The following is a 144,179-nucleotide window of genomic DNA, read 5'->3' on the forward strand; positions in this document are numbered from 1 at the left end:
CATATATACATACACACACACACATATATATATATACACATGCATACACACACACCCCAAAAACCAGGGCTAGGTATGTAGTTCAGTTGCAGAACATTAGCTTAACATACACAAAGTTCTTGACTCCCTTCCCATCACTAGAAGACAGGACTGAGAGAGAGGGTGCATGAGAAAGACACTAGTAATCAGAAATAGTGCTATGTATGCAGCTGGACTCTCAGCTACTTGTGAGGTTGAGGCAGGAAGATCACGTGACCCCAGGAGCTGAGGGTCATCCTGAACAAAACAGCAAGGTTCAATTTTAAGAAAAGGAAATGTCAAAAGTGCATTGCACTGTGTATTTTAATTCTGCACATGGACATTCCTGCTGAAAAAAAAAAACCAGATTTCTGTAGGTTTTACTGATAAATGGTGAACTCTGAAATCTCTTCAAACACTGCTCCATAAACATTTAATTTTACACAAAAGCTGAGTTGGTGTATAACAATTCTTTAGCCATGAATAGGTTAGCTTCATGCCACAACCAGAATTTATTTATATATTTCCCCTAGTACTTTCAACCCTGTCTTGTGTGGTGGCTGTCAAAGCTAAAGGCATGAGAAGCTTGAGAAAGCAGTAAAAATAAGAAGAGTACTTTATATTAGGAAATCACAAGTCCATTCCAGACCAAAACAGCTCCTTTGGCTCATCACCAAGCATTCCCAATAGCTTTGCTCAGTGTTGTCTCAAAGGGTAATAGCAAGACTGAATCTTAACACAAGTGGAACACACTTGAGTCCTAGCCCCAGAATCCCAGGTGGCTCATCTTCCTAGTCAATCTTGGCTTCTTGAAAACCAACTGAGATGATTCTGAGCCATGCACATTAAAAATCCCAGTATGGGGCTGGAGAGATGGCTCAGAGGTTAAGAGCACTCATTAGCTGCTCTTCCAGAGGTCCTGAGTTCAATTCCCAGCAACCACATGGTGGCTCACAACCATCTGTAATGAGATCTGGCGCCCTCCTCTGGCATGAGGGCATACATGGAGGCAGAATGTTGTAGACATTAGAAATATATAAATCTTAAAAAAAAATCCCAGTATGGGCATCAGTGAGAAGTCATGTCCCTACTGTAGAGTCCTAAACTTATAGACTCGTTCTCATGAGAATCCTCCACTATCAATATATTTAAAATAAGTAGGAGAATAACAGGCGACATTCTGATGTTCTGCTCCCCGCAAATGCTCAACCGTATTCAGTTTCCGGCCTGCTAGAGATGGACCCCACTGCTGCCTCACATATGCGAGGCAAACATCTCATCAGCTGAGACATGGCCTCAGACTCCTTCAACTAGTTTCCTAAGCACAAAGGGGGTTTTAGAAAAACTAAGTTAAAAATAGAGAAACTCAATTTATGAGGTTATCAACACAATGCAGTTATATTTTTTCTGCTAAGTTTTGAGTCATATTTTCTGAGTATTTTTCTCGTTTCCAAGAGTAAGATGTATTTTTGTATTTGCCAAACAATGATCTCTCTCTCTCTCTGTGTCATTCCTCTAGTAGATATTGTTATTAACTTATTAAACCATTTCACTATGTAAATAAATACTTTCAACACCAAATCAGAAGTGGAATTGTGTGCGGCACCATCTAAACTTATTTTATTATTGGTTCTATTATCACAACTGACAGTTTATATTTCATGTAAACTTTTAGATTTCTAAATATCTAATTCAAGTTTAAAGGTGCAGATTAATTCTTTGCAGTTTTTACTTTTATCCAAATACTAGGCGCTCACTCTTTTACAAGATAGCATACAATCAAAGTTATAAAACTTTTGTCCTTTTTTGCCTTGCAATCCCTTTCTGACATTCTCTACCATGTTTTTTTTTTCTTAAATGCAGTCAGTGAAGTGCTTGAAAGAAAATAACTCTATAAATAACTTGGTAACCCTCAACCCTTTCACATGCTGCTAACTTTGGAGAAGTCAGGTCTTCTCCTAAAGGCTTTTATTCTGCCTCATACTCCAAACTCGAAAGGTTTTCAAATACTCAACTTGCCTTTATTCTCTTTTTTTGCGGGGGTGGTGGTGGTGAGGGTAAGCCTGCCAGCTGGTGAGAAGCCAAAAGTTGTCCAGTCAGACCTGAATGGAAAAATCTATGATTTGTTTATTTCATAGTTCAAGTTCAAAAGCAAGAGACAATTTAAATAATAAAAGGGTAACAGAGGAAAAATGTAAAGAAAGGAAACAAATCAGTAAGCGTCCAGAGAAACCTTCACGAATATTTAATTTGGAAAATGTTATTGGTTTGGAGGACTTGACTGAAAGAAAACAGCTGGGCAGAGTTCAAGGATTTAAGTTAAAAACAATCTAACAAGGTCTACAGGGATAAATCTTTGAGCCATATTTCAGAGACCAGATTCACTTCTACCAAGTAAAAGTAATAGCAGTCTAAGCTAAAGAGGAAATTCCTCACAACTGAGGTGCTTACTAACTATCAGCACAGTTTCCAAGTTCTCAGAAGGCAGCCCAGCGATTTACAGTCTACTTTTCCTTGTATAAGTGGAGCTAGCTATGTTTCCTGTGATTGCTTTAAAAAAAAAAAACCACTTATCCACACCAGCCAGAATATGCCTATTTTATTGACATCATGCTTTAATAAATAACTGGCTACTTCTACTAAAATTAAGCCTCTGTTTACAACAGCCCCCAATATTTCATTTTGACCATTCTGAAGAATTTGGTGTAAAAAGTTGAATGAAATGTAGACCCTGAGCTATCAAGTAATTATGTTTCAATATAAAAATAGAGCTTTCCTCTTATAACTGAAGATTAAACAATAACACAAAACAACCTGTCTATGGGCTTCTGGCATCTTCATGATTTAGAGAGCAGAAGAACCTTGCACAGTGGTAGTGTTTCTGAAGACTTTTGAGAAGTCATTTTGAAATGATCTGCTACTTTCTCCAGGTTTTCTGACCGGTCATTTGGATACAAGAAAAGGGCTTCCAAGGGGGCAAGGCAGTGGACAAGTCTTTGGCCTGGGACAAGTTAGGGCTTTTGCTAGTGCACCTATGTGGCTAAGGGCCACCTAGGAGATGAGGTCTTCTTAGCTCTATATACTCCCATTCCTCCCACAAAAAGATAGCATACAAAAATCTGGACACCCAGCTCTCCTCTCAGTGGGCTCCTTGGGCAGGATCGATAGCAGATGGCTGCAAATCAGCCTGGGTCCTTCATTGAACTGATCAAAAGTGAGCGGCGAGAAGGAAAAAATAATCCAATTAGATCACCTTACACTCTTTTTAAAACTGGAGTCGACAAAATGCAAACATATACACACAGACAAAAACTCTGCTTGAGCGTTGACAGCTATTCCCTGAGCCCAGGCTGTACCCCAGTTCTGGCTAGCTGCCAGACAGCTCCCTTTTATGGCACTCTTCCCAGAGTGGTCAGCGGGTCAGGAATCTGGATCCCTCCAACACGGGGTGGGGACAAATAAGATTGTTGGTCACCTGCTACTGCCATTGGGATCAAGGACTAGAGTGTCAGCATGGATACAGAAACTGGTACACGGTGGCTCCCTAAGCTGCCTGGTTTTTAATATATACCCCCCAAGTCCAAGAGTGTACATGGGATAAGTGGGGCACCCTGAGTGCCTTTCATCTTTCAAGGGTACCTACATCAAGAATCTTTATTTTCCAGGATCAGGTACACTTTGAGTATGGGTGGATTCAAGAATTCAAGATTCCACTCAATCCAAATGGGTCTCTTCTAGCACCCAGTTCTGAGTGGGGTCTAACGGTCTTCTTAGACTGGTGTTTGAATGCAGTTTGACCAGTGCCTCGGAAGCCTGTTTGTGGCTCCACATTCTGTCCTAATACAAACAGAAAAAAGAAGCCTCCAAGTTGCCTCCACTTCTCCAGACAAGGCAGTTCAAATAAGAGGGATAAATGGAAATTTTACGGCTTGTTGGGCTTTTTCCTTTAATAAGATAACATGATAAATAAACCTGCTTCTGTACAGCTATTTAATATTTCAGAAATACGTACATGTTACATGCCAAGAAAGGAGCCTGGTTTTCTTGGGAGAAACAAGGTGAGATCATAATTCAAAAAGAAAAGCCCCACAAATAAAATGAGCGAAAAAAAACCAAAACAAAACAAGAGTGTTAAATCACAAATGCACAACTAACTACACGTTCTGTACCTACACTGTTAGCCACACTGAACACGATTTCTGAAGGAGCAGAACAAACTTAAAATGCAGGAGTCCCTGCTGTCCCCTCCAACTGAATGAGAAAACAAAGTCAACACTGCTCAAACCAGTGGCCACATCGTAAAAACTGTACAGTTGCTGTCTGTCCATTCATTTAAAAAGCAAAGTCACTAGGATGGTAAAAAAAAAAAAAGTGAGAACTGGTGCCTTTGAACTCTCTGATGATGAACACTTTTACTCAGGGTTTGACAATTATCTCCACTCTCTCTGCACAGCGAAGAACAAGAGGCAGAGGATAGTGAGGAGGTAGGGCTTTGCCTCGGCATGGGCGCCGGCACTGTCGGCCTTCTCATTGGCACTCTTCCCAGAATGGTCAGTGGCATTGTACTCAAACTCGGAAGGACACTGCTGATATTCGCAGCCACTTCCGCTTCCTTCTCCGCTACTTTCATCACCTACATTGAAAAGAGAACAGAGATTTCAGGGCACGTCATCTCATCAGGTCAGAAAAGAACAAACCCCACACGTCAAAATCACCAACACTTACTGATATCAAAGAAGTCCACGTCATTGCCGTTGTAAGCATTCTTCATCTTATTGGTCATAACCCGAAGGGCCATGATTTGACGAAGGATCAGTATGTCTTGTTTGGTGGTGTCGACCTGTACTTCGGGGTTGTTGCCCTGGTTGGCCAATCCATTTCCGGTCACTGCAAACAGGTACCTGAAAGTACCATTGAAATGACCAGTAAGTAAATGTAGGCGAGCAAAGATTTGCTGAATGTTAGCATCTCCACCCAGCATAGTGGAGTAGACGTTTTTCCATTTGCAATCAACTCGAATTGTTCCTTCTCCCTCTAGGGACTGTGTAGTTTCTGTGATCTGACTGTGACCTCTTTTGGGGCGATTGTTCTGACAAAGAAAAACACCCTCTGAATGGGTGCTTATCTTAGTCACAGAGTATGCCAGGGTGGGATACATGGACTCATCAAAGAGAATGTGACCTTTTGAGAAGTGGTGCTTTTAGAAGGCCAGGACCCTGAGCCAAGGGCCACGGGCTCTGAATGTTTTTAACAGTCCTTAGCACCGGGGTAGAACTACTGCCAAGTCCAGTCCTTTGTAAGTATCTGGGTGCCTTTTAGAACACCCAAATGCCAAAGCCCATGCCTAAGGGCACCTAGAAACTTTCTGTAGCATCACTAGCCACAGTGAGCTGCTTCACTTAAATCACAGTGAAGAAGCTGCTCTTTCCCTCGGGGGAGGCTGACCTGCTTTTGCCCTTGCCGTTCCAGCAGTCATCCTCATTGCCATTCCCTGCCGCCATCCTCTCGTCATTGCAGACAGTGGTTGGGAGAGAGGACCAGAACTTCTTAGCCTGTTTCAGTTTTTCCTTGACATCAGTAACCTAAGGAAGAAAATGAAAAATGGCTCACCTATGTACAAATGCAAAACTACAACGTATGATCCCAGCACTCGGTAGGCTGCAAATAACACTCACCCTTGCCTCTGTACACGACCCTGAAGTAAACTCATTGGTGCTCGCGCTCTCTCTCTCTCTCTCTCTCTCTCTCTCTCTCTCTCACACACACACACACACACACACATCATATTAAGTAGAAGGTTGACTACTTTGGAGGAAGACAAGAAAGGGTAATGGAGATAAATATGATCAAAACATATTATATACACTTTCTCAACAAACAGTGGGGCTGGAGAGATGGCTCAGTAGTTACGAGCATTTGCTCTTCTTGCAGAGGACAAGGGTTTATTCTTAGTACACACTTGCTAGCTCACAGCTATCTATAACTTCAATTTCAGACGATCTGATGCCCTTTTATGAACTGTACGCTTAACCAGGAATCCAAGTGGTAGACACACACACACACACACACACACACACACACACACACACACACACACACAGATGCAAGCAAAACGTCCATACACATGAAATAAAACAGCAATAAAAAAACGCAAGAAAATAATGTTGACCTAAATCCATCTTAAAATCTAAGCCAACCCTAACCTATTTATGGATGTGCCTTTTGATCATTTCTAGATTATATGCAACTCAGTGTTTTAAGTTCAGACCGAAGGAAAATACCAAGAAATAAACAGTCACTCAGAGGAATTAATAGTTCAAGTGTAAACTCTAAAGGAGATGCCTGGATCCTGGATCCACTGTCTACTTTACTTCCTCCTGTAACTGGCATCCCAGCCTGTAACACAGTCTTTCCACCCCAGGCTTTCCTGGTCTGAATCAAGCATCCAGCACACAGGAAAACTTCACTGGCTTTATTGTTCTTTTCACATCAGTGTCCTGTCGGGCTTCCCGCTCTAGGTTCCCTCCGACTACGGCACTAGTACTCCCAGACTGCCATAGGGCATTGCCGTGTATCACCTGTCTATAGCCTAAATTTTTCTCCTATCCTACTATCATCAACTTCGACCTTACATAAGCCTAGACCATGTCACTCTGCCCTCAACCCACTTCTCTTTAAAATCCTATATACTAAAAGGCACCATGGAAGGTTTTTTTAAAAAAAAATAAATTAAAACCCAACGAAGACAAACTGAACCAAAGTTGTTTTGCTGCATGAAGAAATTTCCTTTGAAAAGGTGATTAGGAAAGAATAGCCAATGGCAAAGACGTCCTTTCTACCTGAACAAGGACTTCGGCAGATACTTCTTTGCTTCCTTGAATACAAGGTGGATCGTATTTTGGGTATGGTGCTGATAATGTGAAGATGTTTGCAATTGGCATTATTTACCTTATTGGTCAAAAAAATAAATCCACGCACAGCGTTAACAAGTTAAATGTTATCACATGAAATCAACTTGGGATTTTAGGTTGTTTACTTGTGAGATTACTTTGGCTCTTACTGAAGAGCTTAGACTGGCACTTCTCTCTCTTTGTTGAGGTCTCTGGAGTCCGAGGCCCTTTCTTACTGCCCTGAGCTTCCCCTTGTGTATAACCTAGCGGCGGGTATAACAGATGCTCAGTAAATTCACAATGGCACTGGAGAGAAGTCTGGAGATGCAACTTGTCACAACCCACTTCCTCAACTATATAGGACCTTTCCGAGACAGAAAACGAGGCACATTTACTGCCGTCCACATACAAGAAGATTAAAAAGTTAAACACCTAAAAGACTCACACATGTATGCCTTCCAACTAAAAGTTCATTTTTTAAGCAAATGTTTGGAGTTCGTTACCATTGAACACACCCATTCCTGCTAAAGTACTCACCAGTCGGTCCAAACTAGTGCCAGCGGCTGTGGTTGGACGTTGTTCTGGATGATAAGGCCTGAATCGAGCGCTGAAGGCACTTTCAGAGATGGACCGAGAAATTCGGCCAGCCGGGAGAGACTTCGGAGACCCACAGCCTTGGAAAACCTACAGGGAAAGTGAATTCGTATTAGGGATGTTAGAGGACAAGGCAGAAGGTGTGTCTCGCTGTCCTGCCCAGCGTCCCACCTGCAATACCTTCTGAGACACTTGGACGCTGTTATCCTGCATGTTCATGATAGCATCCGAAATCTTCACATCGATAGGATCCATAACCGACTCAATGTTGAAGGGGCCCTCCAGCCTCTCTGCCACCATCAGCATAGCGTCTAGTAAGCATTGGAGAAAGACAATACAGCATAAACAGAAAAATCATTAGTTCAGATTTGACCATCAGCCCGATCGTTTTATTGTCTTTGCTTTTTTTTCAGAGGGAAGAGGGGAAGGGGGAAGGAGATAATACACAGTTTTTTCCCCAGTTTTTTCTTATTTTCTAGCTATTTCTATAATTTCAAATTGTATCTACACATTATGTCTCAGCAGCTCGCTAAAGTATGAAGGAGCCAGATGAATGCTTTGTTCCGGGGCAAGGAAATTCAATCGGGAATCGCCCATCTTTTGGCTAACTCACTCCTCCGTATGTCAGCCAGCACCCAGCTGACAGTCTGGCTAGGGACAGAGGAACATGCCTGTTCTCCCAGACACTTCCCTGGCATCTTTTCCTTTCAGGTTCCATTGACGAGAGTTGAAAACGTAAATCAGTTACAATCCTGGCATACCGATTCTTTTCTTTCACTTCTTTTAAAGAGACATTGCAGATCCTTGCGTGCACAGTTGCATAATAGAAATGAAAGCGTTCTGGGAATCCAAATGTCTTCAAACGATGAAACTTTGAGGCGTGCCACTTTGGGGTTAGGATAGCCCCATTTTCAAACGTGAGGGCCTCAGCTGATTTAGTAGTGATATGCATGTTTGGGGGGATACCAGTGAAATCACGAGACAAAACACAATGTACAAACATTGTCCATTTCACCGATATCTGGAAGTCACTTGTAGACTTTGGAGGACCCTGTCATTTCCTAGCAAGTGCTGGATTCCTTAAAGAAAGCAAGCTGTTATTTGTTTCCCATATGTGCTTTTGGGGATTATGATTTGGTATCTTTGTCTGATAACTTGTACAAAATTAGAAGAACTTTTGGAAATGAACACCCCCCCCAAACGGGGGAAAAGGGGATGGGTTAATTATTGACACATAGTAAACTTTTGAAAAACTATTTTTTTTATTGCTGTGTGTATGTGTATGTGCGTTTGTGTCTGTCTGTCTGTGGGCATGTGCTAGTGGAAGTGGGTGCCTGTGAAGTCACAGTTGGTTGATACCCTGGAGTTGGTGTTAAAGTGATTGTGAGGCACCTGCCCTGAGTGATGGGAACCAACTTGGGTCCTCTGGAGGCATGATGCGCGCTCTTAGCAGCTGGGTTTCAATAGTTAACCTTTAAATGGTGTTTTCTCCTTTACACTCCATAAGTTAGATCCCCACTGTCTACTCCTATAGGTACTTCAATGTCAAGAACGAGAAAAGAGTGTCCCTTTTCAGAAGGCCGGGTGTCTCTTTCAGCTGCTACCCCAGCTGAGCTTCTACCTAAGCTTTCTAGTGGGAAAAAGCTTTAAGCATCATCCTAAAAATGAAATCAAAGTTGGTTATCAACTTTTCACTTTCAACCTAGAACAAGTACTACACACCACTTTAGAAAGTGTGAAGCCGCCAACCATGAACAGATTCCTGTGCAGTGTGATGCTTTAGAGTAATTGCAGTAAGTAAGCACCAATAAAATGATGTCTCTAACCTTTAAGTAAAGGCTGAAAGCATGAATATGCCATTGTACTAGAGGAGAGGGGAAAAATGCTTTTGATGTGCTAGAGAAAGGCGACTTTTGCAAACAAGCGGAGCACAGCGTAAACGTGTTTGTCACTGTCAAAGCAGAGGGACCACCACATACAGAAGGCACATTCCTTCACAAGCCAAGAAATCGTGAGCACCAAATCAAAATATTATGAATAAATAACAAACTTCCCAACTGCAGAGGTTTCGAAGGGGGGTGGGATGGATTTTCTACCTATTTATTCCCCTAGTGGTGAGGAAAGGCAGGCCAAATCGATCCCTAATGTGTTTGTGAAAGCCTGAAAGGAAACATAAACCCCAATTCTTCTGGCTGTTTGGCGTCTTTGTAAACTCAGGGCCACTGGCCATACACAAGGGCCTGGGAATGGAGAGGGAACCCAGGCCTTTGTTGGGGCCGGTGCCATGGCGTTGCGTGTTGCATAGCTGAAGAATGCGACTGAGGATCTATTCTGCCTGTGGCTCACAGACCAAAGCCAAAGCTGCCTGGAACCCTGCAGGAAGTCAGGACTGGCTAGCCACCGCCCCTTCGACAGCCGCCACTAGTCCCCCAAAGAAATACCAAAGACGGCTGGTTTGGTATTTTATTTTCCTTGTGGTTGACAGAGGCCACAATTCTCATATGCTTGGGATATCATACTTGTTCCTGCCTCCGCCAGGAACTGGCTGGTGTCCCCGTCAGCAATTCCAATACTAAATTCCCATGGGCAGCAACATGTGACATTAACAGGGTTGGCTCTGAATCAACTGAATGCTAAGAGAGACACAGCACGTGAAGAATTTATGATTCTCTGAAAACCAGCTTCTTTTGGTGGTAGTGGAAAGGCAGACATTTTTTAAAGGTTGAGTTTCCAAAGGAGTTTCCCATATTTGGACCCAAAGTTAGACCAGTCCTAAGGAAGGCTGATAAGACTTGAGCACTTAGAACTTGTGGTGATAGGCAGATGCCGTTGCGGAAACATGGAGAACCCAGCAACAAGGCTGATTTGGAAAATGCCTGCTCGTTTTGAGAACAGAGTCTCGAGTCTGGTCCAACCACAGGACCAGCTCAACACACTGGTTTTAAGGGGCCCCTCCCAACTCACCCAGAAAAGCATCCCTTTCTTGGGAATCAGCAGGAGTGGGAGGAGATAAGTAAGGGTAATGGCGATGAGTCTGATCAAATATATTATATGCATGTATGAAAATATCATATGAAACCCATTATTATATATAATTAATGTATGCTCATAAAAAAAGTGTTGAAAAAGCATTCCGTTCTCACTAGGGAAAGTGATTACTTTTTCATTGTGTCTCCAATAAATAATCAGAAACCCACATCTTTAGCCTCCCAACCTGACTGAAGAGCTGAAGGCAGTTTCCCAACTTAACCCCAAGATGTGACTTTCAAAGGGATGAAACAAATCTTTGACTACTCAGTAACTGCACAGTCATTTACACAGCAAAGAAAAATTCCAGCGAGAGAGAGAATATGAATATTTACAGCACAGGCATGTAATTGGGACTGAATTCTACAACTGTGGAGGAGATTAATTAAACCCTTGTGAAAAATCCATGAAAAAGAAAGAACAGGAGATTAACAAGTCTATTACGTCTGGCCTTTTCTATCAGCTTCATTAGAAATAAAGGGTAGTGTCTCCATTAAAAATGATGCTGACATACAACTGCATATTACGTCACTCCAAGAGCATCATTTAAAATAGCTGCAGAAAAATCAATTCCAAAATCCGATCCATTTTCACTTGGGTTTAATTCCGTTTCTTCACAGATAGCACATGTAATCTTAAAAATACACAATAAGAAGCGCAGCAACAGTTGAAGGCTGAAGATGAATCAGGCCAGCCCGAGTATGGTTTTGATATACTGAGGATCTGGAGGGTCGCAGACAAGATGGGCAGGAAGTTGGCCTTTGGTACAAGGCTGTGATTGCGCCTTGGTAGTAGCTGCTGCTGGACAGGCTGCAATAACAGAACGTAAGGTGGAATTGTCCCTGCACTGCCCTCAGGGTGCCTGGGTAGAAAAGGAAGTAAAACTCACTGTCACCCAAAGCTTTTCGTATGGCATGCTTGCTCCAGAGAAAAGCCTATTATGTTCAAAAGCTAGGAAGCCCCATTGTCTTTCTTTAAGAACCAAGTTTAGCTACCTGTGAGACAGTACAGCTGCAATTTCACCCATTCGGAGGCAGGGGCTAAGAGGGTGAGTTGGAGGCCAGTGTGGGCTACATGGTAAGAAAGAAGAAAAACGTCAACCAACCCAAAACTGCAATTGAAGAAGAAAAAGTAAATGAATCACAAACTCCACAACTGGCTATGGGGAGGGTATAATTGGGGTAGGGGAGGAAGAGGATGACCTTAGTGAGTGAGATAGGGCGATACCATAGTCTTTATTTCCATAGGCCATTTTTCATTCCTCCCCTGGTTTCATTCCGGGCATGCCACACCATTTGTGTTTATGTTTCCCCTTTCATGAGATTCTATTTTTCTGTATGTAAAAGGTTTGTTTCCCAGGGTTCCCACAGCTTTGAGCTATCTAGGCCACAATTATGCTTCAGAGTGTAATGTTTACATCTTTTTCTCCCAGTCTCTGTGTTTAAGAATTGGTGGGACCCAATTTATTGATGCACTTTCAACCAAACTTAATATGGCAATTCACTCTCGCTCAGTCTAAAATGTATCTTCTTACTCCAATTTCCTCTACTCCAAAAAAATTTAAACCTTCAACAAACAAAATAAAGCAAAACCGAGCCAGCAAATTACATGCACGCTCCCATGATATGGAAGACTTAGCAAAAGCTTGCTTCCTCTAAAGACATTTCAATGTGCAATTCTGCAAATGTGACTAGGGGGATGAGAATGAACTGGTACTCTTGAAGCATGTATGTACTGTTCCACCAATGCTGGCCTTTGTGACCTCATAGCGGCCAGGGAGGTTTCAGGAGTGGCGTGCCCAATGGGCACTAATGTAGATGGCTGCAGGCTCTTTAAATCAGGCTAATGTTTTTCCCCGAAATTATAACTGGCCTTCTCAGAACCTAGACGGTTTGCAGTGCTGTCTGGGTTCTAGTAATGGCTTCCTAATTGGCAGAAATCAACAGACTCAACATCCACTCTCATAAGAGGACTCTACCATGGCTAAGTTCCTATGAAAACAAATCCTGTAATTTTCCACATCAGAGTTCTTCAGATCTGATGGTGAAATGGGCATCTGGTCAGTTTGCCAAAGATTTGGGTGACATGTAAAAGATGTAAAAGACTATAGTGTTGGGGGGAGGTTGTGTGTAGGGGCAGGGGTTGTGCCAGAAGCTAACATCAGGATCCCTAAGAATGGTACTGTCACCTTAATTTTTATTTTTTGATAAAGGGTCTCTCACTGGCCTGGAGCACAGAACTTGTGCTAGGCTGATTGTCTCTACCTCCCAAGCCCTAGGATTACCAGTGCTCCACCACACCTAGCTTTTTTTCTGATTGTGGAGATCAAACATAGGCCCTTGTTCTAGCAAAACAAGCACTTTACCAACGGACCACCTGCCCAGCCCAAGAGAGAATCTTCAAAGCTCCTTTCATAGCTCTGTGAAGACTGTACATCAGAGTGAACATGAACAGACCTAGGATGAGTGCTAAACCTGAGAATTTCACAGGAAATATCAAAAAGATACCTCCTGCTGCATTCAAAGCCGGTGCATCTAACTGTCTTCTGCAATGCCACCAGTAGTTCAAGAGGACACTGACTGGCAGTGCTGATTTTACTACCTCAAAGTACTGAACGCAGCACAGCCAGAACTCTGCCAAACATTTCCCATTAAAACGAAAGGAAAAATCTCAGAGCTGGCAATTACAACAGTCCTTGTGGCAAGAAGTGGAGTCATGGCTAGTAAAACAAATACATCAATGGCTCGCTCACCTATGAAATTGTTCCACTCAAAATCGAGGTCTCCTTGGTTGGCCAAACAGCCTCTCATGATGTTAGAGCAGTAGTTGTAACAGGGCTTCACAGACACCAGGCCCCGGCAGTGGGAACAGTAGATCATCTTCAGCAGCGCTTCCGTGCACTGGGCTGTGGGGTTCACCTAATGTGTGACAAGACACACACACACAAAAAAAGAAAGAAAGCCACAGTTGGGTTAAAGGAGACACAATTGACATTGGAGGATCATCCGAGAACTTCGGGATGAGTTAAGAGTGCTCTCAATTAGGAGGCTGGACTCCAGTGGAAGTGGATTAGAGTAAGAATTGGACAAGTGGAAGACAGGTGCCGGAAAGCTGAGTTAGGGGTGGGGTGAGTGAGGTCAATGTAAGTTCTGGTCTTTCTTCGTTTAGCGCTGCTGATGGTAGACCTCAAGACCTTGCTGCAATCCCTGCTTTTCAGTATCAGACTGAGACATAGGTACAACTTGTATTCAAATACTGAGTCCAAGACTGCCCTTTGCACGTTAACCTCCAAGTATCTTTCCCAAGGATACTTCATATATACTTTGTTCAACATCGAAAAGCCATTCAGAAGGTGAAGATCATGCATTCTATAGGGCAAGATGAGTAACTTTAAACGCTGCAGGGTTTCAAGTGTGGAGTGCTCTTGTGACATATAATCAAAGTGATGAGGCTTCTGCTAAGTTATGAGAAAGTTATTGGATTTCAGTGGAGAAGTAAATGAAGATCATCTCAGGGACATCAATGGAATGGTGAGCTGGTGAGCCTGTATTTTCTTAGGAGAAGGTGGAGGAATCTAGGACAGTAATGTGGCATAGGAGTGTGTGGATGTGGCCAGAATTTAGAAGGGCTGGACACTGAGCAGAAACCGGGAGACCCTATAGGAGTCAAACAGCAAAGATAAAATCACTACTCAAATCAGACTACGCTAGCCACCCTCTAAGAGAAATAGCATTTACTGTCATCTTTCTTGTTGGGTCGGATGAAACTGTTTAGGACCACGAAAGAGCCAATTCCATCCCATTCTTCATTTCCATCAATGGTAAGAAAGGATCCCAGCTAGGTGTCATATGCTGGCGGCTAACTCCAAGTTCCTGGCTTACTCTCTCTGCCCTCTTCTCCTCTTTTGGAGCATTTATCAGAGGCTTTTAGAAGCAGATACTACAGCAGGGAGCAAATACTGGGATGCAGGGTGGCTGGCAATGGATGTCACCTGCTCCGGTGTGTTGCTTTGGATATCCCTTATCAACAGTGCCCTTAGGAACAGGAAGAGGATGGTGCTGTCTATCTGGTGCATGTGGACACACACACACACACACACACACACACACACACACACACCCTTCTCTGGCTTATTCCCAACAGAATGCCAGCGTAAAAGGGGAAAAGCGTGCAACAACAAGATGGTAATTGTATACACTAAAGTCAACATTCTCTACAAAGAGTTAGGACTTTTCCACAGTTTTAACCATTCCCAAATGTTTTCCTAAGCATTAAATTAGTCTCTTTAACTGTGTATTAATGTACAGTAAAGTTCTGGCTAGCCAATATCCTTAAGGAATGGCCTCTCTGGATAACTAGATTTTCTGGATAGCTAAAAGTTCATTCCTTTGGAGTCACACATTGTTGGGACTTTGATACTCATTCACCTCTCATTTTACAGATGAACAAGCAGCCTCAAGGAGGAAGGGAGCCCAAGTCATAGGATCAAAGAAGTCAGCACTGGAAGGAGCCTAGCCCAACACCAGCGATGCTGCTCTCACATTGGAGAGATAAGCAAACTATAGGCAGAGATTAAACAACCTGCTGACAGCCACCTTGCCGCATTTGATTCCAGTACTGCACCTTATCAGACACCGTGTCCCTAAGATTTCCCAGATGTGTCACTGCTTCCTGTCACCCTAAACAGAAGATAGGCAATTCTATTCTTAGGCCGTGCTGATTTTCTTCTTTGTTTTTAGTTCCAGTCCACATAAGAGAGGCCGCTAAATGGCCGGATCTTAGGAGATTCACAGGTTATGTAAATGACTTATAAAAAACCCCACAGTACAGCTAGATGTGTTAGAGCACGCCTCAAATCACAGACGTAGGACACGGAGGCAGAAGGACAGCAAGTAAGTCAGCCTGGAGAAAAGGGTGAGGCCCTGCTAATGAGAGAGGAGAATGGAAAGAAGGCGGAGAGGAGAGAGAGGCAGGTGGAGGGGAAGGAAAGGAGAATTCCAGAATAGTACTTGGTATGTTGAACATTATTCTTCAGAGCTAGCAGTGTCCTGGTGGAGTAAGTGTAAAAAGCTAAACTGTCAATGTGGATACTCAGCATTTAACATGTGTCTGGGATCATGACGTTAGTTTGCTGTATTAGAATATGAAACCTGCTCTACAGAACACAAAGGAAAATCCCAAGGTAGAACAGACCTTTAGGAAGTAAACAAAATATTCAGGTAAAGATCAGTAGATTCAAAGAGCATTTCCCAAAGCACTTGTTCTATTATTTACTTTCATGACGTGGGGAAGTTAACTCTAGGAAACACCATATTATAGTTACATGGTAAGTTCAGCTGCATGTCAAATCATTAATGCAGGGGACATTGTGATGCCCTCCCCTAAATGAGTCTGCTGTAGTCTCCAGTTTAAAATCAGAGAGCAAGCCAGGCGGTGGTGGCACGCACCTTTAATCCCAGGGAGGCAGAGGCAGGCGGATCTCTGTGAGGTCGAGGCCATCCTGGTCTACAGAGCTAGTTCCAGGACAGGCTCCAAAGCTACAGAGAAACCCTGTCTCAAAAAAAAAAAAAAAATCAGACAGCAGATGAAATCACATGACGCAGTGGAGTTTCGTTAAAGAAAGATTATGGTATGGAAACAGTTTTCCATTTCTTTTTTTTTTTTTGGCTAAGGACTAGCTCACGCTGTACGTGTGATTTACTGTATAACTACTAAAAGCAATCACTTGGCTATGGGAACACTAAATAATACTACAACTGTGAAGAGAGATGGAGAAATTATAAGAATGCTGGGACAAAAGAACACGTTAAACACTGAAGCAAGAGAAAAAAAAGTGTTCTTTCTCTTTTCAGCCATAAATCAGACCACGATGCAATACTTCAGCAGAGGGGAATTCTGAATCTGGGAAGCAAATACCATTTGCTGGATGAGAGTCTTATATAAAGGGAGGAGTTTCTGTTAACAGCCAGGAAACCTAAAGAAGTAGGAGTCCCCGCCCCATGGCACCTCCCACTTCTAGAAGACATTTCGATAAACTAGCATTCCAGGCTTTCAGCCCCAACTTCACCAACCTGTCCACGCCTGGATGGTACATCCCGTGTAACAAGAACAGGTTCTTCACTCTGCAACATCCCTACCCTTTGGGGCTAAACCCAATGGCTTTCTCTTTTGGAGCTACACTGGACTTCTTAATAAAAAGGCACAATAGACTGGTAAAGAGCCGAAGGAGTGCCAATCAACACAGGGAAGAAAATCCCAAATAATAGTGAGTGCATCACCGTGCATTTGAAATTCTCCTCTGGAGCCTTTGGCAAAAGATCGATGCTCTGTTGATCCAGTGACGGTTCTTGCTGTCTGTCACTGTAGGATGCTCCTCCGCAAGTTGCCAATGGTACCACTATACTTTTGGGTAGGAATAAAAGGTGAGATCTTTCTCACCCCATAAACAAACATACAGTGCATAAAGTCATATTTTGTTTTGGGATTAAAGCTGTGTGCCACCACAGCCAGCCCTGGGACCTTTTTGAAAAGATAAAATCCAATCCACTTACATTGTATTCTCTGGTGACCATCGGAGTCAGCTGCTGCCTTCAATCTCTCTACAACTTACATACTGAAGTAGATTTACTTTAGAAGTTCCAAAAGCATGTAGCAGCTCATGCCACATGGGGAATAATTAAAAGAGCAATATACTCCAAGGTCTTTCTTTAATCTCCAGTTATGTATTTATCCTCTATGGTACAGCATACCACTTAAAATGTTCAATCCAATGGTCATTTTGGTGTACATGTCTTGACTAACAGCTGTTGTTTTTCTTTTATTCAGTAGGGTTTGCTGAATCCAGATGTTAATCACTCCCAGAATACTTAGTGCTGAGATAAGAATGGGGCGGAGCTTTATGATTGTATTTCAAAAAAGGTCACAAGTTTTCGACTTATCTTAGGGATACAGTTATTTCTCAAAAGTTTATGAAGACAGAAGAGGAAAACTATATGTACCTTCCCCTTCCACCCCACCTTTGAACAAAAATTTAAAGCACTCAGAGAGAACACACTTATTTAGCTTTTACAGTTTTGCGCGTGCGTGTGTGTGTGTGTGTGTGTGTGTGTGTGTGTGTGTGTAAAATAGAGGGAGTGTTTGTCTGGGTCTGAGCAATGAGTTTGACTAGTGGAAAATGGTTGAAGAGGCATTGAAGGAAGAGTTTGTGTGTGAGAGAGAATGAGAACGAATGTAGTATGTGTGCACATGCAATCACACATGTGGAAGCCAGAAGTCAGTCTTGACTTCTTCAGGAGCTACCCACCTCGTTTATTGATGTTATTGTATTGTTAAGATACCGGGCTCCCACCGGCCTGCAGTTCACTAACTGGCTAGGCTGGCAGGCCATCAATCTCCAGGAATGCATATGTCTCCCTATCTCCAGAGCTGGGGTTCTAAGCCTATATTGGCACACCTTGTTATATATATAAATAATAAGTTATTTATTTATTTATTTATTTATTTTGCTTTATTGAGACAGGGTTTCTCTGTAGTTTTGGACCCTGTCTTGGAACTAGCTCTTGTAGATCAGGCTGGCCTCGAACTCACAGAGATCCGCCTGCCTCTGCCTCCCGAGTGCTGGGATTAAAGGCGTGTGCCACCATCGCCCGGCTATACCTTGCATTTTTAATGTGGGTTTATCAAACTCAGATCATCAGGCTTATAAGACTAGGATAAGCACATATTAAGTGATTTATCTCTCTAGCTAAAGAGGGTCTTGAAATCTAGATTGAAGAAAAAATATTTTGTTTCATGACCAATTTAACCACACATGACTTTTGCTGGGTTTTATTGATTCATAGGATTCATTTGTGGAATACTTAAGGTATGCCAGGTTCTTATTTAAGGGCCTTACGACATGTAGTAACTCATTTAACCCTCAAAACAATTGTGTGAGGCAAGCACTAATAGCTGATCTCAGAGGTGAAGTAGAAGGGGGCCAAGAAATATTCAGGGATTCACACAAGGTCTTCAGGTCAGAGCTGAAACGTCAGGGCTGAAAGCTGAGCTTTGGACCGAGGTAGTCTGGTTCTAGAGCACACGTAGTTAACTTCCTTGATGTCTAATGTTCTTTTCAGTGATGAAGATCAAATCTAGGTCTCACACATGCCAGGAAAGTGCTATGCCCCAGGTGCTTTGGTGAATATCTATCTACATGGCTTCTTTGGAATCATAGCCTATAGGAAACTTGAGGGCAACACAGGGGCTCCTAGACCTCACACACTATCTGCACACTCAGTAAACACACTACAGGGCTCAATACTTTCTAACGATAAGGTGCAGTATTTCATGTTTACTGGCGAAATGAATCAGGGCAATTTAGGACACGACTACATGGAGCAATGAATACTAGATACTTGGAGGAGAGGACATATTGTTTAATGAAATAATAATGCCTTACTGAGTGCCAGCACCATGCCTTAAAACTGTTCAGTTGCTGTAGGGAGGAGAAAGAAGATATAATTACAGGGTATTACTCACCAGCCCTACTCACAAAGAGTTCAAAGGCTCAAGAAAACACCAGTGGACATGGTCGAGAGGACTTCCCTTGACTGGGGGGTGCAGCTGAGTGATAGAACACTTGCCTAGCACGCACAGGCTCTGGGTTTCATCCCTAGTACCACAAAAGCCCCCCCTTTAACCAAACAAATTGGGCAAACAACTCACATTTGACCCAAGTTCTGAAATTTTCAAAGAACTGCAGCTAAATGCAGCAGAGATAATGAATTCCTAGAGAAATGAACGGACAGGCCTTAGAGAAGGTAGAAGGGGCTGACATTATTTATGGAGGGGTGAGAACATGTGTCCACTTTTGCTTCTGGACTGAATATTTCTGTATTAACTCAAACACCAAAATCAATTTGAACAATTGACCCATAATCCCAATACATGAATATCCAATTTCTAAGACTCTTAAAATCCTTCACAACTGACCAATGATTTTTTTCAGTATTAGGCAACTCTAGGAAACACCTCAGAATTTACCATAGTAAGGGTCACTGGGGAAGACATTGAATTACTTTTTAACTTCTTTTCAAAGTACCCATTGTGGAGAGCAGACCCTGCCCTTCACCTGGGCAGCAGGAAAGAGACAACCCTGTCGGCGGAGGTGTGGGTGAGTCAGCCCTGACGTGAGCATGGGAGAGCTGTCCCCATTACTCATCCATCAGTGGCGGCATGGACAAGAGATGCCCCCCTACACTCCACCCACCAATACCAGAGGCAGTTGGGAGAACTGGCCCTGAGGTCCCAAAGAGAAGGAGAGCTGTCCCTGCTCCTCAGCTGCTGCCGCTGTTAGGAGAGCGGCCCCTACACCTTACTGACCCTGAAGATGTAGGTGTAATGGCCCACCCAAACATTCACCCCATCTGTGATGAGCTCCAAAGTGGGGGAGCTGGCCCTGTAGATTCTGGCTGTAGGAGGTCCATGACACAGGGTAGTAACAGAGTCTCAGTGAGGGCCCAACAACGTCAATGGTGTACCAGAGACCAGTGAGTCTTTGCAATGAACGCCTACATGTAAAAATGAATGACTCACTCTGTCATGCTGCAGCTTTTGTGAGATTTTCCCTTTCTCCCTTTCCCCCCTTTTTTCTCTTAAATTTTATTTTGTTTTATTCTGGGTGGGGGTGGGGAGTTAGGTGGGATCAGGAGGCATGATGTGAGGGAAAAAGTATCCATTGCAAAGTGGGTGTGTAGCTTGGGGGTAGTGACGTCCTGGGTTCCATCTTTAGAGCTGAAAAGGATGGGGAAGAGATGGAAGAAGAGGAAAAGGAGGAGGAAGGGGAGGAGGGAAACAGCAGTAATCCCCCTCCTCTCAGCCTTCCCGAGTATATACATGTATTATGACATCTGTATGCCATATCTGCTATAAAAGGCCTTTATAGAAAAGTCCCCTTGGAAAGCCTATTTTTTAAAGCCTTTCTACCAAATAACCCGCATTTTCCAAGCACCACATTAAAACCTCCAGTGAGCAGTCTGCAAAAAGAAAAATGCTAGAATGGAGCTCTTCCCACAGCCTGGATTTCATTTCAGAAATCCAGAGCGGGCCTTCAGCCACATTACACAGCAATGGCAGTCAGCGCGCTGCCCTCAAGTTAGAAACACATTGCCTTGTAGCTTATTCCAGCTCTGAGCATGCATTTGTTGCTGCGCTCCGCTTCCCAACTCGCCTGCTTTTTTTTTTCTTCACACAGCCACTCACGCCAAACAAACAGAAAAGGTCTAGCTTTTCATCTGTTGCCTGGTAACATAAGCACCCGATAAAAACAACAGGAAATATTTCACCAAATTCTGGTAAGAGAAGGAGCTAGGGAGCCCACACTTGCCGTGGGATGTGATGAGTTTGGTCAGCAGTTTCCTAAGTCCTTCTCAATTCAGTACACATACCAAGAAGGTGCGACTTTCTCTCACTACTGATCGGATAAGGAGATTTTGAAAGCATAATGTATACAATCGACTCAAATTCACTCAAGAATATTTGTGGGCACATTGTAGATAACATAGAGGCTATACAAATATGTGAAGTCGTGCCTTATTTTTGAAATCACTGGACTACTATACTTCATATATGAAAATATGATTATTTTAACTCCCTTAAAGACTCTACATTTTTTGTTCTTTTTCTACTTTGCTCTATTTCCTTTTAGGCATTGTGTGTGGTACTATCACCTAATGCTAATTTTCATACAAGCACATCGAGCAGACATCCCACTAGCCTCTCCTTTATCCCTCCTTTCCCTCCCAGTCTCCTTCTGTCCCCCTAGATGCTTTCTCTTCTACTTTTATATTGCAGTTTTATGTCAGAGTATCTATATAAACTCTAGAAATCACAAAGCAAATATCCAGCATTTGTCCTTCAGAAGCTGGCTTGATGAAGGGTGTTTGTGATCTCCACACATTCACCCTCCGGGCATACACCTTTATCCCGACCCCACCATATCTTCAGTCCCACCAAGCCCTTTGCAATTTTATCCTTTATGTCTAAGTAAAAAGATACTACGAGGGTAGAATGAAAGTTTATACTCGGTTTCTTAAAAGCTTATTTACACTTATAATGATGTAGGGAAAACAACGAAATGTCTAATACCCAGAATCGTTAAGAGAATAGAAGTAAAGAGGGATCCACAGAAATGGCTTAAAAGGCAGGAGAGTCCTTCAGAGACCTCGATGGTAAGACACTATTGTCTAATTATAGCCCCTGTAGTTTGGGGTGCGGGTGTAGACACAGTCCTATTATGCCAGTGTTAATTGAAACCATGAGAATGTATCTCTTTGGCAGAAGAGCTATTAATTTTCATGGTGCATGTAACCACTTGTGCATTTCTTAAGCACCACAATAGACTCCACCCTTCTAGGCAAAACTGCTGCTACAAGCAGGTAACTAACAAAAACGCATCATGAGCCATGTAGCGGCAGGCTATTCGTGAACCGCCTGTTTCTAATGAAGAGGGAAGGTATCTCTGCAGTTGGGATCTTAAGGCTCCAAGGAGTATGCTGAGACTGCTGGGTCCAGCGAATATGAAATGAAGCAAGGAACAAGGAACGAGTCCTTCACTCAAGCAGCACTCTTCTCTGGGAGGAAGGAAAGCTTGCTGATACTGACAGCCCTCTCAATGGCTTTGTGGCAATCAAATCACTGTTCATCTTGGAGGTGCAAAAGAGAGCTGGAAAAACAAGGAATCCACCCACGAGAAAGTGAGACCACCTCTGAGTTAAGCAAGAATTCAGGGAGCAGCCCCAAGGGCCAGGATGCTTCTGCAGCTTGCCTTTAAAGATGTCTTTGTAGCCAGTGGTTTGGATCACCTCAGTTGGCAAAGAGATTCCCTACTCTGAAAGGCTTTTTCTCAGGTTAGAGGACATTGATTTTATGAAGTACCATAAAACTACATGTTAAATTGTTCTCCTTCCAAGGAGAACAATATATAAACTGGTAGAGAACCAAATTCTGAGTTAATCATATCAATTTTCTGCTTACTCGGTTTAAAATATACATTTTTTAACAGTTAGGTCATTTACTACATTCCCCACAGAGCAAACGTTTAGATTCCACTTACCTGGAAGCTGCACTCCAAACATTAATCCAGTAAATATTTTCCCAAGTCTGCAACAATACCTGGCATACTGCTACACAGAGACATCCATGAGATGGATCTGATACAACTCTCATTTTGCCTTCTTTTGATTGAATACCTATGTGTTTTACTATTGTTATTCAAATACTACAAACCAACTTAGTTGAAGGTTGTGGTTTTAAAATCAGTCCTTAAGTCTGGAAATTATTCAATAGTGAAGCCAAAATAATCCATTTATGTATTTGTTTATTTTCCAGTTACAAGCATAACATTTAATGTAGCTTGATGATATTTTTTAACTAACTGGCAAATAACTTTGCCTTGTGTAAATTACAGGATATATCTTGTATTCACTATATACGCATTAAACTATAAACATTTAGGAAGTCATAAGTAAAAAAATGAATAAAGAAGAGAGCTCAATTCTGAAACAACAACAACAAAAAACCTTAAGAAGTTACGTTAAAAAGTAGCTTTTCTTCTTGCCCAACTAACAGTAGTACCTATATTTGGTTAATGTAAAGAAAGTTTTTTTTTTCAAACAATTGCGTAGGGCGGTATGTACACTCTTATTTTTCTCTGGATAATGTACACATAGCACACAGGTCCACATGTATATACAGGCATTTACAGCACACATTAACTCCTTCCTGCCCATTCATCTCAGGATGAACATGAAGAATTGCTGAAAGTGGGCAAATGTGTCAGGTGAACTTCTATGCCAATGGCATGGGCCTTGAAGACTTGTGAACGGTGGACTACTTCCAGACTGAGACCTAAGTATTTCCAAGATTAAAAATGATTTCTGCAGTTGACAGAAGTACAGCATTGAGATTAGTTTTCTAACTACCTTAGATCCATATGTCCCACCAAATATTTGCCACAGACAATGAAGGAATCAGAAGAAGAAGGAGAGGGTGGGCAAAAATATACTGCAAAGAAATTCCTAACAATTTACAGCCTTGACAGGAGAGAATCAGTTAATTGAATACAATACATATTATTTCCTAAGTCCCAATAATCAGCATCTACTTTCTGTAACATCCTATTTTTAGATTCATGTGCTTTCCTCTGGTAAACACTGGCTTCCTCTCAACTAAGGTGGCAGGTACATTCTGTGCACTTGGTTGCTCATTAACAGTTAGTGGTCCCTGTTGCCTGGTTATGTCTGTTAATACGCATCTGCTGGTTTAGACAGTAAGTGCCTTGGTTTGGATAATAAATGACCTGGTCATCCTAACTCTAAGATGAACTCTGTGATCATTGATCTGCTGGCTGTTTTCATGTTGACCTTTTGTCTAATCGTGAAAACAACTAAATGACAAAAGCAAAAGCCACTATCTGAGCACACAGACAGTGTGTACAGTGTTAACAGTGGCTAACAAATTGGCCACCCACTTGGGAGCCAAAGGAAAAGAGCAGTCTGACCAAAATAACTTTGCTCCAGTATAGATGCTTCTTCCCTGGTATTAAGTCACAAAAGATGTCTGAAGTTAGCTTTCTATTGCTGTAATAGACATGACTAAAAGCAACCTAGGAAAAGTTTGCCTTACATACCCTGGGTCACAGTCCACACTGGGGAAGCCATGGAAGAGTATTACGTACTGGCTTGCTCTCCTGTCCACAGCTTGCTCAGTCTGCTTTCTTACACCATCAGGACCACCTGCCCAAGGGTAGCAGGATCATCCACAGTGAGCTGGGTCCTCGCACATCAGTCATAAAGCTCAGAACACTCAATACCTTCTGCAGTCCCAAATTCCAAAATGCTTCAAGTAAGCGTAGTGGTACAAGGTCCTTCACAAGTGTTCCGGAGCTTAAGGGCCACAGCTCAGCAGAAGGAAGAGCACTGGCCACACATCTGCATGGCCCTGGGCTTCTGTTCCCGGAGCTACAGAAACTAAAAACTTGCAAATCTCACTGAAGAGTGAACCATTCCCACTTTAAAATCTTGCTCAGAATTCTACTGCAGGCAATCTAGGAGAACAAAGCTTCTCTATGGCAGCTAAAGCACATAACTCAGTCTTAAACCAATATAAAAGTCCCCTTTGCTTCGCCTCACGGAGGCTCATGAAGACCCTTCTAAGGTGCCTCCATGGAATACAATATGAAAAATCCTGGTCTGTGTCAACTCATTTAATTTACGAGAGGTTCATTTTTACCAGGTATTAGAATAGTATTGTCTGTACTGGTAATTCTAGAACCAAAGTCATGATCATCATGACCTGAATAGTGCACAGCAATTGTCATGAAAGCTCTGAGCACACTTTATAATAAGGACAAATGCCCATGGATACTAATGATTTCCTAATTGCAACTAGTGGGCTCAAACATGCTCATCCAAAATAACTAGGTGTGGAGCCTGAGGTGGGGAGGATTCTTTTGCACAAAGAAAAAGAACTAAAAACAGATGGGGAATGAGTTGTTAAAATTATTTTTAAAATTAAGACTTTGGAGTCAATGTGCATCCCACTTAAGAATGGCTACCAAGGAAACTACAGAAAATAACAATGATATATAAAGATATTCATCCTAGCCCGGTGGTAGTGATGCATGCCTTTAATCCGAGCACTTGGGAGAAAGAGGCAGGCGGAACTCTGTAAGTTCAAGGTCAGCCCAGTCTACAAAGTGAGTTCCAGGATAGCCAAGGTTACACAGAGAAACCCTGTCTCAAGAAACAAAAAATAAATAACAAACAAAAAGAAATCTTGCCCTAGCACTGGTGAGTTAAGTCTAAAGAGTGTGGACAAAATGTGGGAGGTGAGAAACCAAGAAAAGATTGTTAGTGAGCCAACCGAACCCTAATGACTTGTTTTTGAATCTTTCTGCAACCTCCTTTTGACACCAAACAAACCAAAAAAAAAATCAAAACCCAAAATACACACAGAGAACTTACCACAGAGACTTTGCTCACTACGTCCCTTGCAACTGCTAAGCCTTGAGCAAAAGTCCGGGCTGCAACAAAGGCGCGTGTAACCTGGAGCTTCAGTTTCCGAGGGACATCTCCAAAGGGCTTCAGCTGCTCTGTGTATTTGCTCACGCATTCCAGGTACTCATCTGTAAAATGGTACTGAGAGTTCACCAGGCGGAACATGCGCTCCAGAAGGCGAGCCCAGAAGTCATTGAGCATGTCTCCCAGGTTCACGTTTCCCGCCACATAGTAGCGCTTCAGCTCTACGAAGAGATCTTTAAATAGTTCTGAATTTTGCATGTATAAGTGGCCATATGTCTTCACAAACATATCATTCAGGGATTTCTCTGCATTTTCAAGTAGTTCTTTGAAGAATTCTAAAGAGAAAAGCCAAAAAAGGGAGGGAGAAAAACATTTAGAAAGGCTGTTTTCTAGTAATTAAATAGCTGAATGAGGTAAATTTGAAAACTGAAAAATAATTGTGACATTCAACTGGAAGGTATGTCTGTATAAAAGTGTACTACTTCTGAGGAATTTGCATCTCAAATCTTTGTCAATGAAAGGAAGCCTATGTCACAAAGTCATTCTTTCTCATAGAGAACGAGAAGGAAAATTTAAACCAGCAGTTTCTCAGTAATCAGTACAACATTCTGAAATCCCTCAACAAAAACGGCAGGCTGGACATGACAGCGGCGTGTAATGCCAGCACTTGGGAGGGAGGAGGATCAGGAGTTCAAGGCCAGTCTCAGCTACCCAGTAAAGTTGAGGCTAGACACAAGACTGTCTTAACAAACAAATGAGCAAGGAAGCAAGCCAGAAAAGAGTAGCAGCAGCAATATACATTCAGGTATGGGGTCACAGCCATCATTTGCAGCAACTTTCTTGAGAGCTGCAATTCTCATCTCCATCCGGGCCCCACCCATCCATGACATTATTCTTGTTCCTCAGGATCGTGGTCAGATCCTAACTGCTGAAGAAGACCTGCCTAGGCCAAGACACATAGCAATCATCCTCCATAATCGTTAATGAAACCAATTATAATACAAGAGTTGGCTAAGGGAAGCAGCCAAGGGTGGTGTAAACCAGAGTTCCCACTGATCAGAGGCTGAGTTAATTGGAACTTAGAACGCCTATCCAGCAACTGCTTGTAGAGTCTGCTTTCCGGGAAGCTCCTGCTGTCTGAACGTCAGAGAGGAGGCGGTAACCGAGCATTTGTGAACAGGTTTATTTCTGTAATTCCCCATTTGGAAGCTTCAGAGTACATGCGGTGAGGCTCAAGCAGCCGAAACTCCCTGAGCTCACAATTGGCCACAGCTCAGGAGTAGAACTCAGCACTGTAATACGCTACGAGCCTCAAGCAGTGTGAACGGTGGGGAAAGCCTAAGACTCCTACTTTGAGGTTTACATGCCATGGTTGAGAAAATAAAAGCCTCCGACGGCCCGTTTACAAAACAGGCCATTCTCTCGCACCCCACATGGCCAATGCTGGCACAAAGTCATGCTCAATATACATAGGCACTACTAATAATACACTGAGTGACGCTATCGTCGCTCCTAGAATTGATGCCAGCAACCATTTAGAACATCTTTTAACAGACTGGTTTATGTCTTGCCTAGTGATGTCGAACAATCCATCTGGGGGGAACAGAAATGAAGGTCAAGCTGTTGGGAGGTCCGCTGAGAAGGCCTATAGCCTTATAAAACTTGGAGCTGTTTATCCAAAGGGAAATGCTTAACAGCTCTACCTCCCAAGGTTGTGAAACGTCCCAGACATCCACGAGACTGGAAGCAAGTACTGGGTGGAAACTAAGGGATGAAACACCATCAGCCATGGGAAGAGAGTTTATACTACCTGGAAGGCGGAATGCTGGAAGCATCGCACACAGCTGAAACTTAGGAATTGGGGCCTCTTCCCTCCTTCCTCCCATGCACTTTAGCTGCAGACTATTCAATTTCCCAGAGGCCTGGTGGGTGTAAGAACTGAGCTTGGGGACTATAAACACTTCTCAGCTCTAAAATTCAATTATTTCCAGTGTAGAAAGTACTGGCTTAACATGGGAAAAACCTGAGTGGAAAGCCAAAGTTGTCCTATCAAAGTATTCTATGTAAATATCCTGCCTTTTAAAAGAGGACAACATGTGCTTCTGGAATTTCTATCGCCAGTCACTTGTCTTCCATCAAATAAACATCCAAAGTTCTTGAAAAGGGTCAAAGGAACTCTGGTTGTGCTATTAAATACCATTAGTTCCTTCTAAATAAACAATCAACTGGCTATTGATGAATGAGCTAGAATGGATTCTAGAAGGAACCCACGACCTTGAGAGAGTAGAAGCTCTTTCTATTCAATCCATTTGTTCGGTGCCATAAATCAGCCCCGCACGTTTACATTATGAGGAAGCTGTCTTTTATACATAAGCACTAATTCCTCCTTCACTATAAACGCTGCATCTCACAGCCTTAGTGTGACATGCCAACACTAAGTTATCACAGCAACTAAATTCCTCAGAAGCCTCTTTTTAAAGTGCTACAGCCCAACCACTTCTAACTGTTAGGCAAACTGAAGGAGTCATCCATCCGGTCTCTCGCTGCGAGCAAGTATTTAATGAAGAACAGCTAAGTCAGGCATCTACAAATGGAGGGAAAAGGAGAAACAAAAAAATTCTTCCTGACGATGGGACCTGTTGGCTTGGGACTGCCTACTCCAGCCTCTTCAGTAGTCTGAAAGCCATAGCAGACACTGTCCTCTGCCATGGCATGTCACTCCTGGAAAGCACCTGAAAGAGCATGGGGGCACTAAAAGGTCACATACTCAACTCCTGTTTCGCAGCGGATAGTAAATTACTAAGCTGCCCCTAAGTTAGCAAGCCAGTTGCCAGCTGTAGTCCTCCTTTGGGGCTGTTAGCATATCAAAGAGTGCTAGGGGGCGCTGCCAAAGGATCAGTCTTCCCTTTCCAAGGTTAATTTTATTAATGACCTCTCCTAGAGAGAAAATAGAGTGTTTATTCTCTCACGGACCATGAGTTTAGCTAAGTTGCCAGGGACTCAAACTCAGTACCATATACTTAGTACTTCTGCTGGCATCATCCAATGTCCCGCAGCTAGCCAGCTGAACTGAGCACTCTCAGATTACTTTGCATCCAATGGGCCCCCAGCGACGGCTCTGGGCCCACAGAAACAAGTAAGCTAGGAAGCTAGAGCAGCCACAACAATCATCTCCGTGCTACATTTTGTGTGCATCACTTAACGGGATATTATGTGATATTCATGGTCTCATATCAAGAAAAATCATGGCACCAAACCATTTAATTAGTGCTTCTAATTGCATGTATGTTTGTGTGTTCTGTGTTGACACACAAAAAAAGGATGAAGTAAACACAGTGGTGATGGAGGAATATTGATGATCAAAGATGACTGTTTTCAATGTTTCAATTTTTGCTCCCTCAAAATTTTCAATGACGTAAAATTTTTGACTGACACATAACATTTCCACACATTCTTGAGGTAAGATTAATATTTTGATTCACAAATCCATTAGACAATGATCAACTTGGGAGATTAACATATCTGTAACGTTAAACTTCTGTCAATCCTTTTTGCAAGTGTATTCAAATTACTCTCTTCTATTTTGAGATACATACTATGGTCAACCTACTTGGCAATAGCACAGCAGAGTTTTCTCCTCCTAAGCAACTATAATATTTAACCAAGGATTAACCTCTTCCCATTTCTCCTCCCTAATACCCCTCACCAGTCCCTGAATCTACTCTCAACTTGGGTGGTTTTTCTTTTCTTTCTTTTTTTTTAAAGCCTCATGTAGTACTTCCACAATGTCACAAATGCTAGGATTTCATTCTTATGGTGGAATAGCATTCTGTGTGTGAACATCAAATTGTCTTCTTCCATTAGTCAGTTGATAGACAAGTGGGGTTCTGAGTCCTGGTCACTGTCAGCAGTGTGGGCAGTTGTGACTTTGCCAGACTGATCTCATTTCTTTTGCTTCTATGTGCGGCAGTAGAACATGGTAGATGATCTCCACTTCACAGTCAGCAGGCTACTCTTAGAATCCATAGTTCTATTCCATTCCATAGTCACTATGCTGACCCTACAACAGTGTACGGGGCTTCTTCCTCCGTTGTCCTCAGGAATATTTTATAATCAGAAAAAAATGGTATTCCTTCCTGTGTACAGAAGAGTCTTGCTTCTTTCACTCGGTTTCATCAGGAGGCCTCAATGCCCTACCTCTTTTTCCCCCCCCAAATTGTCTAAGGTGAACAGTGTCAAAGAAAAACATCACTTAACAAAATCAGCATTCATTTTTTTTCATCAAGATAAGTACTTCTTTTGCTGAACAGAATCTTTCTCGCCATAGCAATTTGAAAATTAGGACAGGTATGTAGAAGACTCCAATTATCTGTAACTCCACAACTTGAAAGTGCCAAAAGCTTATTGGATTCTTTGTCTTTTTTCACATGGCCACATGATTGACAGCCCAGTGCTTCCATACTACTGTCGTGTAACACTACGTACTTAACATTTCCTCTAGAATTAAAGCTTCTCCAGGAGGATCATTTTTAATAAGGTGGATGTTTTATTTAATTTTTCTAAGATAAAAGATAGTATAATTACATCATTTTCCCTTTCCTTTTCCTCACTCCAAGCCCTCCCATATGTCCCTCCTTGCTCTCTTTCAAACTCATGGTCTCTTTTCTCATTAATTGCTGTTACATGCATGCATGCATGTGTGTGTACACACACACACGTACAGACATATCCCTAAATATAATATGCTTACTCTGTATAATGTTATTGTATGTGTATTTTCAAGGTTAATCATTTGGTATTGGTTGACCAAATATAACCTGTTCAATCTGTATGTACGTGTATGTGTATTTTCAAGGTAAATCATTTGGTATTGAATAAGCAATTGCTGTGCTCTTCCTTGGAGAAAACTTATTTCTCTCACATGAAACATTTTGGTTTACTTCCAAATTTCAGTAGTCTAATTAATATTGTAACACTGTAAATGTGCACATGTAAATAATACTGTAATGTGCATATTAACATTCTACATTAATCTTGATACATATCTACCCTTCCTTAGGATACACACTTAGCAGTCAAAGGATGTGAACATATTTAAATCTTTTAACACGCTGCCAAATCAATCACCTGAAAGGTGTGCCAATGGAATATACTTGATATTTGAGTCCTATTTATTTCTAAATTCACAGGGCTCCATCAATTCTCCCAAGGGGGGGGGGGTGACGAAGATGGGCTAAAGCATGACAGGCCTGGGAATTCTGTCTGTCAAGCAGATGGAGCCTTACCTGAATAGGTAGCCACCTCAAGGAGGGCTGCAATAAGGAGCAGCCTTTCAAGTGCCCAGGTTCAGTACACAACAAAACAGTGAAGCCAAAGGTTTGTACTGGCCTCCAACTGCATCAGCAACTTCTGCCCGCCAACTGCAAAGTCTCAAACTAAGACTGCTCCGGATTCAGCGGAGACACATACACACTTTAAATCCAATGAGATAATGAAAACCTCAGCAAACGCTTACATTTCAGAGACAAATTCAAAGCGCTGAAGAAAAAAAAGCCGCTAATAATCATTCTCAGCAAGTTTCACAGGTAAATTTTTAAAGAAAAGTTAGGGCCTAGAGAGATGGCTCAACAGTTAAGAACACTTGTAGATCTTGCAGAGGAACAGCGTTCATTTCCCAGTGTCCACATGGTGGCTCACAGTTGTCTGTAACCTCGGGTCCAGAGACTCTAGTGACCTCTTTTTACCTTCATGGGCACCAGGCATGCACACGATGCACATAATATGTAGGCAGACAATCATACGAACACATAAAATGAAAATAAACAAGCATATCCTTTTAATAAGGGGTTTCTAAAACTACACAGGTTTTTAGTTTGTCACATGGATATGAAAGAACACAGGATAAAATAGCAGTGCTTGCCAACAAAACTCAAAGGCAGTTAGTGTGATCTAGAACAATGCATTTTGAAATAGGCCAGAAGGCTTCATGTCTTTCTTTGTACTTGGTGGCCACTCTTGCCTGTGAATTTGTGCCCACTACAGTGTAGTGAAGGTTCAAACAGCCACAACTGTTTTAAAGTCTTAATGACTGAAATCTAAAGTGAAGACTTAAAAAAACATCTAGGGACTTGGAGAAATGGCTCAGCTATTCAAGGATACACTGCTCTCGCAGAGGATCCCAGTTCAGGTGCCAGCACCCACAGCAAGTGGCTCACAACAGCCTGTAACTCTACCTTCAGGGTATCTGAGGCCCTCGTCTGGCCTCCCCAAGCACCTGCAGTCCTGCACATATAATCATGCATGAACACAGGCGGGTACGCTTAAATAAAAATAATAAAAACAAATCCTAAAATAGGCAGTGGTCATGTACCCCATTAGTCATTCTGTGACTTCAAGACCATCCTGACCCACATAATGTGACCTTGTTTCCAGAAACAGAAGACAGTCTCAGTTTATATTACTATATACATTTCCGTAACATTCAAAATGTTTTAGGGTTTGTTCTAATCTAAAAATGAGCTCTTTATTAACATGGGCCAGCAACAAACTCCCTGCTCCAATAACAAATCCACGAAGTTCAAAAAAAAGACCAGGGGGCTAAAAAAAAAAATTCTCAAAATTTCAACTTAAGCCATGAAATTTCAATGGCCATGAAGCTGAGGTATTTTTGTCACCGAAGGCAAGTGGACAGTATACTCTCACTGAGGCTCGTACTTTCATAGGCCTCTGAATTCAAATGCCTTCAACCACTGAAGGCTCCACATTGGTCTTCCTACCGGCCTAATGAAGTACTAGCTGTTATCAACTACAGAGATTAAAACACAGATTCAGCAAAGTCTGAAGAGTACTTCATATCATGCCTGTGTGCGATGGTAACGGGGGAGCAGGGGGGGCTTGTGATGATAGCCACTCTAGCCTGCCCAGCCCAGGCGGATAGATAGAGCAGACAATTATGTCTTTTATGTGCCTTTTAAGCTAATTCAGAAAATTTCAACTATTATTCAAGTTAACAAGCTGCAGGCTCACGGGAGGGTTTTCAAAGACCTGGGGAAAGTAGCTGGGGGTTAAGAAACAACAGAGGGAAAGAGGGTCCCATACAGATGGGCTAATTAGCAACTTGTAAGACCTTCCACGAAAGCAGCTGGTCCAGGCACATGCTTAAAAGATTCGCAGAATTTTTAGAATTGAAAGGGTTTTGAGGGAGCATCTAGCTCAACCCCTCATTTTATGGAGGGAAAAACTGAGACCCAGTTAATTGCCCCAGGTCACAGAGGGTCCTGTTGCAGAATCAGGCTAACAATTCCTTGTGCTCTGTCTCCCAACCGAAGTGTCTTAATTTCCGCCTAAAATGACAAAGTAAGAGAGTTTTCCCAAGAAATTCGTATCGGGTGTCATCTCTGGTTTTCCATAAGATTTCTCTGAGTGTGCAAAATCTCTAGCACACAGTGTGACTCAGGTAGTTGTTGGGCCGTCGTGTTTCTTCACAGGGATTGCGTCATTTTCATGCATGCAATTTTCATGATGCAATCCAGCAATGTATTTAACCCAGCAGCTTTGATCACTTTAATAGCCTATGTTTCTCTTAAAAACAATGGGCCTCACGAAGTGGCAGACATTTGGGGGACGAGTCTTTATGTTGTAGTTCCCCCCAAACACGGATTATGCTCCCTTCTACTATTTCTATTCCCTTTGCCAAGCAATTCTTCCCAACAGCCACTGAACTGACTTATTAGCATAGTCATGAGACTGCTTCACCTAATGAACAGTTTCGCTACTAAAAAATTCCCAAGACTGGCCAAGAGGGGGAGCAGCTAACCATGTCACTCCAGAGTTTTGGCTCTGGGACCATTTTAAGACAGAGTTGACAAAGAAAATCTTGCAGAAGATCTTGTCTTTGTTGGGTTGGGGGAGGAGAGAGGCGGGGAGGGAAGCAGAGAAAAAAATGTAAAAGACAAGATCTCCTGAGTAAATTGGGAACATGGAGACCATGGGGGAGGGCTGAGGGGGTGGGGGGAAGAAGGGACAGGAACAGAAAAAAATGGAGAGCTCAATAAAAATCAAGTATAGAAAAAAAAGCTTGCAGAACAGAAAAGTACAAAAGCCAGTCCTCATTTCCAGAGACACACATTTAAAGAACAGGCAGCCTGGCAACATTGCTCAAGGGGTATAAACTGAGTCTGATCCCCAAAACCCACAGTGGAAACAAAACTAAGTCCTGAAAGTTGTTGCCTGACTTTGACACACACCCTGTGGCATGAACATACCAGCTGTACACACGCATGATGATGATGATAAGAAGTAGCGATAGTAGTAATATAATTTTAATATTTTAAAAATAAACCCAGGAAACTGGTTGAAGTGCTATATGGAGATACTGTCAAATGAGGTCTTTCTTGTATTTATGCAGGTCTGAAAACATACACACACAACTTAGAATGTACAAATCAACTTATAAACTATAGAGTCACTTGAGATATACGAACAACAGAAAATGAGAGGTGAAGAAGCAAAACAACCCCCCCCCCAATTAAAAAATTCTTAGAGACAAGGAAACAGGAAAAGAGATTTGTTCTTCACACTTGATAAGTCTAAAAATGGCAAATCAGGTAATGAACCACACTCTTGCAATGGACGCACAGTAACCAAAACCTGGGTCAGTGAAGCCATTTCATGTATCTACATAACACTTTGCTAAGACAGGAAGTTGCCAAGGCTCAAAATCATCTCTTGTGAGTATGCATTGTGAACTTGGACCTGGCCAGACCACCTCTTATTTCCCCCTCTCCTTCTGCTATTTCCTCACTATGTATCTCCAGGGGTTTGTGTGTAACTCTGCTATCTTCTTCGTTCCCTAGCCACCAATCTTGTTTCTTTGCCGAATTTCCTCTCTTCCCTTTCCATCCAAGACACAGGTTTGTCCTCTTTATCACAGTTCGGGCAGTTCTTTGATCAAAACAACCTTACCCTTGGACTTCTGAGAATTGAAATAACCCTAAAGCACTTTACTCAACACCCCTGGAACTATCAATCAAACATCCGATGCAGCGCCTACTAAAAGGATCGCTGGGCACCAGACAACTGATGTTTTGCCATGAAAAATGATTTCAGAAAACGTCAATAAAATGTGCAAAGTATTCCAGCTCTGGTCTGATCTCCAGACCAAACGGATTTCAGCGGTTCACAACAAATTTTAATTGGTACTCATTAACTTTATTGTCTTTGCCATATTTTAAATTAGAGTCAGAAAAAATAAACGGAAGTTCTATAATCATGTTTAGTAGGTTTTGGAACTTATAAAGGTAAATTTTAATGTATTTATCGAATGTGAAGAAGAGCAATTGTTTATATATTTTTTTAAAAAATCCAAGCATATGTTAACACTTACTGATAGCGGTTCTCTATATAGCTTTCTTCAAAAGAAAGCCTGAACATTGTAATCATACTATGTAATATACTGCTATAAAACCATGGGGAAAGAGAAGGGGGAGAACATTAAACCAGCAGGCCCATAGGCAATGACTGCGGGCTCTATTCCAGAGAAAGATATGTATAACCAGAAATAGGACAATTCTCTTTGGAGAAGTCTGTACCAAGAGTTGGATATTTGTTATAGTCTACAACTTTCTCTGTAAGAAACCCAGACCTATGCTTTTGGGTATGTCTTACATTTTTCTGAGCATCTCTCTCAACCTCAAGTTTAAGCATTTATTAAATGTCTTATTTCTTATCTTGGCCTCCAAGTGTACTGCATCTAAAAAAGAAAAAAAGGAATGAGGTAGTTAAGGGAAGGTGGGCTTGGGGATGGGGAATCTCCACTGCATCTTGCTCTCAATGGAAGCAGGACTTGTTTCCTTTGTAATTCTGCTATGAAAGTCCCATGTGGTGATTTGTAGAGCCATTCACATCTATGCCAGAGTCGAGAGATTGTCACTGTTTCTGGGCACGTAGTGTACACCTGTAGCCCTAGCACTAGGGAGGGAAAGCAAGATCACAAACCACAGGACTCTCAAAAAATTAGCTAGACTTGGAGGGGATGGATAATGAGAATAGGAATGAGTCGCTGCTTTCAAAACAAAAGCAGCGATCCAGAGACAAGGAAGAGTCTAACACTGTACTTGCCAATAATATCTATTTTCACAAAGTATTAGCATGTGTCCTTTAACAGAAAAAGCTAGATATACCAGGGCTGGGTTAATCAGGAGGATATAAAGATACATATATTTATTCTCTCCCATCCAGAGAAATGAGATAGAATTAAAACTAAACGGTTTGGAGGTATAGGCCAGTGGTTGAGTACATGTATAGCGTGTGTGATGTGCTGGCTTCCTTCCCCAGCCACAGCATGCAAAAACAAGACCAAATACGTCTTGCACACAGTGTACTTGAAACAGTGAATAGGATCAATGGTATACACTAAAAAAAAAAAAATCCAGACAGTATTTAAGTACAACTACATTACAAATAAAATGCGTCACAGTCTAGCCTGGACAGCTTACTAATACTTATTAAATTGGTCACAAAAAAAAGTTTCAAATAATGACTCTCAAATGCCTGAAATACAACCTGTTCTATAGTTGAGGACTGTCTTATCAGCTCTATCAAATCTAATTTCGTCTAACTTTTCACCATGGTAACAAGCCCTTTGCAGGAATATTCAAAGACATTTCACATCTAGAAAATTTGCCTTGTACTCCTTCACCACGCATAATGTCAAAAAAAAAAGCGCTTGCTTCAAAGGTACCATGTAATTAGAATGGCCTTTAAAACGAGCACAAAGAAAGTTGTTTTGATTAAATCACGTCTACTTCACAACAATCCTGAGTGAGCAACATCACAGAAAGGAATCCTAGGGAGGCTGGGACCCCATATTCTAGTTTTGCATCTGTTATCTGTGGTGTGGCTTCAGGTAGGGCTTGAAATGCCTCTCATCTGCCTCCTTCCTTTCTATTAAACGAAAGTAACCACGTTAGAGGGTTTAGAGTCCTATGGTTTTTCCATTCAAAGACTATACCAGACCTCAGCTCTTAAGGAGCCTGGAGAAGCAGCCAAGCTTAGTAAAGAGCATAGAGCAGTGGCTACTTCCAGGTTATTCGCTGCATGGATGCTCAAGAGCTGAGCACCAATCCTGTCTATGTGCTATGGGGATTCAAAGAACTGTAGTTGGCAGTCCATTGGGAAATTTAATATGAAGTCCAGCATCTGTAGAACCTCTCTACTGGATTCGGGGGGGGGGGGGGGCTAAGACGGTTCTGAGATGCCTGCTTTTTATTAGGAAGTCGTTTGTTCAGTGACTTGCGTCAACAACACTATGCAGGGTTCACCCAAAGAAAGGAAAGGAAAGCATTTAAATGAACCTCATCTATTTTTAACTCCCTTTGACCATATTTCCATCATGCCTAGTATACAGATGCCAGTGCAAGCTGCTTAGCTAACTTGCCCCTGGAAGCCTGCTTAAACCACACGGCCACCACCACATCTCAGGAGGAAACTGAAGCACCGAAAGAGAACAGAAGCCATTTGAGAAGCGCTCACACCCAACAGCTGTCACCTCTTACATGCAATTCAGAACACATACCATCAAACTTCTTGTAGCGGGACGCGAAGACGGCCTGCAAATGGTTGCACTGTTCACTAAGCACGCTCTGGAAATCATCTTTACTTTGCAGGCCGTACTTCTCTTCCATCTCTTGAGAACAGCAGGTGTAGCCCTGGGGACAGATCTTCAAATGGTCACCTGGAAGGTAGAAAGACAATCTGTGTCAGCACTAGCCAGCAGCTGGTCCAAGAGAGAAAGGCTCGCTTTCGGTGTGCAATCCTCTTCACAGTCGCCAGGGAAGCCCTTTGTGAAAGCTCAACCATTGCACAGATCTAAAAGGACTCGTGGACATGAACACTCATTATTCTTGTATCCCAGTTTTGTTGTGGTTGTTTTGAAATAGAACTTTATTTTTTTTTAAAAAAAAAAAAGCTCTCAGCCAGGTGTGGTGGCGTGCACCTTTTATCCCAGCACTCTGAGTTTGAAGCCAGCTTGCTCTACAAAGTGAGTTCCAGGACAGCCAGAACTACACAGAAATCCTGTCTCAAAAAACAAAAAAAATGCAAATAAATAAAACATCACACACCAAAATTGACCAGGCCTAACCACTTCACAACTTAATGAACTTATATAGAGTTAGAATTGGAATTCAAAATGGAAGTTGTGATGAGTCATAAAGCTACCATCACCCTCAAAACAAAAAAACAGAACTTTGTAAAACTTTGTAATTAAGATGGCTTAACCACAGAAGTCACTGTGGGGCCGTAAGAACAGCATCGATTGATAGTAACACAAAGCTCTTTCATAAATTCCTTATGATTCTGTGTGAAATACTTCATAATTCTTGTAAATAAGAGATTTTTTTAAAAGAATTTGGGAGTTTATATTTCAAGAGAAAGAGAATGGTTTGTAAAGTGTGATAAGAACCCAATAGGTAAGTCCACATTGTAGTATAGGAAAGTAACATGTAAATTTATAAAAGCATGAATTCTACTGAGGAAAAGCAGAGACCCATACACATTTCACAGGGTTGGTCATACAAAGAAAAACTATGGAGGTTCATATTGGATAATCTCTATGCTAAATCCTTTCTTTATAAGGGATCGCAGATAATACTCTATGTTGAGATTTTATATTGCCACCTGCTAGGTAGGTTATCAGACTATATCTACCTTCTGTGTGATGTAGTTACTTATTCCTCATCTTCCCACAGACCGGTGGTTTCCAATAAGGGTGATCTTTATGTAGTGATGTAGCCCAGAGTTAAAAGTGTCAGATGGCTCACTGTATAGCGACCTAGGCCACAAAGTGTCTATGCTCTTAGAACTACAATCTGTCCACAGTTCAGAGGTAAGGTTTGGATGGGTTCTCCTATGACTCCTCCTCTTGGCTCTTTGTCAGTCACAGAATGAAAATTCTGCTTTGAAGGAACCAATGCATCACCTCAAAATGACCAAGGAGGTTCAGAAAAGCCCAAAAGTAAACCAGACCAGGTACTATGACTTGAGTCTCTCCAATATTTACTGGGTTAATAAAACTGTATACAAATTCACAAGATTTGATTTCACTGCTCTGCTATTGCTGTCCACGTATGTAAGACAAAGCAGAATCTGAAAAGAATCAAAATCTCAGGGATCTGGGCCTAGTACTAAAGTGTATACCTATTGTCCCAGCTACTGGAGGGGTAACATGGTGAGACTTCATCTCAAAATGCAATCTCAAGAATAAATCCGCTAGAGGCATGGGAGCTTGACACTAGTGTGTTAAACAGACAGAGGGCCATGGGATGACAAATACATCTTCTACTGCTTCGCTTTTGTATACTTTCATAAAACAAGCCTTCCCCTAACACAGACACCAAAGGAGCATTAGGGCTAGGTGGGAGTGTTGAACATAAAATAGAGTTTGTATGTGAATTGCTTATCACTAGATTATTACTGCCTAGATACAAATAATTACATACATTTATATATATGTATATATGTATGTATGTATGTATGAGAGAGAGAGTAATTATTTTTATCATGCACTCAGTATATATGCTGTTGGTTGTTTTTTACTGGGGGGGGATCTGGGCGTTTCCCTTTCTCTTACTTCTGTAAACCTTACTTTCACTTTTACTCCACAACTGGCTGGATGGCTGGACCCTCCCCTTGTTCTCTTGCTCTTCCTTTCTTCCCTATTGTACTCCCTGCCTCCCAGCCCCGCCTATCCTTTCTCCTACCTCACTATTGGCCATTCAGCTCTTTTATTAGACCATCAGATGTTTTAGACAGGAGGAAAAAAATCACAGCTTCACTGAATTAAACAAATACAGCATAAACAAAAGTAATGCACCTTAAAATAATTTCCTACAACATATAATCATTATTTGCAATTAAAAGGTACAGAGACTGTTACTAATGAAACTAAAATGTGTGAGGCATGAAAGGGCAATCTTCAAATAAACAATCATTTCTCCACCCACAAACTATTGTTTCCTTGGTGATTTCTGAAAGCTATGGACAATAGATAATTTTTACTAACAGGGAAAAAAGATTTGAAGAAGATTAAAAAATAGTTTACAGCTGAAGTTATAAAAATAACTCAGCTCTCAGTGAAAGAAAAGCAGTTACAAAGGTTGCTAAGGTTCAGACTGATGAAACCCCTTTTGCCTGGGAAGAACAGTAGAGCTGGCTCTGGTGATGTGAGTGAGGGGAAGCTGGATCGCAGGACCTGAGAGCGGGAGAACTGGCCCTGCTCCTTGCTGCATTGGGTAAACCAACCAACGCAGTGCTGGAGAGTTTATTCTGGAGCTGAGGATGAGGGAAAGCTAGCGAGCTCACCAACCCGGTTACCACCCAGGCCCAGAAACAGGCCTATGAGTTGACCCATCCCAACATCCACCCAATCTATGAACTGTTGGAGCATGTGAAGGGGACAAACCTGCAGATCCAAAACTGCAGATTCTCCATGACACGGGGCAACAAACAGGATATCCAAGAGGAGTATCATTGAGAGCCCATTATCATTACTGGCGTTATAGCAGAAATCAAAGGCCTCGAACCAGACCGATGACTTGTAGCAATGAACACATCCAAGATGAATGGACTAAAGGGTAAACTGTGTGCTTCAATGGGCCACACTGTAGCTTCCATGACAAGATTCTTTTTGTTGCTGTTGTTGTTGCTTTGTTTTTGTTCTGTTTTGTTCCTTTGTTTTTCTTCTAAACACAGTTTTGATGTATGTGTGCGTGGTAGGAGGGGACAGGGAGATAAGTGGGATTGGAATGCATGATGTGAAATCCATAAAGAATCAATAAAAAAAAATTTTTTAAAAAAACTTAAAAAGTCCCTCTTTTGGGGTTGTTGGTACCAGAACACATAATCAACACTGATGGGCAGTTTGTCTGCTGCTTTCAAGCTTTAGGGGTCCTCTAATAGTCTAAACACATAAAAGAGTATAAAGGCCCCAACTATATCATCTTACGGCACAGTACTCAGAAGTCAGACTCAGGTAGATCTCTAAGAGTTCAAAGTTAGCCTGGCATACATAGCTTTCTCACCCCTTTACAAAGACTCCATTGGGCATGTATGAAATTCAAATATTCAAGGCACACACACACACAAATCTCAGGAGTTTGGAAAATCTATTCCACCTATTTTTTTAAGACACGGTCACTGTGTGGCTCGGGATGATCTGGAAGCCATCTTATATAGAACATGCCTCAAACTCACAGAAATCCACCTATCTCTGCCTCTCAAGTATTGGGATTAAAGGCGCTTTCATGCCTAGTTGTTAAACTTTAGCAAGCTCACACAGGGAAAATGGATTATCTGTTGATTTACTGAATACTGTCAAAATAGACCAAAATAAAAGACCCCTTTCTTCAACAGTATACATGGTCTGAGGGTTTGTGCGTGCGCACGTGAACACAAATACACACACACACACACACACACACACCCCAGACACTCTATCCATCTCATGTCCACCAAAACCTCCAAGAGGACCTTACGATGGCGTGCTTATACTTGATTATACAGAGTACATTTATCTGAGACAATTTATAAAGACAATTAGTACACCTTCATATTAGATCTTCCCAGAAAGATGTGACCCGCTGGTGAGAAAGCCTGTGTTGTGTAAAGGATACCAACAAGCTAGAAACATGGCTGATGTGTTGATGGCCAGAGCCGTCTTCCTCTGAGAGTCCTCACTCTCTACTCCTCTGAGCTATATAAAAGGTGCTCCTTGAAAATTTAATTTCATGTCTTGGCCAAAAGAAATGTGTACTCTAATACACACTTGTAAATTAAACTCCAAAGCACACTGAAGCTGCTGGGGATTAAGGGACATGAGCAGTTAATGCTGCTGACAAGTAGAAGGAAGAAAAAGGCAACAACAGTCTTGGGCATTTGAATTATAACTGTGTTGCAGTAAGAATCTCTGAGCACTTAAGCAACAAGATCTCCTTCTAAAAGAATTTTTACCTTTCTTTATTTTGTGTCTTGGGGTGAGGGAGGCTTGGTAGCACCTTTACTCGCTGAGCCATCTTACAGGCCCTTATGTGTCTTATGAAATTGACTATTTCTTCTTTGTTAAACTTTTTTTTTTGGTTTTTCAAGACAGGGTTTCTCTGTGGTTTTGGAGCCTGTCCTGGAACTAGCTCTTGTAGAGCAGGTTGGTCTTGAACTCACAGAGATCCACCTGCCTCTGCCTCCCGAGTGCTGGGATTAAAGGCGTGCGCCACCACCGCCCGGCTTTTGTTAAACTTTTTAATGTGTCTAAGTGGCTTGCCTGCACATATGCCTGTGTACCATGCACGTGACAGGTGCCTGCAGAGGACAAAACAAGGCATTAGATCCCACAGTACTGGAGTCGTACACAGTTGTGTGCTACCGCGGAGGTGTTAGGCACAGAATGCCAGGTCCTCTGGAAGAGCATCATCCCTGGTGACAATGAGTTAGAAGCCACCTTGGGCTGTCTCAGGCCCTCCTTTCCACCCTCTCCCCCCAGATAGCAACACAATAGAGTATCTTCATTTCCTTTGTGAGGAACTCTCTTCATAACTGAAGCAGTCAGTTTCTTTAAGAGCAGCCAGTGTAAACTCATTGCCTAACATTGACAGTTAAAATGTATCCACTTTATTCTTCAAATGCGCCCCTCACTGCATCCCTTCCCCTTATTCTCTGAGCACCTAAATCTGAGTACATGCTCAGGGATTTGGCTCAGTGGTCTAGTGCTTACCTGGTATGTGTAAGGCTTTAAACCAAAATTTAAAAAGACAAAAAAAGAAGAAAAGAGAAAGAGAAAACCTCTGGCTAATTACACTTTAATCAGCAAGGTAACTCATCTTGAAGGCAGAGCATGTAGGGTGTTTGAATTATAGTCTGATTGCATGTTTGCTGTATCCATTGAGACACTTTTTTTAAGAACTCCTTTTTTAAACCCGGTCATCCTATACAGTTCTCATTTCAAAGGTGTCACATTCCTTTAGGCTACCAGAGCTGAACACAGGGACAACAGAGCTGATTTGGGACAGGCAGCAGTCCCTGTGAGACAGAGCAGGAAACAAGCAATATAGATAAGGATCTCCGACTGTCCTTTGTCCCCCAGGCTACCGCTTCATTTCTCCACCTCGATCTCCTGCCTCCCCAATTCTGGAGATATATACATATGTTTATATCCCTTTACTATGTTCTGTCTGCTTTCCAGCCTGCCCTCACACTGCCACTGTTCTTTTTTTAACCACACCCCACTTATTTAAATGCATGTTTTATGAAACAGGGGCTGATATTGTATTTGTAGGGCTTATTCAGAGGTCCTTGTTCGTCATTTAAAAGACAGGTGAACCGAACACTTTACAATTTTCTCAGGAAGCACCTAATTTAAGCTGCTTTTTGTACAAGGTTCGACTACTTTTTTTTTCTTTTGTGGGCCAGTGGCACTCAATAGTGGGGGAAAAGTCCCCCAATCCTGTCCTAGGAGGCTTGAATGAGACTCAGTGAAGCGTGTTTTTAAAGTTTAGGTCTATGGCATTGAAAAAAAAATCTCTCAACAGGACCAAACTTTTCGAATGATAGCCGCTCTATGTATTTCTCTTTGGTCTTAATATCAACGCAGTAGATTCCAAAGACAATCACAGTACGTTACTATGAAATCTTGCCGTGTGTTTTTTTTGGTCCTTTTTTTTTTTCAGTTGAAATGGATGGTTTAAAAAGAAGACACTGAACATTGGCAATCTCTTCGGCCTTGTAACAGCACTCTGTGGCGAACAGTCCAGAGAAATAGGTTTTTGTGCTTATCTGTCACCTACTCCCCTTACCAAAGACAGCTCTGATGCACAAACGGGTGCAGCTAATGGTCACTTATTCTCAGACGCTCCTAACTCAGCTTCTCATGGAACTTGCTGTAAATGGTGGTTGGCTTCTCAAATGGAGGAGAAGCCATACTGGCCCACACCATGTGATTGAGAAGGCACAACATTCTCTCCACCTTGGCAAAGTGCCTGCCCAAACACACTCAGGAAAGAAGAGTCACTCATTGCATGCTGGGGGAAGGAACGCATGAGGGGTACAGGAAGAATGAAGTAGATAATGCAAAGTGTAAATGCTAAGTAAGAGGCAAGGAGTTTGCACCGGTTTCTCTAACATTTGCTGTTTCACATGGGATATGAAGAGGGGTCTTCACAAAGGAAATGAAAGCTATCTGTTTTGTTGCTGCTGGGGTGGGGAGCTGAAAGGGATCTTTCTTATATAGCCCAAGTGGGCCTCTACCTCACTGAGACACCAAGGATGACCTCGTTTTTAGGATGACCTTGAACTTCTAGGATGACCTTGAACTTCTAGTCCTTATGTTTCCATCTCTCACTGACTAAGATTACAGACAGGTACCCTCAAAACCAAATCAGCTGAAGCTCTAGCCATTGTCGTATTTGTGACAACTTGTACTAGGTGAAAAAGGAGGAATTTTTGACAGGAGGGTAACACGTGGAGGAAAAAAAATCATACCCAGTAGTTGACTAGTGTGTATATTTGACTGTGAAGATGGCAAGCAAATACAATCACTTAAGAGCCATCAAAAGAAAATCCAAGACAGGGAATTAGGCTATGTGGCCGTCCATAGATAAATAGATAAATAAAATAATGGGATAGAGATACTATGGAGGTTTTCTTCAGCCACAAAGAACAAAATTACATGATTTATGGAGGGAAAAAAACAGACATGGAGATCATCACGTTAAATGAACTACAAACCAGAGCCAATCCCTTACACAGATACCTGGGTTCTGCAATGAGGACTATCAGGGGCAAAAGGGACTAACGAGAGGGAAGTTAAGAAAACTTGGTGGTAACCAATGCAAGCAAAGTACATGGTCTGTATGTGTGAAGACATCATGATGAAATTCAATGATTTTTACGGCGATGTAAAAGGGTTTTAAGTTTTTTATTTTTAAGCAATAAAGCAAAGTCTTGGGCTGGATGTATAGCCCAGTATAGAACACCCATGAGCAAAAAAAAAATTCTTAAGGAAATATGATATACAACAATGTAAGATCCTGGATGGGATTCTGGACTGAGATTAGGAAAAAAAATCTAAGAAAAAATAATCACAAATTGTATGTGGATATTCAAAGCAGCACCACTGGTAATTTCCAAATTTCCATCAACAGAGCAATGGGTCAACAAAATATGGTATATCTGCATAAAAGAGTAATACCCAATCATAAGAATAAGTAAAATTCGGATATATTTTACAACCTGACTGAGGCTTAAAACACTGCTAAGTAAAAGAAGCCTGTGAAAAAGTCTATGCTGCGTGATTCCACATGTAAGAAGGTATTAATAATAAGCCGTGTAAATATGGCATCTAAAAATATTAAAAATAAGATAGCTAAAAAATTTTTAGATAAAAAATATCTAATAACAATTTAGCCATTCTGCTAAAATGAAAAGTTAAATTTTAAAAAAGTAAATGCTGGTTTAAAACGAGTAAAGGATACATGCATATGGCAGAGGGGGAACAAGAGGTACCATGATGACTTTCAACATGCTTTTAAACAAGACCAATACCTGGTGTAATTCTAATATTAGGAAGCTACATTAAGCTATTATTTGCTGGGGTAATTTCCCTAATCTCTCAATTGCTACCTTACCCCTTTTCTAATTTTTATTTGTTGTGAACATAAAACAATCCCTTGCTGTTGGTCTAAGGCATTGCCAAAACAGCTTCAGTTCACTTCCTAGATGGGAACTCACGTAGCTACAGAAGCAGGCTAAAATACAGGCTGCTATACAACTTCCGCCCTTCCAGGCCACCTAAGAGCCCCAGGAGGAACACACAATGGCCTGCTTCATGGAAACAAAGAAAGCAAATCTCAGAGGTTTTTAATAATCCCAGGGGGTAGGGGAGTGTATACATTAATCCATCCTCCCTGCTTCCAAAAAGGAGTGAAATTACTGCATATAATGTGCTACATGCTTCGAAAGCCTGAAGTCATTTGACCTAAACCTCAATAATAAAGCACATAAATTACAGTCATTATGCAGATGTATGATTTGCCATCACCTACCAATCAGTAGGAGAAACACAGCTAGTTAGCATTTTGCTAAAACCTTGCCAAAATACAGCTCTGGAAGGCTTAAGACTGCCAATTATTTTTAGGTCTACTAATCCTGCAAGGTACAGGAGAGAAGGCCAATGAGAAACACACACATTTCTACAATCAGCTTTATTATATTTCTCTAAGAATGACTTTTCTGTGTGCAGAGTTGGGAGAAATAGTGCTGTTTCTTTACAAGTCCGCCCTTCATTTTGGCGAGTTAACAACAGCTTTAAATTTTATTCCAGATAGAAACCAAACAATCTGTATATTACTTCTTAAATGACAAGTTCATTAGGAACTTCAGATAGTATCTGAGGATCTTCAATCCCCATCTGAACTGCACCAAAGATTTACACAAAGTGACCTATGCCAAACCGGACTGAATGGCTTGCAATGCACACGCACTGACCTACGCTGGGTATTTTGCTGGCATTGTGTTACCTGAGCATCTAGACCACCCTTGTGCAGTTTTGTGTGTGTGTGTGTGTGTGTGTGTGTGTGTGTGTGTGTGCCTGTGCGCTCATGTATTATGTTTATTGTTCACTGGAATTCTTTTATGTCCACTTCGTATCTTGCCTCAGAAGCTCTGGAATCACAGACATGTGTTTATGCACCCAGCGTCAGTTGCTTGTACACCAAATGCTTTGCCCAGCTGAGTCAACCTCATCCATTTTGCACACTTACAAACACTACCTCTAGGATCCAATGGTAGGAACAAGAACAGGAAAGAGTAACACTAGAGTTTCACCAAGGCTCCTCAACAATTCTCAGACTCCAAGAGATATATCATCAACAGTGTTACTAAAAGGATCAAGAAAGCGTGCTGGGATTCCTGAGGGATAACTAGGGACAGGTAAAGAAAAACCTTTCCTGACATTGATTCTCTGAGGCAGGTACACATACCTTGATGACTAAGAAGCTCACTCAAATCCTAATTTATGACTTGTACTGGACTCATTGAACAGACCGTCTGGAGAAATCCAATCCCAAATTCATCTATGATTTCATTACCATACAATGACCTGAAAGAGCCACATGTGATCTTGAAATTCTGGAAGAAGCACACATGTAAAGGCTCTAAGGGTATTTGTTACAAGTGCCTTTAAAAAAAAAATCAAGCTTCTCAACTTTTTCCACAGCTGTTCTTATGAATTTTTTCTTCTTGCCCTCCATCCCAATCGCCAAGGTTTTCTTCCGCAGAGGATGGGTGAAAGAAAACACAAAAATGACATTTTGAAGACTCCTCACATTCCAAGGCTCAACTACAAACAGAAAGCAGCTTAAAGAGGAAACCCCCTTGGCTAGGACATTTTTCTTTGTTGCTCAATAGTGTATCTCAACTGTCATCTCTAAGCTATGAATCATGGCTACAGAAACACCAGAGACACGGGCTTAGCAATCATACCAGACCAAGGCCTTGGTAGGTCCATTTCTGACAGGTGATAGGACTAGTCGGAAAATGTCAAGGAGATTCCTGACATCAGGGAAGTCTGGTTATTAGCAACTTTCTTTCTTAGCAACCATATGGATCTCCTGTGCAATTACAGATGACCTCAGGGGAAAAAAATATACCCTCATAAAAACGTGACAGATAAGCCTTTCCTCCCCACAGAAGGCTGACCACCACCCAATTCCTCTGAGGAAGACAGGATACCGTGTTCTAGGTTACTCCGTGTTGTCCAGAGCAACAGCTTTCAGGCTATGCCTAGCCTTGAGTTACTCCATTTTGTAAAGCAACAGCCGGGAACCCTGTTGCTCCACTTTAAGTATAATGGCCAAGGTAAGATGGCTCTGCATCTTACTGATGTAAGTTAGAACCACCACTTTGTCAGTGTACCATGTTAAGTAATTTACTAACGCAATGAACAAATCTGTGACTATTATTTAATTTTATCAGAAACACCAGAGACATGGGCTTATCAACCACACCAGATATATAATGTACTAGTCCGATGACATGAGACTATACGCATAGGAGCACTCCAAGACTATGATGTGGGCTACTAAGACTTGGGCACGGTGACCTGGCCATTTGTCCTGAACCTCCTCTAGGAAAATTGGCACAGAAGCACCTCCATTTCTGTCCTCAGGGCACATGTAACTCCAGTAGTTTCTTTCCCCATAATATGCAGCACATTTAGAACTGAAGCTTGAAAGCCAGATGTGGTAGTGCATACCTATATATAATACCAGCGTCCAGAAGACAGTTGACCAAGAATTTAAGCCAGTTTCAAGTACATGAAGTTAGATTCTAGATGGGGCTACATAGGATCCTGTTGCAGACAATTAACTATAACCAAATCAAAACAAAGCAAACTGTCATTGGAAACTGCCTGGTGCTTAGATTTGCACCTGCTAGCTCTGTACATTCCAGAGACCTTACTTTGCATGCATATCAGTTCTTGCCTCTACCTTCAATACAGCAACCCTTCTCACTTTCCCCTTTTCTGTAATACATATTTACAGAGGATATACATTTATACCTAATTGTGTGATATACAATATATGATTTGATTTATTGAGAGTGCCTATATCTACGAGTAGCAAGTTAAATTTGGAAATTAAGACTATTGAGTGGGGTAAAGCCAATGAATTGATAGTGGCTGTGTGCTTATTAGTCAATCAATGTTGACACTGTAGGCTATGCTATGTCCACCTTTTATTTGTAATGTAACTTGCCTACAATGCCCTCTCTGCCATACAGTAATAATCCTTGGTTTTTGTTTTTGTTTTGTCCTGAGATCTTTAACACCCCAGTAAAAGGATACTGTAAGATAAATCCAAGGTATGTACCATTCAATTTATGTGCAAGGAGGTAATGGCAGGCACCAACCATCTTTCTCAGTTTTCTAAGTCCCATGCAAACAGACAGGCATGGTGCACTCCCTTAATCCCAGTGCTTGAGAGGCAGAGGCAGGCCTAGCTCAGCTGAATTTTAGACCAGCTTGTTCTACATAGTGTGTTCCAGGTCAGCCAGGGCTACACAGTGAGACCCCGTCTCAAGAAAATGAAAAGGAATATATATAAAAGCAGATCTTGAGTGCTCAACCAAGGTCTTAATGTGTTTACTTATTCATGACACAGAAAACTGAATTCACATTGGCTAGGAATGTAGTATAGTGCCTTGGGTTCCACATCTAACATAATAATAATAATAATAATAATAATAATAATAAATTTTCTAACAAAACAGAAATTATAGAGAACAAAGACAAACATTCATTTACTATACATTCAAGCTCCTACAGATCCGTTCAGTTTCTGGCAATCTTCAGATACATAACCAGCTCGAGGCCGCTCGGTCACTACAGCACCACAGAGCCAGTGCAGGCATATAGACAGTGCACTGGAAGCTCTCTTCACCACAAAACCGTCAGAGAAGCAATAATGAAGGACTACGTGTTACCACTTCCACTTTGGGCAGGGATGGAGGGAGAAAGACTGGAACTGGAGTTGCTATAGAATGGTGGTGTCTGACACAAGATCCAGAGGAGACAAAGGCGCTTGCAAACCCTGACCAACAGACACACTTGAAACCCACTGCTCACGAAGTCAGACTATCAGTCCTTTTTTTTTTTTTACTTGAAACAACTGGCTCAATGTGTGCTGGTCGCAGTACTCTGAACTACCAACTTGGCTGCCATAAATTTTGTGGGTCATGTGCCAACTATTAACCCATATAAAGCAATTACGGTGATCATCATTTGGGCCCCAAAACATTCCTACCACTACCCAGAATGTGGCTGGCCTTTTGTCAATTTAGGATGGGCCATGATCATGGAGGATGGGTGATTCAGTACTATAGCAAGTAAGAGACAAAAGGGAGAAAGAAATGGTTGAAATGCGCCAGGGGAGAGAAAAAGAAAAGGAAAGTACACAACCCAGTACTGCGCAATAACGGGTAAGTCACCTCCAACTGATGCAAATGGGGACCTGGCACCAAAGCCGTGGGTTCCATGGTAACTCCCACCAAGCACAGAGGTCTGTTTTTCCCCCTAGTTTCCATTACACAGAGCCTGCAGATGGCACACAGCATAACTACTGCAATTATTGAATATAATTATCATGAAGAGTCTTTGATGTGATAGTAAAAATTATTAAAATGACCCTTCATAGAGAAGAAGGGCAATAAATACAGCCTCATTCGGAAAATTCAAGGACCGACTTTTGTACCCGGACCTTCTCCCAGAAAGAGTAAGGCATTTAATATACTTATTTTTGCTTGCTCTCCTTGAATATGCTTTGTCCTATGTTCAGATGAATAATGGTATGTCATTCAAGATGTATTTTAAGAGTATACTTAAAAGTACTTCAAAGGAAAATAAAAGTGACCTCCTCTATGTAGTTCCTCTGATCCCATGGTAACCAAGAAGGAATAATTTTTAGAATCTGCCTGCAAGGATGAGAATAAATAACCAAACTAAACACTGGCCTTGTCTTAAAGCTAATACTTGTCAATGCTGTAATTATCTACTTGAATGTGCAAACACTGCAGTACAGTTTTACAAGAAGCACTAACCAGAAGTAAAAAAGAACAGGAAAAACTATCCCATGTCACATTTTGAATCCATCTGACCCTGTGCTCAAATACTGAGTCCAAACAGCACAATCCTACGGTGTAAGCAGGGCTGTGGCAGCATGTAATTTACTATACCCAGTTTTCTCAGTCTCAGTGCCGGACAGTAAGGACCCTTTCAAAAGCTAAGGCCAAACTATCTATGCCCAGCAGTATATTGATTTTTGCAACTTGATTGCTCAAAACAGACCGAGTTCAACTAGGCTATATAGAAAACATGTTTATGCTTTTGGTTTTAAATATACGACAATGAACATAACCCACCATAAATACCAATTGGCTGTTATGGTCTGAATATGGCTTTCGGTTGTCTCCCATGGTGCATATGTTAGAGACATGCTTGCTACTGTGGCACGGTTGAGGTGAAACTTTAACAGGAGGCGCCTAGTAGAAGGTCACTTGGTAGACTCTAGGAAGATTATGAAAACCCAGCCTCTGACTTCCAGTGTGAGAAACTTCCTCCTCCACAGGCTACTACTCACTCTGAGGCACCATCTGCAAAAGGTCTTAGACAGAGCTGAGATCAGCACCATGCCTTGAATCTCCAGAACTCTAGAGTTAATATAACTTGTTTCCTTTAGAAAGCCTGCCTGCCTCAGAGATTTCATCATAGCAATGAAAACCTGGTGAGCTGGTGGACTTTGACAACTACTCTACTGGGTTAATAGTATAGTCATGTAAACAGATGAACTTGGAAATGAACTTGGGGACAGCTCAGTATAAAGTGCTTGCTGCACAGGTATATCCCCAAGGATATGTGTATTTAAAACCCTGGGGCTAGAAAGGTGGGGACAGTAAGATGCCTGAGGCTTTCTGGTCAGCTAGCTTTGCTCAATTATTGAGTTCTAGGTTCAATGAGAGCCTCTTAGTCCAGAGAAAATTATAAGGCAGAACATAATAGAGGAAGATACCTGACATTGATCTCTGGCCTCCACACATGTGTAAACACAAACAGGCGTGCATACACACACACACACACACACACACACACACATACACACACACAGAGAGAGAGAGAGAGAGAGAGAGAGAGAGAGAGAGAGAGAGAGAGAGAGAGAGAGAGAGCTGTATACACATACAGAAACCAGAAAAGATGCTGGGCAGCACAAAATCTGAGCTTCCACTTAGCTGAATGATGGGTTTGTCAAATAAGACAAAGGGCAGAGTCCTATTATAAGATTTCATTGCTTCATTATTATGTTACGAATCTTAGTGATTCTATAATTCTTGGCTACAAATATAATAAATTATCTCAGGGTCTATGATGCCTGATTTTGGTTGTCAACTTGACTGACTTTATAAATCTCCATGGAAACACTCATGGGCTTGTCCATGAGGGTCTCCAGAAAGGTGAAAAGAGGAAAGAATGGTCCTGAATGCAGGTGGCACCATCCCAGGGGCTAAGGTGCCAGACTGAATAAAAACGAGAAAGCAGACTGAGGACCAGCACTTGCCTGGCTTTCTTTCTCGGCTTCCTAACTGTGGATGCAGTGTGGCCAGCATCCTTCATGCTCCTGCCGCTGCAATGCCTTCTCCTACATGATGGCTACTGCCAAACTGTTGGCCAAAATAATCTTTTCCTTAAGAGGCTTGTCAAGTATTTTTGCCACAACGATGAGAAATGTAACAACAACATCAAAAGCTCAGTGGTGGCGCACACCTTTGATCCCAGCACTTGGAAGGCAGAGGCAGGCGGATCTCTGAGTTCGAGGCCAGCCTGGTCTACATAGAGATCTAGGACATCCAAGGCTATATAGAGACACTACCTACAGTTAGGGCTGTTATACAAAGAAACCCTGTCTTGACAAGCAAGTCAACTCACATCAGCTATTTCACAGTCTGACCTAATATATTAGAGAATAAACTTTGTGTCAATATCCAAGTATTTCTACATACTTTTCATGAATCCTAGCATATTCTTACTTGTAAATAAAACTAAAGAGAATAAAAAGATACTTCTGTTATTTTAAATATGCACATGATCTTTTAAAATTTGCCTGCAAAAAAAATGTATCTACTGCACTGCCCTGACAAATGATCAATTTCTTCCTAATAGCAATCATTTTGTTGAAAGAATACTTCATTCTATGAAGTAAAAAAGCAGGTCATTCAGAAATTCAGACTGTCTACTAAAGATAAATATGTCAAATAAAAACTAAAAATATAAATAAATAAAACACCCTGAGATGAAGGGCGCTGGTTCCTTATCACATCAAAGGAAAGGAGAACAAAGATGGAAATGACAGCTCTCCACACAATTGGGAAGCATTTAAGCACCTTTTTTTTTTTGATGTTGCTGCTGATGAGAGTTTACGGACCTCAGAGCATCTGTCAGCTTATTGCCTGATCACTTCCTTATACTCTTCTTTTTGTCTTGTCTGTCCAGGAGGTGTTCTTCTACTTATTACTACAGATTTTCCTTCCATTACCCTCTCCTGTTTGTGCCTAAGATTCATAGGCATATGCAAGGGCAGGTGGCCTCAGAAATACCATGGCCTTGATCCCAAGTTGTAGACAGAGACTGCGTTGTTTCCCAGCTGGCCAGACCCGAATAATCACACAGAAACTATATTAACTATAACACTGTTTGGCCAATGGCTTAGGTGTATTCCTAGCTAGCTCTTACACCTTAAATTAACCCATTTCTATTACTGTATGTATCATCATGAAGGTGTGGCCTATCGGTAAGGTTCCGGCATTTGTCTCCTTTGGCAGCTACATGGCATTTTCCTGACTCAGCCTACTCTCTCTATCTCTGTTCAGATTTCCCACCTGGCTTTACTCTGTTAAGCCATTGGCTGAAACAGCTTTATTCATTAACCAATAAAAACAACACATATACAGAAGGACATCCTACATCACCAAGTAGGGCTTGGGGCACCAAGTAACTGGATAAACAATCATGTGATTATGACAACAGCATTGCTAAACTCAACAATGTAACACCTGCTTCAGGATTCCCATGTGCACATAACCCACTCTACATACATTAACACATAATTAAAAATAAAAATATTCAAAAAAGAATCATGGAGTGGGGGTGCATATACAGGGCCTTGGATTTAAGGGTTCCCAAGTATATAGGTTTTGGGGGTGTACACTGGAGAGAAAAAAGGACTTTCAATGTATTCAAAAAGCAAAAGACAGGCCAAAGAGATGGTTCAGTAGCTAGAGGTATTTGCTGCCAAACCTGACTTCTTGAGTTAGCTCTGAGATCCACATGGTAGAAAGAGAACATATGTCAACAAACTGTCCTTTGACCTCCACATGGGTACTCACATGCACATAGATACACACATGCATACACACAATAAATACATGTTAAAATTCTTTAAGAAAATGCAGGAACCAGTTATGATATTTTTAAATAAAAGCCATTTCAGATTAGGAATAAAAAAAAACCCAGAAGGCCTAGCAGGTCAAACATAAAATCAACACTAGACAGGGGCAACTTCTATAGAGATTCCAAAGTTAACCTGAGTGTATGTATCTGTTTCTGTCTGTCTGTCTGTCTGTCTGTCTGTCTGTCTGTCTGTATCTATCTATCTATCTATCTATCTATCTATCTATCTATCTATCTATCTGCCACCCATTCCTCATCAAAGGGAAGAAGCCACTTAAAGGAAAGGAGATGGTCAAGAGACTGAATGACATGTTTGTCTGATAAGGAGATTCAAATTCTCCAACCAGAACCCTGGTACTGGATCAAACAGTGGTAAACACGATGCTCCGCATGGCGTCACCCACCCAGGAGTTGATAAATCACTGGGACCAGATGGCATCCACCAGCCAGTTTTGAGGTAACTCAAGGGTGAAATTGTTTTGGCCAACAAATATAGACTGTCCTTACAAACAGCTACTGTGCCCGAAGAGACTGGTGCTTGTCAGTGTGATTCCTATTCATAAGAAGGGTTCCAGAAGGGACCCTGGGAAGTAGAAACCAGTGGGACTCATTTCCATATCAAGCAGGCTGGTGAACTTTACAAGAAAGTTGAAATCACTGCACACTTGCAAAATGAAAGCTTAGTGGGGAAGCGGGAACCAGTATTTTAGCACGGGGGACAACTCGTGCTCACTTAATAACCCTGAGCTATTGGAATGGGTGGGGCATGGAGAGTATACGGATTCAGGGCAGTTTGTGAAGAGCACTAAAAACACAATAGAAGGTGCTGGCACAGGCTGCTGATATTTCTCACTGAAGCTTCTTTAAAAAATACAGTTAAAAACAAGAGAAGGAAAATTTGGAGAAATTCAAGGAAACAACCAGTCTTTAAAGAAGCTAGAAAAGGCACACAGTAAGAAACTAAGGCTCAATACAGGAAAATATTAAGATGAAACACTTTGCATCCTTTCCTGCAATGTTTAAAGATACTCAAAAACAACCCAGGATTATAGCATCAATTCAGACTTGGGGACGAACCAACACACAAAGCAAGCCTTGGTCTCACCCCCCAAACACCCCTCCCCAGAGGAAATGGGGCAAAAGAAACAGTCAGCCTGTGAAATGTACGGTAGAGGACTGAAGCCACCCTCTGGGGCACAGCCTTTTCTTCTGCACACAAATACCCCAGTTGCATATTTAACCAACTCTGCCATCTGATTTCTAGACATTCAGTCCTGCCCTGGGTTTAAAAGGGACAAAGAGTGGACCCAAATCAATGACAGCAGAAGTGACAGCTGAAAAGGAAGGCAGAAGCAACAGCAGCAGAACAGTCTGGGGCCACTTAGCTTAGGGGCACATAGTTGCTCATACTTCAAAGAGCCCTAAGGCCATTACTGCATTATAACAGCATTTGTTAGCCGATTTTCATAATGATGACCTCAAGTCCTTTTTAACAGATTGTGGTTTCTATCTTTTTAATAGGGTGGGAGAACAAATACTTTAGAAACATTTTAATGGAAAATGTTTAAGACATTTTGAAAGACAATTTGCTACATAAAAGGGTAATTTTCTGAAACAACAACAAAAAAAACTTATGCAAAGCTTTTTTTTTTCAGAGAGAGAAAAACAGCTTACTGGAGATAAACTCAGGGCCTGACACAAGCTACCTAGGTGCTTTAGCACTGAGCCTATACCCTTAGCAAAAGTACAAAGGGTGGTTCTGGTTTGAGGGCTTGGGGGGTTGGTTTTGGTTTTTGGTTTTTTTTTTTTTTATTTTGATCTTTCGAGACAGGGTTTCTCTGTGTAACAGTCCTGGCTGTCCTGAAACTAGCTCTGTAGACCAAATTGACCTCAAACTCATAGAGATCCAACTGCCTCTGCCTCCCGAGTGCTGGGATTAAAGGCGTGCACCACCACCGCCCGGCTTGATTTTAAAAAGAGGCTGAGACAGGGTCCCACCTGATCCTGACCCTCCTGGACCCACTTCTCCATGCTGCTAGGACACCACTTTTTTCAATGTCTTTGTTTGAGTATGTGCATGCTCATGCTCACATGTTTGCATGTTCCAATATACACGTACACACCAGTCAGAGAACTCGCTGGCATTGGTTCTTCTTTCTTTCCAACACATGAGGTCTTAGAATTGAACTCAGGTAGGTTAGGCTTGGCAGCAAGTGCCCTTATTGTCTGAGCCATTTCATCACCCCCGTAAGGTAATGTTGTATTTATTTATTGCAATTATATGTTTATATTTGACTGTGCGTGCACATATGCATGTGTGTGGGCACAAATGTCCTTGGATGTCAGAGGAAAAGTGGGAGGGGCTGGTTCTCTGCTTCTACCCTGAGGATCCTAGGAATCCAATTTGGGTCATAAGGCTTAGCGGCAAAGGCCTTTAACCACTGAACCATCCTGCCAAGACAATTTTAAAGCCACAAGTCTAAGATCAACAAATGATAAAGTCCTAGACATGTTTGGAGAAAATGGTATGGGAGGAATTTGTAAGGAAAACTGGTTTGCTTGGTGTACATTTGTAATCTCTGAACAACTGTTTCAAGGGGAACATTCATGATCCTTCTTCCTGAGTGTAGTATCCTTGCCAGAGACACAACATTGAAGACGGTCTGGTAAAATAAGATTGTTACTCCTTCCTAGGTGCATCAAATGGTTTTACTGGTTCATATTGACAAAAGAGATATTAATCCCCAAAGATTTAGAAGAGGACTAAGTGAATATGAAATTAAGGTTTCTCTCGACGGGTTCAAACTATTTCTTAAAACACACAATTTCCCATGTGGGTAGAGAAAAGTCTGCTGAACACATGTTACATCTGCTAAATGCACTTCTCTTGAGGCAACTTGGGCATGGGGAAATCGAGCAGAACCTACACACGCAGGAACACAGCGAGAGAACAGTGCTTCAGAGGACTGAGCCAGCTCCCAAACTACATGCCCACAGTCGCTGTGGAATGGACCAAGTGCTCCAGGGAACGAAATGGTAACCAGGTGACATTAAGGACTAAAGAGTAGTTTCTCAAAAAAAAACAAAAACAAAAACAAAAACTGCAGACATTATATTGGTCACATTCCTGTACACAGAAAAGCCCCCACAAAGTCAAGGAGAAAGTGATGCTGACACTGAATTTGGAGAAAGGGGATTCTAAATTCCACATGATGGAGGCAAGGACCTTCAACTTCAAGAATGTGGACAAGAAAAGGGGCAGGAAAGAAAACAGCGAGCCACTCTTTTAAGTTCGGCAAATGTCACTATACGAACTGTCACATGTCCTGCCTGGAACCTCCATAAAACACAGACACGATACAAATGTTCTATAAGGGAATGAGTGAGTTACGACTAGTTTTATAGTTTTAAATTGCCTTGACATAAGCCCGAACTTGGGCATAACCCATCACCACTCCCAATCTCAGAAGGCATTTCATAAATGGATGGATGTGTGGTCATGCATTAGCGCTGATATTTGGAGACTGCTTCTGGAGAACAATGTCCTCTTAACATTCCCTACTTCTTAGCAGGATCAGACACTAAAAGCTCCAGAGTAATGCCTCACTACAGGAGGGATGAAAAGCTTACAGCCCTGCCAGCCTTTCTGGAAGGAACAAACATCCTCTGTGAGCGCGGTCTGAAAACAGCCTTCTGGGATGGCACACAGTCTTTATTTCACGAGAAGCCGCACAATGCTGACTTTTCAGTGAAAGCTTGTCAACTCCTTGTTCCCTCCGCCAGGGAAGAATGAGCACTGCTGTGGTCCTCGGCGCTTCCTGCCTCCTCCTCTCAAGCTCCCACCACTCCACAGCTGCTCCTACCAGGGAAAATAGGTGAGTCAGATATGAGAGCCAGGCTAGCGGCAGAGGAGGGGGCAAACGGTGGTGGCAGCTGGAAACGCCTGCCTGTTTGAACTACACTACACTGAGGGGTAGGTTTTATTTTTTGCTTTGAAAGGCGTGTCTCCATTCTGTCTCTCCCTCCCCTAAATAGTCCACCTTTGTCAAATGAAAATGGGTGACTTTCCCTTTTCCTTCGCTTACCTCTCAATATCGCCCTTCATGCCTTCTGTGAACAACTGCTCTCTGGGTTTCGAACCACTGAGACACAGATGGAATCTAACACCTGAAGATGAACTTCCTTAAGAAGTTATAGAGGCAAGTGGAAGTAAACTTATCCAAAGTTGACAATGTAAGCATCTTCAGTCAGGATGAGCACACCTTGGTCCCGTGTCCTCCAACTTGGGAGCCACAACAGAGGGGATGGGATTCCTCTGGAACTGGAATTCCGGACAGTTGTGGTCTGCCACATGGGTATAGGAATCTAACCCGCATCCTCTGGAAGGGGAATCCAGTGCTCTTAACCACTGAGGCAGCTCACCTGTCCAGCCCGCATAACTTTTGATTAGCCCACATTAGCTAATACCAGACATTAGACTACTGCCGATCAAAAAGGGGAAGAGGAATGTGCTTTGGGTATGTTGCTTGCTTGCCACATCTGACATGGTTTCGAATTAAAATGTAACTCGCCATGTATCCATAGTCGATCGATGTATAGTTCTGTGACTTTTAAGTTTGCTCACAAGGCTGTCTATCACCAGGCTCAAAGCATTTCCATCGCCAACAATAGAAGCGCCAGCCTGCTAGCAATCATCTTCCCTCCATGCACCTGCCTTAGACAAGTACTTGCCAATTTTCTGCTGCTATGGGTCTGCTTAGCCTTTTTTACATAGCTCATTAAAAGGAACCATGCACACTGCAGTCACCCTGAAAGGACCTTCCCCCACAAAGCATCGTGCTTGAAATGTTCGTCCAAGCCACACCATGGATCAGCACTTTATTCCTTTTCGTGGCTACCTAATGTTCTGTTGCGAGGGTATATCATTTGTTAAGACATTTATTGGTTGATATCTAAGTAGCCCATATTTACATTGGCCTAAGGCTGCTATAAACACATGTCTCTTCACAAAATCCTTTCCTTTATTTCAAACATGTTTATGCTATATATTATTTTCCTTTAGTCTGATGTAGGACAAAATGGTAGGAACTTCTTTGGAAGCCTGAAACCTTAAATTAAGAGTCTCCGAAGTCACGACAAGCACCTCACTACTGTGATAAGGTTACAATCTTCTCAGGCATCTTTCTGGGAGTGGGTTGCTGAAGGTACAAACCATCAATCTCTCTCTGTGAAAAACTGCTCTCCACAGACATCGTGGGCAAATGCCAGAAACTTGTCACCAACTGCTCTCCACAAGCTGACATTCCTACTACTCAGGGGACCATAGACAACAACACCATTTAAATTGGGAGCAAGGGCCAAAACACAAACCACTCCAAAACAAGGGTTTTAATCCCTCAAGTAAGAAAACATCCTTAATTTTAGTCACGACTTCCTGTTTTCAACACACACACACACACACACACACACACACACATCATTGTAAAAAGCAGAATGAACCGGTAAGAAGCAGCCCCTCCCCCCACGCCCTTGGCAACTTCCAGGTGAATTACATCTTTCAGAAACGGTAAAGGGAACACATAATCAGCTCTCGGGATCAGAACACAACAAATTATCCCCAAGATATCTAGCCATGAATGCAGCTGAAAATCTAAGAATATCCAGTGTTCCGAACACGGCTCAAAAATGGGCTTCCTAGTCACTAAGCAATTCAAGATAGTCTACGGCTATATCAAGACACTCTCAGGACACAGGGAGTGCAAACGTGACCAACCTATTTTAGGAGACTGGCATGGGAGGATTGAATGTCCTTCTCCAAAGATGGTGGGAGGCAGTAACTGGCCTTTCTGAGGAAAGCCATAGAACTTGCTGGTTTCTTTTCACCCTGAAAATCTTTTTATTCATTAATTCAGTTGCTGGGCAGAGCATTTCCCCTGATTACAGTGGTGGAATTTTAGCCCTATAGCCAAGGAAGGTTTTTTTTTTCCTTTTAACTTCCAAAATTTCTCTTTTACTTAGTCTTTTCATTTCTTTCAGCTGCCGTCTTGGTGGCTATGCCATGGTTTCCACCTAATTGTTCAAACTTTCAACTTTTTATCACAGCTTCGCCCTCTTACACCTTCATGCTTGCTCTCCTGCCTCTCCATGTGTCCTCTCTCAGTCTCTAGAGCATCAACAAGAGCTTATTGTTCTACTAAAAAAATGCCCAAGAGAAAACTGAGCATGCTTGAGGAGTTGAGTCTAGTACGTCTCTTTGTGCCAACCCATCCCTGGCTACCTCCATTTCCAACCCTGTCTTGCCAATCTTACCAAGCGGAAGCTGGAGTTTAGATGATCTGCCCAAGCAGCAGCTAGATTTGAGATCTGGCTATCTTGACTGTCCCTGCCCGGAGCAGATCCTCTAACATCTCCAACATATTCAAAATTTTAGATTTTCTTCAGATGCTGGATACACGCAGTAATATGGAAGATCTCGGGAACACTAATGTCTCAGGAATCTCCACCTCCCTTACACAAGCCAAACTTACAATAACTTTTTTATTTCCCCTCCGCCCCCAAAAAAACTTTCAAAACCTCCGGACCGATGGGGGAAGGAGGAGAAAACACACAAGGAAACGGGCCTGTAAAAACTTGTGACTATGTATTGTTTCCATAATACTCAACTTTCCTAAACGGCTGCAGGTGTCTCGCTTACACTTCTCTGCAGAAAAGTGGAGCGACAGCCCATAGTAGTTGACAGGTTAGAGGGCAATGGGTTCAGAACTGACAGACAGGGAAGATAATAAGCAAGCCCTCAGGAGCGGAACAGAAAGGGCGTTCCAGCAGCTGGAGAGTCATCTGCCTCCAAGCGTGGACATGCTATCACAATGGCCATCTCAAGTCCTTATCACCTAGCCTCGTAGGTTTCAGAGGTCAAGAGGGCACCATGACGGCACAAATAAGGTATGTACTGAGATGATGGCTGAAAGTAAAAAACCATTCTAGATCACAGTGTCAAGGTTCAAGGCCAAATTCCAAGTGTTATTTACGAAAGCATAAACGTATGTTTATAATGGTTCAGGTCCATGGTTCTTCGCCTATGAATGGTAGAGATAGTTTCAAAATAATAATCAAAAGATGTTTAAGAAGTGGGTCCCCAGGATCAACTCCATAAAACTATATATATCTAAAATTCTTACTTGTTAAGATGAGGGCTGTTTTCCCATCAAAACGGATGTCTTATGGACTCTTTTAACCTTTACTATACTTTTATAAAGTCATGGATCTCACTATGTTGTTCAGGCTAACATATTTCCAGTCTGAAGGGAATTCTCCTGCCTCAGAATTTCCTGAGCAACTAGAACTACAGCTACCTTTCCTGATTTCCATCTAAAAGGTACCCTAGGTAATTTTCCTTTTAAAAGACTCTGGTTCTCAGGAAACCAATTGCAATCGATGAAGGAAATGCAACAACTAACTCTATTGGGTGCTCAGCCTACCACTGCCAGGGAAGTCAGGAAGATTAACAGAACCTGTTCGCATTGCTATCCAGATCTACACTTGGGGCTCCACATCCTCAAATACCAGGACATTCTTCAAGGACCAAGAAAATTCCAGCTCCCCAGTCTGGACTTTAGAAGTGAAGGTATTTTCTAACTGAAATCTATGATCGTCAGTTCCTCTCTGTCAATGTCCCCGAAAACAGACTGTTCAAAGTGTAGTTACAAACTGCTACCCGCTAATCCAGCTAGCTAGCTTGACAAGTCTGTCCTCCTGGTAAGTAAGCAATTTAACTTTCCTAGCTGCTGGTGCCCAAATATCTAAGTTTCCCTAGACTCAGCCAGGGCTGGCCCGAGACCTCATCCTGCCCTGACTTAAAGCTTGCCCAGAGGGCCCTGCCACTCAAAGTTCCAGTTAACGATGCTGCCCTGGAAAAGAAGCTGACCCACCCTAGTGCCCTGGAACTAAAAATAACCCTTGCAGGCCTGCAGGCTAGCCAGGTTCAGGCAGCAAAAACATGCCTGGACCTTCTTAACCCTGAGTAGTCTTAGGCTGCACACTCTTGCCAAAGAACTCATTCTCCATCCTGAGTCTCTCATGCTCTGGGCAACGGGTGGAACTTAAGGCTCTTTAAAGTCCTCGTGACCTCTCCTCTTTATCTAGTAAAACACAAGGGAAGGCAAGTGATTTCTCTCCAGAAAGGAAACAACTGACTTTCCCAACCCAACCCTGGGTCTCCTTAGGTCTCAGAAAGTTGAAAAAGGACCTTGGGACACACTAGAATTAAATGACTGATTCAAGGTTATCCAGCACGGTCCAGGAATCAGACTTACAGCCCCTCGTCCACTGAGCCACATACTGTGATGTTAAACACATAAATCTGATTCCCGAATACCTATTCTGTACAACTGGGTATTGTGATGATCCCTAGGTAATCTTTGATCACTGCACTCAAAACCATAATTCACACTTTAGCCTATACTACTCCATTCGGCTTAAAAAACGAAGCACCAATGAAATAGAGTGCTTCTTTACTGCTTTGGGGCTCCCTAGGAAGAGACTCACAAAGAAAATATTCACTTTATCGTTTATAGGGATGTTCATGTTGGTAATATATCATGAGAACCCAACACCATTTTATTCTGGTTAATCTATCTACCATCTATCTACCTACCTACCCACCCATCCACCCACCTATCTACCCACCTACTTATCATCTAACATCTATTCATCTATCCATCCTTCCATCCACCCATCCCTCTGGTTATGCAGCACAAGCTGAGTATGTCTACCTGGACCAGCAGTAATTCAGATTGCAGAGCTTTCCAGATTTTGCAATATTTGTATACATGTCAGACATCTTGAGGATGAGACCCAAGTCTACACACAAACCCATTTATTTCATTTATGCCTGACTATGCACATGCCTGGAAGCGATTTTATACAGTATCTTCGGTGAGCTTGCATTTTGACTGTGACCTAGCTGTCATGAGACCAGGTGTGGTGTCTTCCACTTGCGGCATCACGACAGAGCTCAAAAGGTTTCACACTTTAGAAGCTTTGAAAATTTCAGCGTAGGGAGACTCAATGTATATGACTTCTTTGCTCCTGCTCTCTTAATATGTATGCACCTGCTGAGGCAGGGAATCAACCGAAGTGATATCACCTTCTTCAAATAGGCTACGCTAAGTAATATAATGTTCTTGTAAGCTTTTCCCCCTAAGCACTTACGAAAAATATTTTTAAATATTTCATACCCTTAATGTGACCATAAATTATAGTTCAAGCCAGGACACACTACAAGAAGGGACTAGTAAGAGTGACATTGGCAGCCATGGCTATAGCTCAATAGGCATACCTACCATGCATGACATCCGGGGATCCATCCTCAGCACTAAAGTGTAGCACAGCTTACACTTGTAACATCAGAGAATTAGAAAAGTTCAAGGTCATCTTTAGCTACATCGTGAGTCTGAGGCCAGCCTGGAATACATGAAATTCTTTGGAACAAAAGGGTAAAGCCCATTAAATTCCACACTATCTTCTCTTCAAATGAATCATCTAGAAGGGAGTTGAGAATTGGTTTGATTTCTTTTTCCTGACAGCACATAGAAATAATTGAATTTTGATTATTTGAATAGCACCATCAAGGCCCTTAGCAAAGGGTAACAAGGCTCCCTGACGAAGAAACTCTAAAGGCAGTGTGTAGCTCCACAGAGTGGCTCTCACTGTTCCACGTCTCCATACTCTGTATGGAAGTCGTTATTTTCCTCTGCACTCAGATCTAAAGCCATGCATTCAACTCGTGAAATCCTTGTTGGGAGGCAATGTGGCACCGTTGTAGAACATGTGCCAATCATGAACCGGGTCCTGGCTCAATCTCCAGCACTATTTCAAGAGAAGTCAGTCAAACTGGTCTCGTCTCTACAGCTAAAAGCTTGATGGGTCAGTTTCACTTGTAGGAAAATACAAACAAAATTATTTCAATAGATGGGGGGGGGCGCCTGACATTATTCTAATTTACTGTCATAGCCTCTTAACCTTGTTCCCATGTCTAAGTGTAGATACTACCTTAAAAAACAGAGTAATCCCAGCAGGTACCACAAATCAGAATCCTCACCATTCTATAAAACTCAGAAATTAATTTCATCTTACATAAAATTAATAATGTTGTGTAAAGCCATTCCTTTCATCTCCTCACAGTGAGGCACACAAATTAATCCCTGTAAGTGCTGTGTGTTTGCTTTAAATCCTGTTGCTGCGTTCCTTCACACAATCAACCGCCCTTTAAAAATGAGTATATCAGTTACATTTGCCTTCTCTGAGAAAGGTTATGACCTTTTTATACCCTGTGGGGCTTTTGACCCCAGTTCCTGTTTTCCTTATATTTTTGTTAAATTACAGTTCTCACAGAACCACTGTCACTTCAATGAGATAACTAGAACCTGTCTTAAATGATACTGAATTCATATTAGACAATGGGAGCTAAGCAGAGAAGTCGAACATAGCATTATGATGCATTTGAGAAAGAATGACATGAAAAGGATGTCAAAATATTTCTAAAATACATCTCTGCACAGTGAATTATAATGCAACCATTCAACTCGTGGCACCGTTCTCTTCCAAATGAACTGGAACTGCATTAAGAGCTGCAGAATTTGCACAGCCTGCTTTGCTGAATGAATCATTATTCCTGCATAAAATACAATTGTTTAGGTGGTGATTCTTGAACAGCATGTCACCAGTTAAGGGTGTAGTACTAAGGATTTCACTATCCTAAGGGATTGAGGGGACGCAAGAGTTTGAGAATTAGAATTGAAATAAATAATTTTACTCTGTAGAATGTTTTGTGACCTATGAGAGACTGAACTGAGGAATCCGGAGTCGAGCACCCCCAGAGCAGCTGTGACTAATATTACTATTCTGGAGCCACCATTCAAGAGGCAGATCAAAATAATTAACACTCAACCTGATAAAAAAGAGAGAGAGAGAAGGCTAAATTACTCCCATATGATTGCTTTTAAAATGAGAAAGTTATGTCAACTAGTTGATTACTTAGTTAAAAATAGAAGTTGACAAGGTAGACTGAATGGAGGCAGGAGGTCAGCTCTCTCAATTTGGTATATAGGGAAATAAAATTTCAAAGTCAAGCATCTTCTTACCAAATGTTTTAAAACAAAAACAGAAGAGCTCCTTAAAACCCACCCACAGTGCTCCAAAAATAAGGGGTTTGATTTTTGGGATTTTTTGGGGGGGTCCTGAGAATAGAAGATATGCAATCTGAGGGTTTTTTTGTTCAACGTCAGAAGCAACAGTGGCAAAATCTGTCCCCCAAATTTCTGGTATAGTCAATAATCTGTTTTGTCTTTCGCTGTTCCAAACCCTGGCCGGAGGGAAAGGAGGTGGGTGCTCTTTTGCAAGAAGCCATTTATGGTTATTTTGAGAGAGGGTATCTTATCCGACAGGGGGAAGCAAGTTTCTCGAGAAACAAGCCCCACAACAGAAGCAAGAGCACGGAACACAAGTTCCATTTCAGCTCATGGGCAGCGCAGCGAGGGACCCTGACAGCTCCTCCAGCCATGCTCTCCCAGTGGGACAGTTCCATCATTTGGACTTTTCAACCTGAATCACATTTCCGGGTTGCTACAGCAGCGCCTGAAATGGTCCAGTTATAATGAGCCTTTTCTCTTTTTCTTTCTCCTTAGATGTTCTTCAGTCTCCAGAAACCACTTGCGGATTTAGCCGACTTCCCTTGCAAGGCTTTCATGACCACTAGCTGAATAACTATTTTTGAACTAATTCTATATTTGGGGGCACAAAAAAAATCCACAGACATGCTAACCAAAAGAGATGTTCTTTTAAGAACGTAGCTCTTGGGACGGAGGTGTTTGAGCGCCAAGCAAAAAGGAAGTTTCAATTACTTTGTGAAGTGAAGCCGAATAATTATGAGAGATCCAACCAAACTTTATTAGCTATGACAAGCAATACTTGATGCTTTTGTTTCGAGAGTGCTCTGGAACCTTTGCTAAAATATTTGAAAAATGCATTCGACTGTGGCTTCCCCATTTGTTTGTTCAGTGGCTCTGCACATGTGCGGGCATCTGCACAAGTCAAATTTGTCTCTGAACAAATTCCCCTTCAGTAGGCTAGCTGAGCACAATTACAAAATAAAGCAAAGTCCTTCTTGTTCAAATATAAACATAATCAGAAACGAGACCAAAGTTTCAATCTGTTGCCTAATTAATTCTGACTTCTATGTTTAGGATCACTTGCCTTGATAGTTCTCTCAGGGTTTATCATGAGCAGCAGAATAAACACAATGGGGGAGGGGCAGCTACCTATTACAAAGAAGCAATTTGTTCTCATCTACTCCCCCACAAAGCATCCTCTGCCACACGCATGCCACAGCACACACATACACACACTAAATAAATGTTGCTAAAAACAAATTGGTAAATGTAATAAACCTTAACCTTGGGTCATTATACCAGTTTCTGTATTTCTCATAAGGAAAAGCAATGAACTCACTCAACAAAAAAGTGGCACCCCAAGAGAGGCAATTTACTTTCTAAGATATTCTAATGGCACACTATAGGCCATCCCAGAGCTGAAGGTGATGGCATAGAAATGAGGGCTGGTATATCTTTAAGAGCGCCTCCATTCCTTCAACACCTAACCTAAATACCATGCTATTCCACTCTGGTCCTGAGTTAGCAGCCTCGGGAGGCAGAAGCAGGAGGATCTTGTGAATGGGAGACCAGCCTGATCTACACAGTGAGTTCCAGGACTGTCGGAGCTAGACAGTGAAAGCCTGTATTATAAGAGGGAGGGAGGGAAGGAGGGAGGGAGGGAGGAAAGGAGGGAGGGAGGGAGGAAAGGAGGGAGGGAGGGAGGGAGGGAGGAAAGGAGGGAGGGAGAGAGGGAGGGAGGGAGGGAGGAAAGGAGGGAGGGAGGGAGGAAAGGAGGGAGGGAGGGAGGGAGGGAGGGAGGAAAGGAGGGAGGGAGGGAGGGAGGGAGGGAGGGAGGGAGGGAGGGAGGGAGGAGACAGAGAGGACAGAGACAGGGAAGGAGGGAAGGAGGAAAGAAAGAGAAAGTAAACAGAAACAAATGAGACTAAGTACGGTGTTCATCTGAAATCACAACACTTATGAGGAAAAGTCAGGAGAAGCAACAGTTCAAAGCAAGCCTTGGCCATCAACTTGGAGGCCAGTATGAGCTAAAAGAAACATGTTTGAAAATAACCACACAATCTTTTTTTTCTTTTGTAAAGAGTCCCCAAGGATATAAACAACTTGTAAGCATAACATGCTGGTAGATGTCTTCTAGAAAATTCACTCTTCTGACCAAACCTTTAAGTTCACAACTGGGCACTCTCTCTAGACTCATTTACATCTACTTAGAACCAACTTCAAGGTTACTCCCTGTAGCCGCAACTCTGCAGATTCAGTGAGGTCTTACTGGCTCTTACAGGGTCTTCTGAAAACAATCATGGATGAACTGAGTCCCAGGCATTAAGAAGAGTGTTCTCCCTCCCCTCCCCACCACCCCATCAGACAGGTTTGTTTTATTCAAAATGCCAAAGTACAGTCCAAGACATTTTCTACTCCCTTCCCATGTTTTGGAGAAAAGAGCTATGTCCTCCTGATGAAGAAAGCACCATGATTTCTTTACCTTTCCTGAGGAAGCTTGCATGGTTTACTACACTAGTTGGAGACACCGCTTCATATGTCTCTGTAACATTCTACTTAAAAGGGTCTCTCTGAGAAACACAGATTCTATTTCCATGAAAATGGATTTTTATTAAAAGTTCTCAGACATTCAAGTATGTGTTACTTTTATTCCTAACAATCAGTTTGCCTTTTGCATCATGAAAAGACACTAGTAAGGAGGCTTGCTGACATTGTATGTTTAGCATATGCATGGCTGGCGGGTTTATCCTTAGAATGTACACACACACACATGATTCAGTTAGTAATGTACTTGCCACACAAGTATGAGGACCTGAGTTCAGATCCCTAAAACCCACATAAAAAAGCCAGGTGCAACTAAGCCTATAGCTTCAGTTCTAGAGGTGGAGACAGAAAAAACCCTGTGGCTTGCTGGCCAGCCAGCCTAGCTTACTCAGTGACCTCCAGATTCAGGGAGAGACCCTGTCTCGAAAGTTAAAGTGAAAAGCAATTGTCTCTGGATGCATGCAGATAAACACACACATACAGCAACACACAGCCCACATGCATGTACGTACACAAATATGTATGCACACTCTCACCGACAAATAAAATTTAATAAAGTAAATAAACACTAACAGATCAAATTTTCCTTTTTTTCTTTTTTAAAAAGAAAAACTTGCCTCACAGGCTCTAAATGGAGCAGTTCACAGATGGAGCTAATGTGTTCAATGCACGGGAGTGCACACATCTACAGAACACAGGTGGAGCAGTGCAGTGCTCTTGGTGGGGGCAGTCAGCAAACTCCAAATGGAGGTGCCTGTTCAAACTCCATCCCTCTTCCGATCACCTACCATCTGCTCATAAAAGGCTTCACCTGCTTTGATGGCTGACAGTCACACGAGATGACAAGTCTCCACTACCCACCCTGGAACCCAGAGGTTAAGCTAAACCAACGCTCAGAATTGCCAAACTGGAAGTTTAGAAAAAGCCCTTTGATAAGGTCTCTGGTACAAATTAGGAGCATTTTCGGCGCTTGCTTTAAAAGCAAGCAACATGGCTTATGAACCTCTGCCCTTCCTGCTTATCACGTCTTGAAAGTCCCTGGGATATTCTAGAGAGCAAGCTTTGAAAGTTCAAAGCAATTTTCAAAATTCTCTTCCTTAGTGTGTGGCTTTCAATAATGAATTGTTGGAAGACATTAAAGCTGAATCACCCTACAGGTTGCACTTTTGAATTCTGGCTGATACCAGAGTGATGTGAACATGTGCTGGACATCAAAATGCCCTGAAGTCCTTGAGTAGCTCCCTTAACACTTACTGACACTCACAACACTTCTCCAGCAGGTACAAGTTAGGGCGGCCAAGGCCATCAGAGGGATTTGCACGGATTTCCTACCTAAGTAAGAGGTGTACAAAGCACTCGAAGTAAAAGATTTCCTTATCAAAGGTTCGTCCTCAGATAAAGAACTTCTGAACCCAGACTGAAGGTGTGTCCCAGTGGTAAAGGACGTGCTTAGCATGCACACCACACAAAGAAGAAAATTAAAGAGCTGGAAAAAATATAAACAACCTCTCTGAGTTCTCTTCCCCGTAAGCCCTTTTTGTAAGACAGATAGCCAGGTAGTTCTCAAACGCACTACCAAAGAGATAATGATTTTGACCTCATGCTACTTCCAGTGCTGGAGTTAGAGGCACATGCTGGGCATAAGCTGCTGGGCTTGGCTCCGAGTACTGTTTTCTATGGCATGAGCAGGGAAGAATAGGAAACATGTTCCCGTGATAGAAATGGCTCAGTGGTTAGGAACACTGGCTACTCTTCCAAAGGACCTGGGTTTGAGTCCTAGCACCCACTTGGTGGCTCACAATGATCCACACCTCCAGTTTCAAGGGACCTAACGCTCTCTCCTGACTCAGGGACCGTGCATGCATGTGATACATATACGTAGATGTAAGCCAAACAAGCGCACACATAAAGTAGAGACCTACAGAGGATTTCTAAAAGAAAATAATAATGTTCCTTGAGCATTCTACTCCATGCCACAGGCACTCTTAAAACTCAAAACATCACATTGCTTTCTTCTACACAAGACATGCACGTTATAATTCTTCTGACCAGAAATAAACGGCAGGCAATAAAAGCCCCGATCTTGGTTAAGAATACAAAACGGGGTACGTCAGAAATTCACTCTGATGTTCTCTGTACTTTCTCTTTTCTTTGCAAGGGTGGGGGTGGAGTGAGCAGAGTCCTCCTATGTAACCCTGGCTGGACTGCAAGTCACATGTAGACTCAAACTGTCTCCCTCCTCACATCTCTCCCAAGTGTTCAGAATACAGGCGGCAGCACCACACCTGAAGATTACCTATTTTCAAACAACCCCACAGCTCAATTCTTTTCTCTCTCATTCTCTCTCATGCTCTCTCTCTCTCTCTCTCTCTCTCTCTCTCTCTCTCACACACACACACACACGCACACGCACACGCACACGCACACGCACACGCAGACTAAACTACCTCGCTAGTTTAGTTCCTAGTGATTGGTGTGTACAAAGGGAGACTAATAGAACTTTTGCTAATCAGTGCATAAGTTCGCTTAGTCAATTATTACAGGTCTACAGGACAGGTGAGCATGGCACTCAGTGTTGGGGTGAACTCCAAAAGCATGTCCCTGAAGCAGTGAATAGGCTACACTTTTGTACCTAGGGAGCCTACAGGCAAAGGGTAGGCAAGCACCTGACCAAAAAAAAAAAAGTGGGGATGGAAAAAAGAATAAGAGACTTCAGAAGAAAGGAAGGCATTCACTTCTAGGCTGTCTACAGTACCATTCTGGGGTCTCTAGAACAGAAATGAGTGTGCAGAGTTAACCCATCCCCGACCTCAGGCCTCTAGCTGGGGGAGATATGGAGGGAATCGGCTAAATGGAGCTAATAGAGGGGATAGGCTCAACTGAAGGCAAGCTGAGGAGGGGAACAGGTGAAGAGGTCATGACGACTCACTCATACTGATGGGAAGCAACTGCGGAATAGGCCTAGGCCCTGGCACATCAATGTGCCAAGGAAAAGCAGATGGTCGTGCCATGCCAGGTGGCTCACACCGCTAACACCAGTACTCAGGAGGCTGGGTACACTGTTGCGAACTTGAGGCCTGGAGAGTTCCAGAACAGCCTAGGCTATATTGAGCACTGTCTCAAATGATCAAAATCAGGATGAGAGGGAGAAGAAGGAGGAACTGCTCAAGAACATGGGTTTATTGGGGTGGAAAGACAAAAATATTCAAAATAGGTTGGAGGGATAGTTGTGCAATTCTGAATATACACAAAACCATTTACTTAAGTAAGAGGGAGTCCCGGTACGTGAGTTGTAGCTCGACCAAGCTGAAGAGTAGATCCCATTGTGTGGAACTTCCACACTTCAGCTTCAACTACTCAGCATCATGGGAAGGAATTTGAGAACCAAGATAAAACTCTCCTGGCAGCCGAAGGAATAAAGCAAGTCCTAGTCTTTATGTAAATGAACAATTTGTACACATAGGTACACATCCCACGGTGAAACTCACGGGCTCCATGAAGGAAAGTTCTAGAGAAGGGCAACGAAAATAAAAGGAAGAGATCCCAGTAGACTAAAGATGGAAAGTAGGAGGTGGGGAAAGAAAAGAAAACTGTGTTAAGTTATGAAAGAGTTGAACCAGGGTGAACCGAGAACTTATTTTGTTGTGGAAATCTTTAAAAGCTTCGAAGTGTTCAGCTGGGAGCAGGGCAGAGCCTCCAATTACAGTGTTGGAAGGAAAAGAGACCTAGGGAGCCAAACCCACTCTATGACCTTGGAAAAAGTTTAGTGACCCTGCTTGGGCTTCTACTTCCCAGTCACCAAACACAGTATGCTTCTATAGTATGCTTCTCCATTATGCTCGAATCCTCTTCGATTAATCAAGTATGTAACCCTTCAAGAAACAGAAGCCCCTCGAAGAAGACTCATCAAATTCTACCTTGATTCCCAATACAAAAATCTATGGAAAAAAAAAAGGCATTGCGCTTTTATGTGACTGATCAGGTAACTGGCTAGTTCCTTCACACACAACTTACAAACTTTCCAAATATCCACAGGGGTCAAAGGTTTTGATGACCATTCTGGTGTACACTGACATTGGTGCAGCATATTGTGAGGTTAGGTAGCTTTTGCTTCCTGCTTGGTCAGTGGGGATGAAAACAAACAGCATAAATACTTCCATGTGTGCACAAAGCATTCTCAAAGCTTCTGATCATTTCAGTCCTCAATTTGCAAATGTCATCTATCACACATGACAAAGGATCTCACAGGACTTGTACAATCACTGGAATTCAGCCAGCATTTGTGTATTAAGGGATTGCAGGAATTGACCGAGTGCCCCTGGTATGTGCATAGTAGTAGTCTAGGCTTTGTGATTTGTTAATATGTCCTCAGGGAAACAATTCTAATGGAAGCAATGCACAATCTAATTTCTCCAAGTAGCAAGAGGAACCCAGTAACAAGATGGAGAAAGGTATTTTTGTAAATTTACACAAAAGAATGCAATTTATGGAAAATGTAAAATTTTATTGTGATGGAAACAGGTTTTCAAAAAGCAATCTATTCATGAGCATGGAATGAATACTTAAAAGGAAACCCTACTTACAGAGACAGAACTCTTTTAGGTCTCCCACTAAGCAACACCACTCAAAGGTGCCTCACATACACTCCCTTCCCCAAAAAGGAAACTTACTACTCATTTCAACTGTGGCAATTTCCACTTGTTAATAATGTCAAACTGGAAAGACTTCAATCACAAAAAAGAAAAAAAAAGAAAAGAAAAGAGAAAAAAAACAGCATAGTACACACAGGAATACCATGGCCTTTGGCCATTTAGTGAACCAGTTCTCAGGGTCTGTTCCTCTCAGAAGAACCAAGCCTCCCTCTTTCCAGTGACTGCAGAGCAGACCTGTTTTCTGTTCTTTCTTTCTTGCCTTGTTTGAAGAGTGAGAAACACTATCCCAGAGAAGCCAAGCAGCGACCGCGACTGTTGATGGGCACTAAGAACAAGCATTAGAGATTCAGCCTTCTTTCGCAACATCTGTGTCAATGGCCTTTAGAATATTTTATTAGTCCAGATAACTTGTATGATTCCCCAAGGTAGCTGTGGAATTACAAGGGCATACTAGATTATGCTGCAGGGCCTGCAGCAATACAAACGCAGTTAAGAAGGGAAGATGGTAACTTGAAATCAGTCTGAGAGAAGCAGGCCCTGGCCCTCTCCAAACTGCCCAGCTCAGATTTGTGAGCTGTCTGATAGCCAAGTCTCCCCAGGTTTCTCCTAATCCTCAGTGGCCACTGAAGAGAGCCAAGATGAAACTTTATTCTGAACAAAGAAAACTGAAAAGGGCTGAGTCTCAAAGTCACGGGCTCCTAGTTTGCCGCTGGCTCAAAGCCAAGAAGAGTCCGAATACTCAGACCAGTGGTCCTATGCAGTCAAAGGACAGTGAGTTGAAAAGCAGGCGCGGGGGGGGGGGCACATGTGAAGATAAGCATAAGCCCCTCTTCTGAGCTACAGGATGATTCTCTCCTAGCCCATGGCATTTTACACCCCCAGACGGTTTCCAATTTATCTCTGTGACATGGCTGTCTGGGCATGTGTGTGCACACGTGTGACTTTAGCTGACATACACATTCCTACCTTCATGATGGAATCTGACACAAACACCCTTGCAGAAGCAGACATTCGTGTAGAAAGAAGATGCTCTTGGTGGCAAATGGCATTATGCGGGAAGCTCAGGGTTCTCCCAGCTGTAAAACACAACTGGGCTGTGCACTATGCTGGGTTACTGAAAGGCATTATGGGGGTGAAAACAGACAACAAATCAGAGTGCCTGGATGCTTTACACAAACAGTTTACCGCCCCATCCAGTTATGCCTGCACGCTTGTGCTATAGGAGCATCCGTTAGCCCCTTCCAGGGTTTCCTGTAAGTCCCATCTTCTCAAGAACCTTAGAGGAAGAAGGCTGGATATCCCTGTTTTGCTCTCTCCGCCCCATGGAAGACTGGGAGGCAGCAGGCAGTTATTCGCAGCCAGGAGCCTGTAAATAAAGGCACAGATAACCCTGGGGCTGCTTTCCTTGGAGGACCCCTATCTGAGTACATGGGGCTCCCCCGCTGTGGCTTTTGTTCTTCTTTCATACTCACTCTCTCTAAGCAGCCCCTCCATCCTAGTTTCTCTTGCTGTTTTCTATATTATTGTAAATAGCTACCTACCTCTATAGCCACTGGAGACGGGAGGCAACAAAGAAAGAAGGTGACACACTAACGGAACTAATCTGTGCCAGGGTCTCATCATCTGTGGGATAACCTCTGGAAGAAACCAGAGAGAATTTCAAGGAGGTCAGAGGCCCTTGAGTTCAGAGCCTAGGCCTTCCCAATATCTGCTGTAAAGGCTAAGCAACCTTTTAAATACAATTTCATCTCCTGCCTCAGCACCAATATTCTTTGCCCAGCCCTTACGTGTACCCAACACCTCTTCCCATATGATTTCATCTCCTGTTACCATCCGAATTATGGTCTCATTACCATGCACTGTATTGCTCATTTCCCCTTGGCAGCATGGTTGGATGAAGAAGTTCAATTTTAAGAATAATTCTAGCTATTTCCTGTCTTCATTGCCCTATCATAAATACCATCTATCAATTGGAACTTCAAAAATATGTTATGATGCTAATGTTAATATTTAGTAACCAGCAATGAGAGTTTGTCATGGGCCCGGCATGCCGCCAAGTGCTATGTTTTCTATCTTCGCTCCTTTTAGTGTCACAGCACTGTGAGGTAGGCAGAACTATTTTCCCCTCCCCTACCACTACTGCACATGTGAATGCTGGAGTGGAGTCACCTGGAAACAGGTCCATAATCAGAGGGCGCGGTTAGGGGGCTATTCACTAATCATACATATTCGTCCACCAGTGCACTACCAGATGGCTTCCAGTCTACCCAGAGATGCTCAGCTACCACCATAAGCAATATGATACCATTTCCATTATCCCAGCCAGAATTCTATGCCTTCACCATCACTCCTAGACAGCTCTGGGATTCACATTTCTACCTCTATGGTTTTGCTCACTGTGGCTGTTTCATGGAATTGGAACTGGAGTCATACAAAATGTGGTTCTTGAACTTCCTCTCTGAACCCATCACAGGGGAAGAGGAGCTCGTCCAAGATTGACACATCTCTAACACCTGTTCTTTCCCCAAGCCAAGAATCCTGTTACCAACAACTTCCCCTTGCAATGTGAGATACATGTGGGACATGATTTCTTTCTTTCTTTCTTTCTTTCTTTCTTCCTTTCTTTCTTTCTTTCTTTCTTTCTTCCTTTTTATTTTGTTGTTGGCTGAAGGTGAGGCTTGGCAGGGTGTTGCTGGAGCCTTTGGGGAGTTCTTAGGATATGGTCTGGCCTGAGAAAGTCAGCAGTCTCTGGAGTCACAAAGACCTGGTTTCACCTCACCGGGAATGCAAAATGGTACAGTCACCATGGAAAAAAAAACTTTGGCACCAGTTTCCTCAAAAGGCTAAGCATCAAACTGCTATGTGCTCATTTATTCTTCTCCTAGAATATAATCTTGACACTGAAAATAAAGCAAAAACATGTAAACGAATACTAGAAGCACTAATCACAGCTGAGAAAAGGTAAAGACAACTGAAATGCCCATCAAATGGTAGATGGATAATCAAATTGTATTATGTCCATACAGCGGAATATAAATCAGCCATGAAAAGGAGAAAGACTAAAAGACGAAATGATGAGGATGAGTCTTCACACCCAACAGTCATACACTTGCATGAAACAATCAAAAGAGGAAAACTCAAAGCCATAAAAGCCGATCAGGGCCAGGACCTGAAGGGACTGAGGCATGGTATGCAATGAGTCCTTGCCCTGACGGGGTTGTGAAATTTCACAACTCCATGAATACACCGAATCCACTATGGTTACCACCTGCCTCTGTAAGCTGGATACCAAGCTAACTTCAACTGGAAAAGAAATAGTTTAAAGCCCTGGATTCAAATCACATATTGATTCATCTTGTGAAAGTGATGGAGGAAAGTCTCTACTCCCATGTGGGGAGAATAAAGTGGGAGGGGAAGAGGGGTAGACTGTGAGTCGTTTTACGAGGATTTGTGAGTTAGGTGAGGACACATAAAAGTGTTAGCTCATAAGAAGTGGACAAGAAAGATCAAAAAGGGGGCTGGAGAGATGGTTCAGCGGTTAAGAGCATTGACTGTTCTTCCAGGAGACCTGGGTTCAATTCCCAGCACCCACATGGCAGCTCATAACTTTCTGTAACTCCAAGATCAGCCAAACATGCAGGCAAAACACCAATGCACCATAAAATAAAAATAAGTAAATTTGTTTTAAAAAGAGAGATTACAAAAAAATAGATCAAAAGGGGGGGATCACTTAACCAAGAATGATAACCAATACCCTTGGCATATAAGCAGAATAATCAGCTACCTTAATTGTTTTTAAATTTCATTTTTTATGTATAGACGTTTTGCTTGTATGTTATCTGTGTACCATATGTACAACTAACTAACACCATGGAATCCAGAAGAGGACATCTGATTCCCAGTGACTGGCATTATGACAGTTGTGAACCACCATGTTGGTAGTAGGAATCAAACCTTAGACCTTTAAAAGAGGTAGCCAGTGCTCTTACCTGCTAAGCCATCTGTCTAAGCCCTAAAAAGGACTCTGACAGCCACTCCACACAGTAATGTTTCCACGAACATCAGTGGTACTAAGTGACTCCATAACCAAAAAATCTAGGCATCCGTGAAACCTAGACTGCTTGGAAGTAGAATTTAGGAGAATATTAAATTTTATTTTGAGCTCCTCCCCCTCTGTGTGAATGTGTGTCTTATGAATGAGGATATCTACATGTCTTGCATGTGTGTGCACGTGGAGGCCTGGGGTGATGTTGAGAAACATCTTCTGTCACCCACATTACTCTAGAGACAGTCAAGCAAACAGAGCTCACCCGTCATGAAGTCATAGAGCTTTTATTTTTCTTTTATTTATTTATTTATTTATTTGGTTTGTTGTGACAAGGTTTCTCTGTAGCTTTGGAGCCTGTCCTGGAACTAGCTCTGTAGACCAGGCTGGTCTCGAACTCACAGAGATCCGCCTGCCTCTGCCTCCCGAGTGCTGGGATTAAAGGTGTATGCCACCACTGTCTGACATAATGCCACAGACCTTTAATCCCAGCATTTGGGAGACAGAGGCAAGTGAATTTCTAAGTTCCAAGCCAACCTGATCCGCATTGTGGGTTTCAGACCAGTCAGCTACATAGTGAGACCCAGTCTTAAAAAACAAAACAAAGTCAGGGCTTTCTAACATGGCTAATTCCACTAGCCAGCTTGCTCTAGGAATGCTGCCTCTCCTTTCCAAGGCTGGGATTACAGGCAGGCTGCCACACCAGCTCTGTATTTCTTTATGTTCTGGAGATCTGAACCTGGTTCTCACACCTGCATACCAAGAGCTTTAATCATCCAGCTACCTCTCCAGTCCCCTAACTGTTCTAAAAGTCCTTCAGAGGAACAGATTTGGAGTTCAAGATTCCACCAGAATCCTCTCAGTGCCATGAATCTCATCCCACTTCTCCACGGCAGGACACGGGAAGGTCTGATGTGGCTATGAATGAAATCAATACCCCTCCCACAGTAAGAGTTTAGGACAGAATTTAGATAGGCGGAGTAGATCTAACAGAATGCTGGGAAGAAGGGAAGTGAGGCAGATGCTATAGCTCTCCTCTCCAAGATGGACGCAGGTTAAAATCCTTCCCGGTAAACCACCACCTCGTCGTGGTGCTACACACATTATTAGAAATGGGTTAATCAAGATGTGAGAGTTAGCCAGTAAGAGGGTAGAGCTAATGGGCCAAGCAGTGTTTAAAAGAATACAGTGTTTAAAAGAATAAAGCTAGCCGGGTGGCAGGAACACAGCCTGCTGTTCCATCTACATGCTTCCTCCCTGCTTCCTAGCTACCATAAGGGAAATGGGTTTGTTCTTCTATGTGGCCTCAATACAAGCCCACAGGGATGGGCTCAATGACTTAACTTGAAGCAAAAATATGAGCTGAAATAATTTTTTTCTTTCTTTAAGTTGATTTTCTCAGATATTCTGTCACTCCAACAGAAAGCTAACACATAAGACTAAGGCTGTATATCCCACTGAATCTTAAGAGGGAACAAAACCTTTCAAAGAATAGGAGACCCACTCTGGATACAGGCATCTTTGGTGAGGGGGGTATACAGATACACACACACATATCAGAGTATAGATGTGAAGAAAAAACACTTCAAACAGAAAATAATCATGTAAAAACTTAAAACTGAAAATAAAAGGCTGGGGAGCTAGCTCAGCTGGTTAAGTGCTTAAGGACCTAAATCCAATCCCTCAAACCCACATGAACAAGCTGGGTGCTGGGTGCTTATAATCCCAGCATTTAAAAGACATAGGCAGGCAGATCCCTGGGGCTCTCTGGTCAGGGCTTCTGGCCTACATGTTGTGCTACAGGCTCTATGAGAAACCCTGTCTCTAAAAACAAAAGTCAGTGGCTCCTGAGGTGGACCTCTGGTCTCCACATGTACACACACACACACAAGGAGGTAGTGAGGGAGAGGGGAAGGAGAGAGAAACTGACACAGAGACAGAGAGAACGTTATTTAGTTCCCTGCTTTCAGTTGCTGTTGGAGGACTTGTCTATACTATTTATACATGATGTGAATTTCGCATCTATTTTTGAAAATCAGTTATTCTCCAAGGTAGTGTTTTCCCTTGGAAAGTGGAAACACAAAGAAAGGGATAGAGACAACCGGATCCAGCCCTGCTAGCACTGGCCCATTCCAGTGCCCAGAAAGAAGACCTGTTTCCAATATGTTCCTCATTACTCAAGGAAGACAGTCCATTTGAGGGTTCAACTATGGAGCCAGCCCTAGTTAGACAGGCTCGGCGGTAGCCAGTGCTCTGTCCACACCAGCAATTTTGAGGAAGCAATAGCTTTTAACAAGCCAACACTCCTTCCTCAATATAAAACGAGACATGCTCTCCCAGCTCACATGCTAACTGCCCTTTCGAGCAGCAGAAGAGAGGGCTAGGGAGTGGCAAGCAATTGGCTGTTGAGGAAAGAATCCCTGGCTAGTGTGCCCTAAATACCAGCACTTGGGAGTAGAACTCACAAATGAGGTTATACTAACAGCTCCTATCAGGAGAAAACGAACATATGGGATCTTAATTAAAGTTCATTATGCTAAAACATTTATTTTGAAAATGTGAATTTGTTTCAAGGCAGTTGATATATTAGGGCATCATTTGAGTATAATGTGGATTTCACATTTACTTATGCACACAAGTTTGTCGACAAGAAACAGAGATGAATGGAGAAAAATGCAGCCAGCTGTCCAGAGTCACATCAGAAGACACCAACTGTACACAGCACACGTCCACTGGCCCTTGTGTTTGTTGGGTAGCATGAGCCACCGCCACGTGCAGTCCGTGACATTTTTCATCTAAGTTCAGACAACCCTCCTTCTACCACCTGACATTAACTCTGCCATGACAACCCTCCCCCACACCCCAAGCAAACCCTAGGCGGTTCTAGGGTCAAGGGCCAGTTATTACAGCAGCTATGTTCCTCTCCACCACTCGGCATGGAGAAACGTGGTTTCTGTCAGTCTCTTTATGAATGTCAGTAGCACTGCCTTTTAATGTTGCATTCTAACTCCAATTTTATAGAAATGCAAATTTAAAACACCATTCTGTACCTATTCAAATGACCAAAATCTAAGGCCATCACTGATGAGGTTACAAAGCAACAGGAATGCTCATCATGTGCATGAATGAAAAATGGCCCAGCCACCTGGGAACATGCTCTCTGGCTTTTGCTTGAAAAACTAAACATACTCTTCCCATCTAACCCAGGGATCATGCCCCTGGGCATTTATCCAAAGGAGATGAAAATCCGCGGCCATGCAAAAACTCACATGAATGCTAACAGCAGTTTCAATCATAATTAAAGCATTTGGAAGCTACAAAAATGTCACTCAGGTGCTAGAAGGAAAAATATATGCTGTGGTACATCCAGAAAACAGAGGAGTACTTGGCACAAAATAGAAAAGAGCTATTGAACCATAGCAAGGCATTAAGGAACCATGAATGCGTATTTCAAAGAGGAAAGAAACCCATCTCAAAAGGCTGCAGACTACATATCATGTTACTCCATGATAGCAGACTACCATATGATAAGGTAACATACCATAATGGTCTGTGCATGTCAAATATTTGCCCCAAACCACAAAATGTATGCCACCAAAAGGAAACTCTTATGTATGCCATGGCTCTGGCAATAATGCCACATCAATGCAACTCCAGTGACTATAATTACTGTACCAATCTGGGCAAGATGGTGATGAGGAAGGAGGCTGTGTACATACAGGAAGGAAGGCATAGGAGAACTCACTGTGCTTTCTGTTCAAGTTTGCTTAGATCCTGTAACAGCTCTAAAAATATATTATTTTAAAATATTACTAGTGAGGTTAGTTAGATTGCTCAATGAGGCTGGCTGATCTTGCAGAGGACCAGGGTTCGGAGTCCCAGCACCGACATGGTGACTCCCTCCCATCTGTAACTCCAGTTACAGGGGTTCTGACACCCCTCTTCTGACCTCCACAGGTAGTACAGATGCACATGGTGCAAGACGTACATGCAGACAAAACACCCATACACACAATTAAAATCTAAGTGTGTATGTATGTCTGTGTGTGTGCAGTACTATAAGAAGGTTAGCAATCTTAAAGTCCAAAGGCCTTTAAAAATAAATAATTCATGCGTATCAATGTAACATGAAAATTCTCATCAGAGGCCTGATAATGAAGAGATAATGCACTTTAATGTTTTGATGAGCAAGACAATCAGCCATGCACAGGGTAAAAACGGAAAAGGCCTATCTAATTCTGACAATTTTGAGTCCTTTGTAAATAAGAGTTGTATGCTCCTTGTCTTGTCTTCGGGAAAGAATGGTGCTACTGTGTCTTCAGAAGTTAGTGAGTCTCAAGGATCTCAATCAAACAAGGCCATATACTTCAGCGGCACACAGGGGAGAGGCCATATACCCTGTTGTTAAAACCTGCAGTAAATTAGTCATTTCTTTTTTTTTTAAGTGTTTTCTCTCCCCCCCCCCCCGCCCCCGAGGATCTCAAAGTTCAAACTTTAAAAGAGGAAAGAGACAGATGAGAGAAGCTTTAGAGTTGCTATAAATGTCTCCATCTTCAGTTTGAAAGGTTACGCAAGGATGCACAATTACCTGAGTAGGAGTGAAAGTCCCGGCCAAAAGCAGACTCTAAGCATTGACAGTGGCTCATGGAAGGCTTCAAGGCCATGGGCACTACAACTGCAGGTACAACCAAGGAATCAGAAAAGGTCATGTACCCCTTATAAGGACTGCCACCAAAGACCCAAGAGTAAACAGACACTCTAAAGAGCTGCAAACAAACCAATTCTGGATCTAAAGCATTATTCGTCGCTACATGCTCCCAACAACTATCTTACTAGCCAGGAGGGAGCCCCCTCTCTGACAATAAACAAGAATAATATCTGTATTAACTGTCATGTTGGACTCCGCTGCAGACGGAGGCCCTCTTGGCATAGTGTCTAACTCTACCTAAAGCACTGCTTGGTAGGGGCCCGCACTCTCCACCAGCAGTGGAGAGCGCAGTGGTAGAGTGTCTTGCATGTGGAGATCCATCCTATCTTCTTTCCTCACAGAAAGAAGTGAGGGACTGCGAGGCAAAGAGGCAAGGAAGGAAGACAGGTAGGAAGGCAGGCAGGCAGGCAGGCAGGCAGACGCTCTCCACGCTGCTTTACGAAACCGTTATAAGAGAACTGATTAAAATCAAGAGTTTAAGGCCAGTGAAACAGTTCAATGGGTTACGTCACTTGCCGCCATGGCCAACAACCTACTTTTAATCCCAGGTCCTGCAGTGTGAAAGAAAAAAAACAGACAGTTGGAAGCTGTCTTCCAGCTGAGTGTGCATGCACAAATTCACAAAGTATTGAAATTCCGAGGCCTGATCTTCACCGATGGCAGGCATCCCGATACTTCTGATACAAGTTCAAAATAGCAGAATGCATCCACGACTAGCGTACTGCTTAGAACACAGCTCACCACATGACCATACCAAATGTGTATATACTATTAGGCTAATGCTAAAATGAAAGGGCTTTTCCAAAACAGTGCTTTGGTGGGGAACAGGGCTGTGATTGGGTCCAGCCATCAACTTCCTTGTGTAGTAGCTGTCCAATGTGAAGGCTCTGCTACGAGGGCCTTGGTCCACAGCAGCCACATCACTCCAGCCCACTTCCCTCTTTTTACTTCCAAACTCTAAGCTGTCTTTTAAGATGATTCTACCAGGGACACAAACGAAGGAGGAAAATGCTTAAACAAAGAACATGCACTGGCTCGTGTGAATTAAAAGGAGGCTGGGTCCATTCTCGGTTAACTTTATCTGGAAAGTTAAGTGGGCACAGCCCATAGTCTCTTAATTTCAACACATAATGTCTTCGGGAGAATGAAAGGGATGGTGATTGTATTCCCTTTCAAAGAATAGCAAGAAAGCCCCCGATGAGCCTGCATAGCATGTGATATGCGGTCCCTAATGAGATTAATGGAAACGAGGGGCAGGTGCATACTCTCGGACACTAAAGAACAACCTGAGAGGTGGCTATTAAGTCAGAGATCTGTCTATTCAAAGGCCGGGCGCCTCCCTTGTTTTAAGGGCCTGCTTGATCACTAGCACTGCTGCTCAGGCACTAATAATAGTCCTAATTTGCTCGGATACACTTGAAGTAAAAGTACCTATTCTCCCCGGACAAAGGAGTCCCACTCCACCCCCAGTTTCTAGTCTGTTAAGTTTATGCTTTTCAAGGCAACGGCCAATTTTATACAGAATTAGATTTTAGGAAGGGGGGGAAAAAGCCCACATGTTAATCCACCTGGTGTTTTTGGACTTCAAGCTAATTCTCACAGCCATTAGAGACCAGATTCTGTCTGTCTCCTCTAGTTGAGAGAGGCTGTAGCCAAGCACCTAGCCCCCCCGCACCCAGGGTTAGATCCGGGAATCCCCTGCCATCTGACACACGGGGGGGGAGGGGGGCAGAAGCTGGAATCTCTGCTAGAGGAGGAACGGCTGCACTAGTCACGAACAGGTGCTTAAGTAGGCCCTGACTTATGATCTGCTGGGTGCTCACAGGATCCTGCTCTCACATATGGCCAATAACTCTTCCTTGGCCATCGTACATTAGCCTTGGTTCATAAGTGCAAAGTGATTGTATGGATCGGGCTGGCTATGGATGAGATCTGGCACTTATCCTTGGGGTAGGCTCTGAGGCTTTCCCTACAGCGATGTTGGATGGAAACAGAAGTGACTTTCAGTACTGACAGTCCTCATAATGACATTAACTTCTTCTTTTTATCCCCCTCCTCCCCTTTGAGATAGAATTCCACGTAGCCTAGGCTAGACTGTAACTCCTTATGCAGATGAAGGTGACCATGAACAGATATCTGGCTCTCCTGCCTCTCCACCTCCTGAGGATGGAAATTCAGGCACTGGGCCAGCGCAACTGCCTTATGAAGCACTAGGAATAAAACACAGGGCTTTGTGCTATGCTGAATCTCCAGCCCTATTCATTCCTTCTCATTTCCAACTGTCCGTCAGGACAGCAATGGTACAGAAGTAGAAGTAGTTCTAGTAGGCAAATGTTCATTTTTTTTTAAAGATGTCTGTATATTTAATTATGGGCAGGGGTTGTACACGAGGGTACAGGTGCTCTCAGAAGCCAGAAGAGGGTGTCAGATCCCCTGGAGCTGGAGCTACATGTGGTTGTGAGATGCCCAAATTAGATGCTGGAAATGAACCCCTGTCCCATGTAAGAGTAGTAAACACTTTTATCCCGAGCCACCTCTCCAGTCATGGTGTGCACCTATAACCCTAGCACTGGGAAGGCTTACACAGAAGGACCAGGAATTCAAGGTTATCCTCAGCTACATAGTGAGTTCCAGGCCAGTTTGGAATACATGAAAAAACCATCTCAAAAAAAAGTGGCAGACGCGGTGAGAGCTTTAAATGAGATTTTCTACCTTGTTAGTGAATTATATCTTTGAGGATTAAAATATTAAATATTAAGTATTATTTCCTGAAAGGTTTAGGAATAATTATATAGCACTTAACAGAGAGGCATTGCCAGATAAACCTGATATGTCTAGAATTTGTACCCGAAGCAGGATTTCCTGTAAACAAGAGCAGGGTTTAATTTTATAATCAGACTCCTACACGTTTGCTGATTATTAATCACATGGAACACCTCACCTATAAAGCGAGGATCCTAATCCTCGCTCAGCACTGACATGAAAAAGGATCCAAAGACTTGAACCAAGCTCTGTGGTAACCTCGCCAAGCTGTCACTTGGGGCATCCTCTGTCTCCTCCTAGCTAAACTGACTTCATGCTAGATGCAAACTTTAAAACCAGATATCAGTAGTCATTTCCCTCGACATCTAATGTGTGCTCTCAACAGCTTGATCCTTCTTGAGACAAGTCTTTTGCTGGGCTCCTCTGCGTGAACAACAACACTGAACGTTCCCAGTTAACATGCAAGTTACTGCAGAAGTAGTGCTGGCCATAAGAAGGTAGGTGAAGAGCTACAATGTGCACTTAACCAGGGAACACAAATGGCCCCAGAAGGCCCTACTTCTGAGACTTCACAGGGAAAAGACCTTTTCTCTACTCACCAGTGATAGGTCTTTGGCCTCTGTGGTTTTAGTCCATTTGATGTGGAGGGAAAGACACTCTTCAAAGCCTAATGGCCCTGTTGTTCTAAGCGATCAAAGCGCCGAAGTCAAGATGATGCTTTGGACACACAGACGTACTCCTTTTATATTTGGACACACAGACGTACTCCTTTTATATATTTTTTCTAATGGCAAGGAAAATGAGTTCTCAGGATGGGGGGGGCACAAAAAAAGACAATGAGTTTTCATATCAAGTTAATGAAGATTTACTTAATCCCTGGTTTTATAGACAAGGCATGATAGGGGATTGTAAAACTGAGTAAGCCATGATGCCTGACTTCAAGGAGCTCCTACAGAAGCAATTAAAAAAAATAACAATCTCTATGCACACACCTTTTTGAACCAGGGATCTCTTGTAGCCCAGGCTAGCTTAGAACTGACTTTGTAGTGACGGATCGCCTTAAACTCCTGACCTTCTGATTCATCTTCCTCAGTGCTGGGAACATGGGTTTGAGCAACCACGCCTGACACAACAGCCAATTTTAAAATATGATAATATTTATTGCCTTGAGGACAAGGACTGCATCTACCGTACTCATCTTTAAATCCTAGTAATTGGCACTTAGTAGGCTGCGTCTATAGAAGATGTTTAATGCAGGCTTATTTGAGATGGGATGAACAATTCACTAATCAAATAATTTATTCTCCCATAGCAAAATGAAACAGGGCAGAAGAGTTTCTTGAACCATGAGTAGTACCTAGCAGACATAGGCAAAGGTTCATGAGGTGAGTAGAACTTTTGACTAACAGAGGCAGGGAGGACAGCGCCAGAGACAGAACCCAGCAGCACAGAACTCACCTAGCAAGTACACCGCCCTGACTTCTAGCCTGAGGGCTACAAAAGAAAGAAGTGGGAGGGAAGGGAGAGACAAACTTAAGCAGAAGCTGGAACAAATGTGGAAAGGCCCAAGGAAAAGGAGGGCGGGCAGGCAGTCCCCATTGTTCCCGATTGGTAAGAGAAGGTATATGGCGGGAAGATAGCCCATGCTGTCTACACGAACTCACTGTTATGGCGACAGAAGACACGTGTGGCCAGGTGCACAGGTTGGGACTACATACACCTATTGGCTTGTTGACCTGAAAAACTGTTCTGGACAGAAAGACTATGACTGACATTCGATTTTGTATAGAAGAGCCTATATGGTTGTTAATGCCTTAACATTCAACTGTCTTAAAGAATCGACAAGTTCAAATTCACCCTGAGATGAGGCACTGAATAAAAAAAGAGCAGGATCCCCCATGGCCACTCCGAAGCTCCTATCCAAAATCTCAGGGCTCAGCCAGAGAAGCACACTGGCTGAGGGCTACTCTGAGCAGCGAGGCCCAACCCAGCCTATCTGCTGGACAGAATGGACTCCAGCTGTCTCCAAAAGCTTTGAGTCCAGTTCTTCATACTCCCATTTTGATCTTTCATGAAACGAGGCCTCTTCTGACATATGTATATTGCTCGTCATCCCCCTCCCCAGCCTAAGTGCTGCCTCTCACCCCCACTTGTCTTTATGAATTCCCCGATTCTATTAATTTGAATTACTGTATTAACGGTACTAACATCTAACCTATAACACACTACCTATCTGAAACCCAAGAATGAGCCCCCAAAGGCTCTGATCAGTCAAAATCTATGAGCTGGAGAAACAGGAGCAGCCCTGACCTCACAACGTATGTGCGCATACACACCACACAGAGTTTTGTAAGCTTAATGTTATGGTTTCAAAGACCACAAGGGATGCAGCCAAGGAGTAGGAGGGACAGGAACTGCTAAGAGTCAGCTCAGAATGACAGCTGACAGCAGGGAAGGAGACAAAACCCATTCAGAAAGCTCAGTTACCCAGAACTGCTCATTTCAAGGTTTGATTGTATTCAAGAATACATTATGCAATGAGGAAGGGGCTCTCCTCATCGTCCCCTTCTTTTTCCAGATCATCTCATCAGCTCTCAACACACTTGGCGGTGAGGCAAACAATGCTCTAAATGGACGGCATCTTCATAATAATTGAGCCCAAGGCCCTCATTTTACGAATGCCAAGAACAAGGTCTGGTAAGAAGACATGCTGCATGCCCTCCCTCCAGCTGGTTAGTGGCCGGGGAGCAAGCGCTTTAGCTTCAATTCCCAGGCCATGGCTCCGCCTCCTGTGTTACAGTGATATCTTGATGTGTTTCTGTTACAGTGTGTGTACTGGGTGAGAAGAGGCAGGAAAACACTCAGACTAGGGAGGAGCGGACAGGGAGTATACATTATGTCAGAAGACGCCTTATTTCATAAAAAAATTAAAAAAAAAGAACAAGCGGTAAGAAGTTGGGTTCTCCAAGCACAGAAGGTGCTACAGTTCAGCAGGTAAAGATGCTTGCCAACAAACCTGAAGACTTGAAATTCAATCCCCCAGACACATATGGTGGGCAAAGAAAACTGATTCCTTGAAAGTTGTCCTCTGATCTCCACACATGCACTGTGGGACATGTGTATCTATCTGTCTATCTATCTATCTATCTATCTATCTATCTATCTATCTATCTATCTATCTACACACACACACACACACACACACACACGAAAACACTCCCTCATACAAAATAAAACACAATTTTAAAAAAAAAATGTCCTAGTTGAGTCTGGAGAGATGACTCAGCACTTTCTGCTCTTCCAGAGGACCCAGGTCTGACTTCCAACACCCACACAGTGGCTCAAAACTATGTTAATTCCAGATCTAATGCCCTCTTCTGGCCTCTGTGGGCACTGCACTCATGTGGGGGCCAAACACTCATTCACACACGCAAGAAAAACTTCCAAATTTCTCAGAAACAAGGATTAAATGTTGTATACACTGTCAAGTTTCTAGAAACCCATCTCTAATTGGATTGATTCTTCTATGGTTGTTACACCTGTTTTCACTTTGGCTGGTAAAACACCTTTCCTAAAAAGTGCGGTATACATCACAGTGACTTCTGCAAAGGACACAAAACACCTTCCTTTGCAACACAGTGCTGTTCTCTGCCTCAGCATACGGCTGTCTTTGCAAGGTCTTTGTTACAACAATTTCCCTACAAAAAAGGCCACATGGACTGCTCTTAGCTCCCTGCAACCACTTCCTTTCCTCCCAAGGTCAGGACTAGGATAGAAGAAGAAAAGAACTGCCCAGACCCTTCATCCTTTAGTTACGTATTGTTATGGCTTCTTTGGTTTCTGCTGGTTAATTCTTTAAAGTGAGTTGAACCTTACATATTTTTCTTAATTATTAACAGGCTGTAATCCATTAAATATAGTATAGTCAACAATACAGAAAAATGCTTCCTCCACAGAGAGAGGAGGCATGAGAATAGAAAAGCAAAGTCTAGGTACCAGGCGGTGGTGGCACACACCTTTAATCCTAGCACTTGGAAGGCAGAGGCAGGTGGATCTCTGTGAGTTTGAGGCCACCCTGGTCTACAGAGTGAGTGCCAGGACAGCCAGTGGCTACACAATGAGACACTGTCTCAAAAAACCAAAAAGGGGGGGAAAAGGAAGGAAGGAAAGTAAACTCTCTCAACTTTTCCACAAGCCCTGGAATAGCACTGCATAATGCAAGGCTATAAGACAGAAAGTGAACTGAAGGCGCAGCAGAAGCTACAGAGACTTGAAGGACGAAACTGCCTAGCCACGGAGGAGAGCATGGCACTGAAGAGCCTAGCCACGGAGGAGAGCATGGCACTGAAGAGCCTAGCCACGGAGGAGAGCATGGCACTGAAGAGCCTAGCCACGGAGGAGAGCATGGCACTGAAGAGCCTAGCCACAGAGGAGAGCATGGCACTGAAGAGCCTAGCCACGGAGGAGAGCATGGTACAGAAGAGCCTAGCCACGGAGGAGAGCATGGCACTGAAGAGCCTAGCCACGGAGGAGAGCATGGCACTGAAGAGCCTAGCCACAGAGGAGAGCATGGCACTGAAGAGCCTAGCCACGGAGGAGAGCATGGTACAGAAGAGCCTAGAAACGGAGGAGAGCATGGTCCTGAGGATAACATGTACAGGAATATATGCATGGTTCTAATTCTCACCAAAGCCCCCCTAGCCCTACAAGTGGTAATCTAGGTAATCTAGCAACTACCAAAGGTTCAAAGAGATGGCACTTAGATTCAGCTGCAGTGAGATGCATCACTGATCCGCTAGCAGCCAAGAGTCCTTCTCCTACCTGTGCAGCCGTTGTATGGATGCAAGCAAGCAAGACTGAGGCAAATCATGCTCTGGGGAGGTGGTTTCTAAACATCAGGGTTGAGCCTACCTGAGAGCTGGCACCAGCTCTGTAGCTTCTCCGCTCCCACTGCGTATACACACTTACCTTTTGAAGGACCCATCACCCCGTTCCTCGCGGACACTAATCTACACAGGTGTGTCTTGTATGTCCTAAATCAGTTTCCATTCGCCATGCCCCAGCCTACAGGGGGAAGGCCCGGGTATGCTTGCACAATGGACACATGTGGTCCTTTTTCTGAGGAAAGGCAGAGTATAAAACTTGTTCCCCACGTGTCAGACAGCCCCTAACGAAGGGGCCGCTAACCCTCACTCGCCTTCCACTTTTCTGCCCCACCCTTTTAAGCACCTCTTTCACCGGCCACCTGTCAAAATAAAACAAGCCTCCTCGGATCTTTCAAAAACTGATGCTGCCAAGAGACTGGGAGATGAATTCTCTCCAGGACCTGTTGAAAGATAAAAGATGAAGCAGGCGATTTAAAAGGCAAGACTGTACCCTCCTGATCACAAAGCTTGAAGCAGACAAACCATGGAAGCCAATGACACAGGGAACGCCCTTTGACCAGACAGAGACACTGACACTGGGCTAGGCAGACTTATTTTCAATAAAGAATACGAAGCTGAATTAATCCATTTCCCAACTAATAGTCATAGAATAATTTTATTGTGGTGAAGTAGGAGGGAGGGAGGAGAGGAGGTTAGGACGAGCCCCTCTTTTAGGAAACAATAGTGGTCAGTATTTTCTAGAAGTTCTGTTCAGACAGCCAAGGTAAGCGGAAAGGACTTTGTTTGCTTATTCACTCTCTTTGTTTTTAAGTGACTGCCTCACTTAAAAACCTTCCTCCGATCAAAGGAGAAAATAACCAAGAGAAAAGGAGCAACCCCTTCAACTGGGATACCCACCTGCGGGTATAACCCGCCTTTCCAGCACTAAATGCCTTGGCTGTTCCCGGGAATATTGCTAAACCTGGTTTTTAGAAACCAAAGGAGACGTAGGTTCCTGGCAAGAGCTAGACAGAAGGTCAATCTGGGAAATGCTGGGGGGAGGAGCAAGTGAATTTAAGAAACTAATTCCCTGGGTGAACATTGAAATTTCCTTCTCTTTGCTTTCCCTGCACTCCGAAGAGCTTAGAGGATGCTGCTGTGCTTAGACTAGGCTTTATGCCCAGGGTAAGTTTTCTTCTTTGACATCTTTGGAAAGTAAGGAACTTGACCATAACACTTAGATTAGGAATAAAGGCGATCATTGCTGTGTCCCAGCACTAAATCAAAGAGCTCAATGGAGCTGAGGTTGGGCGCTTGCCTATATGTGTAAGGCTCTGGGGTTTTACCTCCAGAACCCTCACAATGCACATGCATTATCATTATAATTATTATTATTCAGCCACCTGAAAGTTTTGCCTGTATGTAGCCATAGAAACATGTTTAGAATTTCCCTTCGGAAATAGCAGAAGTGACCTGAAACTACAGCGGGTAGGCACAGCACTCGGTTAACATGAGGCCCTAAGGTTCATCTGCTAGCACAAGGGGAAACAAAACCAAACACAGATTACCAGATGGTTATGTGCTGCAGTCCAAACCATGTAGAAACACACACATGTGAACAGAGCCGGACTGTGAGAGGAAAAAGGCACAGACACAAAAGGGACTCCTTGCTATTGCTGCTCTCGCCTATCTTCAACTGCAAACATCTTGACTTGTGACTTGCCATAAACCATAAACTGAAGGCCAATTGGCACTGTGACAACACTTGCAGCCAGGTACAAAGTCCCAAGAGCATAATTATTAATCAGGACTGGCAGGAAAACAAAGATCTGAAGACCAGAAGGTGCTATCTGGCTCCCCCACCTTCATTTCACTTTCTAGATCTCCCGGGGCACAGGCTGGGGCTAGAGCTCGGTGGCAGAGCACCTGCCTTGCATACATGAAGCCCTGGGTTCCATTTGCAGTGTTTCTAGGGGCTGGAGAGATGACTCAGCACTTTAGAGGACTAACTACTCCTCCAGAGGACCAGGGAGCATCTACATGGTGGCACAAATCTGCCAGCATCTGGCACTCAAGTGGTGCACAGACATGCAAGCAGATGAAACACCTATGCACATAAAAGAAAAGACATCTGTTTTTATTTATTTTTTATTTTTTTTATTTTTTTTGGTTTTTTGAGACAGGGTTTCTCTGTGGTTTTGGAGCCTGTCCTGGAACTAGCTCTTGTAGACCAGGCTGGTCTCGAACTCACAGAGATGTGCCTGCCTCTGCCTCCCAAGTGCTGGGATTAAAGACATCTTTTTTTTAATGAGTTAACCTTAAAAGGGATTTTTTTTTTGTAAATCAGAAAAAAAGAGGGGCTGACATGATGGCTCAGCAGGTGAAGTCACACGACCCCAAGCCTGAAAAGCTGAGTTTGATCCCTGGAACCCATATGGTAGAAGAACCAACTCCTGACTTCCACACCTGCATCGCTGCACACACACGAAACAAATAAATAACTGTATCTAATTTAAAAACTTTTTTAGCTGAGTGGTGGTGGCGCATGACACTCCAGAGAAAGAGGCAGGCGAATCTGTAAGTTCGAGGCCAACCCTGTCTACAAAGTGAGTTTCAGGACAGCCAAGGCTGTTACACCAAGAACCTATGCCTCAAAAAAAAAACAAAACCCAAAATTTTAAAGAAAGCAATAAATGAATGGCACACAGCTCCTGAATGTTCATGCTGAAAATTTAGCAGAGGACAAGTCTTTTCAGGCTTCTGGGAACTGCACAGGGCTGCCGTTACTGTTCTCGTGGTGTCAGAAGTCTGGCTCCTAGATAGGAAGAGTCTGACTGTTTAGTCTAAAGATCCATGACAAGAGCACAGGCCGGACAGCCTGGCTGAGTTTGATTGCTGTTTCTTTGGGTTTTATGGGAGATCAGTGAAAGAAATGGCCACGTGAAATCATGTTGACAACACTGATTATTACCCTGTCTAATGTCTCTCTACAAAAGAACCTACCACAATAAATTCTGTCTAGGTCTAGCAACACTAAGAAAATATCTTGTGTGAAGAACTGTTATGTTTCCTTTTATCAGATAAGGGGAAAAAGTATAAGTAGTTGGGTATCCTGTTTTGCCTCATCTACCTGGGAACCCAGAGTTCATTTGCTGTAACAGCTCTAGTTTTAAATTCTTTATTCCATCTGAAATTCCCTCCTCCATGCTCCCTCTCTGTATTTTCTATTGCATTAAATGGATTAATCCACATAATGTATTCAAATTAGATCTAAAATGAATACTCATTGAATGTTATCTATTGTTACTCAAAATAATGGTTGTAAACAACAATTTTCATTATGGTTGTAGGAATCCTATTGAATATGACTAAAATAATTTTAAGCAGGTGGGGTTTTCATTAATTATGGAAAAGATGGATTTTTTTTAAAGTTTCATGTCCTGCCAGATTTTTTTTTAAATTACACACATATGGTTCAAGGATCAGTACCCCGCTCCTTTTAAAGCCACACCCGCGATGTCTGAAGGGCTAACAGATTTCCATTAGCACAGCAATTAGAGGACTGGGTGGGGGAATCATTTTAGTCTCATCTTGTTTTTCTTTAAATGGAAGAAAAATTCAATATTGACTGATTAAAAGAAAACAAATATTAGGAAAGGAAAGAAGGGAAGAAAGGTGTACGAGATGAGTTGCTCTGGGTCGGGGCGGCAAAAGGTGGGAAAGCAACCTGCGCACCAAGTCACCGTCTGGGGCCTGAATCTAGGGCAAGTGAATTCGTGGCATGAGAAAATCTCAAACATTTATTAAAATTTAAACATCCTACTACTGTCTTCATTACATTAATGACATGCCCGGCATGATGCTTCATACTGCAATCCCAACACTAAAGAGAAATTATATATGGAAAGGCTAATTGGAAGTTGCAGGCCAGCCTGGGCTATATATCAAGTTCCAGGCAAGCCTGTACTAAAGAGAAATGCTGCCTCAAAAATAAATAAATAAATAAATGTAAATAAATAAATAAAAATAATGTTAAAGTGTACTTTATCTCATGAAATGACTATCATAATTGAAATATAAAAATCATGACAAACTAATGACCCCTTGGGCACCTCTCCTGGAGTTCAGACAATTCTTTCTTCAACATGACTAAGTATATAACTATAAAAACGCAAGCTCTGACATACCTTAATGACCATACTGCTAACAACTGCTGAAAATCATAAAAATTCCTCCATGATCAATTAAGAAAACTACTCCAAAACTTGAGGCAATTCATACTTGGCAAGATATAGGATCTAAATCGCCATTTCTTAAATGTCACCCTAGGAAGCCACCGAGCATTGGCATAATATACAAGCATATAGCATACATTCAAAAACATTTCTATAATTAATAACTTGCCAAAAGCAATCATTTCCTTCTATCATGAGTAATTAACTACATTCCCCTCATATTAAAAACACATCTCAATTTTTCCCGTCGCTTTCCTCTGTGCACAACATGAGGGTCCAACAGCTGCTGGCACTAGGAGAAAGAAAACAAATCTTCTGCCCTAACAGCAGAACCACCATATTAATATGGTCAATTACAGAAATGCCTTCCATAAATTTGAGTAACTGGAATGACTATGGGGTGAACGATACAGTATTTTAGGGAAATGAAGATTTCCAACTTTCCACCACACAGTGATTCCACAAAGTATGGCGACTAAACTTCAAGATCTATCTACCTTTACAAAGCTATGGAGGTTGGGGAGAGGGCCGGGTGGACAAATGTGCTTGTTCTGCAAACATAAGGACCTGAGTTTTTTTGTTTTTTTTTCTTTTTTTATTTATTTATTTATTTATTTATTTATTTATTTATTTATTAAAGATTTCTGTCTCTTCCCCGCCGCCTGAGTTTGAATCCTAAGTGTAAGAGGGAAACAAAGCCAGCATGGCTACGCTGTAACCCCAGCACTGGGGGGAGCGGCAAAAACAAGCAGTTCACTAGCAAGGCAACAAAGCCGAAACTGGAAAGCTTCAGGATAGGGGCGATCCTGCTTCAAGGGAATAAGACAAAGAGTGATGGAACAACGCTTTCACCATCATCCTGTGGCCACCACACATGCGTCTCACACGCACACACGTACCACAAAATGAATAAAAATAAACAGAGACCTGTTGAAATAAACACAATGGCTCTGGTTTCAATGGTTCCTGAAGTGTTTGGTAACAAGTCTCCTCCGTTATGGACGTTAAACACCTTCTAAGATCATATTTATACTATACATTAACAAACAATCCTCTTGTTACATATGCAACAGGGATAATAAATATGTTCTTCCCCTGAAACCCACTGTATTTCATTCAACTCTGAAGCTCAGAAGCAACCAAGAAAATGATCAGGGCTCCACGATAGACTAAGAGCTCACAGGTGAAAGTGGTAATGCTTGTGTGCTTTAAAAATAAAGGTTTTCACTGGGCGGTGGTGGTGCACGCCTTTGATCCCAGCACTCAGGAGGCAGAGGCAGGCAGATCTCTGTGAGTTTGAGGCCAGCCTGGTCTACAAAGTGAGTTCCAGGACAGTCAGAGCTTCAACACAAAGAAACCATCTCACCAAAAAAGACAAAAACAAAAAAAAACAGGTTTTCGCTGGGCAGTGGTGGCGTGCACCTTTAATCCAAGCACTTGGGAGGCAGAGGCAGGTGGATCTCTGTGAGTTCGAGACCAGCCTGGTCTACAGAGTGAGCTCCAAGACAGCCAGGGCTACACAGAGAAACCCTGTCTCAAAAAACCAAAAAATAAAAAATAAATAAATGCTTTATTTTTTTCAAAACAAACACATAAACATCCAAAAAGTAAATAAAATAAAAGAGGCCCGGTGTGGTGGCACACACCTTTTAATGACCATGCTTGGGATCAGGGCAGGTGAACTCAGAGTTTGAGGTCAGCCAAATACATGTGAATTCCAGGCCAGTCTTGCTATATAGTGAGACCCTGTCTCAAAACCAAAATAAAAGAAGCATAATGAATCCCTTCCCCGAAGCTCAACTTAGATAAGGTTGTTTGCTCTATCATGCTTACCCTACTTCCTGAGTCCTTCATAACCCCAGGACCATCTTAAAGACTCAATCATAAGAAGCAAAACATTTCTGTTTTCATTTAGACAAATTATCTTCAAAATAATATCAATATTTGAAATATTTTGTATTGAAATCTGGGTACGCCCTAATTGTCACCGCGAAGCCAAGACCTGTCCTTCTGAATACAAACTGGTATATCCAACTTATTACTAGGCAGGCAGGGTTCTGCATCAGTTGGAGAGCTTGGACCTTCATCCTTTGTCATTTCCCTGTGGTCAGCTCATGGGAACAGAAGAGCTGGGAAAGAGCAGATAGCCCAAAACATTTGCTTGTAACCAGGAAATGCAAGTGCTCCCAAGGCTGCTCACGTGACTCTAAGTAAACTGCCTACAAGCTGGCATACTAAACACATGGTACCAGCTCCTTGGGACTTTGAATTTCGGAAGAAACCAGCAGCTAAGGGTGAATTTGTATGTACAATATTCATATGAAATTTCTGAAAAAAAAATGTAGCTGGGATTGCAGCTCTGTGGTAGACCACGCGTTCTGCATATTTGAGGCCCTTTAATCTTAAGCACAGAAAAAGAAATAGAAAAGAGAAATGAAGTAAAACAAGATAAAAATCCAAAACTAAAACCTCTAGAAATGGAGAGAAGGCCAGTCTGAGCAGGGCCACAAAGCTACCCATTGCGTCCTGGCTAGTGCACCCCTTATCACTTGGTCTGCATTTGTTTGCACCCTAATCTCTGGGACCAGCCCCAGACCTTGCTCTCTGGTCTAGGGGCCAGGGTCCTCCTGTCCTCCTGGAGGCGACCTGCACAGCAGATGACCACTAATAAAGGCTTACAGAGGAAAGTAACCAAATGACAGGAAGACTCCATCCCTAGTCTGCTGAGCCAGAGCTGGACTCTGACAGTCATTACCGGGCTGGTCTAAAGGACATCATTCTGAGCCTCTCATCACAATAGGCTGAGAGGACACTGCCTTTTCACAAGGCCTTGAAGGATTTGGTGGTGATGCCCTGCTTCCTCTGCAGAGCACAATGGAAAAGGGACCCAAGAGTTGACCTTTTATTTTCTAGTGTCCATGCAAGTCCAAAAGTCTATAAAGAGATCTACATTGTATCGCAGGGGGGAGGGGGGAATGTTCCTTCTAGGTCTTGATAACAAGTCTGTAACCCCTGCACTGCTCTGATAAGCCTACCACAACTGGCCTCGGGCCTCGCTGCTCTGTACACGGTATGAGGTGGCAGGAGCTTATGACGACGGAAAAGCACAACTCCTCAAAAAGAGGAGATTCGTGGCTCTGAAATATTCATGGCACGTGTTCTGCTCTAATCCTTGTTCGCCCATGTTCTACAAGGGTGTGAGGTCTCACGCTAAAGTCTCTCTGTCACTATTTGAAATCTCAGTGCCTGCCAGTGAACAGGTAACTCAAGAGTGACGGAATCCTCAGTCTGGGTAACCCTTTCTAGGAAAAAAAAAAGGTTAAGCATTCTCCTGGGCACCCCATTTGCAAAGAATGCCCATTTATGCCTCCATTCAACAAACACTAAGTGCCAGGCAATGTATTAAAGACAATGCGCATAGGCAGTGAACAAAGAGGCCAAGTTCCCTACCCCAAGGCTGGACAGTGAGGGTGCTGAGAAGAGAGTAGAGAAGAAGCGTGACAAAATGTGTGCTTGTGCCATGTGGGAGGAGAGGGGGTGTTTTCCTATTTTATATACAAATCAAGAAAAGCTTCTCCAGTGAAGCAATACGAGATCAAAGCCCTGAAACTTGTGAGGGAGTGAGCTATATTCTGGCTACAGGCTATTCTAGGCACCGAGAATAAGAAGTACAAAGTCTGGGGGTGGAAGCCTATGGTACATTACTTACCTAGCATGTGGCGGGGCGGGGGGCTAGGATGGGACATACAAAGGTCCAACTATGCCTTAATGCTTGAGGAAGAGAAGACAGTGGGACCAGAGTGGATAGCCAAGGGCATCACAGAAGAAAGGGAGATTTGGAAGTGGAAACGGAAAAGGTCGGATGGGCAGATCGTGAAGCTCTGATGTTTCCTATGGGTGGCATGGGGAACCATGAGAGCCTTTATTTTGACTTGACTTGATTTGTGTATGCACTTAACGGTGGCGTGCATGCCATGGTGTACAAGGGAAGTCAGGGGACTATATTCAAGAACTGGTACTCTCCTTCCACCATGTCGTCCCAGGGATGGGACTCAAGACATCAGGCTTGGTAAAAAAAAAAAATAGATAGGTAGATAGATAGATAGATAGATAGATAGATAGATAGATAGATAGATAGATACATAGATACATAGATACATAGATACATACATAGATAGATAGGAGTGCTTTTATCTGCAAGCCACTGTGTCCCACTTGAGCCTTTGAGCAGAAGTAATGTGACTTGGGTTACATGTGATAAAACAGGATGGTATTGGCTGCTGTGATGAAAGCTAGGACACTGGGGATAAGCCACTAATGAATCCAAGCAAAAGGTGATAGACACCAGGATCAGCATGGCATTGTTTGAGATCACAATATGGCAGGTTTTCTAGATGACATCCAGAAAACAGGGCCCAATGGTAAACACCATTGAAGTTCTGTTTAAAATTAACTCGTTTCAATCCCTCCCTCTCCCCCAATGCCAACAAAAAAAAAAAGAGAGAGAAGTCTTTCCATGAGCCCACTGACTTCCCTGGAGAAGGGGCAGCTGTGAAGGCCTATTTGTAAATACACTGGTGAGAAGTGGTCAAGCTTTGCTTTTCTGAAAGTCTTAGCACAGGGAAATATTCTATAATGAAAGCAATTTGACCCTAGTAAGATAGTAGTCCCACTATAAATTGTAAAGAATGTAATGACTGCCTATTCCGGCACACACCAAAAAATTAATAAATTAATTTAAAAAAAGACTTCTGTGAAGTGACTGCCAAGCAAAAAGACACTCGTGCTCAGAGTGAACCACTGCAAGTGGTAGCTACCAAGCGAGTGCATGCTTCACGCTGCTGTCTACAAGGACAGGGAGGTTCCTTTCTACCTCTGTGCTGAAAACCAGACTCAACACTCAATGGAGACAAATGTGTGAGAGAATAGAAACAATAAGTATAGGAGGAAAAAAAACTATGGCGGGGTTTCATGCTTGCTGGGATGCTGACATCAAGGGCTTGGAGGAATGAAGAGAAGCTCTATAGTGCAAAAGGAACCACTTCCAGCCACTCCTGGAGAGACAAGCTGGGCGGTTAAGAACGAAAGAAAGCAGGCTTGCAGAAAAGACAGAAGGGGTCATGAGTAGGGCTGGGATTGAAAAGAATGGCTGGGATGAAGGAGAGATGACGGCCGGGGAAGAGGACAGAAATGAGCATCTGGTGGGCAGGAGTAAAGACGGGAGCTTCAAAAAGCACATCTGCAAGCCCAGTGAGTTGCTGCTCGCTCTGGAACGGACAACCTGAGAGATTCCCAGGATTAAAGCAAACCACTTGCAATGTTGTGCTGTCTTGCCACAGAGCAAACCAGAGAACAGGACCACATTTGAGACGGGGAGCAACAGAAAAGACACTTGGCTTTGCCCTGCTTCTTTTAGATACCAAGGTCTAGGTGGCTGATCACAAAGTAGACAGGGGCCTTATACACAGCAAAAAACGAACTTCGCGCCACCAGGAGGCTAAGAAGTCCAAGGTGAAGGTGCTGGCATGTTCGGTGTCTGGTGAGGACCCACTTCCTAGTCCACACGCAGCAGGTTTCTCACTATTAATTCCGTGTAACACATGCCAAAGGGATCGCTCTTAGGCCTCTTTTAAAAAGGACACTAACCCCATTGGAAAAACCCCACCTCCTGATACCATGAGCGTGCGGAGTGTTAGGATAGCAGCATATGAAGTTGGGGGAAGAGAAAAAGACCCAGACAAATGGGACAGGTTGAATAGAAATGTCAGTTCCTAGAATGAGGGCTGAGCTGAGCCATAGGCCTCGTAATTACGCACATGGCCTTGGGGTATCACCCTCAGATACCAAAACATCTATTCCTAAAACAAATATAAAATTTTAACAATTCCTAAACCACAAAACATGTCAAGGACCTACAACTGAGCCACCTGGTATAAAAAAATTTGAGTCTATGGGTCTGGTCTCTCAGCTCAGGCCTAACAGGGCAAAGGGGGCTTTCTGTTTTAAAGGGTTAAGAAAGTAGTATCCTTAACTTGCAACATTTCTTATCATTATACATTTACCTAAATTTGGTAAATGTTTAAAAGAGAAACCAATATTCAAATATTTTATCCCTAACTGGGAGCCAGTTTTCTTGCCTCTCGTGACTTTAGGTCAGAATGTGAGTTTTCCAAACTGGGCACAGCAGGCATTTCATCTAGCGTGGATGTCCTAGAGGGCTTAGAAGAGAACTCAAAGAGGAACAAAATAAGCCAAACGCTCTCAAGTGAATAAGCCACTAAATTAATAATATACAGTCTTTAACTTATTTTAGGGGTGGGGTGCTGGAGACGAAACCCAGGGCCTTGCCTATGCTGGCCAAGCAGTCTGCCGCTGAGCTGTGTCCCCTGCTCTTTAACCTATTTCCTTTCTAACAGACAAACACAAAATGAGCCAGGCAAGGTGGTGTGCACACCTGGAATTGCAGCCCTGGGGGTGGGGTGGGGGAGGCTGGGACAGGAGGGTGGCAAGTTCAGGCCATCCTGAACTACAACAGACACCTGCTTGAGAGGGAAAGGAGAGGGGAGGTGGGAGAGAAAAAGTAGAGAATGAGGGAGGAAGACAAAGAAGCACATCGCTTCACTCACTGACTTAGCACTGTTGGGACACTGGGTATTCTTAGTATTTTGTTTTGAGACAGGGTTTCTCTGTTTCCTTGGCTGTCCTAGAACTTGTTCTGTAGACCAGGCTGTCCTCAAAAGGTGTGCAACCATCACTGCCCGGCTGACGCTGCGTATTCTAAACAGGCAAAAGTCTAAATCTGAACTCCCCCTCCCAGGCCACTGCCTTGAGAGTGGTCCTTCACTTTCCCAGTATTTCCAGAGGAACTCTCTCAACTGTACTTTCTGAACTTTCATCTCAGAAAGTAACAAGACACAATAGTGCATGTCTTGACATCCACTAGCTCCCTCAAGGGTAAGAAGGGAGTTGGGGGGGGGGGGCTGGAAAGATGGCTTAGCAGTTAAGCTGAGCCGTTCAGAGGGTACACTGCTCTTGCAGGACAGGAGCTTGCTTCCCAGCATCCAGGTCGGGTGGCTCGTAGACACCTGTGACTCCAGTTCCAAGAGGGAACTGGCGCGTCTGGCCTCTGCAAGCACCTACCCAATGTTCACAGACTCACACAGACACATAATTTCAAATAATAAAAGTAAACCTTCAAAACAAAGGTGCCTCCAGTCTAGGCGTTCGCCCCATCCTAACAGCATCAAAAGGCCCAGAGCAGTTGTGTATACAGCGTTCAGCTTTGGGCCGCTCACCCCATTTTATACTTCAGGCAGATGTCAAGTTTCAGGTTTCTCAGAAATCCCTTTCTGTGACACCCTCTACCTCCCAGCCAGCACACTTGCAACAACTCTTCAGCTACAGGCTAGGAAAGCAGATAACCCAGTCCCTTATCTTCTCCTCGGGAAACGCTATCTACCTAATCTAATTCAGATGGAACCCAAAAAAGCCTGATTCCTGTTTTCCACCTCCTGGAATCCCCAGAGCCTAGCATACTGCTCTTCTCAATGATTACTGATGGGAAAAGTTCTGAAGGCCTTTTCTCCAGGCAGAATACATAGGCTTTTTGACAGCTGTCGCCATCACTTAGCTTTTCCACCACTTCCCACATTCCCAGCTGTGTTCTGGATGGCTGTGCCGGGGAGAAGCCCAGGGATTTGCTGTACTTCTATTTCTTGATAAGCTACATGAACAGAATAAACACATGGCAAAGAAAACATTAAAGTTGGGAATAAAGAGATTTGGGCTTCTTTTATCAATAAAGAGAAAGGGGAGAAATATCACCAAGCACACTGACATTTAATCAATATATAACAAGAAGGCTGGATTCACCCTGATTCTCTCCAAAGTACTTTCAATGTCCCTACATCTCTACTTGCAAAGAGTCGATGGTTGTGGTTTTGCTTGTACCTTAAATTACAAATATCTTTCCCCAAGTTTAACAGGCATTCCCCTAACCCCAGATTTGTCCAAATTAAAGCAGCCATGCATAGCATTGCAATGAAATCTTTACCTGAGCCAATTTTATTGTGAATCTCAGAATCACAGAAATTCAGAGACGGAATGGACCTCAGACATCAATGGCAATGGTTTTCAACTGCAGATAACCATTTAGAAAATGTTAGTCTGACAGTGGCCCATGCCTTTAATCCCAGTAGAGCACTCAACCTAGCACATCGGAGAGAGACAGAGAAGGTATAACTGCACAAGCCAGCCATGGTCGGCTGCACTCCTGGAAAGATCTTCTTGAGTAGTACCCAGCCAGGCGTCAGGATGCTTTAAAATTTCCCAAGGGATGCTGCTACAGTACAAAGAGAGCTGACAACCGCTAATCTAACTCTGCATTCAAATTTCACATTCTAATACCACCACACCCCACTCCTTTTCAAAGAAAAATCTCATCGAAAGTATCAGACAACAAATCTGTCACAGAATTACACCAGAACTTCTTGTTCTAAGAAAGCAGGTCCTCTTCATGTACTTTTTTTCTCCTAGGGCACTAGACTTGCTTTTTCTCCCTCAATTAATTTTCCATCTTTAATAAGCCACCATCTCTATCTACCCCAAAGTAAACAGACTTTGTAAGTATTCTTGACTCCACTATCCCATTGCGTAGCTTTTGGGAGCCTAAATTATGTTCGTCTGTTTCCCTGTGTCCACATGCGTTTACTGACTGGCTAATAGCGAGGATGGAACCCAGAGCCCCGTGCACGCTGAGCACATCTTCTGTCACTGAACTACACATCCACGCCTCACACGATTTCTTTCCTGGCAAGGAGCTCTGGGTGATTAATGAGACATAATATCCCTTGGAAGAAACCACACTGCCTTTCCTCTGGAAAGTGGGACTCCACCTTCCCTCTTCACCATCATGGTAACATGGAGGAATTTTTCATCTACCTCACAAGATTTGCCTTCAATTACCTTCTGCCCCACTTAACTTCTAGTTTGTACCTGCCTCACCATACCTGTGGGCTTCTGACCTAGACTATTTCATGAGAGATGTTTTTCTCTGAAGCAGCTTCTTTTCACTCTGCCAGTTAGTCATGCCAGGTGCAGGCGTGCGCACACACTGGCGTGCGCACGCAACTGCACACACATGTGCGCTCTCTCGCTCTCTCTCAATCTCTCTCTCTCTTCTCCCCCCAAGCAGCTGGTCTTTTTGATGTCTGGCACACATTTATCTCAGCTTCCAATAAGATGTTTTTACATAGTTTCCAGGCTTCCTGGAGGTTGTTGACTTTTTTTTTAACTCTTCCATTCCATTTTTCCCCTAATTTCGAACATTTGTTAGAGTTCCTTTTTCAAAAGTCAAATACCTGGCTGATGGGTCTCTTTGATTTTTTTTCCTCTCCCACCAGATTGCAAAATTAAATGCATCAGAACTTAAATATAATATTTCCAATTACCTCCAGGATGGAGTCACTGCATGAATTCTCTGCACTTTCATGTTCTCTCTAGCAAGCAACAGATGTTTAACCACGAGCAACTGGAAATGTTAGCTCTTACCTGTTCACATCTTTTTTTTAATGTATTTATTATGGATACAATATTCTGTTTACATATATGCCTGCAGGCTAGAAGAGGACATCAGACCTCATTACAGATGGTTGTAAGCCACCATGTGGTTGCTGGGAATCGAACTCGGGTCCTTTGAAAGAGCAGGCAATGCTCTTAACCGCTGAGCCATCTCTCCAGCCCCAATCTGTTCACATCTTAATGTATCTGCTTTATTTGTAGAAAATATTCAGATACTTATGTCTGTATCATTTATTATACGTGATAAAGACAAAACTTAATGGGTTTTTGTTTAGTTTTTGGAAAAAAAAACTCCTCTACATTGAACAAGCTTGATACTCTGGACCTAACATTTTAATTTTAATGTACTCTTCCAAGAGTGCAAAATCTTAACCACCTCCATTGTCTGTTCCTTAAAGTGTTATCTCAAGACATGAAGAAAAAGAGAATTCTGAATAGTTCCTAAAATTTCCTATGATTGGGGCCTTGGTGAAATGGCTCACCGGATATAGGTGCCTGCCTGAGCATGTGAGTTCAGTCCTCGGATCCCAATGGAGTCAGAAGAGGACCAATACTCCCAAGCTGTCCTGACATTCACAGGCGCACAAGACAAGCACCCCAGCAGCGACTCCCCGCCACTGCCACATAAACACACAAACAAATGCGAGAAAGTTACCGTCTCGAAATAGGCACTTGGTAGTTTAATAATAGCATTTATTACTTCAAAGCATAAAAATGCTCTCCCGTCTCCTTCCTTCAACAGATATGGAAATTTACTCAGTTTTTCCCACTTTTAAGTGTTTAGGTCCAAAATTCCTGGAAGCCCAGGAATTGTTATATACCACGGAGGTATAATGCCATTACATCACCGGTGCCATGGACCCATAGGCATGAGCCCCTCACTTGTTTTTTTTTATTTTTTTAAATATTTATTTATTATGTATACAATATTCTGTGTGTATGCATGCAGGCCAGAAGAGGGCACCAGACCCCATTACAGATGGTTGTGAGCCACCATGTGGTTGCTGAGAATTAAACTCAGGACCTTTGGAAGAGCAGGCAATGCTCTTAACCTCTGAGCCATCTCTCCAGCCCCCTCACTTGTTTTAACACTGTACCAAACTCATTTCTGGTAGGCAGAGGATTCTAGATGGAGTTGAGGTACCTGCCTGTGAGCGGCTTCTGGCGGAGGAGAGAAGATGCATGCGTGGCTGTTAGCAGTTTACCAGAGCACAAAGCAGTTCTGCGCAAAGTTCTGGTCCCGACAGAGACTTAGGAGGAAGAGTCCACAGAACCCTGGACAGTTTGGCAGTGGCTTAATGAAAACAGGGTGATTTAAGATACCTGAAGCCACCAAAGCTCAATGCAGAGGGATGACTCCATTCAAAGCCGCTGGCAACAGTGAGATCAGAATGGGAAGATGAGTCGCAGCTCGACCAGATAACCTTCTAATAGATCTTCCCACCTTTATCTCCTGCCTCATCGACTAACTCCAAAGTGGTGCTAATTATCTTTCTAAAACAACTTAAGCCATGCCGTTTTCCTCCTTAGGAACCCTCAATGCTCCCCATGGTCCAGAAAATTGCGTTTATCCCTTCTATCATGCACTCTTTACTGTCTGTATCTGGGTTTGACATTTTGCCTGTTGATGTGACTGGATCCTCTCTCTCTACCGCAGTGTGAGGGCAATGCTACCCGATCTCACATATCTCAAACCCCCAGGGGACTAGAGAATGTGTCTTCCTGTCTTATCACCTGCTCACAAAGTGCATACATTAATCTGGGTCAAAGATGACCTGGGTTCAAATCCCACCTCTGCCACTAGCTGTAGAACTCTGAAAATCTTGTCTTTTAAATTTTAATCATTTTATTTCCTTATTTACTTTTCTGTGTTTTGCCCACATGTCTGTATACTATGTGCACGCCTGGTGCCTCAGTGGCCAGAAGAGGGCATCAGATCCCCTGAGACTAGAGCTGCAAATGGTAGTAAGCCCCTATGTGGGTGCTTGAAATGGAACCCAGGTCATCTGCAGGAGCAACCAGTGCTCTTAACTGTTGAACTATCATCTATCTCTCCAGCCCCGTGAACGTATTTCCTAAGCCCTCAGATCTCAGTTTCTATGAGTAAATTAGAGGTGATAATTTTGGCTGCATGATAGTTGTGGCCTTTAAATGAGATAAAGTCCTTAGCACAAGGCTGAGCCAAGAAAAGTACACAATAGGTATTATAAGGCCAAAATGCATCTCTGTGAGGATATGTAGAAACAAACCTTGTGCTACCTAAAACAGTTAAAACCGGGGAGCCAGAGAAAGACACTCTGAACTGACTCAGATTAACACTGATGTTCAAAACACAGAAAACTCCCCTTTTCCTTCCTCAATCTAGTCTCCAGCTAATCCTGAAATTGCGTGCAACCTGATGCGAATCAAACCAAAAAGGAAAATAGTAATTACGCTGAATCCAATATTTTATATTTATACATTCGAGAAGAGATTCAACTGCATAAGCCAGAACTGCTACTAAGTTCTTTTTTGAGCACACCCTGAAGACAGTTGCTTTAATACTGCAGAGACAGGTCCTGGACCTCTCTAGGACCCTCTCAAATGAAACACAGAGAGCCAAATTGGTGATGCCAATAAATTAAGAAATCATAAAATCAGTAAGAAAATCCAACCCACACCAAGCATGGTGGCACGCACCTTTGACCCCAGCAGTTGGGAGGCAGAGGCAGGCAGATCTCTGTGCATTCAGGGCCAACCTGGTCTATGTAGTGAGTTCTAGGACAGCCAGGGCTACTTCGTGAGACCCTGTTTCAAAACAAAACATCAAAAAAATCCAAGCCAGCAGCAAGAGGGAAACGCAAACCTTGAAAACTTATCCTGTCTGATTTACAATAAAATCTCAGTAACTCCTTCTCTTCCCCACTCTGTTCCAACAAAGCATAAGTAATTCCCAGAATCCTTTGAGATACACATGCAAGCATTTTCAAGTGTAGATACATGCTCACAGGTGCTTTGCTCATGAAGATAAATGAACAGGAAACAAAGATTCCAAGATCACAGTGACCAGCACAAATTTCTCATTGGAATCATTCTATGTCACTGTGAAGGGACCTTTTACAAGTCCAATAGTATCTTCTGACCAAATGCCACACTCTTTAAGACAATTCCAGCAGGCTATTAGTAAAATGCTAGTTGCTGCATATCCTGATGAGAACAGTTAGAATTCTAGATAGTCTATTGTTTTATACTAGCAAACTATCATTACCCATTTAATACTCTAGTCCCAATCCTTTCTCCTTGTTTGTGGTTTCTCTCTATTTTAGTGCTGGGGGTTGAACCTAGGACCTGGAACATGCTAAGCACATGCTTTACCACTGAGATACCCCAAGGCCACATTTCTCGTCTTTCACATGGTACTTATCGCACTTCTTAGTGCATTCGAAGTATATGTGAACGGCTTATCTCCCTACTACCAGACAAGTTGGTGTGTGTGTATGTGCGTGTGTAGGGGATGAATTTCCTGTCCTTCTTATTGTCTCTGTAATACTAAGCACAGAATACTTCACATAGCAGGCACTCCGGAAAGATATGGCCAATAAAAGCTATTACAGATGGTTTTTTCTCATAGCCTCTGGACTGGCCCTTATATGAAAAGTACTGGTGTCAAGCACATGGGCAATGCAGAACCTCACTTGAAAACCCTGGCAGTATGATGTACTTTTATTCTCTAACACCCTTGAGAACACATCAAGATCAGATAGATCATCCTGAGTTCAATGCCCAGCAACCACATGGTGGCTCACAGCCATCTGTAATGAGGTCTGATGTCAACACTATATACATAATAAATAGATAGGTAAATCTTTAAAAAAAATCAGATCAGGGGCTGGAGAGATGGCTCAGAGGTTAAGAGCACTAGATGCTCTTCCAGAGGTCCTGAGTTCAATTCCCAGCAACCACATGGTGGCTCACAACCATCTATGATGAAAAAAATCAGATCATCCCAACTATGATCTGTAACTGAGAGTCCTTCAGGATGTGGCTTCTTCTCAAAGCCTATTCAGAACTCTAGAAGGCTAAGTTCAAGGCTATCAAGAATCTCAGTGGTAGAGCACTTGCTTAGAATATCCAAAGCCCTAGATACAATCCTCACCCTTCTTTCCAAATAAAATAAAATTTTAAACTTGGATTAGCTCAGGGCTCAATGAACTGGTCACCTAGACACTGCAACACTCTGCCTAGAAAACCATCTCTGGCTTTGAAGAAAATAGTTAACTTCTCCCAAGTAAGGCACTTGGCATCTAATTCATTTGGACCTAGGCTGAACCCAAGTCTTTACATTGACTTCTCCACAACTGCCTCCCCAAATGGCCAAAATTCTCTGGGGATAGTCCACACAAGATGAGGCTAATGTGTGCAACTGGAGAGGCCAGGGTAATGATAAAGACTACCCCATTTCTATATCACCCATCTAAAGGTATTTGCTTGGGTCTGTCTGTGTTGTGACAGTGTCCTAGACTCAAATGAATGCCTCTAACACTCCACATTTTTGAGCCATTCAGTCATGCATTTTTGTTATTGTTGAAAGTGGTGCGAAACTGCACTGCATGAGCTAAAGTCCTTGGTGGTCTTCCAAGGATTCCAGCTAAAAAGGCACTTCCTTTGTTCCTCAGGAGAATGCAGTCCAGTAGGTCATTCAAAAGGGGAAATAAAAGCAGCAGCCCTGGGAGGGAGATGAAGGACAAGACAAAAAGAATAAAATGTTTTGGGTGTGAGCACATTAGCTTCCATTTCCTGCCGCAGGTCACTAGTAACTCCTCTATCTTTTTTTTTGGAGGGGGAGGGTGGGATCCAGATAAGACATTTATGCAAAAATGTTCCTCAGGTGTTTTCCAGGGCTGATGACGATCCACGGGAACCCACGGGAACACTTAAGTGTCCCTGAACACCTTCCCAGCTTCCTTTCCCATTAGATGCTGGCTAGGGAAGATGCCCTGACATCTCCTGAGACTGCATACCCCCAAACCTGAAGAAACTGGGGGGGAGGGGCGGCGATTGGGTAACCCACACCCGAAAAGCCTCCAGTCCATCTCAAAAGCACATACTGTCTGCACGACCAGATGGAGACTTGTCCCTTTCCCAGTAAGGGCATGGCTGCATGCCTCCCTTCAGAACGTGGGAATGACAAGTGTAATCTTCACGGCAATCATCTCTGAAGCACCCAGGCCCAAACTGTGCAAGGCACAAAGACCCCAGGTCTGACCTGCAGAGCCCCCAAGCTTCGGCGACTGCTGGTTCAGTTCTCTGTTACAGGCAGGCCAGGAGGAAGAGGGGAAAGAAAGGGGGCTTTTCAGAGCGCTACAACCAATAAAATCATGAGGCTGGGAGGACATACTTGAGCTCCCAAAAAGACAGGCGGCTGAAGGGCAAACAACCTTTCATCATAGCTTGTGAGTTACTTGACAACTGCAAAGGTGCAGGGGCCGCCTGGGCTACTTCCAACAATTTCCTCAGTTCTATTTCCAGACGGAGGCCGGTTACACTCTCAAAGTGCCCAGCAACTTCCCTCAATTACTTTTGTAATTTATATGTAATTGATGACTGCACTTAATCTCCAAGGTTATTAATAGCCCTTCCAAAAGATGAGCGCCCCCCCCCCAAGTCTTCCTAAGCCTTTGGAAGTGCCTGGTTAAAATTACAGTATTTCCTTTGCTGGATGCTGGCCCCCTGCCTGCCCCACCCGGGCAACCAGTACAGCGAGGCAAAGGCGCACTCTGCACACTTCCATGAAAGGTTCGGAATGGAGGTTTGGCCTTCGGGGCTCGAATCTCTAACTCCTCCGTTAGGTTAAGCTGGCCAAGAGCCAGTAAGGTTCGTGGCTCTTTCTGAGCCCCAAGGGTGAACAATCTACCTGTGCCGCTTCGGGCGCCAACCCGCAGGGCTGAGCGCAACAGTTGGCAGCTGCGAAAATCTAGTACAACAGGGAAGGAGGACTCGCCCAGGCACTGCCACCGGCGGGCCTGGAGACCTCCCGACCAGGAGAAGAGGGAGTGAGTACCTGGGGTGCTGCCTCCCCAGAGTTCCAGGAGGGCTTCCCCAAATACCCCAAGTCGTCCCGTCCCCCCACCCCTTGTGCTGAAATCCGGTGAACTTTTTCAGAGGCAAAGCCATCTTCATTTGCATAACCACCTCCAAACTGAGATTCAGGTTTCCTGTAATCAGTCCTTTCAAAGGTCTGTAATTGAAAGTGCAATTAACCCTTAAAATGAGGTGAGAAAAGAGAAATGGGAGGGAAATACCCTTCTTATCCAACACCTTCCGGAAAGCTGGAGACTTCCCAAAAGTTAGGATTTGGAAGAGTGGGGAGTAAAGGAGGGCGTTCGCTTTTTAAAGGTGACTTCTAAAGCCCTTGCAGGTTCTAAAACGAATCCGCGTCAGCGGTGGAAGAGAGACGGAGAGAGGGGTTTTAGGAGAACGTCAATGAACCACTCATTCAAGTCGCACGTTTTTTGCGCCCCAAGGAATCTGCAAACTCCGAGAGGTTCCCCCACCCCACCCCCACTCGGCCTCGTCGTCACCCACACAACAAAGCGGGGAACCCAGTAAGGAATTCAACCCGGAAAAGGCAAGAGAGCCCATGCCACGCACTCTAAGGGCCATAGTCCTTAGTGTCTTCCCGGGACAGAAAAGACTTGGGGGGGGGGCGCCGCCGCAAAACACCGGAGTAGCACTACACAAACCGGCGGCGCCCCTCCACTCGCGGTGCCCGCTCCGCCTGCCCGTTTCACCCTCTAGGCTACCTGGTGTGGCGTGGGGGGCCGCCCCTTTCCCGGGGTGCCCACCACTCGAAAATGGGGGAGGATTCCCACCTACCGTTGATCTCATAGAGGGGGGCATCGTTCTTGTTGAAGCCTTTGGACACGTAAAGACGTCGCACTTCCGAGCAACTTTTCGACTTGAGCTCCGCAGCCAGCAGCGAGGCAGTGAGCGCGGCCAGGGTGCAGAGAAGCGCGAGCAAGCCAAACCGTGCCATGGTGCGGACCCGGGCAGATGCGCTCCCACCTTTAGGGAACAGAATAAGACGGGATGGGAAGCGGGGCTGCGGAGCGGGCGGAGAAGCGCGGAGTCAAGGACTCACGAGTTGAGCGAGGACCGAGGAGTTGCAGTTGGTAGCAAAGAAGGAGGAGGAGGAGGGCAAAAGGAGGAGACGCGGGCGAAAAGTGGAGCTGGGCCTCGCGTCAGGCAACGGTCCCCGGTGCCAGGCGCCCGGCCGGGGTGGAGTACAAGGGAAAAGGCGTGGAATGGTCGCAGGACCCACGGGAAATAGGGAGAGGATCGGTGACCTCGGGGCTCCGAAGGCTAGAGATCCCGGGCCAGTTGGCTAGGGGCGGAGGGGTTCAGGAAAGGAAGGGAAGGTGGCAGGCGTCGCAGGAGAGCAGAGTGTGGGCGGCGTCGGCGGGTGATCGCTGGCGCGGGGCTCCGGCTACCCGGCGCTGCTCCGCTCACCCAGCTCGGCTCAGCTCACTGCCCTCAGCCGCACGGTTGTGCCCTTCTCAGCTCTGCGGCTGATTGACTGGCCCGGCTCGCGCAGTGAGGCTCTGCAAACTTGGCCAAGCGGGGCGGCCCTTAGGGAGGGAGGGGGCGGGTACAAGGTGGGGGGGGGGGAGCCCGAGACAGGCGGGAGCACGCAGGGCCGGGCCGGGAGAAAACCTGGAAGCTGGGTTGGATCCGGAGCGGGCCAAATCCACTTCCTAGGGGGCCCGCACGGGGCGCCCGGCACTCCCTCTAGCGACACGCCCTGCTGGACTCCTCCCTCCTGCCCTCCTCCTCAAGAGGCGGGGAGCCTCCCCCCATCCCCCATCCCCTGCCCGGAGAGGAAAGGCCAGTTTCTTCCCGTTTAAGAGCCCAAGTCCCGGGGATCCTGGTGGCCTGGGTCTTGGAGCCTTCAGCCTCTGACTGAGCCACAAGCCTTTCCCCACAGCCACCTGACAGGCTGTCCCCGCGGGCCAAAGCAGCACACTTCAGCCCCAATACCTGCGTCACTGCTGCCACCCGGCATCCAGGACCTCTCCTAACCAGTGCCTGGGCAAGGAAGGCACCCACTCACGTTACTGGCATTGTTTTGCTCCAAACAGCAGAGGGACTTGAAACTCGGAACTGGCCTGAGAGGCTCACCTACCCTTCCTGGACCAGCCTCCCATCACACAGTGTTCACTCATAGAGCACAGGCTTGTACCTAACCGGCAGTCATTTTCTCAGCCCCACAGAATGTTCTCTTTCCACTCGTGCCCTAGGTTTTGCAATAAATATAAACAAACTCTGAAACTGGCCAGAAAAAAAATATATGAACCTTGAGTAGATGTTCTCCCAAGTTTGCTTGGGAGTACTTTTGCTCCCACGCCGCCCTATGGACATGTTAGAACTGAGGCTCCACAGAGAGAAAGAAAATGCATTAATTAGCACTCACCTAAGGGCAATGGGTCCAAAACCCGGACTCTTGAATGGGGGTCCATGGTGGTCACAGGGAATGATAGCCCAGGATCTCCATCCACTCCTTCCCAGTCTCCATTTAGCCACAAGAAAACTGGGCATGGGTGAGTCTTCCCACCTTCCAAGCTTTGTCAGATTCCATTAATGAGTGTTTTTGAAGCTCCCAGGGCTCCTTTAATGAAGGGAACCGTGCAGATTGTGAACTTGTCATTACTGTTGTTATTGTTACAATCTGCTTTAAGAGGTTAGGGTGAGAAGTGCCTCAGACACCTCGGGAGTGTGCTGGGAACTGGGCAGATGAAAAGGGCTGGAGCTTATTATTTGGCTAGACTCTCAATTCCCATAAAATTACATAGGGTGAAGATATGAACCATCATTACAATTATCGCCCTCAGAGGGTTTGTTGAGACTTCCTGCCCGGCTCTTTGTAAACCTCGTTGACATGGTTGTCCACTAGGAGCCATAGGAACTAGGGAAGCTGTTTTGAATGCCCACTGCAGACTCCAGTCTCCATTCATTATACTAACTCTCATGGACCAGCAGCATGAACAGACACACAACCTGGGACCTGTCTCTAACTGAGACTTCCAATTTCTTGTTGTTTGTGTGCTTGTTTGTGACAGGGTTTCTCTGTGTGGCCCTGGCTGTCCTACAACTCACTCTGTAGAGCAGGCTAGCCTCTAACTCACAGAGATCCACCTGTCTCTGCCTCCCAAGTGCTGGAATTAGTTGTCTACACCACCACACCCAGTTGGGACCTTCAATTTCCGAGGTCTGGAAATGCATTTAAGTTATGCAAACTCACCTCTACTAAATTTCCCGTGATTTTCAAGGACCTTTCGAACAGTCCAGGTAATCCTTAAACTGATAACCGTGAGGTCCTCAAGGCCCTGCTAGCGCTTGGCTTTCATTGATGTGTACTTAAAGGTATTCTTCGCCAAGTGAAATATGATTTGAGACACAGCCAACATTAATAGTAAAATGAAACTCCGAGCCGGGTATATGGTGCACACCTATAATCCCAAAAGGTGTAGGCTGGAAGATCAAGAATTCAAGAAGCGCCTCGGGGACACAAGGAGTTTGCGGTTAACCTGGGCTACACAAGACCATCTTTCAAACTAAAATGAATCAGTGGCAATAAGAGAAAAGGGGGTTCTCCTAAACTATAAAGGGGGCAGTTGGAACGCTGCCTCTCAGAAGAAGAGAAATTCTTTTTTTCTTTTTTTGCCCCCCTCAAGCGACTAATGCTCTTCCTCTTAGCATGTTATTAGCCAAAACTTGAGCCTTTTCTACCAGAAACAGTAACCTCTGGCTACAGGCAGATCTGGACAAGTCTGAACTTTACCAGAGAAGGCAGGAACCCCAAGCCTTGCTCTGGGGCGGCTCCCACTTCAAAGTCTCCTTTCATTTAAATACAAACAGGGTGAACAACTGGCAATCTATGAGACAAATATCGCCCAGAAGGAAACTTTTCAGATGGCCCTAGTTCCTTATCCTCTCCCCCTTCCCCACCCCAGCTCTCCTACAGGCTGGAGACACACCCATGCCGGGTTGGGGGAGGGGGTGGTAGTGGAGGGTGCAGGGGGAGGGGAGTATGTGAGTCCCTTCTACTTCGATTTGCTTTGTTTTTCACCTTTTGAAAAAGACTATGGGAAAAATCACATCGAATTTACCAATTTTAACCATTTGAATATATACAGTTGAGGACTGGGGAACTAGCTTAGTTTGGGAAAGTGCTTTGCCATGCAAGTATGAAAAAACTGACTTCAATATTCAGAACCAGTGTAAAAAAGCCCAGTGTAGAGGCACACATTTGAACTCCCAGTGCTAGGGAGGGTGCAACAGGATTGCCAGTCAGCTAAGCCAAATCAGTGTTCTCTGAGCTCTTAGGTCCCAACTAGGGATCCCGTCTCACAAAGCAAGGTGCCTGGCTCCTGAGGACCAGCACCCAAGGGGGACCCCTGATCTCCATATGCTTCCGCACACATACAAACACAGCTGCACATTTACACACAAATAAGATACACGACACACAGTTCGGTCACATTGTGCCATAACTACTTCCAGAACATAGTCATCATCCCGAAAGCAAGCCACACTTTGAGTACTCCATTTGCCCAGCAAACCGGCTGCCTTCCTGTTTCTAGGGGACGTTTCGTATGAAGAGAATTATACAATGTGGGGATGTTTTTGTCTGGCTACCTTCACTCAGCATCAAGCTGTCTCTCGGGGTCCACCTATGGACTAACACATTTCAGTACTCCCCTTCCTTCAGGACATATACTATTCCGCCACACAGACATACCGCAATGGGAGCCTGCAGCGCCTTTCGCTTTGCAAGCTGCTGCCTCGTTTACCCTCATAGCTGAAAAATGTAGGTGTCTTAGGGGCTTAGGATGCAGCTCAGTGACAGAAGGTATGCTTAATAGATCCAAGGCTCTGGTTCAACTCCTGGCATCCCTTCAAATAAGGACATTTTGAATTTTGGGGTCATTGTTTAAATTCGGTCTTTAACAATGTCATACACACATGTACACACACACACACACACACACACTTTACTTTGAATATATTTCCCCAAGTCCCCTCCTATTTGAATTCCCCTTCATCTGAACTTTTTCTTCTCAGTAAGTTCCTCTTCTACTTTCATGTCTCTGTGGTATGGTGTGTGTGTGTATGTGTGTGTGTGTGTGCATGTGTGTGCGCATGCGCGTGCATGTGTGTGTTCCCCCCTCATTTAATTGGGGGTGCCTGCATAGGTGGAGGATTATGGGTGTAGCTTCTGACATTCCTAGGAGACAGTCCCACAGCCAAGTCTTTGTGGATCTCTTTTTAAAAGAGGCAAGGAAACCAAGTCGTAGACAAATTATGTAGCTGATAGCCATAGAGCTCTTTGAGTAGCTGAACTGAGACTGAAAACTAAGACCTCTGTCATAATCCCATGCTATTTTTGGTCACAAAATACAGTGCTCTGGGTTTCATTTAGGGTCAGTGGTAAATGTGGAATTTCCCCCAGATCGTGTAGCACTATCCTTGCTTCAGATTAATAACTGATCCTGGAACTCATACAATGTGCGGGATACTGCTTGATTCTAAGAGGAGGCAAGATGTCTTAGCCAGGGCTGACATAGACAGAATGCACTTACAGCATACCTGGCTTTCCCAGGTGAGGGATTTCTCATCTCATGCATAGGGAATGAAGAACACATTGTGCTATCCTCCAAGCAAAGAGAATAAGTTGAATCAGGTTCTTTTGATCAACTGGTTAGCTCCCCATGCCATCAAATACAAAGACGGGGTGAGAAGAAAGAGGGCTCCTTCCCCAGTTATGCTAAGTTGTTTATGTGCGCCAACAAGAATATATCCTTCTCTCTCATGTCAGGAAGTCACCTCACCCTTAGGGGATTTGCCCTGTGAATACAGTGTTGTTCTTTGTTCCATAGGTAGCTCTTTCAGATTCAGCCACAGGTTTCTAGAAAGCCTGCCTGGGGATCTCCAAGCAAAAGCAGCAGACACTCCTGTCTCTAGACCTTGAAAGCAAATAACAGCCAACCTTGACCCTCTGCAATGTCTGAGAACTCTTCGCCGCAGCACTTCCAGGAGCTACTCCAAGAACTAGGCATTTTCCCAGGGAAAGAAAAGACCCCATTTGAAATCTTCTGGTTTCTCAAAGTGAGCAACTAGTTTAGAACTGTTAAAAGATTGTTTGAGGAGGACTGGGGATGTAGCTCAGTCAGTAGAGTGAAGCCCTGGGCTCGGTATTTAGCACCCCATAAACTTGGATTGGTGGGACATGTCTGTAATCCCAGAATTTGAGAAGTGAAAGTCAGGAGAATCAGAAGTTCAAGATTATCATTGAATGATTTCCAGACCAGTCTGCACTGCATGCATGAGACTCTGATGATAGATAGATAGATAGATAGATAGATAGATAGATAGATAGATAGATAGATGGATGGATGGATGGATGGATGGATGGGTGGGTGGGTGGGTGGGTGGGTGGGTGGGTGGATGGATGGATGGATAGACAGACAGACAGACAGACAGACAGACAGACAGACAGACAGACAGATAGATAGATAGATAGACAGACAGACAGATGGATAGATGGATGGATAGATAACAGATAGATGTTTTTGGACAAATTCAGCATATCTTCAGACCAAATTTCACCCAGTAGCTCTCTCTGTCCCTTGGTTCTTCGCCTTTCTGAGCAAGCAAGCAAGCTATACTGTGTGACTACTTATTTTATACAAAGGTTGATTCTAGGACTTGGGATGTAGCTTAGTGATAGAGAATTTACCTAGAGGGCTGGAGGGATGGCTCAGACGTTAAAGGTTAGGCTCACAACCAAAAATATAAGAGACTAGAATATGAGAGGCTGTGCCTTCATCCTAAACACTATGGAATTTTTGTTTGAAAAAAAAATAATTGATCTAGGAGTTGGGATGTAAGCTTAGTTGGTAAAGTGCTTGCCTGGTATGCACAGCACAAAGTTCTGAGTTCAAATCCCTGGCAGAACACACACGGGGGGGGGCAGGGGAGATCATAGGGTATGCCCATAAACCCAGGAGAAAGCAGAAAGAACAAGAAGTTCAAGATCATCCTTGACTTAATAACAAGTTCAAGGTCAGTCAGTCTTGATACTTGATGCCAAGATACTCAAACGCTGTTTTTAAACAAACATATAAATAAAATAAATTTTTGATTCAGCAAAACCTTTGGACACTCGGAAGATCAGTGGCCTTAACCTAGGGCTGAGAATAGGGCCCACATTTACCTGGAGACGGTCATCTCAGTTTGCTCATTGTGCATATTGATGGCTGTGCTTAGTCTTTGCAAGTGAAACTGGTAAAGCAGTAGCAGTCCATGGTCCTGTATGGGATTGCCCTCCTATGGCAAAGCAAAGCAAATAACTCACCCTGTGACAGTTTCACTCTCCAGGGGCTTCAAGGCACTGAGGGGCACCCTCCCCCACCTGGACTTTGAAAGACCAGCTTCTCTGCAGTGAGGATCAAGAAACTGACAAAAAAAAAAAAGCACACCTGAAAAGCAACAGAATGCCTTAGGTGGCCATAAGGAAGTTCTTAATGGAGGGCCTGTGTAATCCGACAGCTCTGTGGACTTGAACTTCAAAACTGAGATGTCGCAAGGGAGTCCTTCCCTTCTATTCCCCCCCCGACCCCCTTTTTGGCAGCACCATCGTGTTCAGCCTTCTATGTGAAGAGACAATATGCATTTTTTAAGAAGAGCCAGCGGGGAGCAGGCATTTCTATTCCAAAGAGATAGCACAGATAAAAAGAGTCGGAGAGCAGGTCAGACATAGTTTGACATTTGTCATTTTTGAACCATGGATGGGCAATGTCTGCGGAACTGCTGCTGTTCCTGCTGCTCTAACAATAACGCATTCAAATGAGCAGGACACTGAAACTTGCACACACATTCCATCCTGGCAAAGAATGGAATCCAAGACACGCAACACAGGGGGGTGGCGTTTCCCATGTCCCACCATGCTAACAGATGCAAGCTTCCTTCAGTCAGACTGGTTTTCTATGATCGTTCTCACTGGCATTTTCTTAGTAGTTCTCAGAGGACCTGAAACCTCCTGGCAGACAGGAGGACTTTGAAAATGAGGTTCTTCCCTACCCCTCCATATCCACAACCTGTGAGAAAGCCTTGCTTTGCTTCCTTTGATTTCAGGATTTTTTTTTCTTTTTCTCACTCTTTCTTTTTTTCTTTTTCTTTTTCTTTTTTTTTGACTTTGTGTTTCAAGACAGGGTTTTGCTATGCAGCCCAGGCTGTCCTTGAACTCAGAGATCCACCTGCCTCTGCCTCCTGAGTGTTGGGATAAAAGTCATTCGCCAGCACTGCCCGGCCATTTTAAGGGTTATTTTAAAAGATGTACTAAGAAACAAGCTCTTGAGAGCTGGGATGTGACTCAGTTGGGAGTACTTCTCTAGCATGCACAAAGCCCTGGGCTCAATCCCCAGTGCCACATAAACCAGGTGTGGTGGCATATGTCTACATTCCTGGCAGTATGGAGGTGGAGACAGGAGAACTGCACGTTCAGTCTCATCTGCGGCTCCATAATAAGCTGAAGGCCAGCCTGGACTACATGAGTCTCTTTCTCAAAATAAATAAATAGCTTATTATCTTTTCTTAGCATGCTGGGAAGCGAAACATAGAGGGTTGTGGGTGTGCTAGGTAAGCTCTCTACCAGATGGGCCACATCCTTGCCCTTAAATATCTAGTCTAATTTCCTACATTTTATTTATTTAAAATATGACTTACCATGAATCTACTTGCTTCTTTTGTGGTATTACATATGTGTAGATAAGTGTAGACCCTGGGACTTGGACCTGCTAAGTACTCTACCACTGAGCCACAAGCCCTTCCAAACACAGAGGCTTTTTAAATTTTACTTCGAGACTGGGTCTCGCTAAGTTACCCAAGCTGACCACAAACTTGAGCACTCTTGCCTCGGCCTTCTGAGTGGCTGAGACTACAGGCAAGTGCCACCATGCCTGGCAAACTACTTGCCTTTCCTAAACATTTGCAAGTGATGTGCTTTGGAAAATACGCTGAATTTAGTCAATATTTTAGTCACTTTGAAGAAAGAAATGCAAGGAAACCTTCTGGGGTTCTAGAAATGTTCTACATTTTGATCCAAGTGGTAGTTTCATGGGTACATACATATGTAAAAATTTATCACTTCAGATTTATGCATGTCACCATATGCATGTCATTCCTTAATACCAAATGGGAGAAACACAACAAAACACGACTATAAGGTATGTGTACGTATGTATATATATTATGTAATTTATCCTTTAAATTATTGATCATATTATTATCTAGTTTGGGAATTATTTGTATGAGTGCATATAAAATTTAATCATCTGAACTACATGTGCATATATGTATACGTATATATGTATACATATATGCACATAGGTAAAATATAATGCTTATACGCAACCTAGTCACATGCTTTTGTGTACATATGTGTGTACATATATGTTTAAGTGATCATAACTGTCCTAGTAAGGAGAAGACCTTGTTTTTCTTTCTTGATTTTTTTCTCAGCAGTCTAATGTTCCCTGGGTTTTTTTTATTCCTTATATTTCAATTAAAACGGACTTTCTTCTTATGCTTAGCTTCAAATGTTTCTCAATTATCTATTATCTACTCTAAAATTCATGGTGTTAGAACCCCTTAAGTGGACATAGGATGAAGGGGATGAGGAGAAATCAGAGTTAAGTTGCCAAGGTCTGCCCAGCATAACCCAGAACCTGGAAAATCTGGAAAGATAACTATAATCCTATCTGGGAAAAAGTTGAACATGGAAAAAGAGAAACAACTATAGAGACAAAAGCACAAAAGCATCATAACATCCGAGTAGGGCCATTACCAGTTACAGAGCCAAGAGTGGAGAACCAGGTAAGTGGAAGACTCCATTGGGAACTGGTAGGAAACAGGACCAGGCAGTCAAGGTCAGTTCAGCTAAATAATGAATTCAAGGCCAGACTGGGCTACTTGAGACCCTGTATCAAAAATTGCAAATTCTGTTGAGGGGGCGTGGCCTCTCTTCACTACTTAGGAGAAACTAGGTGACTGTCTCTTTTGTTTGTTTATTTGTTTTATTTTATATACATTGGTGTTTTTCCTGCATGTATGCATGTCTGTATGAGGGTATCAGATCCCCTGGAACTGGAGTTACACATAGCTGTGATCTGTCATTTGGGTGCTGGGAATTGAACTCGGGTCCTCTAGAAGAGCAGCCAATGTTCTCAACCAGTGAGCCATCTCTCCAGCCCCGGTGACTGAGTGTTATGTTGTCTAAAAGTAGTAAACTGGGCTGAGCTGGTGGTACATGCCTGTAATCTCAACTACTCAGGAGGCTGAGGCAGGAAGATCTCAAGTTTGAGGCTAGCCTTAGTTGTAATAGTAACTTCTAGGCCAGTGTGGCCAATTTAGAAAGACTCCACCTTATACATCTGTCGTGTGAGCAAACTTTTCCTGGGGAAACACACCATACATATCTACTCAGCTCAGGCAGGTAGCCCAGGACATACCAAACTACAGATACCATGAAGTCCAACTTGGTGAATCAGTGAGTTTTATTGGGGTTACCTACAGAAATATGGGTGAGGGGTCATTTACAGAAGCAGAACTGACTCAAAGACAGCTGCTTCACCAAAGCCCACCCCTGCCCTGGTAACAGCTCCCAGAGCTGGGAACCTGGAGCACACTGCACAGCCTGCAGGCAAAAAGTTAGGGAGCATCCCTTCTTTCTAAGTGCTCAGTTGGTCTAAACCTCTTTTTTTTTGTTTGTTTGTTTGTTTTTTGTTTTTTGAGACAGGGTTTCTCTGTAGCTTTGGAGCCTGGCGTAGAACTAGCTCTTGTAGACCAGGCTGGCCTCAAACTCACAGATATACGCCTGCCTCTGCCTCCCGAGTGCTGGGATTAAAGGCGTGCAGCATGTGCCGAAACCTCTTGTAGGCAGCTCAGCTGATTGCTGCTTCTTCCAGGCAGCTTGACGGGTATGAGAGTTTTCTTTGTAGCCTGACTTGTTCACTCGTGGCTTGTTTACTCTTGGGAAGAAAGGGCCTAGTAAACCTGGTCAGTTTCAGGGACTTCCTAGGGCTGTCTTAGGTCACTTACCTTCTCTGGCTTGAGGAACTTCCCTATAGGATGGAATGTTTCAACCTCAGAGGAAACCAGTGAACAGTATCACCTGTGAGACTCTAGACAGCTGATGGACGTTGGGAGCAGGGGACCGTTTTAAATTTCAGTGGTGTAGCCCATGCTGCTGCAAGCAACCCTAATAAAAGCCAGTGGATTATTTTTTTTTAAAAAAAAAGACATCAAAGTAGAAGAAGGGCTAGTTGAGAAGAGAAAGGAAAAGTGGACTAGCCGGAGTGGGAGGGGGATACAAGAGGGTAATGTCAGTTGAATATGATCAACATACATTATACACGTGTATGAAAATATGATCATGAAACCCATTGTAATGCAAATTAATATATGCTAATAAAATATTGCTCAATGGTAGTCTATTTCCCTAACATACATAAATCCATAACTGGCACTGCAAAAACTAGAATGAATAAAAATTTTTAGTAATATGTTTGGACAGTCATCTACTCTGACCTGAACACTATAAATTGAATTATTTGTTGCTATTTTTGAGAAAGAATCTTGTATAGCTCAGGCTGGCCTTGAATTTAGCGGAAGCTTACCTGAACTCTTGGTCCTCCTGGTTTCACCTCCTTAATGCTAAAAAGGCAGGTTTGCACCACACCTGGTTTGGCTGTTGCATTTTGACAGCCCAGTGCTGGTTCAAATTCCTGACTGTACCTTTGAGGCTAGTGGAAATATTTGCTATCTGACCCCAGATAACCTCTTATCATCTCCAAAATATTTACACATAATCTTTTGAATACTCCTCGTGGCTTATGCAATTTTTGCACCACCTCCATGAATTGGTACCAGTGTCATCTCCGTTTCACAGATAAGGAAATTGTGTTTCCTTATCTCTATCGCACGTCCAAGGGCACCTACTGGGAGAGCCTAGAGTGCCTAGTTCTGTTCCTGACAGCCACACTCTGAACACTGTGCTTACTATATAATTTTTTCCCTTTAGGTTATTTGAGACAGGATTTCTCTGTGTAACCCTGGCTATCTATAGACCGAGCTGACCTTGAAAGGATTAAAGGTGTGCACCACCCTTGCCCAGTAGTTTACTATATAATCTTATAGTAGACTCTCTTCTCTGGGGACGCATTCCCAGATGCCTCCCTACACATATGTGGGAGTCTTTTTAAAATTCTGTCTGGGAGTGTTGTTTGTTCCTCTTGTTTCCGTTTCATGGGGTAGGTTGGAACCCGTGGCTTTATGCATATTTGACAAGAGATCTAACACTGAACTACACTCTTACTTCTCCCCTATTTTATTTTCTATAAATGCCTCTGTATAGTTGGGTTCACAAGCAGCAATAAAATTAAATTATAGCAATATACTATAATGAAATATATGTAAATGTATTTGATCTTAAAATTGTTTTCATTTTTAAAAATGATTTCTTTTTATTACTATTATCAGTATGTGAGAGAGGGCGTATAGGTATCACAGGACACTTTCAGAGATCACAGGACCACTTCCATGAGTCAGTCATTCCCTTCCTCTATGAGTTCTGGGGATTGAACTTAGGATGTCAGGCTTGGACGGAAAGTAAAAGGTTGGTAAAAGTCCCAACTGAGCCATCTCACTGGCCCAGAAAATGGTTCTTTCTACGACAGTCACCCTTCTAGCGATGACGTTTGGGGATATGATGCCCATGTGTTGCATTGAATGATGCAGACATGGCCATGTAATGTGGCCTTAGGTACTATTCAACTTCTCCAGCTATCCCCGGGGAGCTATTCTGAGTACCATAATAAAACTTCATCCTCTTTGTCCTATGTCCACGCTCTACTGACCACCTACCCATTAGACATTTGGCGTATATCTTAGTGATCAGATAAACTGTCATGGTGTTACAATACTTATGTCCTGGTATCCCTAATATCAGTTTTTAAATTGCACATTGCTTATTTCTAGAATTTCCTATTTAATAATGTTGACTGTGATCGCTATAAGAACTTGAAAACACAGACAGAGAAACCGTGGACCGGGAGGGACTACTGTATTTGCATTTGGCTTGGTCAGCCAGTCATTGCTGAATAACATTGAACACTTTAGCTTTTATGAATAACGCTGCTGTGAGCATGTGATACATGCATTTGTGTGAGGACCGATTTTCAGTTCTTTTGGGTTTTGACATACATTATTGTGGGAAGGTTCTAGACCGTTTCCCTCTGGGGGAAATAGCTGGAGTTGTCTGTCTGCAGCATTATGAGAAGTCACTGCCACTGGACCCTAAATCCAGAGTCCCCTGACAGTTCTAATTTTGCCAGTTACCAGTTTCTTGTCTCACATGTTCAGATCTTCTTCCAGCTATGCACAGACATGAACACGACCTTCAAGAACCTAGTTTTATTAGGTGGAGGAGACATGCCTCCCCAAGACACAATGGACAATCTATAGCAGCCAATATGTATGTAGTAAGGCTTTTCTTCTTGATATAGGGTCTCATGTAGCTCACGCTGGCCTCTAGCTTGCTACGTAGTTGAGGAAGACCTTGATTCTTATCTTTTTGCCTCTGCCACCTGAGTGCTGCTGCGATTACAGGTATGCAACACCACTACCAGCTTAGATAGTACTGAGGATGGAGCCCGGAAAGACGCCTGCAATGCTAAGAAAACAGTCTACTACCTGGGCCACATCCACAACCAAGCCATCAGCCTTATACAGATTTTTTTCTGACTCACCTTCCCCCATGCAATATGAAGAAAGTCATCTTGATGGTTTTCCAATTTCTTACTGTAATAGCTGATATCACCAATAATTTCAACATCTTAGCCATCGCCAAATTGGCCGCATTGACCATGGAAACTGAAGACAGTAGTGAAAACACAAATGTCTTAAAAGTGAAAATGGGGCTGGAGAAATGGCTCAGCGGTTAAGAGCACTGATTGCTCTTCCAGAGGACCCGGGTTCAATTCCCAGCACCCACATGGCAGCTCACAACTGTCTGAAAATCCAGTTCCAGGGGATCTGACACCTTCACACCAATGCACATAAAATAAAGATAAGTAAATCATAAAAAAATATTTAAAAAAAAAAAAAAGTGAAAATGGCACCGGGCAGGGGTGGCACACACCTTTAATTCCAGCACTCGGGAGGCAGAGACAGGTGGATTCTGTGGGAATTCGAGGCCAGCCTGGCCTACAGAGCGAGTTCTAAGACCGCCAGCCAGGGCTACACACACACAAACACACACACACACACACACACACACACACACACACACACACACATCTTAAAAAAAATTTAAAAAGTGACAATGGCCTGGATGTTGAGGCCCTGAGTTCAATCCCCAGTACTGCAGGGGTAGATAAAACAGGGGTAAGATTACTGAGCTGTCAGCAATGCTCAGAAATGAAGAGCAATAGGTCTCTGTCCTTACCTAGCTCCACCCCTTTAGTTGTTTCCCTAAACCCCAAGAGTGCCCGTACCAGCCCTGACCTTAGCCTGCACCCAGGAAGAAACAGTCCTCTCTCAGGCTTGACAAGGCCTCTCTTCATCTGGTACCCAAAGACATAGTGCACCAAGATGAACTGTGGCACAGCGTCTCTGTGCATCACTCAGCCCGCACTGAATCCCATTGAAACATTACTTGACAATTAGGAGAACTCACTGGACAACACACAGCAGGGACCCATTAAAACCCTGCTTTGGTAGATACAAAAATATACTCATTTTCACAGATTTAAATACATCTCGGTTCTCTGCAAAGGGCTGCGTGACAGATGGCTTCAAAGCGAGTCACATTTACAAACAGCACACAAAAATATTATTTAGCAGATTCTCAAAGAGTTCTTCAGAGCCCTCCAGAGCCAGTCTTTTTCACTAGCTTTTGCTCGTATTATGCAGAGGCTCCTGAAAACGTCTCTGGACTTCCTAACAACACCCCTGTGTCTTTCCTGGGCTTCCAGAATAGGAAAGTTCTAGAGTCAGGGAGTTGGCTCCAGTGTTATTTTAGAAAATGTTACCTTGGCATGAAAATTAGCAGTCTTTTACCCAAACATATCTCTAAAGCAAAATCTAGGGGCTGGGGAAAAATGCAGAGGTTGTCAAAGAAGTCACGAGTCATGTGTATAGCTACTTGATTCATCTCAAGTCCTCAAATTAGCCAGAAGCCGAGTGAAGGATCTTATGCCTGTAATCCCAGCATTTGGGAGGCAAGCCCAAGAGGACAGGAAAATCGTGTTAGAGGCCAGCTGGAGTTATATTTCCAGGCTAGCCTGGGATATAGAGCGAGAACCTGTCTCAAAAAGCCATGTCGGGGAATTGGGTGTAGGCCATTTGATGGACTTCTTGCCTAGTCCAAGTGAAGCCCTGGATACCATCCCCAGTATTCTCTAACTGGGCATGGTAGCGCTGGCCTGTACTCCTAACACTCTAGAGGTGGAAGGAAAAGGAATAGAAGTTCAGGGCCAGCCTCTACTATACAGCAAGTTGTAGGCCAGCCTGGGTTACTTGAGATATTATTTCACAAAGGAAAACAAAAACAGTTCCACACAACCTCACAGAGAACAATGACAAAAGTCATAAAACAAGGAATTCCTGGCCAGGTCCCCTAAAATTGAAATCTAGAGTAAAGGCACACATTGAAACTTACATGCTAAACAAAGAATAAGTCACAGTACGGGCCTTGTCCTCCAAGAGCATCCAGCCTTGGAAATGACCTAAACATTAATTGTTAGGCAGTGTGTGGTGGGTTCACTGTGGGCCCGTCCAGAGCAGAGGGAGCATTTATAATACAGGGTCCTCAAAGGGGTGGGTGGAGGAGTGAGAAACCAGAAAAACAAAATGTCCTGGACCTTGCAGGGGTATCCAGTTGGAGGCCCACAAGCCATTCATGGCCAAGGACAGCTATGAATACAACCCAACTCGAAATCATATACTTGCCGAAAGCATTATGAGATACTGGGTTTTGTTCTGTTTGTATTTTTTTTAATTTATTTATTTATTATGTATACAATATTCTTTCTGTGTGTGTGCCTGCAGGCCAGAAGAGGGCACCAGACCCCATTACAGATGGTTGTGAGCCACCATGTGGTTGCCGGGAATTGAACTCAGGGCCTTTGGAAGAGCAGGCAATGCTCTTACCCTCTGAGCCATCTCTCCAGCCCCTGTTTGTATTTTTTTTAAGACAGGGTTTCTCTGTGTATCCTTGGCTGTCTGGAACTCACTCTGTAAATCAGGCTGGCCTCAACCTCACAGAGATCCTCCTGCCTCTGCCTCCCTACTGCTGGGATTCAAGGTGTGCGCCACCACCACCTGGCTGAGATATTGTTTTTGTAATGTCAAAGGGCTTGATTTCCCTTAGGAAGAATGATGGTTTGAGATGGCAGAGGGAGGAAAGAGTTACAACTTGAAGGGAGAAATGAACTGTGAGCTGAACCTTTAGGTCCACAGCACCACGGCTGGACAGAAGGGTGCTTGGCACAGGGGCCGAACCATAGGCACGCACCAGGTCGCAGAGACTGCCTTCCTTTCACTTCCTGTCAGCCTTCTCCTAAAGCCAACAGGATTTGTGGCATATTTAACACATGGATTGACAGGGAGAGAAGAAAGCCTGGGCAGAGCCCGCTGTCTGATTCATAGCACAACTGGGGCTTGTCGGCACTCCACACAGAGTTGGTGCGGTCTCAGCTCTTCCACTGAAATTTTTCTGTTTTTTTCCTCCCACTCATGTTCTAGAATTTTATTTATAACACTTTTTGGCCTGCTCTTTAAAGTGTGTGTGCCTCTGTGTGTGAGAGACTGAGAAACTAAAGTACTCTATTAAGCTTGGAGCTTCTGGAAAGCAGGCCCCACATACATTCCAAGTATTATAATTCTGATACATTATGCATAAGGAGCAGCAATATAGACGGTGCTCCCTCCCCCCACCAACCCCATTCTGGTAGCACCATCTTGCATCTGCCTCTTATGCAGAATGTGAGTCTAGCCACAGCTTCTGGTCCTGGTCCCAGGAAGGCTGCCTGATCCCAGGGCCCTGAGGCTTTCTGGAACACTGTCTCCCAGACACTGGAAGGAACTTGAGAGAGTCCCCAGGCTCAGATCTTTGCTGTCAGATTGGTCTAGCACTTGACACTCCATGTGTCAAAAGAGAAAGAGGTCAATAATATCACCAGGCTTCAAAGGAATGGCAGAAGGACAATCCATTGGCCACACTGAGGCCAGAGGGATTCCAGCCATGTTCCCTGGGGCAAAGCTGTATTTTGGGCACCACCCTAAACCCCTGAATAATCCCGTGTCTTTTCATGAAGTGAGATTCACGGGGACACCAGTGGTCCTTCCTGGTACAGTACAGGACTACCCATCCACAGGCAGTTCCTCTAGTCCACAGGGTGCTAAAGAGCAGTTTAGACTGGCTGAGGACTGGAGAAGTCGCAGAGGGTAGGTAGTAGCCTCCCACTCAGAATTTACTCATTCATTGGTCCAGTGAAATTTAATAGAGCAGACCAACAAGCTTGTCCTTGAACCGCTACTGAGCCCGTTTGGTCATAAGTGATGTTGAGGAAGGTAATCTTCCTAAGCATGGTTTTACTCGGGTAGAAAGGGGGAATAAAAGTAATCCCTTTCAGGGCTAGTGAGGTGGATCAGGGGGTAAAAATCTTGTTGCCAAACTAAATATACAAGAAGGAGCTGGCTACACACCTGTAATCCCGGCACTCAGGAGGCTGAAGCAGAAAGATAGAGAGTTCAAGGCCAGCCTGAGCTACTTAGCCAATTAAACCAAGTCTGAGTTTTCGAGCAAGACTCTGTCTCACAATAAACACAAAGCTATGCTGTATCTGTCTAAATATCTAGTAATGCAAACATTGGTTTAAATTCATGTCCCAACCGGGTGAACTTTCTGCTATAGGAAGATGGGGTTAAACAGCAAAGCTTACAAAATCCGATGTGTACCCCTCAGAACTTTGTACGCTCTTGTTTGTCCCCGAGTCCCTTTCCGATTTGTTTTCGCCAGCGTGCAGAAGAGCTCCAAGTTGGACAGAGAACTTTGGCAGTTTTCATTACTGCCAGCTTAAATGGAAAATGCCTTTTTACTCTGGAAGATGAATGTTGCTTCACAAATAAAAACCAGAGAGCCTTTTTTGTTGTTGTCGTTTTGCTTGCTTTTGGGGGGGGGGGCAGGGGTTAGACAGTGCTTCTCTGTGTTTAGCAGTCCTGACTATTCTGGAACTCACTTTGAACGAGGCTGGCCTCGAACTCACAGAGATCCATCTGCCTCTGCCTCCTGAGTGCTGAGACTAAAGGTGCGTGCCACCACGGCCTCGGCTAAACCAGTGCCTTGTCTTCATTTACTTTGAAAGCCATCCTTTCTACTGGAATAGCTTATCTTGCACATTCAGTGAACACTCGAGGTAAGATGGCAGACATAGAACTCGATAGAGCAGCTGTGATAATTAGTGTTTCTGTAGTAGATATAGAGCAAGCGATAAAGGGAAGCAGTCGGGCTGGCTTTGGGGCTCAGCAGGCAGAGCGTTTGTTGCCTAGCAGGCATTGAAAGCCTGGGTTAGGTCCTCAGCACCACAGGCCTCAGGGTATGTGCTTTAGAATCCCAAGAAGCAAGAGGATTAGAGATTCAAGGAGAGTACAAAGACTTCCAAAAAAAAAGGGAAGGAAGTGAAAGGAAAAGAAAACGAGGAGGTTTTTAGCTTTACCATTTTTAGCCTGGTCCACAAAGCTCAACTCTGAGGAGACACTTTGCCTCCAAAGCCTATTCAGTCAGCTCAGGAAGGTGTGGAAATATCCCCCATGGGAAGTCACTCCAAAGCTGGTATTTGTCAACCTGACCATCGAGCCTGAGGCCCTCGAGGGAAAGAGCGGGAGGCTAAGGAGCCTGAGGCCTGTTGTAATTCCTCCAAGCCAAAAGTTAATGAGGCAGTGGAGAGGCCCTTCCTCCGGACACACAAAAGCAGGATTCTCCCTTCAAGGAACTTAGACTCTCTGCTGGGCTCTCATTCCCTCCCTATCACACCCACTTGTATGTTGTTTTTTAAGTATCCTTGAGTCTTTTCTTGAGAGAATTGCTCGGGGTCTCTAATTAGGCCTGTAAACTCACTGGAGACAAGGGCCCCTGGCTCCTTTGATTCCTTTTGTTTCCCTCTGGCTCTCTTGCTGCCACCAGAGCAGGACTCAGCCGTGCCAAGGCCTCTACAGAAGTTGCTGACTATCTGACCTTGGAGACTTGGTCAACAACTGAATTTGTGTTAAAGCGGCATTCACCGATGACTGCTCCTGGTTGGCTGGCTCATGCAGAGTGAAAGAGACCACAAAGTCTAAGTATGCCAAGGGCAGTTGAGTAGGGAGAGGCAAACTGTGAGCAGATGGGGGTGGGGGAGGTGCCCAGGAGGTGGGGGTGCTCTGTCACCTCCCTCCATAGATTGGCTGTAATTACCTCTCCAGCATGTGCCCAGATTACCTTCTGTGAAATTGAGTCTTTGACAGCAAACTGCCTGTTCAAAGTGACAGGAGCCAAAGAAGTGGGGGTGAGGCGGATGAGGCTATATTTTGAAAAGCCTGACCTTTTCAGATACAATTTAATATGGAAAACATCTTTTGGATGCGCCGCCACCACCACCACCACCGCCGCCGCCACAGCAAAGACACGAACTCTATGGGTGGTTTTAGATCACACTTGCTTCTGCAGGCTCAGGATTGCTTTCCCACATTAGCCAAAGCACAGCATCCTGGCAATTCAGAGTAGGCTTTAAAAATATATATTACATTTATTTGTGTGTGCGTGGGGAGCAGGGTTCCTTGTGCGCCACAGCGCTTGCATTGAAATCGGAGGAAAATGTGTGGGAGTCTGGTTCTCTCCTTCCACCTTGTGGGTCCCAGGAATTAAAAGCAGGTCAAGATGGCTTGCTGCCAAGCACCTTTAATGGACGAGCCATCTCAGCAGCCCCAAGGACAGCTTTTTGATCTACAGGAAGCAGAGGAGAGCATACTTGGAACCTGGAGGCCAGCCTAGTGGAACCACTGGGGACTGTGAGCCTTAGAGATTGTCTTATCCCTAGGCAGCCATAATCCCCTCTACACACACCCTACCCCCTTCCTCATCCTCCCTGCCCCTCACAGAACCATAGGAAGAGAAAGCTTCTAACCACCTAAATCCCATCACAACAAGCTGCAGTTGACTTGGTAAACAAATATTCCTCAGGCCTGCTGGGCAGGAGGGAGCAGATTTATTTCATTCAGTTCTTTTTTAAATGGCTTTATTTCATTTTCTTTTGCATGTGTGGCCGGAAGTCCGTACGCGCACGCCGCGGTGCACAGGTGGAGGTCAGAGAACAATGTATGGGAGTGAGTTCTCTCCACGTGTGTTCCTGTGTGCCTCAAGCCTATAACTCAGGTCTTGGTGGCAAGTGTATTTACCTGCTGAGCCGTCTTGCTGCCCATCCCACCCCCACCTCGTCCCCACCCTGCCCCCACCCCACCCCCCACGGTTGGTGCTTGAAGGAGGAGCTGAGAGAAGTTGCAAGAAGGGCAGATTTTACCCCTGGGTAAAGAAGAACTTCTTGACCATTAGAGTTGGCAGGAAAGTAGTTATGTCTCAGAGGCTGTACTCCTCGCTACACAGCCTGCTTCCTTGTCCAAATTTGCAAAATCCAAAGCCCTAAATGCTCATGAGTCAATGTGACTGTGAGATCCTGCTGGAATAAGGGGGAGGAGGCTGTTATATTGCTTCTTTTCATCTCTGTCCCATTATATAGCCCTGGCTGGTCTGGAACTCTCTAAGTAGACGCAACTAAATGTTGGGACTATAGGTGTGAGTCATTACCTCAGGCTGGGTTTCTTTCCCTAGAAAGCCTGGGAGTTGACTCTCCAGGGCAGGAAAGTGACTAGAGCCCCCAGGCTCAGCGAGTCTCTGCGGGTAGTTGGAATGCTTTTGCTTTGACCCTGGAGGACTCCCTCCAGGTGACAGCCCTTCCTTCTCCGCGGAGGGCTGTCTCGTGTCAGGCAGGCCCTGCAGCCCACCTGTTTAGCTGCTCTGTGGAACAAGCCCATTCCTCTGCCCCAAGGGAGAACAGCCACCGAGCAAGCTGGACGAGGAAATACAAGATGTATGGGCTCCAAACTATTCTTTACCAGCTGACCAGTCCCCTAAAGGTACTCTACGAGCAGAAGATGTGAAATTAGCATTCTTGACCTTTGCCCCCAACAAATCCCCTCTGCTCCGAAAGAGTAACTCTTCACGGAGCCGCTTTGAGCCATTCCAGCCGCATCGACACAACCTGGAGCTGTGCATTTTGAGAGACAGGTCTCGAACCATCTTGAATTCCACTCCAGCTTTAAATGTCTTTGGCCTTCTAACGTGCATTTCTCGCAGGGAAAGCATTCAGTCCCACACCCTCCGTTCAGTATCCTGAGGGGAGAGGAATGGATGGTACAAGAGACACGAGAAATGACGGCAAGACAGTATTTCTGATCAAACCGCCATTTATTATATCCTCAGAAGCTGTTATATAGCAAACAGGCAAGGGGGAGGGGAGATGTGTCAGGTCTGCTGGAATTCAGGCCTGGAGACATCCCTAGCTGATAAGTAAATACTGAGGGTCCTTCCTTTTCTTCTCTCTCTGCTCCTTTCTTTTAAAAGTAAAATACTGTGGCGCAAGAGAAAGATAAAGGGTACTTACTGCCAGGCTTGATGACCAGAGTTCAAGCCCCAGGACCCACATGGTGGGGTGGAAAGAGACAATTCACTCCCACGAGTTGTCTTCTGTTCTCTACACATGAGCTGTGATGCTGCCATCAAAATAAATAGATGTAATTTTTAAACAAAAATTAAGGAGGCGATATTTGACAGATGTGTGTTTGTGCTCTCCAGTAATCCCAGCACTTGGGAAGCAGGGGAAGGAAGAATTCATTCAAGGCTAGTTTGGGCTATAGAGTGAGACTCTGCAAGATAGAGATGGAGAGAGAGGGAGAAAGAAACAAGACAAAGAGACACGTGAAGTAGAGAGAGACAGAGAGAGACAGACTCAGAAAAGAGAACAAAAGAGAAAAAACCACACAGGAATCTTCTAATACTGGGCATATCCTAGCTTTTCTCTGCTTTTAACTAAGCTTGTCACCTGGGTCCCTTGCTTCCTCTCTTTCTGGCCCCGGACCCAGGTCGATGCACTTGCCTGAGCATGTGCAGAGCAGGAGTTGCTCCGTGGGTTTTCTCTTGACCAGCAAGCACCACCTTCCCTGTGGCCCTTGAGGGCTTCTCCAGGAACCTGGCGACAGTAACAGGACTCAGCTGATCACTGAACTTATGACATGCATGTTCCAGAGCTGAGAGCCCTTGGAAAAAGAGCTGAGGTGGGGAGGGGTAGCTACAGCAATACCGATTCTGCCTCCTATAATTGATACTCTCAAAATGACTAACCAAAGCCAAGCTTGAGAGGCAGAGGGTATACATCACGGGTGGAGTCCTACTAATCTAGCATGCACAAGGCCTGGGTTCTAGCCCTATGCTAAAACAAAACAAAAAGATGAGATGCGGGGCAGAATTGATCATCTTGTGAGTGTGGGTGACAAAGGGGATATCTGAAGGTGATACACTGCCATTTGTTGAGGGGCCGGCTGAGTGGTACTTATTTGTGTCTGGGTGTTTCCTGTTATCTTGCATACACCTAACAGCTTCCTAAGATAGCAGGGCCTTCTGGTAATGATGAAAGAGAGGCCCCCTAAGAGAGATGTGAAGGCATCTGCCCAGCATCATACAACTTTCTTTCCATGGCTCCTGTGCCCATGACTTCAGCATCTGTGTCCAGTGGGCTTCACCATAGCACATCCCTGGCCAACACTGCCCCAAAGGGAAGAAGGATATGCCAGGAGATGCCTCAGATTTCTGTAATCTGGTCTGTTGCCATGGGAAGGGCTTGGGCTGCTGTGCTCATCTGATTGGTGTTTTATCTGACTCTTCCTGTGTTTTCCCCCTCCCCCAAAACACACACACACAGACACACACACACACACACACACACATTCCCAGGAACACACAAAGTCTTTAGAAGGCATAGAGCTGCCCCTTTTTTGATTTCCCCCTCCCACCCAGGCTGGAGCTCTTATCCTAGGATCCAACCCTCCCCGGAAGCAGGAATCTATGTGCTAATGTGTTAATCCTCCTATTCAAAAGGTCGTTACTTCCCTACTGTGGGGAGCAGCAGCAGTCTATAACCCGCCCCTTACAGTATTTCTGTCCTGGGGTGAGCCTTGTTCCAGCCTAATTATAGCACAAAGGCGAGTTTAGACCCGCTCAGGCAGTTGTTTAAATTTGCTGGGAGCAAAGGGGGCTGGGGATTCGGAAGGTAGCATGAGGGTCTCAACTTCCAAATGACTGAAGTCCTTGTGATGGGCCTGGGCTTTTAGAGAAGCCAGGAGGGCACGAAGAGTTGAGTCCCACAACACGCTCTAGCCGGAGGGGTCACCCAGTGAACAGTGGGAGTAAACCTCCTAGAGAATTTATCTCTCCTGCTGGCCCAGGGGGCCTTTGTTGTGGGAGCTTTCCTTTCCTGGCAGTGACAGACAGGCTGGGTTCAGGGTTTCCACCTGCGCATTCTGAAAAACACCGAAAGCAAGGAATGGGGTTGCAAAAACACCGCAGTGGTGGCAGGTGGGAAGGACAGGTGGGGACTACCTCCGATAAGTGCAGTGATTGGGCACTGCCTCCTACTTAGCGAATGGAACAGGGAGAGCACGTGGCAGACAATAAGATTTCACATCCGGCCCCTCTCCTGCCCTGCCTCCCATCAGGAACTGTGCGGGGCAGCACTCGGGGAAGACAGAGAGGAGCAAAAGGAACGCTGGCCTGGGGATCAAGAATCAGGATCTAGCTTATGTAGCTGCGGCTGGCCTTGAACTCATTATTACCTGGAAACTTCTAATCCTGCTGCCTTTACCTGCCAAGTCCTGGAATTAATTAGGGGTAAAGTGCCACATCCAATTTATGCCATGCTGGAGATTGAGGCTAGAAGTTTTGTGCGTGCTGGGCAAGCACTCGAACAACATGTTAGTCTCCACCTGGCCCTGTGATTTATGGGTGCTCTGGCTATACTGGATAAGCGCATCTCTCGTGAACTTTCAAAACTCCCAATTCCAAAATTTACCTCATGAGAAGTGTTTGTGGAAAGTAAAAGAAAGAGCGGGGCACAAGACTGAAACACAAAGAGAACCTGTCCCCTTGGCAATGGAAACAAAGATGGGAAACAATGGTGGCTGCCCATTGCTCGACCCCTCTGAAGCACTCTGCGAAGCCACAGCTAAGCAGCCCCAAGTGTCCCTGAAGCCCCTAAAGAGCTTGTCTGCTGTTGCCCAATGAAGATGTTCCGACTGCCTACTGAGGAAGCAGAAAAGACGAGGGCAAAACACACCAGTGTTTACAGTCTTGAGAGTAGTGGGGATCCCTGGTCCTAGAGTTCAGAAATGAGCAAGACCTAGTTTCTGCCCTCAAGGAATTCACACCATAGCAATGGCACACCTTTTTCTATAAACAATCTCTGTGTTTCTCTCATTGCTGCTTCTCCTTTCGCCGCTGAGCTCCACTTGCAACCCTATAGGAAGGTCATTTCAAGGCAATGTGCTCAGAGGACACCTCCAGAGTAGAAGACGGGACAGCGCATTCTGGCTGCAGAAACAAGTAAATAAAAGATAAAATAGAAATCTGAGCATCGTGGCTCATGCCTGGAATTCTAGAACTTAGGGGATGGGGCAGGCTGAGTCGGGAAGATGACTGTGAATTTGAGGCTAGTCTGTGACACACGGTGATTTCCAAGTCAGCATGGGCTTCTTAAAAGTAAGATCCCATTTCAAGAAAAGAGGCAGGGGGACCTCTGAGCTCGAGGCCAGCTCCATCTACAGAACTAGTTTCAGGAGAGCCAGAGAGCTCCACAGAAAAATCCTGCCTCAAAATAAATAAATAAATAAATAAATAAATAAATAAAAAGCAACACCCCCAAAAGGAAAGATTAAAAAAAGCGATGGGAGAGGTTGAGAAGTCACTAGCCAAGAGTTAATGAGACCAGCATGGGATGTTCCAGGAAGAGTCCCAGGGTCATGCTACAGTGGTCCAGGATCTTCAGTGGGAGTGGCATGGAGTTCAGGGTTCCAACTCCAGTTTCATAAACTATACTCCAGCATCTGTATGGTGGGGGCTCAGAGATTTAATGTCATCCTTGGCTACAGAGCAAGCCTAAGTCCAGCCTGGGCTACATAAGGCCTTATCGGGGACCATGTACCCACAGGTGTCCCCGTACTCACGCATATACAGGAAGGGCTGCTTGAACTCAGGAAGAGCTGATTGAACTCAGTAGTTATTAAAAGAAAGTGAACAAAGTTTGGAGGGGGTGTGTTTGGGGGGAACCCAGAAGTATAGGGGAGCAAGAGGGCAAAGTAGAGGATGGATATGATCAAAATATACTGTATAGCTGTAAAATATAAAAATAAATAGCATAAAAATAAGATGTTTTTAAAACTCAAAAATTAGAAATAAATTATCTTTCTAGAAGAATATTGGTCCGGGCAGTAGTGGCGCACACCTTTAATCCCAGCACTCGGGAGGCAGAGGCAGGCGGATCTCTGTGAGTTTGAGGCCAGCCTGGTCTACAAGAGCTAGTTCCAGGACAGGCACCAAAGCCACAGAGAAACCCTGTCTCGAAAAACCAAAAAAAAAAAAAGAATATTGGGGGGGGTGTCTGTAAGCTAAACAGTACCAAATATAACGCTACTGAAGATACAAGACATCTAATATGCATGCGCTCCAGAGAAATATGTTCTAGGCAGAACTTGGTTCTACCAAGATTAAAATATGACATTTATTTATTATCTATCACATTGGGGACAGAACCATGCCTTACAAACATTAGACAATCTACACTACCATTGAGTTACATTCCCCAGGCCCAACATGATATTCAGAACTAGCTGATCCTGAGAGGTGAGAAAGTACCCATAAGTCCAAGCAAGCCAGTTTCCTCTAGGGCCTTAGGTGTGTGCCTTACCCTACAATAGCAAAACAAAACAAAGAAAGGAAAGTCGGGGACCGATCTAAAAGTGCTTCTGTAACTGACAAGGTGGCAAGGTCATGCCAGAAAAGTTACCACGAAGTCCCGCTAGCTGCTGTTCCAATGGCTTTAGTGTTTTTATTTATTTGTTTGTTTAATTTTGGTCTTTACATTTTTTCCCCTGGTCTGTTTTCAGGAGAATTTCTCTTCTCCCCTATGATTTTTTTTTAGGACATTTCAAAAATCTTCACACGAAATATAGGAGTCATGACTTGTGGGTATCACGTTAGCATTTGTGAGGGCAGTGAAAGGGCACGTAAACCTAAGATCTGTCAACAATCCCTTCGCCACCTTGACTGAAAGGAAGCAAAAGAACATGTTATTTCTACAGCATAAAGTTCCAGATTTTCAACATATTGAGTCTGGTCTGTCTTGGAGTTGTCTACCGTAGACGGATTCCTTTGTGCTGGGAAACATTAGGAAGGTCAATATTCTTTTCTGATTCTTTTTTTCTTTTAAGGAAAAGGTTCATTCTCACACTCTACCGTGGGGATATTAGATATCCTCCAGATACTATGCTCAATGGTCGGGCAGACTTCAGTTTCAACCATAAAGCTCCAGGGCAAACAGCTTTTGTGTATTCAGTTACATGGCCTTTATTTCAAAGATAATGTTTTTCAACAACTGCTTCTCAGCCTAGGAGGAAATAGAGAAGTGAACAATCATGCGAACTCCAAAATCATAATGAAGTTAATAATGATAAATCCCCAAGGAGCAAACAATCCCAAGAGGCATCGCTTTGGGCTTCCCAATCAGCCAGAATTGCCTCGGAAAGTCAAACTCTGGAATAGGTTAGGAAAAGGCCTCTTGCCAAAGATGGGTGGTTGGTGCCTAGGAGGAAGGGGGGGGGGCTGCCAACTGAGCAATCAGAGAACTTCTCCACAAGTCCTGCCTGCCAACTGAAGAGCTCTACAACAAGGTGTAATCACTTCCTGTCCCTGACTTTCAGCTTCCTCAAATTCAAAAGAAAGGTCTAAGCCTTGACCTAGAGGAAAGGGCACAGGAACTGGAGTCAGATGGCTGAATCCAACAAGGATGCTGCCTTTTGCTTCTGCCACTAAGCAGCCTGTGTTGTTGGGAAGTTGCTCTCCGAGGCTCAGGTCCCTCCTAAGTCGAAGACAATAATACTTGTCTGTCCGAGGCACCATGAAGATGAACAGGGAGACTGCTTTCAAGTGTCTGCCAGCACTAGGGTGCTAGGTGGCACTCAGGCAACTTTTTCCTTTCCCACTTCTTTTCTAGTCCTACAACACAAGGGGCCCGATCCAGTTCCTTTCTATTGGAAATCCAGTCCGCGCTTTAAAGGAAACCCCTAATTCCTAATCACTGCAAAATACACACACACACACACACACACACACACACACACACACACACACACACACCCTGAATCGCCTCTTTTCAGTTGTCTAAATTGCCATTAAAACTCTCTTTCTGGAAAGTGTTTGGCCAATTCACCATCTCAGAAAGAGTCTATTCACAAGGTATTTTTCTTCCCTAAGGTGGCTTGATCTCTTCTTCTCCCAAAGCAGAGCGGGAGCAGAAGGACCGCATTTCTTCCCCTTCCAGACGCTGACAGGACTGCCCCGGAGGGAGGCCGAGTTCCCATTCGCCTCTCATTTCCTTCCCTCCAGGTGTTCCACAGCAAGCCTGAGATTTCAGTAGGACTTCCGGAGGCAGAGGTCCAAGAAGAGCAGACTCCGGTGCACCTTTCAGTCTCTGGCTTGAGGGACTAGTCTCCCCAATAACAGGGCCCTGAGAAACAGAACATTAGGAAAGACTCCCCTTTGGGGGAGCTGGACGGTTTTGCTAACACAACAGTTGGCCACTGCTTAAAGGCCAAAGGGAAAGAAATTCCTTCTTCAGAATGCCTTGCTTCCAAGGATGTGTGTTTGTAAAAGGAACATACATGGTACACACCCCCCCATATCTATAACATGTATATGGAATATATATATATATGTGTGTGTGTGTGTATGTGTTCTATATATAAGTATACAAAACAAGAATATAGCCACATTATAGAAACTTGGAAAAGTAGAAAGAGAAACCCCTATTCATTCCTAATTAGCACTCTCAGACCGTAGTGGTCATTTGCTGTTTTTAGACGTCTCCCAATGTGCTGGGCTGCACGCATGTGCACCTGCGCACGCCCATACCTTGCTTTCCACAATTATAAGCTCTTCTCTTTGTAGACTTCATAGGAATTATTTTAGCAGCTGCAGATCATACCTATTGAACTCAGCATCACCAGTTTAACTAAAAATATGCTCGTTTTGAGAGGCCAGTGATTCTCTGTTAAAAACTTAAAACCTAAACAACAACACACGAGCATGAAGTCTTCTCGCTAACACCACTTACTACCCTCTTGAAGGAATTCCTAGACACTGTACCATAGGATTAAATGACAGTATAGATGGTTATGGCCCCATAAGCCCAGCCTAAATACTTTGCAAAGGGTCGACTCTTTTTTCACAGTGGGTAAGAGGGTCTTCTGTTTGTTTTTGTGCTTACAATTTGGGGGAACAACAGGGTCATAGGCTGCCCTGGTTTGTGGAAAGTCTCTTGCCACATAGGTTAATATTCTCTTAGAAATAGTCACTTCAGTTTTCAGAATTAATATGCACGTATCATATTTCCTTATGGTATTGAGGGTGGGACTGAGGGTCTCACATTTGCCACGCACACACTTCGTCACTGATCTATACCCCCAGCCCAATCTCATTTTGAGATGGGAGTGTGGTTATGTTGTTCAGATTAGCCTTAGATTCTCTAGGTTCCTGTTTGGGCCTCCAAGCCGCTAAAAATACAGGTGTGTTCTGTCGCAGTGCTCTTTGGTTTACAGTGAAAGTTGCAGTCACCCCAGCCCCAATCCATGAGCTGGATTACTAGGTTTTTCCTGTTGTTTCTTTATTTACTATTTTTTTTTGTTTTTTGTTTTTCGAGACAGGGTTTCTCTGTGGTTTTGGAGCCTGTCCTGGAACTAGCTTCTTGTAGACCAGGCTGGTCTCGAACTCACAGAGATCCGTCTACCTCTGCGTCCCAAGTGCTGGGATTAAAGGCGTGCGCCACCACCGCCAGGCTTTTATTTATTATTTTCTGAGACAAGGTTTCTCTCTGTAGCCTTGACTGTCCTGGAACTCATGCTGTAGACCAGGCTGGCCAGCTGCCAGCTCACAGAGAGTCACCTGTCTCTGCCTTCTCAATGCTGGGATTAATCTGTCGTTTTCTTAAACCTCTTGAATTGGTGGGATTTAAACAAAGAAATTAAGCTTAGTGAATGTAACTGGGAGTTTCGGTCCCAGAAGGATGTTAACGGAGGAATGGCAAGATGCAGTAAACAAAGCAAAGGGAAAGATCAGAATGGCTATGACATGGGAGAGAGGTTTAACGGCTGATAATATGGTCCTAGCTTCGGGTGTGAGAAATAGCTAGAAGTAGCTATTTGGACAAAGTGAAAGCAAAGAAACTGGGGTTTAGTCATGGCATTGGCATCAAGTATTTGGTAAGGATATAAAAGCATAGGTTTGATTTGTTAAAGAAATCAGAATGTGAGGCAGGCATGACGTAAACTCCCATAACACCAGACAGAAGTCAGGAGACAGCTCCTGGAGGTTAGAAGTTTGGGGCCATCTTGGGCAACATAATAAGAGCTTGTTTTAAAACAAGGCAAACAAAGAACAGTTGGTTTCAGGTTCTGAGGGGTGAAGAACATGCCACTGCCTCTGTCCCTCTCTCTGTGTGCTGGAGACGGCAGTAGGACTTACTGCATAGCAAACACACCCTACTTACTGCTCAGTCACATCTCAGAACACCTACCATACCTGTGGCCCAGCACTTCTTGGGAACCATCTCAATGAATTCCCACAATAATCCAAGAAGAGGAAATTGTTTCATTATCCCCATTTTCAGTCTTGGAAACCAAGGATCAGAGATGTTTCATGTCATAGCCAAGGTCAATTATGTATTACAAAAGATAGAAGTGAGGATTTCGAACTAGGCCTTCATGTTTCAAACCCAGGATGAGGCAGAGCAAGACCAAGATGTGGATGAAGAAAGAGAAACAGTCTTTAACCGGACCATAACATTCTGGATTCAGGCCTGGGAAGAGAAAGGCCAGAAACTAGAGGTTCACAGCTCCATGTTCTTGTTGGACTAGGGTTAGTGATCTGCCAAGATCTTACCTTCAGCCTGAATGTGACATCTTTGAGGGCTGCTGAGCAAGGCAATAAAGATTATGATTTCGTTTACTTACCCTCCCTCTCCCATATACAAGGTATCAAATTTAAAACTTTTTGTTTTTCGAGACAGGGTTCCCTGTGGCTTTGGAGCCTGTCCTGGAACTAGCTTTGTAAACCAGGCTGGTCTCGAACTCACAGAGATCCGCCTGCCTCTGCCTCCTGAGTGCTAGGATTAAAGGCGCGCGCCACCACCGCCTGGCTCCAGCCTCCTTTTTGCTTCTTTTTAAGTAATGAGATAGGGTCTTGCCAAGGCCTTGAACACACTCCGTATTCCAGACTGGATCTCACCTCCAGAGTGCTGGGATTACAGGTATGGGCCACCATGCCCACCGGGATTCTGATTGGAAGATCCTCCCGAATGTCTTAGAACTTTGCTACTGCCTCACTCAGAAGGCCGGCCGGCCGGCTCCTGTGTGTGCGTTGTGCTGGGGAGAAACCCCAGGATCCTACACATGCTAAGCATATGTTCTACCACTGAGCTCCCCACGAGCCTCCACATCCTCCCTGGACCAGGATGTTGAATAGAGGTTGTAGGATCTTGTTTACTTAAACGAGCTCTACTCTGCCTTAGAACAATGAAAACATTTTGCTTGTGTGCAATTTCAAATGCTTCCTGTCTCCCCGCTTAAGGGGGTAAATTCAGGGGGCTAGACAGATGGCTCAGCAGTTAAGAGCATGAATTGCTCTTGAAGGGGACCCAGGCTCAATTCCTAGCACCCACACAGTGGTTCACAATTGTCTGTAGCCCCAGTTCCCAGGGTTCTGCTACCCCTTTTCTGGTCTCCTTGGGTACCAGGCATACATGTAGTACACATACATACATGCAGGTAAACACTAATGTAATACAATAAAATAAATAAATATTTTTAAAAAGTTTTTTAAAGCAGGAAATCCAAGCCATTGGTGGTGACATATGCCTACAATCTCTGCACTTGGGAAGTGGAGACAGGAGGATGAGTTGTTCAAGAGCATTCTCAACTCTGTGTGACTTGGGGGGTGGGTAGAGCACATAAAACCAGAGTTGAGGCTGTTATTTTCCATATCGTATTTTTTCAGTGCCTCATTCTTTCTCTTTTTAAAAGGCACTGGGTTTGAAATAGAGACAGTATTCGACTGGTTTCCCATTCAATTGTGTCCTGATATTACCACTTTCTATTCAGCAGAGTTGTTGGGGTCCAAAAGAAAAAAAAAGCCTAAGTCACATGCCAATATGAGGGGCTCTGAAGCAGCCGGAGGAACCCAGTGTCTCTCTGCTCTTCTGCTCCCCTTCCTCCCCTGCCAAGGCAGGCCATATAAACTAGCATTCCTCTTCCCCACGGCAGGACATGGCATCAGGACCTCTCTCCCCTAAAGCCAGCCATAAAACTTGAAAATATGACTCTAGACTTCCCCTGTCTCTTTGTCTTGGATGGAGCTAGTCATAAAAAAAAAAGCTCTGACCTATCTTCTCTGATAGTAGATCAGAAGACCCAACACTCCCCCCACCCCCATTACAGAATGGAGCTATACCCAGAAGGAATGCTGCAGAGAGGCCAAAAAGAATCTGAACGGACAGGCTGCGCTGGGTCTCCCCCTTCGGTCTATCAGCATTTGCTCTTTGTTCAAGCTCATTTCTATAAGACTGTCTGTGCTTCATAAAACCTCAGTACAAAAGTGGATAGTTCACATAAAACTATGATCAAATCAATCTGCTATGCTTTTCCCTTGTTAATCTTTTGTTATTAGGGGTGTCTGCTGGGGCCCTTTACTCCCTTTTCCACTCCTACGTAGTCTTTGAAAGCCCTGTCCTACAACCTGTATCATTGGCATCCCAGAGGCCGCTCACCGGATTGGGGGAAAGGGCTTGCTTTGACTGGTCGGAGCCCTGCTGTTCAAGAACCTCCACCAGCACCTGGAAAGCAAGGAAACTCATCTGACTCATTTTCTTTAGAGCCTGCTCGAGTTATATTAGCTAATTATTATGTGTATATGCATACATACTTAAGCACTCATAATAGCTAATTATTATGTGTACACATGTACATATGTACACAAACATACAAGGAAATAAATATTCCGAAACATTATCGTAAATATTATGCATCTAGGTGGTTGCATTAGAAAAGAAATGGAGGCCAAGCTCTTACGACGGACTTGTCCAGGCTGGCCTTGTACCTTCAGCCACCTGTCCGCGTCTTCAAAGACCTGCCGTTGGAGACATATGCCACCATGTCTGGCTTCTGTAGCTTCAGGATATTTTTCGGCGCTTTTCCTGGGCTTTCCAAAATGTTTCCATTAACAAGAAAGATTCCTTTGATATTTAGGGGGAAAAAAGAGCAAGTCACTTATTAAAATGCATTGCATCCAGGACCATTAATTTGATCAATCACCTAATATACAATCAACGGGTTCCTAAGAAATATGTGCTAGGCTGGAGATAGGCACTGGAGGAGGGGGAAGGTTGAAAGGGAAAGGGGGCCTTGCTTACTGAGTACTCAGTATTTTCTATGCAAATTTTGGATGCTGACTTGTTTATGTTCATCAATCCTGCGGGGTGGTTTTGTTTTCGACTTTTTAGTGCTATAGTCACACGGCTCAGGAAACTGAGGCTCAGAGAACTCACGTAGCCTGACTAAGCCCAAATGCTAAGTTAGTAGAAATTCTGAGCCTAGAAGGCAAATTTGCCTACTTACTTAAGATCTGCGCTCATAAATTACACGTCATTTTCTCTCCTTATAAGTGCAGTTTGAGTGCTGGCCTTATAACCCTAAGGTCGGGAAGGCAAGATAGTAGGGAATACGAAGACAGGCAGTCCCGGGCTTATGGATGCTTATCACAGCTGCAAGACCTGGCATCCTCGCTGGAAACCCCACCCTTTGAGTATTTTAGAAGGCTGGGCTGCAAGAAACGTGCTTTTTAGCCACACTAGTCTGGCCTTTCCCGCTCCGAGGTAAGCCTGCAATTACCATCTCTGTGGCAAGTCCTGGGATTGCAAATGGAGGCTCAGTCCCTTCTGCCTCTCACGAACGTTTCTCTGATTTCAATGTGTATACTAAACACCTGGGGAGCTTATTAAGATGCAGATTCTGAAAGAGCGCCTACGGAGGAGTGGCTGAGTCTCCGCCTGCCTTCCCAACAAGTTCCCAAGTGATGCTGAAGCTGCTGGTTGGAGAACTGAGTACCGGGCACTAAGGAGTTAATGGAGTTACCCGCGTCCAAATCTCAGCAGTCCCCTCTCCTGCCCCAGGCTGGTGCCAAGCTGCTCCTCACTTCCCTGAGGCCCTGAGGAAGAGCCCTGTACTGCACCAGTTAGGAATGCCAGTCGCCCTGTGAAAGGGCACGGGATTGTCTAGGCCCCATTCCCCTGGATCCTCCTCTCGATGGCTCCAGCCTCTGTGTGGGCGGGAGGCGTTTTTCCTGTGGTTATCTGCGCAGCCCTCACCGTGGGAGCTGGGGAAGCTCTTCTGCTTGGAAGCCTGGGTATTTCTGGTGTGGTGTCATGATGGGGAACCTGCTGCCTACCCAGAACCCCGAACTGTTTGGCCATCCCCCTTTTATGTGAGAAATGGGTGGGAAGAATGCCCAGAGAATATTTGAAATTGCTCTTTTTGTGTACAATATAGTTGAGGTTTGCGTCACATAAAACCGGATACACAGTTCCTTTTTTACACCTTTTTTTTCATGCCAAGGAAGAACTCAAGATCTAAACATGCTAGAGATGCACTCTACCACCGAGCAACATGCCCCACCTCGTCCCCCATTTTTTTTTGTACTTCTATAAACACTTAAGGATTTTGTTATTGTTCATTATTTGGGGGCAGGGTGTCAGGTAGGCAAGGCTGACCTGAAACTAGCTCTGTAGCTGAGGATAACCCAGAACTCCTGACCCTCCCGCCTTCTCCTCAGAACGCTTGCTCGATCAGGTGTCCACCCCAGGACTCTGTTTATGGTTTCTGCAGTGCTGGGGATTGAACTCCCGGCTGCACTACTAAGTGAGCTCTATCCCAGCACCTCTGGGAAAAACAAACATTTAGCATAAGAAATGACTAACAGGAAGGGAGAGGGACCCGGAAAGGGAGGGTATAAGGAAGGGGAAATCTGCTCAAAAATACTTCATGTCCTTGCATGAAAATGGCCTCCTGTGACCCAATTTAATAATTAAAAATAAAAAACCCAAATGCAAAGAGCATCCAAGTATAGGGCAGTGGTGGTACGTGCCTTTAATCCCAGTACTCAAGAGGCAGAGGCAGGTGGATCTCAGTGAGTTCCAGGACATCCAGGGCAGTTACACAGAGAAACCCTGCCTCAAAAAATAAGTATGTAAGTAAGTAAATAAATAAATAGAACAAAAGAACTGACCTTGCTACCCTGGCACGAATGATTCCCATCTTCACATTCTGCTTCCTTACTGCCCCCTGTTAACTCTTCGTTGACTTCCCCATCAGACTTAATGTCCCTCTGTCTTTCGAAACGTTTTGCGTCACAACATCTTGCAGCTTGCTCGCACAACTGTCTTCCACATAGGCTTAACCTTTCTGAGCTGGAGCGGTCATAGCTTTGGCTCCTAACTCCTTTAAGTAGTAGCACATCTGCCACATAGGAAATGCGCAGCCTGTTTCCTCAAACCAGTTAGTCCGTGTGTGTTCCCAGTCACACCATGAGAAACAGGTAATTTTGTAATTTGCTTCTGCTACCTAGCACCAGGATGAGCATGTCTATACTGTTAGGGATTTTCCGCCAGATCTATTTCAATGGCATTCTAACGTTCTATTGCCTTCAAGGAAAGTGATTTTCTTTTCTAGACAGGGTTTCCCTGTAGCTTTTTGAGCCTGTCCTGGAACTCACTGTGTAGACCAGGCTGGCCTCGAACTCACAGACATCCATCTGTCTCTGCCTCCCGAGTGCTGGGATTAACGGCGTGTGCCACCACTGCCCGGTGAAAGTTTCCCTCTTAATGTAACTGTTGTTTTCAACCTCATAGCATTTAGAGTAGCAGTGAATCAAACGCCTCTGTGCACAGACTTCTAGTTATTTTTTTCCAGTTAATAAAATTTACAAGGGTATATTAACATTTTTGGTATTTTCCTCATAAGGTGTTGCATTTCAAGAAGGTTAAAGCATGGCCAGTCTTGGTGGTGTCCATTTTGAATCCCAGCACTCAGGAGGCAAAAGCAGTCAGATTTCTGTGTGTTTGAAGTCAGTCTGATCTGTATATAGGGTTCCGGGACAGTCATGGATACATAACCAGACCCCATCTCAATGTTTAAAAGGAGGGAGAATTCATCAGTAGTCAGTAGCTCTATCTCTATAATAAATACTAAGAGCTTCAGAAAGGTCAAATAATATCCAGCCAATAGTTGCATTCTCAGGAAGAAAAGATACCGGCAAGGACATCCAAATATAATATCAGTAGTTGGATGGAAGGGATTTATTTAATCAACCTCCCAGATATAAAATGTTGGAAGTGGCTTCAAGGACGTAGAGACCAGAACAATGTATTACTATTCAGAAAGCACAGAGTGCCAGTAAAGCCACAAACAAACTCCTGTTATAGAAGACA

At 43.8% G+C, this 144,179-nt stretch overlaps 1 protein-coding gene across 1 annotated transcript; it reads right to left on the minus strand.

The window, feature by feature from the left end:
- Positions 1-2,121: 2,121 nt before the first annotated feature.
- On the minus strand, positions 2,122-109,992 carry Gpc4 (glypican 4). Its single transcript, XM_075957191.1, has 9 exons — positions 109,048-109,992; positions 37,167-37,325; positions 25,535-25,926; positions 13,282-13,447; positions 7,683-7,813; positions 7,446-7,592; positions 5,464-5,600; positions 4,744-4,919; positions 2,122-4,651 (listed from the first exon to the last, which is right to left on the minus strand). The coding sequence occupies exons 1-9, from the start codon at positions 109,205-109,207 to the stop codon at positions 4,449-4,451; spliced, it is 1,671 nt and encodes a 556-aa protein (XP_075813306.1). The 5' UTR covers positions 109,208-109,992; the 3' UTR covers positions 2,122-4,448.
- Positions 109,993-144,179: the final 34,187 nt, after the last annotated feature.

Source organism: Microtus pennsylvanicus, chromosome X (assembly GCF_037038515.1).
Source record: "Microtus pennsylvanicus isolate mMicPen1 chromosome X, mMicPen1.hap1, whole genome shotgun sequence".
Lineage (NCBI taxonomy): Eukaryota > Metazoa > Chordata > Mammalia > Rodentia > Cricetidae > Microtus > Microtus pennsylvanicus.

Coding starts and splice junctions, on each gene's coding strand:
- Gpc4 (XM_075957191.1), bottom strand. CDS start 109,207: ATGGCACGGTTTGGCTTGCTCGCGCTTCTCTGCACCCTGGCCGCGCTC. Junction 13,448..25,534: donor TAGTGAGCAAAGTCTCTGTG/GTAAGTTCTCTG, acceptor GTCACACATTAG/GTGAACCCCACAGCCCAGTG. Junction 4,920..5,463: donor AACGGCAAGGGCAAAAGCAG/GTCAGCCTCCCC, acceptor TGGTACTTTCAG/GTACCTGTTTGCAGTGACCG.